This window comes from Buteo buteo, chromosome Z, assembly GCF_964188355.1.
Source record: "Buteo buteo chromosome Z, bButBut1.hap1.1, whole genome shotgun sequence".
Taxonomy (NCBI): domain Eukaryota; kingdom Metazoa; phylum Chordata; class Aves; order Accipitriformes; family Accipitridae; genus Buteo; species Buteo buteo.
This window is the reverse complement of record NC_134204.1, coordinates 80,184,696-80,309,643: the sequence shown is the minus strand read 5'-3', so window position 1 is coordinate 80,309,643 and position 124,948 is coordinate 80,184,696. Positions and strand designations below refer to the sequence as shown.

Here is a 124,948-nt window from a genome sequence, read left to right as displayed (position 1 = left end):
GTGCGAGGCGGTGGTGGAGGGGCTGCGTGGGGCGAGGTGGGCGCGAAGCGGTGTGGGGACGGCTGTGAGGGGGCTGAGGGGGGCGTGACGGGGGGTGGCGGTTGGCGAGGGGGCGGGCGTGAGGGGGTGTGAGGGGGAGCGGGTGTGGCGGCCGCCCGCCTCACCTCGCCTGGCCTCCGCGCCGCGGCCCCCCTCCGCCCCGCCGGCCGCTGTCGCCGGGGGGCGCTGCCCGCTCGGTCCCCGCGGGCCGGCCGGAGCCCGGGCCGGGCCGCCTGCGCTCAGCCCCGGCGGGAGGTCCCGTCCCGTCCCGTCCCGTCCCGCCCCGCCCCGCAGGTGAGCCAGGGGCGGCGGCCGCCCCGCGCCTCCCCTCAGCGCCGCCGGGGCGGGCGGGAGGCAGGCGGGGAGCCCGCTCCTCCCCGCCGTCTCCCTCAGGGTTGCGCGCTCCCGCGGCCGCGCCGGCGGCCGCTGGGCGGATCGTCCGGGGGCGTTGCCCGAGGCAGCTCAGTGGACGGCGCCGGCTGAAGTTGCACGCCCCGGCGGCGGGGGTGTTCCTCGGCTCGGCGCGGGAACGCCGGGCGGGCTGTCAGAGCGCTCCCCTCGCCCAGAGGTGCCCGGGGAGCTGCAGGCGCGTCCCTTCCCGCCCGGCGGGCCGCGATGCGGGAGGAGGCGACGCTGCCGACGGCGACAGGTAAAAACTCTTCCCCTCGCCCTCCTCCTGACACCTCCGCCCGGCGCGGCGTCGCCTGGCCTTCGCCGTTCCCCACACGAAGGGGCTGGCGCCTTTGGGGTTTTTTTTTGTTTGTTTGTTTGGTTTTGGTTTGTTTTAACGTTTTAGAGCGCGTGAGGTAAGGTGGCCAGAACGCTGAGGAAGGGTTCGGGTCGGTGACTGGAGGTTCGTACGTGGGGCGTTTGTCTTGCAAAGCAACTCTGTCAGGCTCTTCTCAGTCCAAAAAGTGGTCCCTTCCCTCTCGGTGGATTTTTAAGGGAAAAGCCTTTAACATGCTTACTCTTCTAGCCTGCGTTTGTATTTTTCAGGTGTGTTCTCTGTAGAGAAGTTGCCTGTCCATGTTTTATCCAGATCTCCCTCAGGAAAAACTTTAGAGCCGTTAGGTTACGGGTCAGGATGCTGTGAAACAGCAGTGAGCAACAACACTGACCTTAATGTAGAGCCCCAGTGAAAACTTGCCTCTCCTAGTGCTCTCCACCATGCTCCAACCACTCTCTGGCAGTAATTAGTGCCATAGGAAACACCTCCAAATGAGAAAGAGTACCCAGAAAGATGATAAATACTGTGACAGGAAAAAGGTACTTAATGAGCTGGCTGAACCTCTCCCAACTTTCTTCAGAAGTACAAAGACAGGAGATCCCAAGTGAGAAGATGGGTGAGAAACCTGCAGATCCTGACCATCCTGCAGTTAACCTTGGAAAACAGCAAGGCTGAAGAGACAGATGCTTCGCTATGGAAAGTTGCACTTTACAGGCTAGGTTTCCAAACCGGACTTAATTCTGGCAAATTTGGGGGGGGGGGGGGGGGAGGGAGGAGGGGGTAGTTTTGGCTGTGTTAGAGTGGTAATTTTTTTCATCAAAAGTTACTCTCATGGTAAATTTCAATGTGTTTACGACAGTGTAGGAAATCAGAGTTCTTGTTACACTGACTGAGAGAATTTACAGGGTTAATGTGGATATGAAAAATCACCAAAATATTTAAAGGCTTATGCTTTTTAAGCATGTACACACATCTTTTTTCAGAGATGAGAATCGATGACTTAATTTTACTGGATTGATTCTAGACTCTCTAAATACTACTGTGAAAGCTTGTTTGTGTAACTCCAATAGGGGTGAGGCACAGAGGGCATAAAATTTGGCTTTCACATCGAAAAAGTGAGGAACACCTTGCAAGAACATTGATTCATAGCACTCCTTTATTCAGTGAAAATGTTGGTCATGTTTGTATTTGTTTACACATTATAAGGTCAATGAGCTCCCCCCCCTCCCCCAAATTTTGTGATTATTTACACTGTTAGATGTAACAAAACACTGTGAGAGGTTTTTTTTAGTAATTCAGTGCTATTTAAAAATCAAGAAGCAAGGGTTGGAGGAGGAAGTGCTAAAACTTTGAAGTTTTAGTGGCTTTTCCCACTACAATGGCAGCAGGACCCGTATCAGAATAGGACTCTGGGTTATATCACTCTTATATTTGCCAGCCTGACCTCAGAACAGGACCCAGCACAAATCCACAACAGTGGCTATCTACTTCTTGGAAACAAGTCATCATCGGCTTCAGAAATTGATTTTCATACTATGCAGTTCTTTGTGCTACTTGATCTCAGAGCACTTTCCAGGACAATATTGCTTTTTGAAAATAAAGTGACAGAAAGAGTGTTCCAGGAATATTAGTTGTACAAGAATACCAGAAATTTGTGGATGAGCTGAAAGACCTGTTCATGATTCACTGTCATGCACTAGGTTGCATAGTTCCTCGTTCATTAAACTACTATCTTGGCACAAGTTTACGTCCACAGCTGAAAAGCAGCTGTGTCAGTCCTGACATCCCAGTAACACATGTAGTGGTTCTGACATTGCAGTTAATTAGATTTAGGAATGTTTTATAATCCTGATCTGTTCAGCATCAATCTGTGATGAATTATCAAATAAATTACTCTTTTAGGGTATCTGCTTGAACTGTGATCTTTCACTTCAAAACAGCTAGCTGTGGGTTTTTTTGGAGCAGGTTGTACCCAGTCCAGGTGTGGCATGTGTATTTCCACTGAGCCAGTGTCACTGTGGGTCTTAAGTAAGTCAAGCTGCACTTTGTTCCCACAGTGGCAATTTTAGGGTGATGCAGCCCCCAGCGCATTCTCCTGTAATTAACAGATTCTCCAGATGAAATCATGGTTATCTTCATCCAGCATTCAGGAACGTATTCTGCATTATATTGTTCCAGTTGCAAATCTGTAACGCTTCCTTTTAATCATATAGTATCTAATTCTAAAGTATTTGTGGATTTTTATTCCCCATTTATATTTCTTTCTCCACTTTCCTGTTCCCCCATGCAGCCTCCTTTTCCTTTGCAGTGCAAAGTGTAGATCAACATATAAATAATGTGGCTGGATCTTTGTACCACTGATGCCTGTGGTCCTTCTTTCAGGGATTAGCCAGTCTGCTTTGCAGACCTGACAGTCCCAGGCTGCATATATAATGATTAGTTGGGTTTCTGAAATGAAATTTATTAGTACCTACAAGCCCTGGTGAGATCTCAGGCACGCTGGAGCTGCTGACCTGCCTGCACAAAAACATCTTGGGCTTTCTCCAAGCCAGGTTCATTCAATATCCTGGCAACACAGTCTACTCCAAATTTTCAAACTTTAGCTATTGGCTTAGGCTAGTCTTCCTCCTCCCTCACTGACAATGACAGTCCTGGTAAAGTCAATGGAGACAGTGAATTTAAGCAATTGGAGGCATTAGATCAGATGTCAGAAAGACAGTCTCATTTTTAGCATTGATCTGCTGCATGACTTCAAGTAGCATTCTTCTCTTTCCATGCCTGTTGAATGTTCTTTTGGCCATGAAAGGTATTTATGCAGGTGAAAAGACTTGTCTAAGAAGTGGTATATGCCATCACTTAAGTAAAGCAAGCAGATAAGTATCAGAAGAGCTTTAGATAAGTATGAAAGAAATGTAAAATCACCGACGACTTCCAGGTAGGTCAAAACCAAGGGAGAACACAGAATTCCAGCAGGTGTGGTATCTAAAAGGTTTTTCTCTTTAGTTTGTTTCTGGAAACCCAAAGCACAAATTAATTGGATACTTTTTTTATAAAAGACTTGATAGTAATCTTGAATATATTACTTGTCAGAAATATGCATTTCATAATAATGATTTGCACATCAATGAAAGCTGAGATAGACACTACTGAATCATGTACTTGCAGTATAATTGAATGCATCCTTAAAGTAATTTCAATGCAATTACTTTTTAAAAAAAGTTTTATCAAGACAGAGGGGAAAAAAACCAACCACCGGTCAAAAGAAGATGATAGTACCACAGTGGTACCCCCATTTCCAGCAGTGATCAGAAGTGGGACGTTTGCTCCCATGAGGGTGGACAGAGAAGGTCTGGCCCTCTTTCATCCTCCCCGGTTGTTCAGAACAGGACTGCAGTCACACATACACAATGAACAGTCTTTGTGAGGGCTGTAGGCCCAGAAATAAGTGCTACCAAAGGTGAACCGGTTCATCTCATGCATTTGTCACTTGTGTCTTTTCCTGACATCCCAAATATTGTGAGGTATCTTCCCCAAACACACGCTATGTGTGACCATTGTTACACCCTGTCACCAAACAACAGCTATATTTACTAGTTAAATACTTAACACATTGCAGGCATGAAGACGCATAGCTAACTGTTCTTATGGTGACTGACAAGCCACTGAATGTCACTGCTCAGCAAAAGCACCTGTATCTGCAGAGCATGATGCTATGGAGTGAAATAAACGGGGGAAGGGAGGGGGGAGGGGAGGAAATCTGTGATAAAAATGTCAAGTGTATTTCAACTTACTTTTTTTTGTTCGTTGGACTTTTGGAATGAACTACATTGATACCATCCTTTGATTTTGGAAATCAAAGTAAAACTCCATTATCAAAGAAAAACAGAACAAAATTACTGCTCTTCAGTTATTCACCAGAATGTGACTAGTGCTTTCAATGGTAAATAAATATGAGTCTCTGTTAATTTCCTTTGCAGTTAAACTAATTAAACATTTTTATTTCTCTGCAAATATACTGTAAATAAACAAATGTAATTTTCATATCCATGTCTAATCTTGTCTTGGAATTATATTGCTCTGTCAACTGTTAAATATTGATTTTTTATTTTTTTTTTTGTCTAAAGATTTTCCCTACATATGGGTAAGCAAGTACATAAAAGACATAAATAAAAAAAAATTAATTGTACTAGTTGCATGTATATAGGTATACATTCATACAAAACCTTTCATTATTTATACCACATTAAGCTCTTAGGTTTTTTGTGTGAAACTTCCAGCTTTTCTTTGATGCTGTCAAATGTTTCTTTTATTTTAGAGCTGATACTGTCTGCCCAGGTACAGGACTCGTCTCAGCCCACTGATACCCACAATGAGTGGGACAGGCTGTGCATCACTTCGTTTATGCTGTTTCACTCAGACTAGTATGTTTTCAAAGGAGCATAAGGAAGGTAGTGTACTTCCACAGATGTAATTACTTCTATAAAATACAATAATATTTATTTTCTAGCCATTTAACAGTTGCTTCTTAGGTAAAAAAAAATATTTTACCATGCTTGCTTTCTCATTAAGACCCATGAACTTTCTTTTTCTCATTAAGTCTTCCCAGGGGCCAGGACGAATTTCCCAGCTGAGTCCCAGTTGGACTTGATGATCCTTATGGGTCCCTTCGAACTTGAGATATTCTATGATTCTATGGTTCTGTGATTCTAATTTCTAGATGTTTAGCATTGTCATTTTGTGAGATAGTGTCACATTCACTTATTCTATCTCACATAAGTGGAAAAAAATGCTGCAGGATTCATTCAGTTCTTGCTTCTTGCACTGATAAAAATCAGGAGTGGTACAACTGTAGCACAGCCACTTGGGTGTAGTCAGTATAAAGCCATTAGAGTGTGGAGAATTAAACTTTTTTGCAGCCTATTTGGCAGAGTATGACAAAAGGGAGGGGAAAAAAAAAAGGTGACAGCCATGCTTTAAGCATCTATAAAGTTTGTAATTACATCAGAAAATTACTATTGTAAATTTTTAATGCATTTCTTGAAGTCTAGGAGGTGGGAATAGCCCCCCACCCCCTTCATACTCTTTTCACAAAGTATGGGGGTGTTTACAGGAGCAATTTGTACAGTTAAATCTCCTTTCTTCTATTTTCTTTTTTTCTGGGGGGCCTCTTTGCTTTCTCTGGAAACCAGGTGTTCTTTCCAGCCACTAGGAAGGTGTGTGACAAGTGTGATGACCGAAATGGCGGACTTGCCAGCGGAGGGAAACTCCCTGATAAGAGCTGTCTATCAAAGCCGCCTTCGCCTCACCAGGCTGTTACTAGAGCATGGTGCCTACATCAACGAGAGCAATGACAGAGGAGAAACTCCGTTAATGATTGCTTGTAAGACAAACCACGTGGACTCCCAGAGTGCCAGCAAGGCAAAGATGGTTAAATACCTACTGGAAAACAAGGCTGATCCGAACATACAGGACAAATCTGGAAAGACAGCCTTGATGCATGCTTGTTTGGAAAAAGCAGGCTCTGAAGTGGTCTCTCTGCTACTGAAAAGTGGAGCTGACCTAAGCCTGCAAGATCACTCCAACTGCTCTGCACTTGTGTATGCAATAAACTCTGAAGACAAAGAGACCTTGAAAATTCTTCTCAATGCCTGCAGGGCACAAGGAAAAGAAGTCATCATCATCACAACAGACAAGTCCCCATCAGGAAGGCAAAAAACGAAGCAGTACCTGAACATGCCTCCTGCAGACCTCGAGGAATGCCATTCCCCAACTGGTTGCATTTCCCCATCAGAAATAGAACTGAAAACCTCTCCATTCCCATTTTCAAGTTCAAATGAAACTCAAAAAGCACTATTGAGCTTTAAAGAGGTGGATCATCCACGAAGCGTGGACAATTCATCTCAAACAGTTTCACCGAAAAGAAAATCCAGCTCAACGAAAGTAGGCTCCAGGTTGGCACAAGTGCAGCGGCTGCAGTCTGAGCATTGGGTAAAGGGCTCTCCGTCACTGTTTCACCAGAATAAAATTGCCTCTTTAAAAAAGGAACTTAAGGATATTACTCCAAAAGAACTCTCTTTTAAAATCAATGGCCTTGCCTTGTCAAAGAGATTCATCACCAGACACCAAAGTATTGACATAAAAGACACTGCTCATTTATTGAAAACCTTTGATCAAACTGGATCAAGGAAATTATCATATGAAGAGATGAACTCTCAGACTCCTTGTGTTGAAGAGAATCATAACCCCAGTGGGATTCCTGTGGGTAAGGATGCCAGTTCACGACAAATCAGCTTTGTTTCAAACCTCAGCAGTATTATCCAGAGAAGGAATGTAGGAACAAATCACTACAGCTCTGATTCTCAGTTTACTATTCTACGTCCTGCTGCTGCAGAAGACAGTAAGTCAGTGATAGCAAAGAAAAAGATTCTTTCTCCATCTCACTCTTTGTTACCAAGTTCTAGAGAAGTACTGGAGAACACACCTCCTGTTACTCTGAGCAGGAGCAATAAAGCTTGTCTAGAAAGACATGGTTCAGGAACCTTATTGTTGGATCATTATGCTCACACAAGACCAGGTTTTCTTCCACCACTGAAGGTGAATCCTCACCCCCCAATTCCAGATATTACTTTCATAAACAAGGTTCCTGGGATGATTCCCTGTGGACAAAAACCCTTAATACCAGCAGCACCTGCTTTGCCTAGGGAGACCAAAAATACACAAGTGCTACGGAGGCAGTCATTACAGACTGACCAGATTAAGCAATTATTGAATTTTTAACAGGGGATTAAAGAGTTACAAAATCTTTACGATATGTACATATTCACTGCACTACCTGATGGTAACGATACATATCACAAAAGATAGCAGGTCTGTGGTGTAAACCTCTCTGCCTTGGAATGAGTTAAATAGCTCAGACACTACATGAAAAGATACACTTAACTAATGATGCTGCTTTCTGCAAACTGAGGACTATTTATTATACAGTTTCCATAATGTTTTCAACTTCAGCACTGAAACTTTACCCGTGACAGGCTGAACCCACAACAGGTCTTAGGCACTGCAGTTCTCATTTTAGGTTGGAAATACTATCCCTCCTAGGTTTCCCCAAACGGGTACCCTTTCTGCACCCAGAATGGTGCTACACGTGGAATTTGGGAACTTGAAACATCTGACTGTGATGCTGGACACCAGACTGACTCTGTCCAAGTTGTGCAATATCCCGAAATCCCAGACACAACCAGTGTGCACAACAGGTGGCCAGTGGCAAGTGCACATAGGCAGTGTCTTCTGGCTTCAGGGGCTTTACTGCATGTAAAGAGACAATACACAGTCAATAAAATTCCTGTTGCAGAGCAGTGTTGCATGCATAGCTATGCCCAGGGGATTCCAGCTAAAGACTGGGAGCCTGCTTCAGACACCTTGCTGCCCAGTGGAAGTCAGTGTGATCTGCAGAGCACTGGAGAGCTCAAGTTCAGCACACAATGCCTGGGAGCTGAGTCAAGAAGCCAGCATAGCGAGCAAGAAGTCCTGAATAATCTCATGTAAAATGACCAGATCCTGCTCACACTGTCAATAAGGCACGTCAATCAACTTGGGCTTCTCAAGCTATTGGATTGCTGGAATCTGCTCGCTTAAAAAGAGGAAGGGTGGGAGGAGGCACAGGTTGTATCTAAACTAGTGTCCATTACTTTCTGTAGTTCCAGACTCCTCAAAAACCAGAGATCTCCACATCATGCAGGAGCTACTTCTCCCCAGTCACAGGCCTGGGTTTCTTTTCAAGAAAAGATAGAGGGGGTGGGACACATCCAGATGCTGTCTTGATCAGCGAGGACACTTGACACATGCTTGGGAGCAAGGGAGGGCTCTGTCCTCCTGCTCAGACACACCTAAAAAAAAAATCCAACAGCTACAACACTCACCTGGGAGATGGAAGTCCTCATTTTGCCTAATTTGAAGCAGAGGACTGAATTTCTTACAGCTGAGAAATACTCCTTTGCCTCCAAGCTTTTGCATATTTTTAAGTATCTCTATCTAAAATCTGTTTTCCTTCCCATTTAGTGTGCTGCGATTCCAAACATCTACCCTGTTTTTGTGCATATTCCATAGATGCTTGATTTCTGGTATTGCATTTAGGATTATATAACTCATCTTCTGGAGACTGAGAAATACTGAATGTGTTCTGTTTTGTCATAGTTTATAGAAATTGTTTTGAAATTGTGTCTGTATAATGTGAATTTCTGTATACTGAAACGAGATACCGCTTTTCTGGAAATACACAGTGGGTACTATCTGCCTTCTTGCAGGTTCAGTCAAAATTCATCCAGCCTGACATTGCCTAACAAATAACTATGATGTTATTTAGCTTTGTCCTCAGTGTAAGATGATTTCAAGTGGATGATAAACGTACAGTGTCTGTAAATACCTTTTTATGTAAAAATACAAAAATGTCCAAAAGTTCCTAAGATGCACATTTTGAAGAAGGGCACATCTGACATCTAGAAAGTAAAGGAGTATGGTTTACATCTCTACACGAGAGTAGTTGTATATCAAGTGCTGATCTGAAACTACAAATTTAAATCTTGAAAACAATTTTGCGACAACATCTCTCCAATCTCTAGTGATGAGTGCTAGAAGGCAGATGATCTTACCGTTGATCCTCTGGCCAAGATCTCAAAGGTAGCCAGAATAAGCAAAGAGGCAAATCTGTATTGCAACTGTCAAAGTTAATTCTTCCCCACAAAATACAGGTCTTGAAAGCTGTGGTGTCCTTTGTGCTCCTCCCATCACAGCTCTGCTAACCTGGGACGTGTAGCATCCTGGTGACAGCTAGGAAGGCCCACAGCGAGCTGCACTACGCTATTGCATTTGACTTACTCGGATACGATCGTCACACTTGTTTTGTTTCTCACCCCTCAAGAGCAATCACTACCAGTCACAAAAACGTTGGGTTTTTTTAATTGGAGATGGACTATTCATCCACTGAAAGACTCTTGGTCATTTATGGATTGGCTGGCAAACTCTAGCCTCTGTACATACACAAACAAGAATGTTATGTTAAACAAAAAAACACCAGAGTTTGCACATTAAGCATCCAAAAATGAGAAAGTTTCAAAAGTGAAGTTACGTACATCTTAAGAGCTATTAAATACCCATGGAAACGTAGTGAAGATGATGGAGTATTTGATTCAGGTTCTATCTCTTACTTCAGGAGACGTTGCTGGATCAGCTTCTGCATATACCAGGTAGAAACAAAGATTACATGGAAATCTTTTTATGGCAGATAAATTATGTGGAACAACATATACCAATATTAAATTATTAACTGGGTACAAATTGGTCCCTACAAACACCACATACAAACACAATATACTTTTCGAATGTTTTTATGATAGTATAAATGGAATTGGCAATTTGTAGTCTGTTCATCTCATAATGAAGTTAAATATTTGAAGCTAAAAACATATCTTTAAAAAGATACAAATTCTTTTTTTAGAAAAAATCACGAGATCAGATGTTCTAACTGGTATCTTTGCTGAAGGTATAAAGTCTGATTTCTGCTGTATTGGTTTTAAAATTAATTACATGTATGGGATTACTGCTCCCTCAACTGGAACAGTATTTTTTTTACAAAATGCTTAGAAAACAGAGAAAAATGGCAAATGTCTTGAGAAGTGAAGTTCTTCTGTAGTGTTGCCAGTATTTTGTGCTTAATTTTGATGCAGAAGTAAAGTGAAAGGTTAACATTAATGTTTATTGTTGCATCAATGTTACAAGTGACCTTCAAAGGAAAACCGATTCAGTTTTGTTCTCTTGATGTTGCTACAATGCATAAATAAAAGTTATTTTTTCCCCCATTCAGGAAATATGGACATAGACACATCCTTTTACTCACCACTTAGGAGACGCTGAGTCACTACCAAAGGTACTCACTCTTAAGTGTTTCTCAGGCTGTCTCTATAGAGGAAAATTGGAACAGTTAATTAGATTTAATCCAACATAGCTAAATTTGTACGAAGTATTGTGTGAGAGAAGCTTTTTCTGTCTGTCGGTAGCTTACTGTGGTCCCACTTCAGTGGAGATACACTTCTGCCATCTTTGAAGTCTTAATCCTTGTCATTTTCCAGTCATCCATAATGTCTTTTAAGCAAAGAATGAGAAGCAAGACCTGAATTCCTAATGGCAATCCCCCATCTGAAACATTGAACTTCACAAACAACAAAATACCTTTCAGGTGTTCTTGATGCATCTTGATAAAGAAATCACCACAAGCTGAAACTTCTTCCTTGCTAGTTTTCTTCTAAGAGCTGTGGCTTCCCATCCAGAGAGAACAATCTGGACTTGCACCTTACAGTGAAAAATTAGCAAAGCTCATCCACTCTAACTTGTAGAAAGATTAATGGCATAAAATGCTTAAACATTTAAACTATATAAAATGGAAGTGCCACTTCTGTGAGCAAGCATGCCTTCCATGTAAGTTACAGCTTTCAGTAAAACACATTACCTATGGGATTATTGATTTTTAATCTATGTGGTATGTTTAGAAAGGTGAAAAACATTTTTTTTACTTTTGGTTTCCATTTTCTCTGCAAAATGCTGTGAAACCATACAACAAAAGTAACTTCTAGACAAATTGTGGTGGCCTCACAAAAAACAGTGCTCATCTAAAAAACCCAAAGTTTCAGTTTAAGAAATTTAAGAAGCAAGTCACTACACAATGCTGTAGAAAAGCAGTTTTCAAGGCTGTGTTTAAGCTGTGGTGTTCAAAGTACAGTTTTCAAAATATCCTTCCCCATGCTTTCTGTTTGTTTTTGCTTTAAGGAGAAAGGCATTTGGAGTTGCTTTGTTTTGATTTTTGTCTTTTACAATTATGCAGCACTTCCAAAAAAGTACTGCCATAATTTGATGCAGCTACACGAGAACAATATTAAACTAAAGCAGTCATTAAATTCCTCTTTTTTTCCTCATCAGTCCTTAATAAGGCCTTAGTCTTTCTGCATCTGTTATGCAGTACAACTAATTAATTTTCCGACTAAAATCAGGCATTTATAAAAGTAAACCATTATTCCATTTAGTTGGCTATTTTGTTCATGTAACAAGAGCATGGCTTCTAATAGAAAGGCTAACATTAGTCACAAATAGCCATCCTACTAAAAACATTCACACTGTATTCATAAAAGGGACAAGCTTTTTTTTTTTAATTAATGTTGAAATCCAGAACTAGAGGGAGGAATACCTCTTGTAAAATATTTCCCAGTGTTTCCTGCTCCCACGTTTTCACCTTGAATTATTACTGGCACTGCAGCACCTTCAAGGAGATCAGCTTTGATAAGGATACATCTTAAGAAAACTCAGGCTGGTTTTTTTTCAGAGTGAAAGGGATAAAATTCCAATTTTTGTGACTAATTGTTCTGATAAAATACCCAGCTATTAATCCTTTTTAAAAGACAAGAGGTCTTATGCTCCTTTACACGAGTTAACCTTATTTTAAAATAGATATATATGCAAAATTCCTCTTCTTCAAAGAGGGACACCTGTTATCTGAGACAGGCATCTCCTTGGCTGATGGTGTGTGTAGCTGGTTGAAAGAAAGCACTGACCTTGTAGACCTTGTCCTTGGCTTTGGCATTTCACACAATTAAAACATAAGCTTCTTTATTTCTGCCGGTACAGAATGGGCAACTGAACCCGAGGATTTCAATCAGGGGCCAAGTCACTCTGGTGACAGGAGCAGTTCAGTAACTTTGTACAAATTCTTTACTTAAATTCCTTGCAAGTATATGTTAAAGCTCAACAAAGATGAAAGTAAGTTTGTAATAACTGAACTATAGGAATTACAGAAGATTTACTTAAAACCCCTCCTGCATCCATATTAATCCTGTATGGTAGTATGTACTATGTAGCAGGTGAAATGTGTCAATAAATCATAAAAAAGGTCTAGGCTGAAAGGAACCTCTGGAGGCCTCGTCCAACCTCCAGCTCAAACGAGGGATTACCTCAGCCATGCTGCTCATCTGAACCGGGATTCAGGAAGCCAAGGTGTCAACAGTTCAACATGTAAGGAAGCACCAGAAGACTCGAGAGTTATCAACGTGAAGTCAAAACCACTATTTTAAATTTAACCAGGAAGATGGCATCTCCTGTGGTAGCACTGCACTGTAGATCTAATGTTAATTCAGAGATTTTGTCCCAAGCAGAAAGAAAAATTAATTTATGTTCAGCCATTTAAAAAACACATGAAGATCTTAAATTGAACAGTGAAGGGGTTCTTTTAGAATTGTATACAGTCCAGTTTATTCCCAAATTTCTGAAATCCAGATGCAGATGTGTGCTGATGAACTGTAATTAATTCCTGTATTTTCTCCCTGAAGGCATCAGCTAGCAATTTTGAACACTTTCACGACCTGCCACAGATGGCACAGGTTACACAGCCTTCTCTCTCAAAAGCTAGTCCATTTTAAAATACAAACTTGACCTGTACATACATTTAAAAAACACAATAATGACAACACCTTTTTAAAACACATTTTAATTCTGCTTGGACAGATCCCCATTGAGATTATGAATTTGCATATGCAATTTTTTTTTTTTCTTCTGCTGCAGCAATGAGAGGAATCACAATTAGGCAGTGAAAGCAACAGCTATAATGACAGAAGGATCACTGAAAAATTCAACGGAATCAAGCCAAAGTACAGAGATATTAAAAAACAACAGGTTTTTGTTGCTCCAAAAATTCAGATGTTCAAAATTCAGAAGATGATAGAGTACAATACTTCGAATTTTACTGGAAACACAATAAAAATTAATGCTTCTTTATTACAGGTTTTGATGAATAAGCTCTACTGTGGCAGTCTATGTTAACCCCTGCTGCTTATTGCACCAATCTGTCAGAAGTTACTGCTCCTGTGTAAGGGAACACAGACCTTAATGCCCCAGTGCAATTTGGAGTAACTGCAATATAGAGTGAGTATTTCCTTCAACCATGCTACTAAAAGGTTAATGATACAATAATTACAGTAATTTGCAGTAAAGACATGTCAGAAGTAATTGTAGCTAGAAGAAGGTAGTAACAGATTACTTCACTGCAAAGACATATGCCAAAACTCATCCAGCAATGCCCCAGAAGTGAGGCAAAGAACTGAAGACTAATACACTCCCCTGGCTTGGATGTTATCCAGCAGCCCCACTTCTACATATAAGTTAGTACAAGATTTATAGATAAAACTCTTGGTAAAACTGACAGTAAACATAACAAGCTGATACATAGAAGATAAGCCTAGGTATCAGGGAGTCACACTGCACAGGCAAACAGGTATTCCTTTAACAAAAAAATAAACAAATAAAAGAAGAAATGTCTGTGAGCACCAAAACACAACAATAAAAATTCAGGTTTCAATTAAAATTTCAAGGAATTAAGTAGTTTTGTGATAGAAAAAGGTTTCTAATTAACATAAAGCTTATAGAAAAAATGTTTCTTCAAAAAATTGTCCAAACACTTCCTAATATCTTTTCTTCTGTTAGTAGTTTTACCCTTATTAAAAGAAATACTCTCTGAAAATTGAAAAATTTTAAATCAAGTGAAAGAAATTTTAGAACAACATAGAAATCTATGGAAAAGCTCCCCTGACTCTTGGATATAATGTAGGATGCAATTCATAATACTCTAATAGGCTCTCCCTAACCTTTAAAAAACAAACAAAACCCAAACAAGCCCAAACATTTTTAATTCCCCAACACTGTAAATTCTGTATTTTTTCTTAGAGAAAAGGAAGGACAGGGCCATTTTATCACCAAGTTATTAAATGAGTTATAAAGTCTCTCTGCGCAATTCCCTAGCTCTGTCTTCTTCATCACCAATAATGTAAATTCCTGATGGTGGGCTGCAGAAGTGGATGTTTATGTTAACCCAGTACTGCACAAGGGGACTTGGGAGGTTAAAATACAGCTTCCTGGGGCTGTTGCACAAAAGATAGCACGTGCCAGGTGCTGGAATCAAACAAAGCACAATAAAAATCACAAGTGAAAGCTTTACAGTGCTCAGACTTAAACATTAATGGACAGTGCAGAAATAAGTCTGTGGTAACATTAGCAAATGGCCTGGATCACAGACAGCTGGCTGATAAATTAAACAAAAGGCTTTTATTTGAAGGTTTTAACTGAAGAAAAAGACTGGGGTTTTTTTTGCAGTCAGAGTAGGGCAAAACTGGGTAGTTCTTCAAATGAATGTTGAAGATGAAGATGGGGAGAACTGCTTTTGGTAAATGTGTCTTTGGGGGCATTTTCTTCGACTCCATAGAACATTTAAACAAAACAAACCTCAGAAAATTAGCTCTGTTTTGCTTTAATCAGTGTACTTACATGTTACTGCAGGATATTATTGAGTAGTTGTGCATGACCAATGATGCCAATTCTTTTCTGTAACGTTATTTTATTTATTAAGTTCCATCAAATTCACAGAAAACTACAAAGCATGAACTACACCTGCAGTAAGTTAGAAATGTTTTATAAATCAATTAACTCACCTGCACATGCCGAACAATACCTAATTCCAAGATCTTTCATGTAACAAGGACAATTAAGTCTGAAGACCTGGCTGAAAGAGATCAACAGACATGAGCCAATAGTGAGAGAGAAAATGATTCCATAAAGAGGTGGCAGAATTTATAGATCCTAAAAAAAGTTCTAAGTACAAGGAACAGATCCTTGACAGAAGGTTAAAAAAAAAAAAAAAAGAGACAGCAACAGCTAGATTAACATAGACCTGCTATAGATCCCCGTTTCTAACCAAGTAAATAACTGGCTTTCACCTCAGCTTTATTATCTTATTGCCAGCCTCACAGTTAACACAACTTATTTCAGAAGGAGAGCATTTGCATGAAGACTGGCATGAAAACAGAGAAACAAATTCAAATGAATTTATTTACATGAAAGTCAGCCCAGACTGACATGAACAACAGAAATGACTTCACAGGAAACTAACAGAGATCCATGGATAAAAAATACATACAAAAATACAGATATGTAGGATAATCCATACAGAATAATCAAATTCACCATACAGTCAAACCCTTCTGTCACTGCAAGAATGCTTCACAGAGTTAATTTCTAGCATTTTGTTTAATCTAGTTTTACATGTCTTGTTACCTTAATTAATTTTTCTGGTAATCCAGATCATGTCTTCTTTTAATTTTATCTGAATATCCCCATTTATTCACACCCACATATAGTACTCGGTGATATTTCTTCCATGAAGTCTGTACCCTTAAAAATACTTCTGGCAATCACTGATATTTTTTTTTACGTAATAGTTTAACCAGTTTTAACAAATCCTAATACTTCAGGTCAGAATTGGTAAGTGGGAAAGTTTTTAAGTAACAGAAAAGTTTGCCAGTGTGGACACAAAAAGGCCTAACCCACTGAAAGACGAAATCCCTTAGGACAGTAAATGTAACTGCCTGCAACAAGGAGCTGAAACAAGATCTAGGAGTCCCTTCCAGTCCTAAACATTTACATAAATTGTGGAGCAAAAGGACAACGAGTTACTTGTCTTTAAATCTATTGGAAATAAATGTATGGCTAGAAAGTATTGCTGCTTCTGAATGACCAGCAATATCTTGAAAAGAAATCTAGACTAAGCCTAGAACTAATAAAGTGTTCAGTAAGAATAATACAAAAAAATCAATGCTCTTTAATGACACCTTTCATTCAATAAATGAACATGGCTACAGCGATGTGTTCTCAAGCTGCTTCTTTTACATCCTTAAAAAGCAAGTTCTGTTATTCAGACACTGCCGGACTCATTTTGCCTAATGCAGCTACACTGCCTTTGATTCCAAACGCTGGCTGATGTCCCCGAAGTGCTTCTTGTTCAATGGTATAATCCAGAAAATAAAAACCTCTGAACTACACTATTTCCTACTAGTTTATTTTATGTACTATAGATTCAAAGCAATGTCTATAACTTTGGTTTAACTGGAGCTTTGGTCATTCATATATCCTGTTCTCCCTGAAGGGGAGTTCGGTGAAAGGGTCACCATCCAGAAAAGGATACCGTGTGATCAGATGTGCTGGCACACATGTTCACGCAATAGCGCCTGAACTCGTTTTAGTCAAAATGATCTGGGTTAGAAAAGGGTCTCTGAAGTGTTTAAAATGTTCTCCATAGTTGTGATCAGTTAGGAAGCAGTTAATCTCTCCTCCTCCCTTGGTAGAGCAAAGTGTGCATGCAAAGCTCAATGGAAGAGATGCTGTAATGAATTGAGAGGTTAAATCTGTTCAGATCAGATCACGTTGTCACAGTGAACTAAAAAATACATAATTTATCCCAATTCATTAAAAGGAATCACACTGCCAAACTTGACCTTTTGGTGGTTACTGCAATTCACACTGACTGATTGTGTAAATTAAATTAAGTACTCTGTTTAACTATTCCAACTAGATAATTATTTTCCTTACTTGGAAAAATATTTCCTAATTTTATCCAAGTATATTGTATCTTAGTAGGTAACAAAAATGATGAAAGTCTTACCCCTCAAGAATGTAAAACAATTATTAGATAAACTTGGCGAAGGAATGTAGGTAACAAGCAGGAATCTTGATTTTTAATGACTGCATGAAATCACCACATTTCAAGATTTGGGATTAATAAATACAACTAACTTTTCTATCACAGTTGTACTAATGCTATGTAAGAACCAAAAATTGCTGTATTTAACTCTTTAGTACTAACAGCCTGTCCAGCGTTGTGTAAAACATCAAAGTTAACACAATTCCTGCAGGAAGCATGTGAGAAGAATGGGAAAAGAACAAGTCTCTTCCTAGAATCAGCTTTCATTTAGAAATCAGAATCTCCTCTGTCACTGTGAAAAAAAGCCTTTGTACTGTTTGGCAGAAGGCAAGAACACACAGCTTGTGTCTCAATCTGCACAGATGTCAGTATCTGTATTAATTTTAAGGGATGCAGAAGCAGAAGAAGCACAAAATGCTTCAAATGAAACAGGTCAGACTCTTCCTGCAGGGTGATAAGCAGGGTTGCAATGATTTTAGTTTTTCTCAAAGGGAAGTTCAACTTTTGAAAATTTGTGAAATTGTATTCTGAGAATTAAAAAGGTGCACAAACTACAAGAACGTAGAAAATAACTGCTAACAAGGAAATGTACAATTTTTGCTGTAAGCACTAATCACTGCACAGCTATTTCATTCTTAGAGCCTCTAGCTTTCAGAAAGACTGCAGCTGAATGTTTTACCTAACTCCTGTTATACTTAAAATTTAGTTTCAAACTCTTGAAAAAATCACCAGCACTTCTCTCTTATAGAACACTATAGCTCTTTTGATGCTGTCTGATGTATGCCTCACTGTAATCCATCTTTGTGCTCTAGGTACAGGACAGGATTATTCTTCATTTTGGGGGCTCTGTTTGCCCCAGCACCTCCTGCAGTGCAGCTACAGCTGCAACTCAGCCTTCTCACAATCCAAGGACTATGCTGCTGATGGCTCAGAAAGCACAGAGGCAAGCCATGGTGTGGAACGTACAATCGTCACGTTACAGGGAACCTGATCGGTTATAATTCAGCAAAAATAACCATTCTTTCTCCCTGGAATGTGCAGCATTACAGATCCCACTCTCCACATTCAGCAAACAGAATCTTCTGTTGACCAGGAGTGAGAACATAATCAATTGCAGTGGCATTAAAAATGGAGTGTATCAAGATGAGCTACAAAATAACCCCTTTCGGAACTGCATAGCTCTGTATTTAATACAGTCTTGACTCTTGCCCTCCCCTATAAAAAGCGAAAACAGGCTTTGGTAGAGACTGAGTGCCCTGTAGATTTTGTCTTACCCAAAAGCAGATAGTAGCAAACTACCTTGGTCCACAACTATCACCTGGGGCCATTCTCCCCTTTATATGCTTGCAGGGAAGAAGTACCAGTGTATTTAGGTAACGTGAGTAGCCTTTACTACACACCACTGGGTGAATGAGAGGGAACATGCCTATTACAAGTAAGTAACAATTCTGACCTATTAAAGAAGCCATTAAATTTCTATTTGAGAAGCCATTCAATAAAGTGTTATACAAAAACACCTCCAGTGACCATGGCTGCATTTTATACAATTCTTTCGGGAAGGAAAATACAGTTCCCTGAACAAGAAATCTTCATGTTTAACGAGGCTAAGTATTATAAGGTCAGAGTTTGCCTGCTTTGTATTTACTATTCTACTCCTATGGCTTTTTTGAATTCAGAATTTTGTGGCTCTAAGATGTCATAATAAACCCTACTTTTATCAAAGTTTTCTCGGATGTAAAGCAAATCTTCTACAGAATACAGATCTTCCTTTCCTGTCCAAACAGTGAGGCTGTATCTATATCAAAAAAAAAGGAAATAAAAAAGAAAAAAAAAGAGAGAAAGAGAAAAAAAGAATATGTTATTATCTTAAGATAAAGCATGTAAGACAGAAAGATGTTGCACTAATAAGCTCCTAAAAATATTTAGGACTAGGTATCTTAATTTTAGCAATGTAATTAAATACCAAAAACTTAATCTCCTTCACATTTCAAAGTTAAGCAACCACTATTTATGAACTATCGGAATTAACAGTTTTATATGTCCCTGCCCTCCCCACCCCTCTACATCCAGGTAAGTCATTACCCTCTACCCTGCATTTGTGCTAAAACCGACAGCATGGAGAGTCTCTCCTATCTTCTTACCACAGTGACTTCAAGTTCCTGGGAAAAACAATTGCTAGATCAAAACGCTACCCACAGAAACAGGCATGATCAAACACATCCTAGTTTGCACACAGGGCACACAGAATGCTTGGTACAGACAGACTAGCTGAAGAATACTACTGATAGTCTTTAAATAAATCACTACTTGACACATGCAAACTAAAATTTGCAGAGGTCTATTCCTCTGACACATTTTTTAGTTCTTCATTACAGAGGTAAGTCACACAATTTGGCTCCAGTCAAACTTCACATTCTTGCTCCTAGAGCTAAACTTGCTGGAACTTCCCAAGGAGGACTGCAAAATTTTTAAGGTGGACAATCCTAAAACCACCCAGAACAATTTATCTGTAGCCTGGTCCTTGTGTGAACTGTTCTGCCAAACCTAGCACGGAACAAAATAAAAAAATCTTAGGCAGATATCCAGCAAAGAAATTTACCAGGCTGAACATTTGAAGTTTGACAAAGTAATAAATAGTTACAAGCAGAGCACTGTAACAGAAAATATGAGGCAATCTCAGTCGCACATGATTTTCATTCTCTGTGTTTTGTCACCTATGTGATGTGTAGTAATGCCACCTGATTAACTGAATGTATCTTCTGTACTTTATCACATACACTTTTCTCATTGATTGCATAGACTTTATAGAACTCTTAAAAAAAACTGAAGAACTTCAAAGTATCATTTAAAGTTAAAAGCACTGCCCTCCACAATCTCCACATGACAAATACTTCATTTTTCCCCTTTGTTTATCAAAACTGTATTAATCTAAAATACAGAAAATCAGAATTTAGTTATATGTCAGCAAAACTGGCTCAGGAATTTCTGTCTTCTAATCATGATACTAAGAAAAATCAGGATTTTTATGCTGAGGTAAAAGAGAAAATCCTAGTATTTCACTGGGAATAATGCTTGTATCCAATGAGGACATATTTGAGAATGGCACAATTCATAAGACATACTCTTAACATAATATTTTGGAATTAATTTCCCAGTTTCAAATGTTTAATTCTAATTTCTTGATTCACCACTATAAATGAGAAAAAAAGCACTTTATTTTTTCCACCCTGTTGTCTCTAATTACTTAGACATTTTCCATACAAGTCACTGTCTTAATTTTTCTGTCTTGGGCTTTGACCTTGGTTGGTGTTTAAGGAACAACTTTATTAAATTGTAGCTAGACAGAGTAGGTGAAAAAGATTAGCAAAACACAGTACGTACAAAGCAGGTTTTATTCTCATTCTATTATATGTAACTAAGTTTTTTCATATGAAATTGTTATGGGTTTGTAAGAACTATATTTAGAAGGAAATATTAAGTCAGTGTTTGGAAACCACTGAATGTACTTCAAGTACCTAAGCAAAATCAGCTTCATAACACACTCATTAACTTCCAACCTAAGAATCACCTTTAATGTTTTTACGCCACTTTATTTCAGAAAATATAAATACTGAATCCAGTAAAAAGTATCTATAAAATGTAAGTATTTCAATTCAATTAATTCCAAATTGCAACATCCAACTACTTGGTCTATTAAACTACATTAGTCTTATGAAATGCTCATAGTGCAACTGGATTACAAACTTACACAAGATTCTCTACCTATATTAAGCAATTTTAGAACAGGCTTTTGGAATTTTATTAAAGAAATGAATAGCGACTGCTTCTGTATGACAACACAATGTAAGAACTGAAGGAATTAAAAAACTGAAGGGATAATTCAGAAGAAAAAGTATTTCCAACGTAATTGGGATAAGTATGTACACATAACTGTGCTACACTTAATATAAACAATTATGTGCCTTTGTAATAAAGACAGATAAAAATAAAGGCCCTCAAACTTACCTATCCGACTGTTGCATTAACCAACGCAGCTGAGATATTGACTGTCGTACTAATGCTGCTCTTACAGGGAAAGTTACAGGCTGGGAAAGTGTATTGCATATCTGAGCCATTTCTTTCACCATCATCCAATCATAGCCTACAATAAAGACCATTTGATTAAAAAGATTTCTTCACAAATACAACCTCTATAAAGACACAATAAATTCTAGAATGGTTAGGCTGTAAGATAATACAAAAGTAAACATGGGTTTTGTGAAAATGACATAACTCTAAAATTAAATCACTAAATCATTATAAATACAAAATGTCACTGTCCCAGAGGGGAAAAGCAATACTGATATCAAAACTTATTCTGAAAATCTTTATTTCTAGTAATTGCAGTGTTATTTTACATACAGTTATAGAATGTGACATTTTCTAATGTCCAGGAAATTGTATCTTTGCTCTCTCTCTAAAAAACAGTGTTGCCACTGACTTCAACATGGACTAATTTTAACTTGATAGCGACCCGTAAAAAACAGAAACATTTTGAAAAATATAGAAAAAAATGGAATTAATGCAATAGAAGACTTGAAATTATAGAGAAATGAAGCATATAAAAAATTTTTTACTTAAAAAATGCTAAAATCGAGCAATCTAAAATGCTTGAAGTGCTTGCTGTTGAGATTTTTACAAGCACTGGAGCTAGTTAAAATGGTATTTAATATTCTCTTACTTCTACAGGCTACGAAAATCTTAACTTCAGTAACAACTGTTAGTAATTTTTTCTCAAGTACTCATATGCAATGTTGTGACTGAAAAGACTTAAAGCAGCAAATCTTAAAAAAACAGGTTTTGTTGGACAAACAGCAACTTGTAGTTGAAATCAGTCAAATAAGCTGTTTTTCTTGTGTCTTACAGCATATCCTTAATTAGCATCACCATAAACTGAAATTTAGAATGGAGATAAAGTTACATTTATTAAAAAAGATGACTCAGTACAATATTTCCAGTACATATTTCCAGGAACTTTTTACTACACTGAAAATACTTTGGACAAAGTACTATACAGTTTAATAAAATTATGTTATAACAGACAACAAAACCCTCGTAACACTGTATTAAAACTTGCTGATAAACAATTAGCAATTTGGAAAGGTGTACAATTTTGCCGTTGTAGTCAGAGACAATATTGGCAGGGACTACGCCACTGCACACAAATGCATGTGCACTGGAGTGAAACACCCTAAGAAAGCAGCTATGAAAATTATGAGAGGAATCCTGTGGAAAGGACCCTAAGATAATGGTTACACGTTCAGAATCTAAATTCAAGTCAGGGACTAACAATAAGAAACCTCAATTAGATTCTCAAAACTGAGATTTTAGAAAGTTACTAACATCAACAAATTGGAAAACTTATTGCAAAAATTCAATTATTCAACAGAAATGAAATGTTAAAAACAATGTTGACCTATAATTTGATTTCAGTTATCTACTGCAAAAGCACACTGATAGGGTTTTACATTTCCACCTAATATATTTTTCTTCAGGAAATGTGCCACAATTCTGATTACTGAACCAATCCTCCTAGGATTCAGGGAGCAGACTACCTGAAACAAGGCGTGAGCAATTTGTCCCCCAAAATTCCTCAATATGTGTGAATGAGTTCAAGAATAAAATCCTGTTTAACAAAAAAATATCATTTTTTTATGCAGTTCTACTGCAACTGATACATTGAAGTAATTGCTATAAAACACTATCAAATATACACCAACAAAGAAAATAATTCTTATCACACTCACTATTATTTTCAAACTGACCAGGTGGCATATAACTTATTTTCAATCAATTATGAAATACATTTGAAGAAAATAAACTATGCAGTGTAAGCATTACATTTTCTATCTTTACCTTTATTGTGTTTGTCAGGGTGCCAGCCAGTTGTCCATCCCAGCGATAAGGTTACAGTTGGGAAAAATGAAGTGACAGCGTCAAGGAACCCTTTTGCATCCACTACAGCATTACTTCCATTAGGTCCCGGTAGGATGTCCGCATTGATCCAAACGGGTCGCCTCAAATGCTGCTTCACATGTTCAAGAAGCTCCAAGGAAGGCCGTATGGCTTCTAGACTGTACCAATAACACATGGGCGAGATGAAACACCTCACTCTGAGGATGCGAAATGTACAGTACATATATAGATGGGTACGTTAATGAAACTGTCCCTGTAAGCAAGACAGAAAATGCTGAGGACCCCTTTTACCATCAGGTGACTACTACTGCTGGTGTACAGCAGCGTAAGCCTCTTGCCTCCCTGCTGCCCAATATGAACTGCTTCGTGGCTCTTACCTCACGGCTCTTCTAACTCCCGCCCTGTTAAGACTTGGAGGTTACTGAACTATTAGGAAGGATTTTAATTAAGGGAGCCACTGCAGGCTCCAACACTTTTGTAGTGGTTGTTCCCACAGCTCAAAAGTGTGGCATGGTAGTGGTAGCATGAAGTGGTCTGCCCATCAGATGTTCATCCTACAGCTAATTATTAAGTATGAGATGCAGTCACTTGAGCAACCAATGTAGCACCACTTGTAAGCATTTAACAGAATACCTTAAGTCACATATTCTCACTGTTTTCTCAAATCAAAAGAAAAAGCATAACTAGAAGGCAACCAATAACCTTCCTCTATCCTACCAAAACTGTCAAAACAGCAGTACTGTGGAAGGAAAGGAAATGTGGAATAATGGGGAAAAGGAAGGAATGCCAAGGAGAGACATTTTTTTTTTCTCTCATAGCAAATTAATTAACACTCTATGTAACATTCAGGAATTCAAAATCATTATAGTCACAGTTGTGATATCCTTACTAATAGCAAGGACCTGTGTTTTCTCCTGCGAATTGTGAAAAGCTCTGAATAAGCCATCTTCTAGTGGCTTTTCCTTGAAATCTTTCAGAAACCCAATACAGAGCTGAGCCAACAGAAAATTCTTCATGTTGTTCTGCATGGTAAGTTTCCCTGTTCAACATCCTGAAGTGGTCCCTCTGGGTGTCACAGCAGCACCAGGAAAAGGAAGGGGAAGAGCAAGGAGAGGATCACCACTGTTCTGGCTTACACAGATATAAACCACAGGCTACATGCTCCACGGGTGCCTGGCTGAACAACACAGATGATGGTTAACCGCTACCCTATCTTCCCGATTCCCAAGGCCAAGGCCATTGTATCTTCCCAATTCCTCGCTGTGTATTTCCAGCCTCTCGCACCAGTGCTGATGCTTGCCTTGGCAGCAGTGGCAGCGTTCAGGGACATAAAGTGGTAAACTTTGGTTTTGTAGGGATGGTAACAACTTATTCCCTAACCTGGCTCAGGATGACGTCAGATGAATCGTGTCAGGATTTGTGGCCAAAAATGGGAATGGCAGCCAGCTGCTACATTAGGTTAGCTCGAAAGCCAAAAACTGTCCCCTGAGCTGCCTGTGTTGTTTCCTGTGAAAAGTCAGTTTGTACATTTTAACTTTTATATTGTTGAGAAAGCTGCATAGTGGCAGGAGTTCCACCCAACACTTTCAGTATTAGCTCAAGTCTTCTTAGAAAAAACCTAGTGATGGCTCGAGTTGACGTTACTGGCATAAGTATTTCTCATGTTGTCTGAGGCCAGAACAGTTCACATTTTCCCATATACAAGGGATTGTTGAAGCCAGTGGAACGCATTCCTTTTTATGACAAAGTACAAGATAATGTAAAGAGAAAAAAGCCCAAAGCAGCATCTCTTGAAATAAACAAACAAAAAAAACAAAGCCAGACAGCACTGCTTCTATCGCACAGCATTTGGAAAATTCAAACGTATTGCTGACTCCATGTTGAATGACCCTGGCATTTTTGAAGTGGGACTCTGAAGTCCTTTTGCAGAATACATTCATTTCTGTAGATAAAGCCAGCACGAAATTGATTATGCGGTCAGTCAAACTGACATAGAGTAGAAATATACAAAACACTTATTTTTAAGTGCTGTTGAAATAACCTTCAAAAATTCAGCAATGGTATCCAAAGAAATATTACCTCAAAGAACATAAAATTCTGTTATCACTCTTTTAACTATATGTGCACTGTGTGCTTTTATGTTTTAAATAGTAAAATAAATTGCTTTTGTACAATTAGACTTCCATAATGCAACATAATTTTAAAAGCTTTTTAATCACTGCACTTGGCTGGAAATTCTTTGTGGAAAAACAAGAGGTAGATGTTTTAAAATTAATTTAAAAAATAATTAAAATGAAAAAAGAAAACAAAAAAACAACCAACAAATAAACACAAACAAACACCTACTTCTCTTGTCCTTTCCCTTCTCCATCCAGGCAGACATTTACAGATCCTGTAACAATAAAAGGATTTAGCCTGCCCTCATCTTTTGTACTTTCATGAACTTCCACATGAAAACTGTGATTGCATTACACAGAACAACAGGTATAAATCATGTTTCACAACTACCTAGCTTTTTTTTTTTTTTTTTTTTGCACTTCTATACCATACTTAGGCATTGATGAAGCTCTCTTTAATGTGCAGGTGGATTCACCATCTGCTGCAAAAATAAGACCTTGTATTTGCAAATTCAGACAAAGCTAAAGTTAGGAGTTGCAGAAGTGTATGTCTGAAAATCACAGCTCACTCTGAACCCCATTTCAAACTCTACAAGGCAATCTCATGGGGTTTTCAGGTGTATTTTCCATTAAAGAAAATGAAACAGCTAATGGTTAAAATTCTAAATGAATCTCTGAAACTGTAATTAATGTTAGACCAAAGAAACTGAATTTACTTCAATATACATGCATCTCACCACACAAAAAGCAAGATGACTTTTTTGTATTACAAACCATGCTGAAGGAATCTAACACCACATCATGTGGTATGTGTGAGAGACTGAAAGAGTTAATGTCTCAAACATTGTGGTGGGGCAAGTTCTGCTTAAAGACAAACCCTGCACAGCAAGGAACCAAGGTGAAAAGCCCATCAGCTCAGACATCAGCAACAGAAGGAGGAAGGCGTGCTGGAGGGTGCACAGCTCCCTGTTCTGATAAGCTCTTCTGATACAAAGATCAAACAATGGCCAGGTCTGCAGGGAAGGAGAAATTACTCCCCAAAGGACCCCCAAGCCCAAAGGCTCACAAACTGCTCATTAACCCGACAAGTTTGGGTGCCTGCCTGAAGGAGGGGCAAGGATGATAAAAGGACACCAACTGAAGCCCCAGCTGCGCGAGCCCACTGGGACTGGACCCCTCGGCTGACTGGACCAGTGCTGGACCCAGGACCAGTGAAATTTTTCTCTCTTCCTTTTTCTCCCTCTTTCTTCTTCTCTCTCTCCTTTTCCTTTTCCACAATCCCTACACCTCATCCGTTTCAAGATATAAACCATTGACCAAGTCTGAGACTAAGAGTAGATCCAGCCACCCCTGGGCCCTTCTCTGAGGAGGAGTCTGGAAATCAAGGGGGTCTGCTCTGAACCTCCTGACTCAAGGGGAGGGATCTCCTTCTTCCCTGAATCGATGTATATGGTTACAGTTTACGGAAGTGGTCCTATGCCAATTCCTGTTGTGAGAAACCCTGCCACCTACTACCACGTCTCCCCAGTTCAGTTTGCTTCTGTCATGAATAAAATCTTTAACTGATCATTTGGTGTCGTTTGGTGCCACGACTCCCTGGTCTGTCCAGTCTGGGTCTTGACAGTATGAGATCAGATATTCAAAGGAGTACACCTAATTCTTGAATTGAGACAACCCCAGTAGATTAGTTAGCATTGGAGCTGACCAGGAAACAGAATTCCTCTCCTTTGGGGTGGGGTGGGGAAGGTCTGGGAAAATAAAGATATTCATGCTGGTATAGGATGATGTTTCTAAATTATTATGAACTTCAGCAGACCTGGAACAGGAGTTGGCTTTTCAGAAGCTCCTTGAAAAACCTTGACACTTTCATTTGCCTTCCATGGTATAGAATGACACCAGAAAGCTAGATGACAGCACAACAGACCTGTGCGCTGGCAGGCAGTGAGACCCAGGGGGCTCAGCCCCATTTGCAGCCTGGGAGCCACTGTCTGAATTCCCAGTCAGAAGGTTGTCTTTCCCATCTTCTTTGGGAAAGCCAAAAACTGACAGGAGCTTTCCAGACAGGCACTATCATTTCAGTTTTCCCAATGGGAAAACTTTGCTCAATAGCAACTCAGTAACTAACTCACTGAATATGAAATCATTACTTGTAGTTCAAAAGACTTTTAAAGCTTTTATTCTTGCAATGCATTTAGTAATACTGATTATGGTTCCTCATCTTCTGTTCAGGAAGGAATGCATTACACTAAATCGCACAGCAAAAAAAAGTTCGGTCTACCATCACCAAAGGATAGTTAACACTACCTATAAAATTGTTAATCAGTAAGAATGCAAACAATATAAAAATCTTTTTGTCTTGAGATACCTCTTAAAATCCAGCTTGATGCCTTTATCTGTGTTGACAATCTCTTTTAGCCATTCCTGCAATGTGTTGTCACTGTCTGTTTCAGGTGGGTGAGCCATGATAGGGTCTCCATTACCTCCCTTGCCACCACGAAGAAGGACATCTGCTTCTATCATGTGAACATCACCTGCTGATTCAAAAAATGAATGCTCTAACAGAAGCAAATCCAATAGTTCCAGTGTCTGCTTCAGAGTAACAATTATAGCACAAGTCTTTCTACACTGGACTGTGCACACTTATACTACCCAGTACAAGTTGCTGTCTGTGAAGCAACAGAGATGCATTTGTTTGGGTACTTTAGCCACTAAACTCTTCAGAAATCTACAAGCACATGAAAATTGGTTTTTGTAGATACATTTGGCCAAGTAATCACATTTTGTTCAGAGGAACAGCAAAATGAATATCCAAAATGTAAATCCACTCATGCTAATTTTCAAATCTTTTCCTCTTAAAACAGGCTTCCAGACAGAGCCTTTTAGAGAAAAGGTGACCACAAGATTTTAGCAGGGGCAGAGACTGAGTACTCCCCTTGTCTCATCCTCAAAACTGACCAACACACCTCAGCCAAAACTTTAAAAAAAAGTCAGCCAGCCAGCAACATCTGCCATGAAAATGGTAGCTCAAACACGAGACAAGTGAGTGGAAATCTTAGGAGCGCTGCAAACTCTTGAAAACAGCTTGCTATGATGAGAAGCATCTGAGAGCCTGGGCAGTGCTACCAGCTTTGCAGAGAATTCAATATATACAGTTACTTAGACTGAAATAACAATAAAAAAAGAAAATCATAATTATACAGTCAATAGAAAGCAAATTAGATCTAAAATTACATAAATAAATTACTTATTTCCCTGATATTCACATAAATTAAAATTCACTGAAAGAAACTGCTCACAAATAACCTGAAATACTTTAACCACCTCGAACAAAACAGGGGGGAAAAGCAGTATTAAAACTGTCCGGTAGATTCCAAGAAATATTACCCAGTGTGTTACAACATTACACAATCTCGAATCATCCTAAAGAGACTCAGAAGAAGATCCATCCACATAGGATCAAAACTACTCAGGAATCCCTAACTGTTTCAGGAAGAGGGGACAAGTTTTGCAGTATAGCCCTGACAAAGACATCACAAGCACCTAATCCTCACGGCACTGCAGCTGCTCCTCAACCGGCAGGCACCTGGGGCAAAGCCAGCTTGAGAGTTACAGTAATTTTCCAAAAGGTTTTGTTCCTCTGCCTGCTGTCCTTCTAAAGAGCCCTTAAACCGAACCCCGTCAGACGGAGGGAGAGAGGGATGGAAGGAAGGGAGGAAGGATCAAAGGACTTTCAGTCAGGTCATTTCCATTTTCTGTTTTCCAGAGCAGATCCGCAAATAGAAGCGTCAGCACCATGGAATGGGCGGCCTCCCACGAGAACAAACAGGAAAGAACAGGGACAACTTGACCGCTGCTGCCCAGGCTGGTGTATTGGAGCTGCGGTGTCACCTCGGTGCAACTCCATCAGAGAAACCACTTTCACCTGCAGCAGCAGCAGCTTTTGTGTCCTGCCATGCAAACACATAAACCGAACAACGCTCCAGATACGCTCAGCTCGAGTGCATGAAACCAGAAGGCTCCTTAACTGTGGCTCTGGTCTGCTGGCAGGGGATGAAGAGCCTTAGCTAATCTGAAGGTCTGCCCCGAGAGAGAGGGGCTGCATTCCTGGAAGCCGGCTGCCTTTTTGCAACCAAGAGAGTTTTGCCCGACGAAAAGGCACCTCCTCCCCCCCAACCTCCTCCTGCCGGCCTTCGCGATGCCGGCCGGCCGGCTGGCAGGGGCAGGCGGCCGTCCCGCCACGGGCCTCGCCTGGAAGACGAAGCGCCTCACGGCGCGCACAGGCCCCCTCCCTCCGTCCCCCCTCAAGGTTAACGCCGAGGCGGCCACCCCGAGGCCGGGCCGGCCGCCAGCGGCTCGCACTTACTTCTGGCGGCCTCCCCGGCTCGGGCCTTGCCGTTGGCGGCGTGGAACCACCTGATGGCCGCCGCGTCCTTCGCTCCGATGCGCCGGCACCTCAGGAAGTGATCCACCGCCTCCTCGCTCCAGCAGCCTGCCGCAGCGCCAAGGGAGACCTCCCCTCAGCACCGGCGGCCACAGGTGCACCCCCCACCGCGGGACCGCGGGGAGAGGCGGCGGCAGGGGAGGAGGAGGAGGAGGCGGCGGCCGGCTGCCCGCCGCCCAGCTCTTACCCTGCGCCTCGTCCGCCATCGCCTCGCCGGGGCCCAGCCCGCCGCTGCGGCGGGGGTGGGGGGTGCGCTCCTCCGCCCGCCGAGGGGAGGGGAGGGAGCGCCGCCGGCTGCCGGGCCGGGCCGGGCCGGGCCCCGCAGGGCTGCCGCCGCTCTGCGGCCCGGGGCAGGGCGGCGAGGGCCCTCGGTCCCGGCCGCTGGCGGCGAGGGCTGCGGGGAGGGTTTCCGCAGGAAGCGGAACGGGCGGCCCGCCGGGGCACGGCGCCCCCCCCGGCGATTAGCACAAACGGGAGAGGGACTGCGAGGAGAGAGCCCGGAACGCCGCAAAGGCGAGACCCATCCACGCAGAAGGTGTCCTTTTATTTTTTTTTTTCATAACAGAGGTAAGAGATCAGGCAGCTTAGTTAACTTTATTGATCGTTACTTAGAAGGAGATAGTACAGGGTAAGTGGCAAGAGGCAGCTGTTCCTCTGGTTACCCCTACGAACAGAGATGGTTTACCCATGGGGTGCCAGGGCAACAGCCATCTCCCACGCAGTCAGAGTCCTCAGTTGCTGTTCAGTCTGCCACGGGTGGTTTCTCGACTGTCTGGTTGCAGCTTCTTCGCAAGCAAGGCGGCATTTTGTTCATACTGCACGTGGTGTGCTCTTCATCTCTTCCCCATAACTGCAGTTTCTCTGAAGAAGTTATATTAATTAGCACAAACGCAGCTTCAGTTTCCTCCAGGGCAAGATGTTGAAGCCTAAACCCTTCTACAACCAGTATTCTGAAGCACAGGTAACAACAGAGCAGCGTAGGTTAAGTTACAAATTGTTTTTGATACAAAAACATAGAATATCCCCTATTAGCATCAAGAAGGCATCAAAGTTTCAATAGTCTCATTATAAAGTTGCACCAGCATTTTTACTGAAAACAATATAGATCTCGTGTATCTTTAGTTTTGGGTCTGTTCTTGACAAACACTTGCGTGACAGTTACTAAACCCCAGTGATGGTTTGCTGAACCTCAGTACAAATCACATGCATCACAAATACATAAATAGATCTTAATGACCCAATATCAAAAATATGTACTATACAAGAAGCTCAGGTACACCAAAAATCAATCTGTTCATGAAAATTCACACTTAATACATCAATTCTCCCTGACAGTACAACGTGGCTACTAAGAGGTGGCAAAAGCAGTAGACAGGAGCAGAACAGATTCTGCAGAATTCTTGTCTGACTTATTGCTATGTGTAGATTACATCAAGGGTAATCTGTTCTTTTTTAACCCTTGAAAGGTCAAATTGTATCAGGAGTGCTGAGCACAGAGTAAAGAAAAAACCAACAGTATTTATAAAAATAGCATCCATTTAGTTAGATAAATCCTTATAAATACAAGGAAATCAGTTACTTTGTAAAAAAATTAATTCAGAGCATGTTTTCCTGAAGCACCAGCATAACATCATAATGTTAAGGATTTCAACTACAGAGTCTTCATAAACATACCTGCAAAATTCTTCCTTGTGCTGACCATAAACAAGTGTCAGAAGGTGTGCACTTGTATTTTGTACTGACGCCAGAAGTTTGCAGACAGCTATAGAAGAGCTCATATTTGAATCTCAAACAGCAAGGAAAGTTTTGTGCCAGCTTCTACTTCAGTGTTTAGCTCATTTATAGATGGAAAGCACACACTGCAGAGATGAGATCTAACCACAGCGACTTTTAGTAACACTTGTCTGAGGTTAAGAGGCAAGATAGTATGGCTTAAAGTTACACTACATATAGTAAAATGCTACAACAGTGTAAAGAGGTAACAAAACCTGCCCTCTTCTGCACCTGTATTAAGTGTAAACTTTCAGAACTTTAGGAAACATTACAAACTACAGTTCTTTTGTGGCAAAGTAACCAGAGAGGATTTGAGGGTTTTAGAAAAGTTTGAAAATCTATTAAAACATAACAGGTTTAGAAACTTCAACATTTTTAGTGTTTGTAGCATTATAACTTTGGTGTTCAGATCTAGCAAATCAGTGTACTGCCTGTAATCAGCCTCATCAAAACAGATGTTCTCTGATGAAAAATATTAATTCAATTTTCACTGGTAGACTCATAGGATCTAACATCCCACCATGAATCACAGGAATCAGAGCACTGTCCAATTCATTCAGATACATCTGTGGAAGAAGGTATCCTCCAGATCCGGCCAAGTACTCAACCTAGAAGGAAAACACATTAATGTTGATATTACTTTTCATATTAACAAGACAACGCAGAAGTGTAGTATCGTGGTAAAAGAATATTTCAGCTAGCATGAAGTGACAAAATAACAAATACTGGCAACTGGATGGGTTTTGAGGTCAATCACAGAGAATTAGGCTTGTCATTGAGAAGCATGCAATATTCCCCTGGGTTTACAGGGCCACACATCCTCTTCCTCTGTGTCCCAGACTGCTTCAGTCTGATGTTGAAGAGCGATCCAATTATATCCTATTATCACAGTTATTATTAATTTCAAAATATACTACGGAAAACTAGATTTTCAGGACTGTATTTCCAGCTTCTCTCAAAAAAGATAAGAACATGTTCAGAGGCAAGGAACAAAACTGTTCTGCTGTTTTGTAATCTTTTGAGGGGCATCACATGCTGGATAGCCTTGCCTTCCCCCCTCTTCCATACTCAGCTGGGCAGACCTGTCCTTTTTTGCTGTAAAGATTTTGGCGTAATTATCACTTACTGCACTACATTAGGGAGCAAAACCAGCAGAAAACTACATACTTTGAGAAAAGCATCAGAAAATTGGTTCTATGATGCTCTACATTGACTTACCTTAGATGCAGATGAGTGCCAGAGAGTTAGAACTAGGGAAGGACAGGTAGCTTACTGCAAGCAGCTATTAGGGAGTTTGGGCCAGAATAAGGAAACAGGACTATTACTTTGAAGAAAAACTACTCATTAAGACAGCTTCTTCATGAAATTTCATTCTCAGTCTGGATCTGGGGTAGGGCAAAAAACTAAAAACATACAGAAAGAGATCCAACATCTTTCCAAGAAAGAGATTTCAGTTGAAATGGAATGTCTGCAATAAGAGTTGAAAGATTACCGTATCTGAGTCAATAGAAACTCTTAGGCCTATCTTATTCATCCCATTATTTTTCAAGGTTTTAAGGTGTGGGCAAAGAGCAGTACTGCAGGCAACAGCAATCTCTTTAGCAAACTGGTGAGGAACAGGACTGGTTAGTTCATGGTCCTTCAGAAAATAGTACACCTGAAATTACAGAAAGGATAAGGACAGTCAGCAGCCTGGTTATATTAGAAAGTAAGGAAAAGAGTAATTCAGTATACATATAATGCAGAAAGCAGCAAGCTATAATGCTTGTTTGCTGGCAAAGTATTTTAGTATTTCATCTATTCAATCAAAATACTTAAGTGACCATGGGAATATCTGGATTATATATTTATAGAGTTATCAATACTAACAGACTTAGTCTTTTTCAGAGGAGAAAAATGAAAAGTATGTAAACTTATCAAAGAGCTATGGAGAACATTCTGCCTATCATAATGGCTATACACCACCTAACTTAGTTTCTTTAGTATTATCACTTAGTATAATCACTTTACCACTTAACTATTCTAAAAAGTATCAGAAAGGCTCAAGAACAATGTAATTTACTAACTTCGGTACACTTCATAACTTTTCCCTCTCTTTCAAAGTCTCTGCCTTGTGGTACTTTTTCATGCTGAGTTCCTTCCAATGATTTTCCATCGACTGGGCTTAAAATGCTATGGAAGATAATAGTATGGTTAATAATTAAAACAACATTTTATGATTTAGATTGAATAACTTGTATAAAACAACGTTTAGCCATCCTTAAAGGCTATTTAAACAGCTTTACAACAAAATGTAATACAGGACTTGCATCATGAAAATACAGATGCTACAGAAAGAAATATCCTAAATAGGGAACAAACAGTACTTAATAAAAACCTAATCTTACAGGTTTAAGAAGCTATAAACCATCTTAGGTAAAGCCACTGTTTGTTCTAATTGGTCAGAGAATCCACAGACAAAGGCATACCAAGTCAAACCCATGGCCTGAGAAACTACTTAAGGTGAGACAAGTTTTGACTTAGTGATGTATAATTACAAGTTTGAAGCTACATAAATAAGCATTTGAATCACATCCAATAAATATGTCTTGCATCTCATTTTGCTTTGTTGAATGCTGGCACGCCAAGTGGTGAATGGCCAAGGGCAGTACAATGCACTTCCAAGCCCTGCCCCCCACCCCCCAAGGAAGCTTAAAGGGATTAATTGCATGTCCACACAAACCGATTACTGATTTGATAGCGGACTTTCAAAGGAAACTGAGGGTTCACACACTTTTCCTGACACCTTCCTGAACACAGAAAACTATGTTGATTTTGGTGAACTACAAGCAAAATTGTTCTGTTAGCGACATCTAGAGGACTGCAAGCAGTTTACCGTTCTATCCCCTTTCAGGTTTTAGTATCAAGTACTTTCTTTCAATAAAAATACCTTAGATTAATTTCAAGAAGTTAAAGGTGGATATTTGAAAATTGGGAACAAGAATTCTCTAAGATATTTTGCTTTGGTAATACATTTACCCTTTGTTTGTTTTTTCTTCATTTTCTACCCAGCAAATATCTACATATTCATTTATGTCTCCTGTATCCGTTTTTCCACAAGTTATTTTAAAGTCCTTCTTGTCTCTTAACGCCTGACGTAGGCTTTCCATCATTTCTGGTGTTATTTGTACCATTAGTCCATCTAGAAAAAAACCAGTTAAAATTCCAACTTATCTACAGAAAGAGTAGCATAGCTTTTTAGTAGAATGTTAGCTTAAATTCTGGTGGGACAACCCTCTCCTACAGCTCGTTAATAAATGCACATCAAGTGGACTCCATCCCCCAACTACAGCATTAAATGTTATATGAAAGAGGAAGTAATGAAAATCTTTGTGAACAGAACTAAGACTAAAAGATCAATCTTAGACTAATCTTAGAAGTATTTTGCATTTATATGTCTATGTATGTATCTCATCAACACAACAGTGAAAATAGTTCCAGATGTAGGCAGCCATAAAGGAAAGACTTGCATTGACTAAAGCAAAAAGAGTTAAAACTTGGTATGTTTTCAAACAAGTAGGTGAACTAGCATGTATTTTTTATATAGCATTTATTTGAAACAGGTATTCTACAAAGTTAAAAATCCTGAAAGGAGAAAAAAACAAAGATCTTGCACAAGACTGCTGCTATTTTTTTTAAGTTCTCTTAAGAAAAAGCCACATAGGACAAAATTCTTACCTTCAACTATACTGGATTTAGCTAAAAATCCCGAAGATGTTTTTAAAGCTCCATTAAACACCACAAAACTTGCACCTGTAACTAGAAAAAGTAGGAACAAAAAGTGAGTACGACTTCATGTCACTTAAGTTTGTCACTACTAACATTTAACTTCATTCCTTTTTAAAAACACAGGCAAAAAAGGTACTACTATACTGAAAGCGCTAATAGAAATACCTTACTGACAGGATGATATGAAACATAATTGGCTAAAGAAAGAAGAATTTTTTCTAATTGGACCTTGGCAAAAAAGATCAGCTTTGTTAACTTATTTTGTGAGTGCATACAGCATCTTTTTAAGATATTGGTGGCAAGCCAACCCAGCCAGGCAAGCCAAAAAAACCCCTTTGTATACGAAGAGGAGACACAATTGAAGAAACAGTGGTGTGGGTTTTTTTTTTTTTTTTTGGTCCTTTAAAACAGACATGCTGTTCAACTTCTAAATTTAATTTATTTACAGAATATATTATTGAAGTTTAGATCATTTTCAGTGGTATTAAAAGCAACTGAAAGAAAAGATGACATAAGCAACTTTCTATGCTACAAATGCTTGCATAAATCTGTTGCACACAGTGCTTCAAACAAGAACATGCTAAGTAGCTATGCTTAATGAAGCCCAGAACAACATTTCAGGTTGACACTGGTGATTGCAAGATTACAGCCCTACAGATCTGGAATTCCCCCCCCCCAGCAACGGGCCAATGGACCTTGTTGAAAAGCATGACTTACGAGTCCAGACGAACGAGTGCCATGCTGCACAACTGTATTACTTTCAGAACCTAAAAGGTACCTCTGCACTATTCTCTGGCCAGGTGGTTTTACTAGTTTGCTAGGTGTTGTATGGAGTTATTCACTGTTACCGTATTTCCATACACTCAGTTACTAAGACTATTTGTTTACATATGTAAATATATCGCCCAATTCACACCAATATTAAATTTAGATTTTGAAAGATGTAAAGAATCTGATTATGTTTGAAAATGTAAGCTGTATTAATAACATCCTAGAAACAGAGAGGAAAAAGTATCAGTGTCCATTTAACAACATTTGTAAAAGGTAGCTAGGTGTTGATATAAACCAGCAATATTTTATTTTGCATTTAAATTCCTTTGCTGCTTGAATGCCGAACTTTTTGTCTCAACAACTTACTGAGAATATATATTTTCCTTGCAGCCTAGCAGTGAACTTATATTTCTGCTCTACAAACGTGATTTTTCTCCACAAGCCAAACTAGACAGCTTACCTCGCCTAGGATGTCCAGTAGCACTGATTGCTTGTGTGTGATAAAGGCCATGCTTATTCTGCACACACACTAAGTGAGAATCTGCTTCAGTATTAAAACTTGCTCCTATACTAATTACATGTTCATTAGAAGAGTTTATCACCTTCATTACCTGTCAATACAAAATTTGTCATTAAACTGACAAATCTCACTTTGCAGTACTCATTTTAAATACAAGACATTAGAAAAATCCAGCTCTAAAAACAAATCCCAAGAATTATTCACTTCGTTAATCCCAGAGAGTTTGAACAACACAGTTTGCCATGACTAGCTGCAGGAACACTAAACATGATCAAAAATACTACTTCAGTTGAGAGAGATAAGTCTGAGTACTGCTGGACAATGCAGCATCAGTTGTAGGGATTTTGTTGGTCTTAAGGCTAAAATATGCATTAAGCCTCATGCAGTTTACTGTCCAGGGTTTTTTTTTTGTTAAAGCTGAAGTAAACAAACTGTAATGAAAACTACACTGGCAGAAAAGATTTTTTTTTTTTTTTACATTTTAAGCAAAACACCATCATTGGGAAATGTGTAAGAGAGAATCCTTGAAAATACATGCTACGTGATTTTGAAGAAACTGCTGATTTTTCTTCATTTAAGTTATCCTAAAGCTCAACTTTTCACTCATCATTATCCACCTTCCAACATATCCAGGAAGAAAGAAATGTGCATTCAGAAAATTTCACACCCTCCCCCTTCCCCCATCACATGCTTACATCAGTTTAAAAAGCCTACTGCACAGCAAATAACAAAATAATCTAGACAGCTGCTATCAAGTGGAGATTCACTTGCAGAGCTGCCTGGAAACTGATTACAGAATAAAAACATTACAGCCTCTAAGAACCACCCCTTTTTTTCTTTTTCTTTTTTTTTTTTTTTTTTTAAAGAGCTCATGCTAAGATGTGACTGGTATTATATGAAAAATAGTCTAAAGCAGTTTTGATTAGAAAGCTAATCAAGATGGTTTTACTCACCTCATTATACTTCCTTAGGGGTATTTTAATACAGCTTCTACCCACTTCCACATGAACAAACAGATTCTCTATGGTATGCACAGTATACTGATAATTTCTAAGGTCCTATAACAGACAAAGTTTTTACATTAGCAGACAATTAAGTATAATTTTCTTACCTTTTGTAACAAATATCACCTAGATAAAAGTACCTTACATACACCTCTGAGTCTTCTACAGAGTAATGACATTAAGGGTGGCTGAAGACTTAGTCACCACCTTCTTCCTAGTGTGATGTATGTGAAAGGTACCTTAGTGAATATATTACAAATTTATAGCACTGACAAGGCAAGTCTATCTACCAGTGGGCTATCTAGACTATGGCTACTTCATGCACATTAGGATCTTACAGTGTTTTAGATGACAAAATACTTCAACACCCTTCCTCTCCAACAGAACAGCAAAGCATGGAAGCCACCATCTAGATTAGTTTGTAGATTCACACCCTGTCCCCTAGAGCTCTAACTTGTTGAGTTATAGCCTGAATACCACACTGTTTCTTATACCTTGCTCTGACAGAAGTTATCATCCATCATCTCAGACACTTCTGCAAAATTTCTCTAGTCTGTTTTATTCCAGAAGAACAACTTTAGGTATAAAATGGTCTTATTTGCCTTTAATAGCTCAGCTGAAAAAAGGTTAGAAAAGGCTCCTGTCACCAGCTAAGCCAGGTAATCAGTACCTTCCTCAATCATCACGGCTGTAGCAAGAAGGGTATTTATGAACACACCTCACTGCATTACAAGTTTGAATTGAACTGGCATTGTTTTAACAATATTAAGGATATACATCACAGATGTCCTTCGCCTCCATCATTTACCACTACCTCAGTCACTTGTGTGGTACAAGATTTTATATGATCTTTAAATGAGGATTTGCACCACAGGGAGTTAAAAATGTAACATCAAGAGAACATTCTGCAGTCATCTTAAAAAGATTAAAACTCCTGCTGCATCAAAAGACGTAGTCCTGCCAAGGAGCACATATTCCCACTGCCTGCTTCAAGCTGACACTACAAACACAGCTATGAAGGAGAATCAGAGTAACTCAAATTCAGCTGAAAATAAACTCCATAGAAGCTCGCTTTATCAGCAGCACAACATTAAGATTCCTCGAAGTCTGAAGATGCAATTCCGCACTGGTACTGGCACTTCACCAATCAGACAGGGAGCTGGCTCATGGAATTAAAATGTAAGATTCCTCCATCAAGAAAAAAACATGCTATTTTTCAGATGGTGCAACTCCTCTGATTGATTCCTTATGTAGTGATATGGACATCAACAGTGGGAGAAAAGAAAGAGGGGCCAAAGAGTGTAGTTTCATCTCAGCTGTAATGGTCTCTAGACTCTTCGGAGAGAATTTTGCAATCATCTAAATAATACATGCAATTCTTTCCATAGCCTTACAGCACTTTTCATCATGGCATTAAGGATACGTTCTATATAAGTATTAGATGAAGAACGCTACTGGTCAGGAATACAGGCTTACTGGAAGTTTAAATCAAATTATTTGGGTGACAAGAGGAAAAACCTCCTCAGGCAATGGCATAAATTCCAGACTTCACTTACTCTGATGATTTTGCCAAAAACTTCTTCACATAAGACAGTCAGACTGTGTAGCTCTGGGAAGGTTGTGTGACGAACTAATTACTATTACAGTTAGACCACAGCATCTGTCTGTCAAGTCTTCCTTCACATTTAAAAAATGGTCAGACTTAAGACTAGAATTCCCACACCACACCAATGCTTGGAAGAGAAAAATGCAACTGAACAATGACTACTATAAGCTTCTATGTAAATGTCAACAGTTTTCTCATTCATTTAAAGCCATTTCTTACTACCAGAACTAATATGTAACAAATAACAAGAAAGATACAGCTTTCCTAACTCACTTGCACTCATTTGTAAGAAAGTTTCAAGTCAGGTATGAAGAACAAAAATATTAGCTCTTTATCTTTGCCAAAAATAACTCTGCTTTCAAGAATCAGAGTTTTGAGGATATTTTACATAATCTAAATTACAACAGGAAGGGAAAAGAATAAAACATTTACTCACAACAAGTAGATTCATAATTGTTTGTCCAATCTCTCCAAAGAGTGGCTTCCGGTCCCTGAAACTTACTACAGAAGTTGGATATGCTAGAGTCAGGGAAGAAAAAAAGAAAAGGTCACATTTACCTGTGAACAACTGTAAAACTTGCTAATCCAAGTACTTATTTTTATTTTCAGCTATAGCCTACGTTTCTTAATCTCAGTATCAGACCAGCCAAAGGAACTAGAGCCCCTGTCTAATTCTGTCATGGACTGTCCTTTGGCCCACTGCATGGCTTCCCCAGCCATGGTTAAATCCTACTGCAATGTCATTGCATGGAGTTACTCTCCTAGTGGCAGTAATTTTGTGGCAGAGATTTTTTGCTGCTTTCATATGCTCTGCCAGCTATGTTTCTTGCAATAGGTGATCTGGATGGAAACATCCTGGGTTCAGTCTTTGGATCACCAGCTGCAGTAGGGGTTGCAAGGCTTCGTAGATGCTTGAATAAGAATACCATACAGGTTAACATCTGCTTCTATGTTAATGCTATAACACAAAGTAAAGTATCACTTAGTATTGATAAGCAAGAATAGAGTGAGGGAGGATATTCATACAATGTAACGTGCTTTAAGAGGCCCCTGGCTGCAATGGGAAATACATGCAGATGGAAATTAGCGAAGGCATTAACATGCAGGAGACCACAGACCACAGTATGAAGCCATATGAAAACAGAACAGGTAGCATAGCAAAGTCAGGGTTGTGAGGTCAAGGATGCAAAGTTGGTTTAAAAAAAAAAAAAAAAAGTAGCTTGGTAAGCGAAGTAAGAATGACAAAGAAGCTACCACCCTGGACAGCACACAGACAGAAGCCTGGCCAGTAGAAATCTGCTATTGACTCAAGAAATCCATAAACAAGCAAGTGATACATATTTATGGACTTGCAGCTTCTAGAATGGTAGGCTTATTTATCAAAAATGCATTCAGGTCAGGAAAGTTGTGTATGACATGTTTTTGAAATCCATTCCACTTAAGCAACTGCTGTGCGCAGCACCTTATCTGAACTCCTGCTCTAAATCCTAAGTAAGCAGCAGTGCAACAGGAAGCAAAACAGCACCTATATCACTAAATTAAATGTCTGCACTATTCAAGCAAGTACACAAGAACTCTAGAAAGCATTAAGAGCAGTATCTACTTTCAGGTCTTGCTCAAGCTAGCTTTATCTGTTCTTCAAGGCAATGGGACTCTGCATAAACACTTTCGTTTGGTGGGACTGGAGCAGCGTCAATGTAAATCTCATTGGGAGAGCAGAAAATGCTCCCATCAGCCTGCAACAGACTGTGGAAGGTAATTCCCACATGGAGGTTGTGTCACTGCACAACCTCTGGTGGTGCACAATTACATGCTCTTCATCTATCTTACTTTGAAAGAATGCCTCCTGCATTTTTACAGCCCTAGAGATTTCAAATGTATTAATTTGTAAGTTATTGTTGTAAGCAATGAATACCTTTATTCATTTAATGAAGCAGTAATATTTTGCCAATATACTCTATTTCAGTAATTTAATTCAAAATCCCAATTTGTCAGAGTTGTAAATTGGGTTTGTGAAATTCCCTTCAAACCTTTCTCCCATGACAACAAAAGTTAGGTATTTTGATACTTTATTACTGTCAGTTTTGGTTTCTTAGCTTTCTTATCAGCTAAGAAGAGGAAAAAAAAATTAAGGGAGTCTAGCAGGACAATGTAAATTCCCAAGTGCCTCAATAGGTTGGTTCCTGTGTATGAAACAAACATCAGTCTTACACAAGTGTAATAAAAAATACTGCAAATATGATTTTAAATATTTTGCTTGTCTAAAAATCTCGTAAAATTCCCTTTGGAAAATACATTTATGCAGCTATTTAAAGTGTTAAAACTTACCCCCATATTCTGCTCCCATTCTCAACATTAAACGGATTGGAAAAACTTTTGCCCAGGGTATTTCCAGCTTATGGATGAGAATGCCAAAAAGAAAAGGGTTTTCTGGTAGAATTTGATCTTCAAGTTTCTGAAAACTTGGTGAAACAAACAGGAATCCTCCATGCTCTTTGTTACTGAGAAAGTTTTCAGTAAAAGTGATGTTTTCCATGTTTCTTATTAATTTTCCTGTAGAAAGAGGGACAGAGAGTCTTTGCACACCTGGAGACGTAATACATTAGTGTCAAGAAAACTACTCCAACCAGTGGTCTCCTACAGACTTGTCAGCCATGTGGTGTATTTCACATCTTCCTGAAAGTCTGACAGACATCTAAACCCATAGACTAAGTGCTCTATATTTATTAACTAAGTGAACTTGAATATGAAATGAAGTTTTTCCAAACAAATACCAAAAACCCTAGAGTGTACAATGTTTTGGCACACACCAATTGATGAACTTTGATTAACAGACCTCAAATATTTATATACATAAGAGTATTGTACTTCTACAAATAAAGTTCCAGATGTCCTAAACTCAAGGACTTACACCCAGAATCTCCAACACAGTATAAATGAAGAACAACAAAAAAACCCCTGCAAACAGGATGTTTACAGAAGTACATGAAACAAAGAAACTTAGATTTTTTTGTCTTCCTGTTATTTAGAACCCAAGGCTAACACTGCAGGGTTTTTAAACAGAATCATTAGATACCTACAAAAACCACAAGAAAAACTATGTATCAACTTCCAGCTTTAAAGATCAGCAAGAAGATATTACAATGTAAGAAGTTAGACATTAAAATTACATACCTTTCATTGCATCCTTATAGATGTCAATAAATAATCTGAATACTTCACTAGGAAAAATCTCTTCATCTGGCAAACACTGCAACAGAATGATAATTTCTGCCTGACCCAAACCATGTAGTCCATTTGTTGAGAAGTACCAGCACTTTTCTGAAGAATCTTTAATTAAAAAGATAGATACCATAGCAATGCTGCTTTACAGTCTGAAAAAGGAAGCTGGATTTAATGGAAAAGAAAATGTGCACTACTTACAAGTTATTAGCTTGACATTTACAAGCAAGTTTGCATTTAGGATAAAAGTTAATGGATTAGGACTTCCTTCCACAAGAAGCAAGGTGACCTGTTGGTGAGATGGATGTTCTTCCACTAGACGATCTACAGAAATTAACACCTCATTCAGTTCAACATGTCAGCCAACTATCTAAAACAAGAATTACAGATCACAGTATCTGGAAGGCTGTCCCATCCTCCTCTCTTAAGAGGGTGGTAATTATTCTCAAGCTTAGAATAGCTAACTATCAACCAATGAACAGCTTACCCTAAGATTCAAGGAACATATAAAAATAACGCAGTAACTTTTAACAAAGGTGCAAACTAGGGCTACCATTCATTTGGTAATTACTGACTAATTGCATATGCTGTCTCCTCATCCATATACTGGTACTGTTAGTTACCATCAATAAGCACAGTCACTACTAAAATGCATTTAAGTGATGAAGTACTCTCTTCATAACATATTGATCTTGGATAATTAAAAATGCATTATTAACAACAATCCAATGTGCAGCAATTAATGAGAGATCAGAATTGTATTAAAATACAAATTATATACACACAAGTTCATATTTAGAAATCTTGCATCAGGTGATTAAATTTTAACAATTTTCTCAAATTTTACCTTTTCCTTTTTCACCCACTGCAAGCAAAAGTGGTGGCAGTTTATCATCATCAGGAACAAGGCTGATCTCTTTACGAACACAGTTTTCAACACCACACAGTGCTCTGCAACTTGAAGGGCTAACGGGGACACCACTTGTAGTCTGATCAACTGAACTGGAACTAGTCTTCTCAGCTTCTGCAGTAGGAGAGCATTCTTTAGTTTCCAGAGCTACAGATTTATACCTATGTACCACCTCACTCTGGCCTGGAACAGACTGCTGTGCATCATCTGAAGACACAGAAGGACATGGTTTCTCCACTCTTGTAACAGTACCAATTTCTTCCTTCAGTTTTGGATCTACATCAGTTAGTATGTCATCTTCCACTGTGATGGCAGCCTATGAAGAAGAAAAAAAAAAAATCTACACTCTTGTCTCACAACAAGCTGAAATTTCATTACTAGCATTCTAGAAGCAAAAAGAGAAAGAAATCTATCACAAATACTAAGAATGCATTTCCTCTAACCAAGAAGAAAACCACCAAATCTCTCCTGGATCTTTTTTTTTTTTTTTTTCCCCCTTCCATTTGTAGGAGTTACATTAGGTGAAGATGCATCATTAATTTGTTTGTTCGGTAACATGAAATTCATATCAGAGCACTGCAGATTGGTCATTTTAGCATACAACAGTCAGATGTAACACAATCAACAATAAACCAAGTACTCCTCCAACAATCTGGTTAGTATTACTGTTTCCACACTCACCAGCTACTGAACCTTGTTATCATTGTAATTTGCCGTCATTGGGATCAGCAGTTCAGTACTGAAAGTGTATTTATTTCTATTTTGACGCTATGTAATAATAGCAGAGTCTAGTTTTTTTACCATCTGATTCATTTCTAGTTTGGAGTCAAACCTATGCTGCTGCCCCAGTGAAATGGATATGACAAGCTACGAGTATAGGCACATTAGGATATGAGCTGCCATAAAAAAAAACCCCAAAACAAATCAAGAGGTGCACTATCACCTTTCAAGTGTGTTAGACTTGCATCCTGTCTCAATAGGGAAGACATTTCATTGCAACAAGAAAAAAAGCTAACAACTCTATGCTTGCCCTGTAATAGTTCTCCTGGTATGCCATCAGCTTCCAGCAAATTCTCTGTTTAGAGGATACATGTATCAGAAAAACAAAAAGACACCAGTACCCAAAATATCATCCCACAAACACAGAAAAAACATGACTAAACCGGCCTCTAACAGATTTTCTCCCCACAAATTTGCTTGCCGGTGTTTCATATCACTTTACATTTTTAACCTTCATAGTATCCTGTGTCAGCATGTTCAGGATTATGTGTTACCTAGTAAAGTACATCCTTTGCTTTAGAGCTGCAGTATGGTGGTTTTGTTTGAGCTTCTGAAGCTGCATACAAGAACCACCAACTAATTGCTTCCCACTCACTTTGTCCATGCTGCTTTTAATTTTAGACATTGCTTATGTTTTGCACGTGAAAACATCCTACTCTTTCCCAAAACCATAAGACAGGCTATACCTTTTGATTACTGCAACTTACTGGAGTCCTTCCTTCTTCAAAGAAGTCCCATTTACTACTATCCCTTCTTCATGAATTAAGGCTGATTTACATGCTGTACACCTGGTAACTGTTCAGATCCTCCATATACAAATAATAATGACCTGGTCTGGTCGTTAGCTTTACTGATTTGTTTTAAAAAAACCCTCTTGAACACTGTTAGAATCATCGAATTTGTTACTGCTTGAGACAGCACTTCAGAGCTATGTTTTGTTTTAAAAAGACTACATCTGAGGAATCTCTCCAAATCTTTCGACAGCAAACTTGACAACAAAAGTCCAAAGAAGTGGTGCAAGTGCAACTAGTTCAACATCATGAATATGATCTATTATTAAAAAAAACAATCCCCCTCTCAGTTCAATATTAGTTCACATTGGAAGTAACACAGAGATTTTGCTGCACCCTGTAGTGTCGTATTCTAGGGCATTATGCAACTTCTACTTAGTCTAATCCAACAGGCAAACTATAGCAAGCCACTGGAAAAAAAACACACAAACTTCTACTATAAGCATGTTGTTAATGACAGGTTTCAGAACTATGGCTGAAGTTACCTTCATAAAAGTAGTTAATCAAAGGCTGTGTAGAAAAAAACTTCTTTTGGAAAAATTTCTGCCATACCATTTTTAAAGTTCACATACACCCCAAACCAAACATGGTTTCTTTTGAAGTATGGTCTACAGAATATTTCAGTCCAAGGACTTCACAGCCACCCACACAAAAATAAATAAAATATTGGCTCAAATTCCAAACACTGTGAAGCAAAAGTCTTACTATGGTATGTAAGGGCCCCATCAATAGCAAGCAAAGGTATTTCAAGAGGCAATTCATGCACCTATACACACTTCTTAATTCATACCATATGCATCTCTGGCAAGTCAGGGTTTACTGGACTGAAGTCCTGTGACAACCTCTTTGCTCCAGAAGAAAGTTTTATTGTATCTGCCACTTCACCATTTGGCAAAATACCATCTGCAAACCAAACTCTCCTCTGTTCTTTGGGGCACAGCCCTAGGACAGATTAAGAAAACAACACTGGCTTCATATTGTTGTACTGTTCTAACAGCTGAAAGGGATAAAAATTAAGCCCCTTCTCCCCCCAAATATATAGAGAATCTGTTTACTGGAACGAAGCACAGGTAGACAGTTTGACATCAGCCAGTCTCCAGTGAGGCAAATACATGCAAAAAAAATTGCATACTTAGAGGGAGCTGCCGTGCTATAGTTATATTTATCAGTTCCTATATGAGGAAGGCTACTTCCTCAATCATCCCTCTGTAGTAAGAGAGACATGCGTATCACAACTAAAAGATGAAATACAGTCTAAAAAAGTTAGCTTATTGCTTTGTTTAAAAATATATTTTCATTGAAGGAGGTCAGGTTTAATAACAGTGGAACAAAGACACTACTTAGCCACTAATCATTCGTATTTACACAGAGAATGAACCCCTATTGCTCTCTCTAGCAACTTTTTCCTCAACAACAAGTTTTTGTTTTTACTGTAAGACTGGCAGTTGCAACACAAGCCAGAGATCTCCTAAGCTATATAAAAATGATGAAAGTAATATTTACATACACAAAAAATTACAATACAACAGGGGGGACAATGAAAAAACTAACATCCACATTTCATAAATGGAGACTTAAGACAGACTTGGTCAAGCTCATACATGGCATCAAAATTGGGAACTAAAAGTAACTTTCCAGTGTCCCAGTTCACAGAGTTTCCATTTCCCACAAAAATATCACTATGCCAAGTAAGTATCCATGGTGCGATAAACAACTCTCTCCAAAGATACTCTGAAAGTATTAGATATATTATACTATATTTAGCATACCTTCAACACGAGGTTGTTTAAGTACTGAGATAGGTAACAATGCAGAAGGTGAAGGAGAGCGAGCACTACCAGACATCTGGGCTTCCTCCAAAGGTGGAACAACAGAAGAACACTCAGAGGAGATACTGGACTTGGGGACAGTACCAGTTGGACTCATCATCCTTTCAAATGCCTGTGCTAAAAAAACATAAGTAGTGTTTAAGATCTCACAATTGATTAAATTTCATTTGCAGTGCAGTATTATGGGTGGTTTGTTGTTTGGTTTTTGTTTGGTTGGTTTTTTTTCAAGAGCAGTGCACAGTTTGTGAGCTAGTTATGAAAAATGAACACCCAAGCTACTGTACAGAAGAAAATGTAGATGCCTTGATGTTCTACCTCCACATCTGCCTAATTTGTTCCTAAGAGAAACAGACCTCCTTGTACCTCTTGCTACTGTTGCAGTGACTACATTGAACCATATGATCCCTGTACCTTGGTGCAAATACATATATCACATTTATCAAGTCAAATTCCATGCAGGCTGCCGTGGTTTAACCCCAGCCAGCACCTAAGCACCACGCAGTCGCTCACTCACTCCCCCCCATCCAGTGGGATGGGGGAGAAAATCGGGAAAAAGAAGTAAAACTCGTGGGTTGAGATAAGAACGGTTTAATAGAACAGAAAAGAAGAAACTAATAATGATAACGATAACACTAATAAAATGACAACAGTAGTAATAAAAGGATTGGAATGTACAAATGATGTGCAGGGCAATTGCTCACCATCCATTGACCAACACCCAGCCAGTCCTCCAGCAGCGATTCCCTGCCCCCACTTCCCAGTTCCTATACTAGATGGGATGTCCCATGGTATGGAATACACTGTTGGCCAGTTTGGGTCAGGTGCCCTGGCTGTGTCCTGTGCCAGCTTCTTGTGCCCCTCCAGCTTTCTCGCTGGCTGGGCATGAGAAGCTGAAAAATCTTGGACTTAGTCTAAACACTACTTAGCAACAACTGAAAACATCAGTGTTATCAACATTCTTTGCATACTAAACTCAAAATATAGCACTGGACCAGCTACCAGGAAGACAGTTAACTCTATCCCAGCTGAAACCAGGACACAGGTGGTGTATTAAAAGTCTGGTATGTTTTCAACTTGTTATTTAAATATTAATAATCAGGACCTCAATTTTTTCTCCTGATGTTTCCAGAAGCATCCATGCTTAGCTTTCAGTTAAGAAAAGTTTATCTTATGATTCAATTACTGTATCACTGTTAGGTGAGTTATAAAAATATCAGGACGGAAAGCTACATAAAATGGGCAAATAACTTGTGAGAATGAGCAGGGGTATGGCCTTTAAACATGTAGAAGGCTACTGTGGAGGGACGATCACTTTTTCCAGACTCTTGCTACAGATAACCCAACAGCATAACTTTACATTTAGTCCTACGGAATTCAAACTTTTTTTTTTTTTAATAAAAAATAACCAGCTTGCTACTCAAAGTTTAAAATAAGGACTGAAATCCAACTAAGAGGTAAAATTATTCTCTTCTTCCCTCCACATCAGAAATAGGAAAACATACACCAATTAAAGTAGTGAAGCTTCCCCAAAAGAACAAAGGTTAACAGAGATGTTAGCTGTACCTATTCTTCCTTTAATGATTACTGCAATTACCAAAAAAACCCTTTTTACCTTTATTAATATGATCATAACAGCCAGTACAGACTCTTGCTTCCTTCTCCATGTACTGTAGTTTGCACTTGCGTTTGCAACAGCCACCACAAAAAACCTGAACCAGAAAAATATAGAATTAAATATTACAGTCAAAAATCCCAGCATTTCCTGAATTAATTTCCTATTATTATTTACCTCTTTTACTAAAACAGACTGCATTACATAAAGCATGCATACACATTTTTGGAAGTAGGGAAGGAGAAAAGGAGCTTTGGCATATGTATCTTACAATACATTTCTGTTTGGGGAAAAGGGGAAGTACTAGACTAAAAAAGGCTTTTCTCAAAAAGGCTTTTACTGCATCCAGCTCTGGGGTCCCCAACACAAGACAGACAGGCACCTGTTGGAGCAGGTCCAGAGGAGGGCCACAAAAATGGTCAGAGGGATGGAATAGCTCTCCTATGAGGAAAGGCTGAGAGTTGGGGTTGCTCACTGTCGTGGTTTAACCCCAGCCAGCAACTACGCACCACGCAGCCGCTCACTCACTCCCCCCCCACCCAGTGGGATGGGTGAGCAAATCGGGAAAAGAAGTAGAACTCGTGGGTTGAGACAAGAATGGTTTAATTGAATAGAAAAAGAAGAAACTAATAATGATAATGATAACACTAATAAAATGACAACAGTAATAACAAAAGGACTGGAATAGACAAATGATGCACAGTGCGATTGCTCACCACCTGCTGATCAACACCCAGTTCGTCCCTGAGAGGTGATCTCCCTGCCCCCACTCCCCCCAGTTTATATACTGGGCATGACATCACATGGTATGGAATACACCGCTGGCCAGTTTGGGTCAGGTGCCCTGGCTGTGTCCTGTGCCAACTTCTTGTGCCCCTCCAGCTTTCTCGCTGGCTGGGCATGAGAAGCTGAAAAATCTTGGACTTAGTCTAAACACTACTTAGCAACAACTGAAAACATAAGTGTTATCAACATTCTTTGCATACTGAACTCAAAACATAGCACTGGACCAGCTACTAGGAAGACAATTAACTCTATTCCAGCTGAAACCAGGACACTCACCGTGAAGAACAGGAGGATCCTGGGAGAACTTATTGTGGCTTTTACATATATAAAGGGGGCTTATAAGACAGGTGGAGAGAGCCTTTCTACCAGGGCCTGTAGTTACAGGACAAAGGCAACAGTTTTAAACTCAAAGAGGGTAGATTTCCATTGGATAAAAGGAACAATTTTTTTACAATGAGGGTGGTGAGACAGAGGAACAGGCTGCACAGAGAAGTTGTGGATGCCCCATCCCTGGAAGTGTTCAAGGTCAGATTGGACAGGGCTCTGAGCAACCTGACCTAGTTGAGAGATGTACTTGCCTACAGAAGGAATGTTGGACTTGATTTTTAAAGGTGCCTTCCAACCCAAAGTACTCTACGATGCTATGATTAAGAACCTCAAAAGCTCCATAATTTGGGCCAAACTTGTGGTGGGTTGGCCCTGGCTGGATGCCAGGTGCCCATCAAAGGTGCTCTATCACTCCCCCCTCCTCAGCTGGACAGGGGAGAGAAAATATTAACAAAAGGCTTGTGGGCCAAGATAAGGACAAGGAGAGATCATCCCCATGACTGTCATGGGCAAAACAGACTCGACTTGGGGAAAATTAACTTAATCTATTACCAATCAAACCACAGCAGCGTAACAAGAAATTAAACCAAATCTTAAAACACCCTCCCCTCCGCCCCTTCACTTCTTCTTGGGCACAGCTTCACTCCCAATTTTCTCTACCTCCTTCCCCCCAGCAGCACTGGGGGATGGGGAATGGGGGCTGTGGTCAGTTCATCACACATTGTCTCTGCTGCTCCTTCCTCCTCAAGGGCAGGACTCCTCACACTCTTGTCCTGCTCCAGCGTGGGGTCCCTCCCACAGGAGACAGTCGTTCATGAACTTCTCCAATGTGGGTCCTTCCCATGGGCTGCAGTTCTTCACAAACTGCTCCAGCGTGGGTCCCCTGTGGGGTCACAAGTCCTGCCAGCAAACCTGCTCCAGCGTAGGCTCCTCTCTCCAAAGGGCCACAGGTCCTGCCAGGACCCTGCTCCAGTGGGGGCTTCCCACAGGGTCACAGCCTCCTTCGGGCATCCCCCTGCTCTGGCAGGGGGTCCTCCACAGGCTGCAGGGAGACAGCCTGCCTCACCATGGTCTTCTCTATGGGCTGCAGGGGAATCTCTGCTCCAGCACCTGGAGCACCTCCTCCCCTTCTTCTGCACTGACCTTAGGGTCTGCAGGGTTGTTGCTCTCACATATTCTCAATCCTCTCTCCAGAAGCAGTTTCTGTTCCACAGCAACTTTTTTCCCCTTCTTAGATCTGTTATCCCAGAGGCACTACCATCGCCACTGATGAGCTCAGCCTTTGCCAGCAGCAGGTCTGTCTTGGAGCTGGCTGGCATTGGCTCTGTCGGACATAAGGGAAGCTTCTAGCAGCTTCTCACAGAAGCCACCGCTGTAGCACCCTTGCTACCAAAATGTTGCCACAGAAACCCAATACAAAACTACAAAGTCTGCTTTCGATGAGGGGTTCTTCCTATCCTGTTCCCCAGGACTGTACCACAACCTATCCATAGTGTAAGCTTTTGAGATTTGTCGGATATTTCTGTTGGACCAAAGCAATCCTTAGGTATCTACAAACCAACCTTCCACACATGACCAGGAACACCCACATCACACAGTCAAGCACTCAGCTCTTCCCAATACTGTCTCAGATTCAGCTATGAAACAGAACCTAAAATTTCTTGCTGTGAGCAGATCTAATCACGTAAGGCCAGGTGCCCAAAAAATAGGCAAAATGGGATTTTTAAAAATTGTTGTTTAAGATCATAGCTGGAAGCAGCTGGTATACAATTGCACAGTGATTAGAAAACTCTTCCAAGAAATACACTTGATTCTAAACTCTCTGCAGCCTAATATTCAAGCCTGTATCTTAATCTCTTGTGAAGAAACCTTCAGAAAAAATCCCCAAACCCACAATACGTACACAACAAAGAGCAGCACCAAGAAGGACACAAGTGTTACATTAAAAATCTTATATGGAGTGATGAAAAGAATTTCAGGTTGCACAGCCTGTTCCCAAATTCACTCCTACTTCTGTTAATCCTGTAACTATTTTACATTAAACAACAGTGATAAGAACAAGGACTGAACCCAGAATTGGGTCAGATTTGCTTTACTGCTTTGGTATTGTCTCTGAAGATAACTGTTGCAATTTACCATTATGATTCAGGTAATGGTTAAAACGATCTAGTCTCATACCAGCAAAGAGCCATTCCTTATCCACTGACCTTGCAGCACTGTGAGCTGCACCAAGTCTCTCCCTAACAAGCATTACCAGTTTGTCATGAAATTCCAATTTGCCTCCACTGTCTAAGCCAGAGTGTCATGAAATGGAGTGGTTTGGACCACTTAAAGAATCATTTCCAATGGTACTGGCAAAAGAAAAATTATTTAGTAGGAATTTATATAAAAGTGTGGCTTCACAGAATTTGATGGCAAGGTTCACTCTATTACTTAATAAACGGATGAAATGCACACAGGAAAATTAAGTTAGAATCAGACTAAAATCAGGTATACAGAGACTGAAAATGCAGTAAGTTAAAAAACCCCAGATATATACAAAGAAAAATCAAGTTAGAATTGATTTCTCATGATTTGTACAAAGATCAGGAATGTAAAAAGGGTAAGGGAGACCCTCCCATTGAATCATGAGGTTCAGAGAAGACCCCCTTGTTTTCTAAACTCCTGTTGGAGTCTAGGTACGGCTAGATCGACTCCTAGTCCCAGACTTGGTTAACAGTTTATATCTAAAGGAATTATGAGTCTAATAACAGCCTGAGATTCATTCACAGTTGAATAAAGTTTAAGCAATTTAAGTATAGATTTAAAAAGCAGTAGCTTGTAATATACTTGCTGTAGAATATTAAGGTTAGTACACACACATGCATAAAGGCACTAAGAGATATACATAAAAGCAAGCAAAAGAGATATACCTGTTAAAAAATCCCCTCAAGTTCAGTGAAAACATTCATGTCGAATGCTTTGGCTTCCTTCTCAAGGGGGGAAGGGTCGAGCCTCAAGGAACAGAGAGTATCAGCCCAGTCTTGTCAGCTTTCAGCGACAGACCTCTGATCTTCACAAACAGAAAAGTCTGCAAGCTCCAAGAGGCTCAGAGGGAGATGCCGGTCACAGCCCACTGCGGTCTAGGAGAGCTCAAAGGGTCTCAGTACCGCTGCTTATAGGTTCGTGAGATGATTGGCTTTAGTCATCAGCAAATTACTGGGATTCCATCTGCGCTGGTATCATTTCATGTGAGTTACAATTCAGATAAGGAAGACTCCAGGACTGTCAGAGAAGGACTTAAAATTCAGATACAGGATGCTCCAAGGTTGTCAGGGGAGGACTGGGATGTCTCAAGGTTGCTAAGAGAGAACTAGTTATCTCTACTTTCGGGGTTTTTTTGTTGTTTTTGTCAGACAGCAGGAGTCCTTGAGACAGCCTGCATGACTCCCTGTCTTCACTGTGTGAGAGTCCCTGGTACGGTCAAGGGAGTCTTAACCGCCCGACTCATTACACTTATGCTAAGGCCTAGCAAGACTTCCTGAGTTCGTAAATCAGCCCATAAAGGGAGAAAGAAATGCACCACCACACAGAGGCCACTGCTTCCCAAGCTATCTACCAATGCTGGCTCAGGAGCTATGTTGGCTAAATAGGTTCCCCAACTCTGTCAGGAATAGTAAGCATATTTGCCTTCAGGTTACTAGCTCCCTTCACCAAAATATTTTAAAAGCTTGCTGAAGACTGCTTTGAAAGAACAGAATATGCTCTTATACTCCAACAGGATATATATCCTGCCTATTTTTAAGCAGATATGGGGGAAAAAAATGCATCCCTAGCCTGGACTACACCTGCACAATCCCACTGTTGTGGTTTAACCCTGGCCAGCAACTAAGCACCATGCAGCCGTTCGCGCACTTACCCCCCACCCAGTGGGATGGGGGAGAGAATCGGGGGCGGGGGGGAAGTAATACTCATGGGTTGAGATAAGAAGAGTTTAACAGAACAGAAAGGAATAATAACAATAAAATGACAATAATAATAGTAAAATAATTGGGATATACAATTGATTCTGGTTGAGCTAGGAAGAAGGGTACCACAACAAGAGACAAACACCTAAATAAAGAAACTGTGAAGTTGCTTGGCCTCACAAGTGCTGCAGATGGGAGAGAAAGCAGGAGCCACTAACCTCACACCTCCCTCCAGTACAGAAGCCAGAATTCACAAGTGTTGCCATTTTCACTGATAAAAAAGCTGTAGGACCACATGAAAACTAGACAATCACCTTCCAGATTAGTCCACAGAGGACAACTGTGAATTCCTACCAGTTTCTCCTCCTGGCTAGGTGGTTGAAAACACAACAATACACAACATGCCCACAAGGAATGTTTTTGGGTTTTTTTCTTTTTAAAGACAAGAAGTACTAATAAAAAGACAAAAAGTCTTACGAGGCAGAAAGTTAAGCTGTTGCGCCCTCAGAAAAGCTATGACATTGTTATGGGTTTGTGTGGAGCGGGGTTTTTTTTGGTAGCAGGGTAGGGGGCCGCAGGGCCAGCTCCTGAGAGAAGCTGCCAGAAGCCTCCCCGGCTCCGAGTCGGGTCCGCCGCTGGCCAAGGCCGAGCCCGTCAGCGATGGCGGGAGCCCTCTGGGAGAACAGGTTGAAGAAGGGGAACCTGCAGCGGGGGAGGAGAGCGGGATGTGAGAGAAAGCCCTGTGCAGGCAGCACGGTCAGCGAGGAAGGAGGGGAGGGGAGGAGGTGCGCCGGAGGAGGTGGATGCCCCCGCAGCCCGTGGTGAGGCGGCAGGCTGTCCCCCCCCAGCCCACGGAGGGGAGCGGGGCAGCAGATGCCCGCCCGCAGCCCGGGGAGAGAGGGACGGATGCCCCCAAGATGGCGGCGGCTCCAGAGGAAAGCCGGCGCAGGGGGACGGATGCCCCCAAGATGGCGGCGGCTCCAGAGGGAAGCCTGGGACTGAAGATGGGTCGGCGGCAAGGACCCCCGCCAGGGAAGTTTGTGAGGAACTGCGGCCCGCGGAAAGGACTCTTCTGTGCCGCAGAAGCTGAGGGAGAACTGTGTCCTGTGGGAAGAACCCCACGCTGGAGCAGGGGAAGAGCAGAGCGAGGAGGAGGAGGAAGGAGCGGCAGAGACAACGGCTGGCGAGCCGCCTGTCAGCCTGTCAACCGCCGTTGCCCTGCGCCGCCGGCGGGAGGAGGTAGAGAGAAGCGGGAGTGGGGTTGAGGCGGGAAGGAGGGAGGGGTGGGGGGAAGGTGTCCCCAGGTTTGGTTTTACTTCTCAGGAGCCTTCTTTTGATCTGACTGGTAGTAAGGCGAGCGGATCGTGTTTCTCCCCCAGGTTGAGCCTGTCTTCTGCCCGTGACCCTCAGCGGGGAGTGGTCCCTGCCTGCCCTCGTCTCGAGCCAGGAGCGTTTCTTTGTGTTTTCTCCTCATCCCTGAGGCGAGATGGGGGGGGGGAGGGAGGAGCGAGCGAGCGGCTTCGTGGAGCTTTGGTACCGGCTGGGCTGAAACCATGACACAAAGCTACAACTGCACAGCAGTCTAGTATCCATGAAGGTTAGGTAATCTATACTGCCTTCACTCATTCTCCCAATGAACACACATTATGATGCTCCCTCTAATTACACTGTTCTGCCAAAACCTCCTCTGGTAACATACAAGATTAGGAACACTAACAGCTGATGGCTGTAAACAGGACTGTGTAGTGAAGGGTGCTTTTATCCCCATCTCTAGACAAGGTGCAAGAAATTTCATAGCGAATGTAAACAGGAACTTGAAGTCAGTCTTATGACTAAAATGAAACCCACTCTGAAGAACTGTCTTTTAAACTGTTACAAAACTTCAACAAGATACCCTGCGAAGTGATTAAGTTCAATGACTTTTAGGTTGTCACAATGAGTTCTTAATTTTCTTGGCAGCCAAATTCAGATCTACATTTTAGTTCACACTTAGTGCAGTTGAAGTAACCTGGTACTATGCTTTGAATACACAGTGCTAGAAGAGGCATCCTGGGAAAAAGTTACCAAACCTCTCTAGTTGCCTCTCAACACTGGGGATACAAAAGTTAGTATATCCTGACATTAGTCTTTGCTGTATCTTCTCATCCATAAAGCTTTCAGAGGAACACTGAAAAGTAAGTTCATTAGTGTTATTTCCATTTATGCACTAGGACAAGTGTAAGCCACAGTAGCTTACAAGGGAATTCTGGATTGAGAATAAGCTTTGACATTATTTACTCACTGCAGAAGACCACAGGCTGAAAAAAAATTCTACAGCTTACTTGCTCAGTTGGCAAGTACCCCACAAAAGTAGCATACTTTTCCGCTGAGATGACTCCCCTGGAAAATTATATATTTAAACACACAGGAGGAGAGATTTAGGCTATAAATCCTTTGCATTGGTACTGCTATTACAGCTCCTAAAAGAATTCAATCCTTCCAGATTCACAGTGTTTTACAGCTAGTATAACCACTTAACTGAATTCCAATCATCACCATCAATTTTTTTAAGCTTAAATACTTAAGCTTAAGTTAAAACTGAGTAAAAAGCTGATTCACTGTGACTAGTATGAAGTAGTCAACTGTCATCTTCCTTGTTCTATGCAAAACACAGTCTAGCAAGTAACAGAAGATAAAAATAAGAACATCTTCTGTACTTCCCTTTAATTATTTTCACAAAAAAGGTCATATGTTTCTTAATTAATATCTGTCTTTTCCAACAGTCTTTAAGTTTCTATGAAGGCAAAAAGTTTTTTTTTTAAACACAATCCTTTGAGCCAAGAAAAATTCTGTCAATACTCTTTCCCTTCTCCATTTCAGTTATCCCTAAATCAGAACTCATTTGCTTTCTGTAACGTAGGTCCCCTATCCAATAACTTACCTTTCCGCACGCACGACAGTGGTGTCGTCTTTTTGTAAATGTGAACTTGACTTGGCAGTTCATGCAGTTGGGTGCCTCTGAATCGGGAACCCACAATGGCTGTTTCCATGAGAGAGCTGCAGGTAATTTAAGTGATTCTACATTTTCAGATGTTTGATTTCCTCCAGCTTCAGAGCTGCTTTCGCTAGAGTGCACAGGGTCAGAAATTTTACCAACATTTACACCGGTGCCTGAAAGGGGAGCTTCTTGTGCAACAGAACTGTCTTCCTGGTTTCCTCTCTCAAGTACATCTGTTCTATTCAGTTGTCTCTGACCAACAGCTCCTTGGGAAAGGCCAAGCAACTGCTTTGGTCTCGCACCTCCAGTACAAATGTTAGAAACTAGTGCTTCACTACCACTCTCAGTCACGTCCTGGATACAAGACATACCCTCTTCTACTGCAGATTCCGATTCATTGGCCATAAGAGATACTTTAAGATTACTATTAATGCTCGATATCTCCTCCAGTTTTGTTTGCCTATGTTCTTCAGTGACCTCTGTGAAATCCAGGTTGTTCACTTTTGTTAAATTCCCTTCATCTGCATCAACTTCCATTAAGTTAGTATCATTGTCTGAAGACTTCAACACATTGGCCTGAAGACTTTGTCCATACAAGAAATCATCAAGTTCAGCATCGCTTATTAGACTATCACTTTTAATAACATTCTCGTCAACAGTAAAGTCAGTCATAGCTACGCTCATACTTTCATTGTTGTAACAGTCTACACCAACACCATACAGCTCAGCTTTGTATTCTAGAAAAGCAGAAGCAAAAGCTTTGATTTGCTGAGAATCACTGTCATCAATTACATTCTCAGTGTCATACTTCTCTCCATCTGCACTTTCTTCCACAATACTTTCTTTGATTTTAGCTATATATTCTTCCTGTTCATGCAAGTCAGTGTTTTCACAGGATTCCCTACTGGAGAGATCAGTTCTAGACTTTCCAGTATGAACAGTCAAAATATCACTAACAACCTCCGCCATTTCGTTTTGATGTAGAGGATTAACTTTTTCTTCCGTTACAACTAATGAACCACATATAGATACAGGAAGTGGAAGACATGACAGCGAGGCCTGGACATCCTCAACTGAAATACACGAAGTTGAAACACTGTTTAGTATTTCATTGCTATTAAGTTCTTCACTACCTACATTCTCCTCTGTGATTTTCTTTTCCAACTCTACTTTAGCTCCTGCTTGACATGGCAAAACACAATTTCCAGGTAATGTTGCGTGGTTTTTGTGCAACAGAGGCCTCTTTGACAGATCTGAAGGCATGGATTCAACATTACTCTCATCTTTTGAGTCTACCTTTTCTATGGCATTTCTTTCACGTGTCTCTTTGCTTACTGCAGAATATGCACTTTCATCTCGTGGTTCACAAGGCAATTTTTCATATGCTTTCTCATCTTTGGGACTGTATGCATTCAAATTCTGTGGTGTTACAGGGACACATACAGTATTAAGGCGAGCAGTTTGTTCAAGCTGATCAAATACTTCACTGCACTTCACAGATTCTGTCCTGTGTTCATCATCACATGGATCCGAGATCTTTGCTGTAGCATAACTGTGTGATTTTAAAGCTAAATGATTAATCTCCTCTGTTTTAAGACATCCTGAATCTTGTAGCACTGAGACCCCATCACTCTGCTCTTTACCTGAAACACCACTGGAACCAGCTGATGACACGCAAGCAGGAACAGGTATGCAAGATGTGCCAAAGCCAATCAAACCTTCACTGTACTGGAAGTCATCTGGCTGCAACTTTTTAGTATCTTCATGAGCAGCCACTGAATGGATTGAGTTACCTGTGTCATTAACAAGATCACACACAGGTATACTACACCTTCCCAGGTTTGAAGCCTGAACTTCATTTAAGGAACCACTGTCCACAGTGGACAAAAGATCAGGCCCAGCAACACTCTTCTCATTTTGAGGTGAATAACTCAGAAGCACTTCACTTGTTCCAATGTGGCTAGCTAGAGAGATTTCTTCTGATGAAGTACAATTGTTAGCATCCTCTTCCAGTTTTGGTGTTGGGTATACATGTAAGCAGTCCAGAACTGAAGAAAGTGAATGGTGTTTTGAGTCATACGGATTTTGAGATGTTCTGTAGCAGTCATATTCATCTATTATAAGCAAAAAGAGATCAAAAGCAAAGTTTATAAAAAACGTCTCTTTCCACAGTGCAATCCCTCTAAATCCCATCTATTCATCAATACAAGCTTTTATTTAGCATATGTTACTTTCAAATTCCACAGTAACAGTCATTTGACCAATATTACTATGAGGGGGAACAAGGCAGCACAGGAACCAACCTGTATTCTGTTCAAATTCATCAAGTAGTTTGTCCAAGTCACAGACTGCAGCTTTAAAGTAACTGTCCATTCTAGTTAAAGTTCTAGTGAAGCTTTAGCCTTCTTAAACCTAAAAAGAAAAATACCGCATTTCATTCATGGCATTTTGCTCTTTACAAAGGCTAACTGTTATTATTAGAAGACAACATCTATGAAGTATTTTTTTCTTTTTAATAACACTTTCTTCTCTCTCCACGTAAACAAAATGTAGGTACAAACAGGGCTGCAGACTGTCAGCCTCTATGTACTCTGAATATGCTCTACAGTATACTCAGTACACTATGCACAATATGCAGAAAAATTCACCTTAAATCAGGAAATGAGGCTGTCTTATTAAAACCAAATGCATCTGAAAGCACGTACTATGGCATTATAACATCAGGAAGTTTAGAAACAGAAGGGATACTAGGATCTTCTAGTTTGACCCCCTTTACTTTTTACACCATGCCATTCATAGGCAAAAACCCAAAATGGGCCATTACCCTTGCAAGACAAATGAACTGTTTAAATACATGATGCCTACATAATCCCAGATATTTCATGCTTTAAACTGCAGTAGGAAGCACGAAAAGTATCCTTCTGTTGGCAGAAATGCTCCTTTAGGAGTTCATACCTGATAAGCAGTTCAACACTGAGCATATGAACGTGACACTTACGAGACATATTCTCTTTGGTCCCAAGCTATCCCACCAAACAACCTCAATTTACTTTCAGCTAGGACCAAATGTTCCCCAGAAGACTAAAACCTACAATGTATCAGGACTGCAAGGCAGATAACCAGCTGAAGCACTGAAGTATAACAGGGTCATCTTAACACAGAGCTGCAATGCATTTAAGCAGGTTGAGGTCAGTACTCCACCCCCACAATGACCAATGAACTGCCTTTAAATCCACCTTTTAAACCTTCCTGCAAGGCCAGGAAAAAAAAATGCAGCACGGTAATTCAGTGCATCATCTCTATTCTACTCAAAACACAAAACCCGTTAACTCATTAACTTTCTCTGAGACGCAAACAAAATAATTTTCTTAAAAAAATCTCTTTTTAGAGACTTACCAACTCATCAGAAAGCTATTTATTAATCACATTCCCTATTGCAAAACATCCCATTTCATTTGTTTAATGAAGATTTCCAGCCACTCAATGTTATGTCTTTTTGGCCATTCTGAAGTGCTTCCTAATGCCCCATCTTTTTCATGTCTGAACACCCATACTGTGCAATTACCTATAACATATAATTAAGATGTTACTTACACTTCCCTTAAGTAAACTGAAAGGACTCAGAACCCTTTAGACTAATGTCTGGAAACTAGACCTGTGGAGGTCTGTCTAGTTTTCTTTCTACTCTAATCAGTGCATTAGTCTCTGCGTTGGCTGACTTCACACCCTACCCCATTCAGTGTACTCTGACCATCTAGTACTGTCTTTTCTCAAAGCTTAGAGCTCAAAGAATACTTAAATCCTCTCATATCACTTACGCCACACTGCAGCTACAGATCTAGATTCTATGCCTTACCTACTCCACTGAGGTGTAAGGTTTCCTCTCACTGAATGGTTCGGATCAGGTGCGTTCACTTGCTACCACGTTAACATGCATGTGACAAGAATACTTTTTTAAGCTAATATATAGTTCAAATAGAGACTTGCAAAGCACAAGAAAGGTGAAAAAAATAGTATGCATCTTAATGCAGTATATTGTGCCCATATACAAGCAAAAAAATCAACAATCCAAATATACCCCTACATTGACATCCATGGCCATGAATTAGTTACTCCAACCATCCTCAGCATGTTGCAGCATAAGTCAAGTCTCACACAGCTATCTAATGAGCATCAAATAGCAACAAGTACATACCTAATGCCATTTCTCTTACACTCATGTGAATACAGTTCTTGCCTGTAACAATAAACTCATTTCACAACCTCCTGGCAAGTGGGAGATTACAACTTGAAATGGAAGTTACTTCAGTTAAGAGCCTTACAAGGTTAACAGCTTCTGGTGATTCATTAAGAGACATTAAAGTACAGATCCAATCCTTAAAGCATGTATTTACGGACAGCAACAAAACAGACAGTCAAAAATTAGTCCAACAGATCATATAAACTAGAAATATTGAAGGATTATGAGGAAACTGGGGATCAAGAAATACATAATACTGATTTTTATTCTCTGTAGGAATATTTTATACAGTCTTATCACTCAGGTACAACTGAAGTTACAACAAATGTGCAGACTAACAGCTCTGATCAAAAGGGGTGGTGATCACAGGCCCCTCACCACTCTCCAGCCACACATTTCCCACGTCTTCATTTGTACTGGCACCCACTCTTACCTCATCCCACAAGGAGCCAGGTCAAAGAGCTAAAAAGATAAAGTCATGTACTTTAGAGGGAGAACAAAGTTAGGTTTTGTTTGTTTCTCCACCAAAACAGGTCTCTAAAGTGAAATAAACACTAACCTAGCACAAGGTCCTGGCAAGGGCCTGTAAATCTGGCTGCTTCACTCTTAATTATCTACATGAAAGACTGTTCGCAGAGTTACGCCCTGCAAGCTAAGCTACCAATTTAATGCAATGAGAATTTTTAGTATTTTTTATATCACCAATAAATGTTTTTTAAAAAACCCTGATTGTTAGTGAAGGAAATAAACACCTATCGCCAATAAATTAAAGATGTCCTCTGAAATTAATTTTGTTCAGGTACCTCAATGACATCAGAAACTGTTACAAAAAAAATATCCTTCATATTTAGTTTTAGAGATTTACTTTGACAGATCACTGTGCTGAATTGAGCTAAGTCTGTTATTTCCTTAATACATCTGACCCTCTACTGTATGAGTAAACTACAAGGCCTGACATCAAGAGAAGTCCTGGGGTGCTAATCTACTACTCCTTCAGCCAGACATACACTGAAGATGACATATTAACAGATGGACACAGGCCATTCTGACCATTTTACAGTTACAGGTCACTAATTCTCATCACATCATTTGTCCTTATGTACATCTCGCTTCCTTAAGCAGCAGCTAATCTCACTTGAAGCACAGAACAGACTGATCACAAGGGTTTCCCAGTACGTGGGTTGGCAAAAATCCATTTTTCTTCCCAGTTAACAGTCAACTCTTCATTTTATTCATCTTCTTCAGCTTCAAGACAAAAATAATACTTTTTGATGATGTATTACAAAAAAAGCACACTAAGAATACTTGCCACTTCTCTAGGTAAACATTTGGTATGTTTCTAAACAAGCTCACCATAAGTCTCTTATCTTTCAAAGCTTTTACTTGTGCCCTGATTTCAAGACCAGCATTCTTTGTTATCTTGCCCAAGTTTATTTAGTGGAAAACTAACAACACTCAACTGCTATGCCAGGCAGCAGTCACCATGGTGAAGCCAGTACCTAGAACAGCCGATGTGAACAGTACTGGAGTGAGCTATTCTGCAGCAATCTCAGGAAGGATTCTGAACAGTTAATATTTAGGTCACATCGACACCTTCTTCACCTTCTGAGGCCTCCAAAAGACAACCTTAAACAGAACAAAAGAGAATAGCAAAGGTTTGCTTACATTATCTGCCCGGTCAGACAAGGCTGGGTCTCTGGCAAACTCCTAATACTGCACTTTAAATTGCATAAAGACAGTATCTTAAGAAACACAGGCAATAATTCTACTACATTAAAACTTGTTACCTAAAGGAAGCAAATACTGTGATCTGGATGACTGTGAAAGTGGAATTGTGTCAGTGCATTTAAAACCACTCCACTAATAGGCACATATTGCAGAGTTCAAAACCAACATGCCACCAGGGACTTCTTAACACAGTCTTATTTAAGGAAGAAGTTGACACAAATCTGCTAGGATAGAAAACAGCCAAGTTACAGGATGGATTGTCAAATTTATTTATTTATTTATCAAATACAGTCTCTCTAAATGGAGGTAGGTAGTACTCTCAGTGGTGGTAACTTGTAAAATAAAATGAGTTAATTATTACCAGCTAACCAGTTTAACGTCTGATGACAAGCTGCCTTTTGATGTTTAAGAATCCCTGAAAAATACTCTCTGTAGCATTAATGTATATAGGCACTACCAGATCTCCAGCTATTCCCAGCTAATTATCACCGCAGAATCCAGGCCTGCTTTTATATGGAGCATGCTAAAATAACACAAGATCAGGTTTAGAGATAATGAAACACAGGCACACAGGTCTTCACTCCAGAAAGCTGACCACAGTAGCCATCTTAATGGCTTATCAGGAAAGTTTTTTTTCTCACTGCAAAGTTATATTATTTCAACTCCATCACTGTGTTTAATCACTACATTTAGTCTGAGCAGAAATCTGTATTAAAGCTTTTATTCTCAGAACAGGATTTAAGTAGTTTCTTCCAGCTTACCACCCAGCAAATACCATAATGACAGCAAAGCCTCTGACAGAAACACAACCATTAAGGACTATGTGAGTTCACAGTGCTACAGAAGTGAAGTGCTGCATCAAGCACAGTATGCCTCTCCTCCCACGTTAAGGGTATTTAATTATTTAATTACCAGCTTTCTCCTCCTTGCCCCCCTCCAATATCCCTATGCCATACACCCACCCATAGGCTTGAGGCCACACAGACAAAAAAAAATGTAAGGGTACAACTGCCCATGGAGTTTATCAGCGTTCAACTTAACAGGAAAGTTCATTACAACTGAGCAAAACTTATTATTACAACTGAGTGAAAAACTTAAACGTTGTCAAATAAAAACTAAAATGATTCTTGCTGAGCAAGGCAATATATTACCCAACCCCAAAACTGCAGCAGCTGCTGCCACTGCAAATTTACTAGCTGAATCAGGGGTTGAAGATAAAAGTTATGGAAGTTTTCAGACACGTAAGGAAAAGCTTACGTGGCACACTGCAAAAAACTAAACTGCCTTGCCTAAAGAGCAATATTCTATTAGTTCAACACAATTTCTTCAGAAGAACAAAACTCTATTACCAGCATTATATTATCACCAACACGCATCAGACAACTCTATCCCGACATCATCTTCAGCTCCTGAAGATTTTCTTTTGTTCATCCACAGCTCTTCTTAACAGAAAGTGGTATCATTCACACCACACAGAAAAAACTGTCCATCAACAATTACTGATTTTCAGCAGTGCTCCAACACATCAGCGGTACCAGCAGCAGCCAGGCCTACAGCTGAAGAATCCACTCACTCAACTGAACAAATGTATCTCTCACATACTGCCCACAGTGCCTTCATCATTAGTTGTATCAGCATTTATTACTCAGCATTAGGAAATGAGTCATGAGAATATGATTATTACATTAGGACTGAAAGATCATTCCTCAGTGGAAACCAGTGTTCCCTCAATATTCTCACCTTCTCTGATTTGCATTATTAATAAACAGATACTCACATTAGACAACCTCAGCAATACAGCACTAGACACCAGCAGCATCTAGTGCTGGCAGTCAACCGGATCCTTTTCTGCACTCCACTCATTTCTTCAGAATGTACAAATAACCAGTTCTCTGCCATTATAGTTTGTACTGAAACACACACTGTGAATGTTTCTCAGTCTATCCAGAAGCATGTCTTAAAAACATCTAACGCCTGTAAGCGTATGGTGTAAGCATGTCCACTATACTCTGTGCCCTGTATCAAAATAAATAGAACAGAAGTAAGCAAAACATCACTAGTATCTCTAAACTTCTAGGGGCAACTCATCCACCTAAGCAATCTAGTATGAAACAGCATGAGCTACCGCAAGAGTACTACGCAGTTAGCTGCTACAGTGTGCCAGTAGCAAACCATATGCTAAAAACCCACACGGGTTTGGTTTTGCTTCATTACCACCTTCCATTTCCAAAGTGCGCACTCGCTGATGCTACTGAGACTGCAAAACCCTTACTGCACAAAGTTTCTCTGACTAACGACAGTCTTAACAGTTCTGAAGCACGCAAGCCCTTCTTCAGGCCTGGAAGAAACTTCAGCGCTCAACGCCAGCTGAGGACGCTTTCCTCCACCGAGACACCCATCCGTGCCGGACCAGGTAAGACGAAGGCAGTCAGCCCCCACACCACGGAGCTGACGGGCGCCGAGGGGAGCGCTGACCGCCGGCCCTTAGCCCGGGGGGCAGGAGACACACAGGCAGGTCAGAGCCGCACCAAGCGCCTCCGAACGCATCCCGCCCCTCGGGCACTCCGCTTCCCCCCGGGCCCACAGCGGCTCCCACCGACGCCCCACCAACCCTGCCCGGGAGCCCCGGGAGCCGGCTGCCCCGCCACGGGGGACGACCCAAGAGGCCGTGGCCGCCGTCCGTGACCAGCACACCTGTGACCGCCTGTATTGGGCCTGGCTGAGACGGAGTTAGTTCTCCCCACAGCAGCCCTTGCAGCGCTGCGCTCTGCATCGGTAGCTAGAAAGGTGTTGGTAACACACCAGTGTTTGGGCTCCCACAGAATCAAGGCTGTCTCTCCAACATTTTTGCCCCCCTCAACGGCAGGCTGGGGCTGGGCAAGATCTTGGGAGGAGACATAGCCAGGAGACCTGGCCTGAACTAACCAAACAGATATTCCACACCATATGACGTCAGCTCAGATACAAAGGTTAAGTAAAGGCAGACGGAAGGGGGGCATTTTGGTCTTCCGGAGCAACCGCGACGCGTACCGAAGCCCCGCTTCCCAGGAAGTGGCCGGACGTCGCCTGCCGATGGGAAGTAGAGAGTAACATCATTGCTTTTTTCTTTGCTTTCGCGCGCGACCTTCGCTTTCACTTTATTAAACTGCCCTTACCTCGACCCACGAGCCCTTTGTTGTATTTTCTCCCCCCCGTCCAGCTGAGGAGGAGGACTGACGGAGCGGCTCTGGTGGGCACCTGGCGCCCAGCCAGGGTCGACCCGCCACACCGCCGCCGGGCCCCGCGTCCCCACTCCGCGCCCCGGCCCCACCGCGGCCGCCCGCCGGCCCCCTACGCACGGACGGACTCACCCCCCGGCGGCGGAGCAGGGCTGCTCTCCCGGGCCGCCGGGCGAGGGGGACGGGCAGGACCCGGGGGGAGAACGCGGCGCTCCTGCTGCGGGGCGGGCACCGACGCCGCCGGCCGCTCACTTCACGGGCCGCCCCCTCCCCCCCACCCCGCCAGCGGCTGCCGGACGGCGACGGCTACGCCCCTTGTTTGCGCGCCCAGCCGCACCCTCGGCGCATGCGCGCCCGCGCCCCGCCCCGGCGGGAGAGGGGGCGGAGTCGGCGTTCTGACTGACGCGTCCCTCCACGCGGGGCCCCCGCGCCCCGCCGGCAGAGGGCGCCGCCACGCGGGGCTGCCGGCGCGCCGCGGCTCGCGCCCCGGCCCCCGGCCGCGCCCGTTCTCTTGACGTCACCCTCCGCAGTGACGCGACGCTCACCCCGGCAGTCTCGTCACCAGATGAGGCGGGGCCAGGGGGAGGGGTAGGCGGAGGCGAGGGGGGAGGCGACCGGTGCCTGCTTCATCTCGTGGGGAAACCGCTGTTAAATTAACTAAAGCTGGATGTGTCGCCAAAGCAGCGGTTGCCGCGCTATTACTGTGTCATTAAAGGAGGCATCACTAACGCACTGCCCTAGTTTGGCCCCCAGTGATGTCGTCACAGGACGCTTCTAGGCACTTCCACAAGATCCCCCTTTTGACAATAAATTTATTCCAGCGGGTGGCTATGCAGAGATCACTGCGGTTCCGTGGGCTTTTCCACGTGGATTATTTTCTCAGACGGCCAGGAGTGTGACTTTTGAAGTGTTTTTACCGGATTTTCACGTGTTTCCGCACCAGGAACTGAAGAAATACTGTTTTGAGAAGGGAGTTTTTGGCAGCAGGTGCGTACGGGGCCCGATGACCCCCGGGCTTCGAGCTGACTCCCCAGCGCACCACCTCCTCTATCCTGTTCCAAAACATCCTCTTTCATCTCCATGGCACGAGCGAGCATGTAACTAACCTTCCTCTGATGAGCCAGAGCCTCCTCTTTGTCATTTACCTGTGCATTTATTAAAAGAGAAAGAAAATACACTAGTTTATGAGCTAGGAACAAGGCAGTCCACGTAAATCAACAGTTTTATGCGCTCCCCTAAGAACTCACGATGAATAGTTCAACAAAATACTAACCAAATCTATTAAGATCTTCAGGATTTCATGAGGATTGTCTAGATCTTCAACCTTCCTACAGTCCACATCTGATGAGAGCAGGCCCGAGAGTTTTTGCCCCAGACTGTTCTTGTTCCCTTGTAACTTCACACATCCTAAGGAAAAGTACAAGAACTGTGGAATTGCCTGGGAGGAGAAAAACTACTTTGGAGTAAAACTGGCATAAAACTGGATTCTGAACCATCTCCTCCAAAAGGGCAACGTGAGCTACAGCTTCTCCCATTGTACATAGAGTGGCAGATTACTTGCATGTGCAGCACCACCCTTACCGTCACTTAAAGGCTAAACAGACCTTTCATCAGACCTATGGGCAAATTGAAAATAGAATTCTTTTTGCTGTATGGGAAATACACTTTGATGCTCTAGTTAAACAACAATTCTTGGTAATTTGGTTTTAAACAGTCAGCCTGAAAAAAAAAGATTCTTTGACATAAGCTGTTTAAAAGTTTCTAAGATTTCTAAACTGATTAGAATACTTTAAAATTATGAAATGTATGTATCAGGATGTAGAGCTCGGAAACAATTATGTCAGTCCAGGGGAAACAGATATTCAAGTTGTATGCTGCTTTAGTGTTACATCCCGAGGGTGCTGAAGGAATCTAGAAGACCCACCAAACTTCTAAGCCTGGCACCTCCAGGTAAATGCTAACACGAATGTACCTTGAAGTGCCACTCCTAAATTCTGCTATGGTTTTGATCATGACATAAGCACTTAAACACTCCTCTTTATCCTTTCTTAAAGAAGAAAAGGATAATAAGAATTGTTTCGCTTTTATAGAGTGCTTTGCAACTCACAGATGACCATGTGAAGTATAAGAGTAGTAAATACTGATGTAGATACATAGACATAATGAAAAATGGCATTGTATTTAGTATTTCAGTGAAAGCTCAGTATATATTTTTTGCATTTCTCCTCCTTCCCTAACTCTTACATAGAGATCATTTTAAAAAAATCCAGCACATTAAACTGCTGATAGCATCTACAATGGCCAGGCTAAACTTGCCAGATGTTAGCTTTTTGGTGCTGTTTTCATAACAAACAACCTTAATATCCAGCATATTATTGTCATCCTGGGTAACAGCTTATTTATTCAAGCATGTTTTTACTCAGATAATACAGTTCATGAATGTGTAATAAAAAAGAGCTATATTAAAAGCCTAGACTGGTAGCTCCAATTTCCTACAGTAGTATTTATATATTCCACTTAGACACCCTTCCCTACATATGTGAAGCTTCTGGTAGAAATTCTTCAGCTACATGACACACTATTTAACGTATTTACGGTTTTGACATAACTTTGTTCCTTTTTTCTTGGCTCTTCAGAAGCCTCAGTCAGCAATTAAACCACAACCATACATTTAATACAGCAAGAAAGTCTGCCTGTGCCATTTGTCAGCCAACTTCTTTTCCAGTCAACCATTACAGACGTACAGCATGCACAGTTACCATCGTCTTTCAGACGTCTCCAGTTCATAAATTTCGTTTCCTTCTTAATCTTTATCACTTCTGCAAGCCTCAGGGCTTGGTCCTTCCTCTGCATTAGCTGCTGCTCAAATGCAATTCTGAAGGCATCTGCCATTACATAAGCTTCATCTTTACTCTTCTTCAGATTTTCAATCTGGTTTTAATTTAGAGAAAATTAAGGTATATTAAGCAATTTGGAAGCAATAGCTGATTTAAAATGTATATTAAAAGACAGACGGAATTCATTAACACAGTCAACCTGTAAATAAATATAACCAGAGAAGTAGTACAAACCAAATGAAGTGCTTTCTTGCCATGTTAAGAAACACATTTTGAAATGTGTATTGAAGTCCTTACCCTTCCTCCTCTACGCACGCACACACTACCACCCATCCACACAGACAAGCTTCCAGCACTGCCCATTTATCTCTGTGCATGCAGAAGAGCTCAAGGACGGCATATGCCAGTTGGGCCAGGAGCAAAAGGAGCAAAAGAATGGTATCTCTGTCAGGGTTAATAACTTTGGTACAAAAGGGACATGACAGTACTTGTTTTCAAAACCAGTAAGTCAACTGGGACTTCTGCAGTAGGACCACGAGGATGGTTACCATGTTTGCAGACTCAAATACAAATCAGAATAAAAATTCTAAAACTATAGAATTTCACTAAATTAAAAAACTTAAGAGCTTGGAAATCATGTTACTGATTTAAGTGTGATGTAAATGTGTAGTTTTCAGCAAGATCAGCTTCCTGACCTAGCTGGGAGAGCAGGCTTGTGAGTGCTGATGTCAATGCAAGGGAGGGGTGGAATGCACTGCCAGGCAGGCAGGAAGGAAAATGGTCGGTGGTAGTCCACACTGACACTGTCTATATATTTATGGAGTGCACATGCTTAGAGTGTTTTTCCTTTTTTTAGATTAAAAAATATGGGTGGAAGGAAAAAGAATGAGAAAAAGAATTCTCTTTTTACTAGTAAAGCTGGTTGATATCATAGTTACAGTTTTATATCAGCAAAAGTTAGGGCATTACAAGCATTACAAACATTATTTCTGAGAAGCATTCTTGTTTTAAGACACATTAGTTTGTGTAAGCTGCAGTAGCGTGTTTCTGGCTTTATTTGGTTTTCAGCACAAGCACCCTTCTGCTTGTTCAGATCTAAGCCAAGCAGCGTTACCTCTTGCTTGAGATGAAGAAGTTGCTTTCGAGTTACAGCTGCCATTTTAGCACAGGGGCAAGGCTGCCCTCCAGATGTATTGCAGGTGCAGGCTCCAAGAACTGCCAGCTTAAAATCCAAAACAAACCACCAGTTAAGTATCTATCTGAATACGCCACGACTAGCAAAAAAACATCCCGAAACTCCAAAGGGAGTGTAAAGGGTCAGGGGAAGCAAGCTACAAGAGATTTAGGCACAATTTCTTTTGACTCACAACCACACACATTAAATGTTTTTTTCTGCAAGATAACCTAAAGGCAAAAATTTTTGGCCTGTGTATGCCTGTGTATCCCTGCAGACCTCATTAGAATTTTTTTTTTTCACTCAATAAAGTAAAGCAGTAGGCCTAGGAGTTAAGAATTAAGATACAGAGAAGAAAAAAGTAAGCATGCTGGCTTGTGAAAGATAGCCTGATACTCATTCTGTTTACTCTTTCTTTGCAAGATAGGAATCATGACGCACCACAAATTAGAAAACTGATTAACAGGCATACAAGGGCATATTGTCATGAGCTAAAATTTGGTTCAAAGAAACAGTTAAATAATCAGTAAGCAAAATTTATCTATATTTTGCATATAAACATAGCTTTGAGCCAGCCATTTTGAAAATCATGCAAGTCCTACTTACTTCAAGACCTGTAAAATCTGTAATGCCACTTTTATTCAAGGACATGTTTTCCTGAACAACCTTCTGTTGTTTCACATCTAGCATTGCAAGAAATTCCAAACACTGCTGATTCAGGACTATGAAATAAAACAAGGAAAGTGATTACAAAGTCTGCTGCTCTGATTTCTTAATTTCTGAGTTTAACTACACCCAAATGAAGCAGTCCTATAGTTCAAGCAGCAGCTTGGGAATACAATGAGACTATGTGGATCCAGAAACTCAGATCCCAGTTGTCTTTCCTTCTGTGTTTTCCCAGAGGTAATGACCGACTTACAGAGATACCGTTTCATGTATTACTCTGCCTCAGTACTAAGTGCTTATCTCTTTGTACACTTACAACTAAGACAGCTGCTTTTTTAGAATAGCACAGTATTGGGAAAATAATATCAGCTGTTTTAAAGCTTTTTGGAAACCAAAAATACAGGAAAGGGGCTTGAGCCATCTGATCCAGCCACACGCCTGCACAATCTGCAGTTTGAAAAGCTCCGCTATAAAGCTATCAAGGTGAATACTTCAAAGTTTGTACTAAGGGAACCTATGTCGATATGTTAAAATAGAATGTCTTCAGTGCAGATTGTCATTGTAGCAGGAGCACTTGGTGGTTCCCCTGGCTGCTGTTGCCTCCTTCCAGGACACGACCAGGAGCATGGTCCGGTTGTGTCCCTCCACACCCACAGTGTCACCACACCAGGGAGATAAGGTAGGTATACTTCTTTCACACCTGATCTACTCTTTGAGCTATGCATACCTGACTATTCCTGTCATTTAATGTTTTTTCTTTTTTGTTCAAGTGACAATGTGAGAAAACAACAAACACAACTTGTCTGTTTAAAGAGGGCTTCTGCATATCCGCTAATATCAGCTGCCAGTAACAAGAGACTTATCCCAACAGAAAACTTCCTTCATTGCTAAATCCTGAATTATTCCTCAGAAACAGTATATTAAGAGGAATAGCTGTTGGTGGCTTACTTGTGTTTTCAGCTTTAAGAGTTTTTACTTCTTCTGTTCTCAGTTTCAAAGCTTCCTTAAGAGCTGCATTTTCACAATATATCCTACAGAAGTTAGAAAAAAGCTGTATTAGCTTCCAATAAAATACTTTAAAATGGCTACTCAAATGAAAAAAAAAATTAGCCTGTTAAAACATTGTATCTAATACTTCTGCAAATTAAAATTAGGATTACTGGAAAGATTGAAGAAAAAAATCAAAACTGAAAAGAGTTGTGTATTTGGTTTGACAAGACATCATCCATGCAGCATTACACAAGCAGTTTCCTCACTTGTACATTCGTTTATGGAAAAAATTGTAAAATTTTTCCATAACAATATCTGTACCAATAATATGCAGTACGTTGTTAGATCCAAATCTGCTAGCCAGGGGCTAATAAGCAACCTAAAACTACTCCCACCTAACCCTCTGAAGGAAGTTCTGTGTGTAGGCTTGGTCTGACTGGCACTGAACCAAGGCTAAGAAAGCAGGCGACGCCAGGCTGCCTTCTGTGGAGTCACTCCTCGTTACCCAGGCTGCAGGTGGCTGGGCAGGCAGCAAAACCAGGAATCGCTGCACTCATGCAGAGGTTTCTCTGCAACCCAGATAGTGTGCACTGTTCAAACAGGCTCCCCTTGTTCATGAAACCACACCCTCACACAACCAATTTAAACGCGCCCAAGTATGGCCAAGTGAATGTTAAAAAAAAGAAATAAAAAGTATTCATTCATATGTAAGTAGACGGTGCCAACAACTTCAGGGTTTAACAAGAGGTGAGTTTTAAGTACCACGTAACCATTAGAAACACAAAGAAATTTGTAATTATGGACCTCTGAAACACCTGCTAGAAATCTCTTCCTTGAAAGAACAAAATTGCTATTGGACGTGTGACAACATGGCTCTGGTCTGAATTTTAGAAAGTAAACTTCCTGTAGTCTTAATGCTGTTCTCAACAGCAGTACTTTTGAGCGTTGCAACTGAGTACATACAATATGCATTTATAATGCATTTTTCCTTGAAGTATTTAAGTATTTCCTTCTTGAAAAGTGGCAATCTGAAGTCCTAAATGTTAAAGGAATACAATTTATTTGATGCATCTCTTCAGCTGTCAGTAAATGCAGCACACTGTAAATTCCTGGTTGTTTAAATAGTAGCCTGGATTATTTCACTTGAATAAACAATGGGAAATGCACATTCTTCTCATCCTTGTCTCAGGCATCAGAAAACTTTTTGCAAAGTGGACTGAGCTCCTGGCTTGCAGTCTTCTAAAGCCACGTCTCTAGCTTTCAACCATTAACACCAGTTTTGTTGCTCCAAACTACCCTGCTAAGTCAGCAAAGCCGAAGGGTTTTTCAAGAGGTATCCCTTGACAAGTGTAACTAAGTTAACAGGTGAACAAGACACAGTAACATAACAAAACTCTTACAAATGAACTGTTTGTAAACTTTTGGCTTATTCTTTGATTCAAAGTTTGAAAATTTTAAATAAAATTCTCCACTTAAATAATAATAATTCTGATGGGTAGCCTTCAGAGATATCTTTTCTACATTTAAGTAAGTGAGCCTGCTGGTCACATTTTTCAAGGCCTGATATTGTGTTATTAGTTTAGTGCCTCTGGCATCTTCTGCTTGCCTAACCACACCTGCTGTCCGTCCAGAGTAACTCTTATTTAAACAAAGAACCAGTTGATCAGCCTCCCTCAAGAGCATTCCATTTTACCTGTACGTATGCTCATACCTACAATGCAAGAAAATAAAGCAATGATTAACCAGCAAATGATATTTCCACACGCATGCACATACCATTATTTTCTATGCCTCATTTACATTTAAAGTAAATAAGGACAGTCTGGCTCCAGCTGGCTAACATAATAACGTAATAGGATGAAAATAAAAAATCAGCCTAACAAAGCTAGCTTATATACACACTAAAGAATTGAGAATTAGTAATTCTAGTAGTTTTAATTGAAAAATACAAATGTGACTAGCATGAAAATTAAATAAATATTCCCAAGTCTGGAAGGAAATTAGGAAAACACAAAAACTCCAGAAAACCTGATGAAGCAAACTTGGAACACAAGGAAGATGACATAATAGCATTTAATGCAATTAAAAAAACCCCCAAAGATACACAATGTAAGTCAAATACCTGTCATATTTTTCTGTCCATGTGTCTTCTATGTTTTTAAATCTATCCTGATCAAATTCAATTTCCCATTGCAAAATATTTATTTCCTGTGGAAACAAAACAAATCCGCAGCAGTTCATTACAAGCCTCCCATTGAAAGGAAGAAGAGGAACTGCTGGTGCTGAGTTTGGCACTGACAGAGATCTGTGTGACCAACAATGATGACAACTGATGACACCGTTAAAAATACATTCGGTGCCAGACACCAAAACCTTTCTGCATCACTGATCTATGGATTCCAGACTCTGCTGCATTAACTAATGCTTGTAGCGGCTTATGACAAAAACAAACCCACGCTGCCACATTTCCTTGTCCCCTTACTGTTCAGTGGAAAGGCCACACAGGAAGAGAAAAAAAGCATAAAACTCAGTTTAACAAGGTAGCTCAATGTCACCTTCCTCCTCCCCATCTTCCCTATGAAAATTGGGCACCCGTTCTTAGACTCGTTGGGAAGTTCTAGCTTAATAACTAAGAAATAGTGCAACTCACTATGAATGACTGTGAAACTCACAACAAAGACGAACTGAAAGTACAGAAAGAACTCTAGTAACCTTCAGGTGTTATTTGTACACACTATAGCATAAAAACATCTATATGAAAAGCATGATACATTAACATTTTCCCTTTCTATGAAAAAGGAATAAGAATACTTTCACGAAAACCTTGAGCTAATGGCAGATTTGTACCAATTTAAATAAACAGTCTGATAACCTCATACTAATAGCAGTGAACTCTGTTTTTGCACAGGTGTGAAGGAAACATGCACCCGTACCTTTTCTAAAGTTCTCTTTTCTTCCTCAGTTTTCTTAAGCATTGCTTTTGTATGACTAGTGGCTTTATTAAACACTGCCTGCAAAAAAAAGCACAACTGTCAAATGCTGTAAGTAAGTTTACCTAATTTGGCTTTAGCCAAATTTTCAGTTTGACATCAAGAGAAGTTCACATTCTTAGTTAAACAGGACCGTGCAGAATTACAAACGTTAGCAACTTGCTTGTAAGTCCCAGTGAGTTCGAATTTCAAGTCACAAATAGCTATGTTGCATAGCAAACTTGTGTTTCAATCCCATAATCTTTTCTATTGAAAAATGTAACATCATTTAAAATGAGATCATGTCTTCTTTAGGGCTTGTCCACAAAACCAGCTCTTAGAAGACTTGGTTACAACATACTTACACTTTGATCCAGGTGTAACTTACTACGAATGTCTGAGGGTAGAAACTGCAGAACTGTAAATGGGTTATGCAAGTAGGCTAAAAAACAGGAATTGATTTCTACATTATTCATTGTGATAGTGAATAAAAATACTACAAACTGTGAACAAAAGACTGACCTAACATTTACTGCATACTGTCCTCTAAGACAACAGATGGAGAAATCATCTGCAAATATCTGTGCTTTGCAGCAGAATTTCAAGCATTGGCAAAATCTATAATTTAAGGGGCTGGAAAGAAGGCCTTGTTCTTTAAGTTAAATAGATAAATACTCAAGGATCCTCAAAGATAAAATTATGAGAATTTGCTACAACAGTAAAGTCTTCTTAAATAGCCACAATAGTTCCACGCAGAAAAAGTAGTAAATCATAGAAGCCAAGTCTGTAGACACTTGCAGACTCAAGGCTTTAAACTGTAGCCCTGGGAAGAACTTAGGTTTGGGGGGTTTTGATGAGGAGTGGCAGGAAGATTCATTCTGTTTTCCCTCCTTTACCACTAAGTACCTAAATGATTTCTGAACAACTCCTACCATGCTCTGCAGAATTCTTAGGGCTTCATCTTTTCCTTCAAGCTGTCTTTGAGATGCTTCAAGCTCAACTTTCAAAATTTCAACTTCCTGAAGCAAAATAAAATAGGTACACTGAGTAAAAGCCAAGGTAATCCTGTTAAAATTTGACTGTAACAGCAAGCTAAATTTGCCCTCTTCAAAAAACAATCTTCTCATCTTTCTAGTCTCTATGACTCTTCTGACTCATAGCTTGCTTGCAATGAAGAAACATTAATAGTGCACGCTAGCACAAAATCCTTAAAGAAGAATACTTGTAATTATTATTCTGTCTGTTCTCTTCCAGTGTATGTGGAAAATAAACCACTGCAGTTCTGCCTTGCTAAAGAAGTTTTATATATAAACATAGGTATGGAGTTTTAAAATAAGCAAGCAGAACAGAATACAGTTTTCTTACAATATGCAGTGGCAAATATTACAAATATATACTAAAATATAAATGCTATATTAATATGACATACTATATTATACAAAATATCCATACTCTATAGTGTGAGTATCATGTTAGGACTGTTAGATCAAAACCACTAGTTGTCTAGAACAAAACAACAACAAAACAGATTCCTGCTCCAGGTACATGCCAATCACGTCTTTGTGCAACATTCCCCCCCTTCAGAAGAAAGCAGTTTTTCAATTTTCAAGAGTTAAAAGAAAATTTACTGCTTTGTATACTTATCTTTCCTTAACCCCTTTGTAGGTCACTCAGTTTGTTCACTTGTGGTCATACCAACCTTTTTTTCATAGTTCTTCCAGCTCTATTACTTCAACAATTGACACTGAAATTGTACCTGGGAGCAGTGGCAATTCATCAGTTTTGTCTAACTGGAAATGAGTAAGATTCCTTGACATTTTAACTTGCTGTGCACTGAAGGTTCTTCATGCTAATATAACTTGAAAATGACCTACCATGTGCTATCCTGAGGTTAAAGAACACAATGCAGATGAAGTGTGTATTTTTACAGCTGAGGTCACCCTGCTCTTTCTCCCTGGACTGATGCCAACACATCAACACATTTAACCACAGGAAAATGAAAATGTAGGCATTAACTACCTTTGAACAAAAATGCAGATTAAAAACCCACTGCAGATTTTCAGGCCCCAAAGCTTAATACAAAAAGAACACCTGCTAGAAAAGGAGTACAATCCTTAAAAAAGGAGTATATTCCTTTTAATATTCTCTACGTCTTTAAAAATACTCCCCCCCCCCCAAAAAAAAAAAAAAATCCAGAGTATAACTGCAGCTCACACTCTGGTTTCCTGGCATAAAATTTAATGAGCCTTCCAACTACCACTCTAATTCCAAGTACCTGAATCCACCCAAGATTCTGGACATGCCAAGATCTTCAGCTAACCTAACACTGTGCTTTACTTTGCTATGTTAAAAGGAAATGCAAATTTCAAGAGCAGCATACTTGGCACAGTTACTAACCTCTAAAGCTTCCCGAAGTTGTTGCTTTAGTTCTTCATTTGACACTTCACTATTACATGCTGTAGGATTGATAAGAGATATGAAATGATGAGATACTATAATATTTACAAAAGAAAACATGAGAATTTGCTTTACCCAGAAAACAGGTAACATGCAGAGGTCAATTTTCATCTTTGTATTTTTTTTCTTCTGGAGTTAATATAAACAGATTCAAGCAATATATAAATACTAAGCTCAAACACATTGTTTCACAGTTAAAGTGAAATGGGAAAAAAGGTCAGTTGTAAGGAGACCTAAAATAAGGACAATTATTTTAGAGTTTTCTTTAAAAATAACCCCACAACAAAATCGCCATCTTGATTAAAAACATAATTTCATTTTTTATTCTTTTCACCTTGTAACTTTCCAACAACCAAAGTCAACACAAGAGTAGCTAGCACTGTTTAGAACTAGAGGCAATTTTCAACAGGTGAAGATAAGTACGGTGGTGGAGTATCCCACAAGATCCTATATTCCCCTAAACAAGCAGTTACTACTGGTATGTATCGTTGTTCTTAAACTGAGTATTGCAGAGATGTGTTAAGATGCAGCCTCCTACTAAATCAAAGTCAGGTTCATGTGGACTTTAGTCATGCTTACATGGATATTGCTGTGTGAAAGACCTAGATCTGAAACAGGCATCACACAGAGACCAGGAGAAGGACAGTGAAACAATAGGAATTACGCTGGTCTTGTGACATCTTCACACTGAAGATGCTGAAACCAATAAAGAATAATTACTGCGGTGTGTGGGGAGAATAGTGGGGACTTGTTCTAAAGGAGAGAAATAAGCAAGCTATATGGAAATACTTCAGTCAAAATACTAAAAATGGCTAAAAATACAAGGGAAGGGAGCTAAATTGTAATGAATAGCACTGCCTAGATTTGATTTTATTTACAGCAGTGTTGCCTTCACAAAAAAATAAATGCCAGCACAGGGAGAACAGAGATGGGCAGGTTCTTAAAACAACAGCTTAACCTCAAAAGTATGCCAATTCACAAACTTCAACTAAATAGCAAGCAGCGTTTTGAATATTTAGCCACAACCTTTAGATACACTCTCTAGGAAGACACACTTAAACCAGGAATCCAAGCAATTCCATTCAATTTCATATATGTATTTAGAGGAAAACAATGCTGTCCCCCACCACAGGATGCTCTTCGCTCAATGTCACTTCCAAACGCAAGACTAAGCACTTTAAAAATGGTCATTTTACACTAAGAAGGGCCACAGCCTCATTCACTTGAAAACCAATTCTGCTATTGATGTTTTGGGAGGAAGATGTAAGAACAGAGATACTCCTCTGCTGCCTCAATGGCATCGAGCATCTCCTTTTGCGACTCCCAACAGCAGCAGACTTAGTTACAGGCTGCACCAACTAACCTGTGAGGCTGCACTGCATCCCTCTTCTCGGAATCCTTCCGAGATCTCCAAAGTGTTTTGGCAAACGGTTTGAATTAAAGTTGATGATACCTTGTGAAGCAGCTGAACTGCTCAGTTCTGCTAACAGAGCTTTTTCTTATGGTGAATAATCAACTTCTAAATTACTCTTACCACAGCCATTTTGTTGCGTGGAACTGGTACCAGGCTTTTTGGATGATCCGTCGAAAGAACTGTTTCGTTTTGAACCGGGAGGAGCTGCAGCATCATTTTCTTCCACTCTCTTTGCTAACAAGAGAGAATTGCAAACCTTTCCAGATCCCTTCCTAGATCTAAATGAATAGGAGTTTTGTAAATTCTCCCCTTCATAAATGCCTCCAGGTCTTCTCCCGAGTCCGTTCCCCAGGTCTCCGCATGTCATGTCATCCTCTTCTGCTTCCTCCATCTTCTTCTCCTCCTGGATTTTTTTTTTTTGTTGGTAATTTTTGTTTGGTGTTTGTTTGTTTGTTTTTTTAACTCCTGACGGAGGGCACTTCACTTACCGGCAACGTGAGCAGTGCCTCCCGCAAAACAACGAGTTATTTTACCTAGAAAAAACCAGAAAAACTCCATCGCTAAAGCAGCAAAACATTAAAGTGAAAAAACCCGAAGCCCTCGGTGCCCGGCCGCTTCCCGTACCGGGTTCGGGCTGCCCGAGACCGCTCCCGCCCCACGGTAACACACCACAGCGCGGAAACCGGCGGCGAGGGACGGAGGGACGGAGGGACGGACGACGACACGGCGGCGGCAGCGCCTGGGGGATACCCCGGCCCCGGCCCCGGTGCCGGTCCCGCAGAGCCCCGTCCCACCTGCCCGCCCGGCCCGGGCGCTGCCGGTCCCGCCTCCGGGGCGGGCGGGAGCGGGGCGGCAGCTCCGCGGGGACGGAGCGACAAGCGGGCTTAGCTCTCCGTTTGCCTTCGTTAATAAGCTCTACAGCCTGCGTACGGCTCCCCCCGCACACCCCCACCCCAGCAGCGGTTAGGGAAACCCCAAGCAGCTTTTGGAAACGTGATTTTTACGGTGGAAGAGGCGGCCATTCGAAGCACGCTCAAGAGCTGGCAGCGGTGCAGGCGCTTCCACGCCAGAAATCACCCGCCGCCTGGTTTCCCCTTCACGCAATAACCCCGACAGCCGCGGTTCGACAGGAACACACGTACGCGTGCCTTTCCACTGCGCTTGGTCCCGATTCTGCAAGGAAACCCCTGATTTTTCACCGTTTGGGTTTATAGAAGGGTGAAACTGCTGATGAGGTACCATTCCTCTGTTAAGTCTCACCAAAAAAATCTAGACCCAACTTGGAATAAAAGAACCTTTAACTACCTAATCGTAATACCCTTCACAACAGGAATTTTCAAGCAAATAGAGTTTTACTATTCAAACTCGTGTATATAAAAAGTTCATTGGCAAGCACTTTCTACAGAATCTTTCACAAGGCTTTACAAACCACCTTTTCGGTGAAGAAAAGTTATTTCTATTTTGCACAGCCATGCTCTCCTAGGACCCAGGCTTTACAAGCAATTACAACAGATGCCTGCCAGTATTTGAAATGTAACCATGGTTTGGATCACCGCAGGTTCGTTATCTTGCCAAATGATGTACTTCCTTGATAAACCTACAGTGTTAAGTGCATTCCATGATTGGGGTGGGTGACGGAGAATACAGAGAGAAAAAGGAGAAAGAAAATTTCTGCTTAATATTCCACACCAGTGCCAATATAGCCAATGTTTCCTTATGCCATAAGTAATTCTCAAAGTTCTGTGTAATTATTTTAAAATACCTCTTACCAAGTCACTTCTCTTCCTCCAAAATAAAGCACCCTCTTCAAAATATATCATACAAGCCCTGATGCTACATTACCCTCCACACATTCAAGAATACAGCGCAGTATAGCAGGTTTTAGTCTAACAGTTCAGAAACAAACTCACTCATTTGCAGGACACTGTTTTACCCTTTAGAATTCAAAAGCTCCTCAACTGCCATCACTTATCAGGATTTCACAGTTTTCTTGTGGGGGGAAGGTTTGATTTTAATTGTAAGCTCCAGAAGATTTCTGTCTTTTGTCTGTTCTGCAGGAACCTAGTTCCTGCTACTAAGGGCAACTGTGTATTTTTCATCCTTTCATTCACAGCTGGATTTTCACTTGGGTCAGTTCTCCTGTGTGGCTCCCCCAGAGTGCTCCAGAGGCTGTTCCAAAGGCCCACAACCTGGCTATTCTGAACCTTCTTCTGGTCCCCAACCATATCAAGTTACAACAAAATTAATTTTCATTTATTGTACAAGAATTATGAATGTCATTTATTAATCCCTCCCAGGAGGAGATCCAGCAGAGTTACTTTTTCACCAAATGTCAATTGTTGTCCTTCATCCATTGCTCAATCCATTGCATAATCTGATCCAAATTTCTCTCTAGGTCTTCTGGAGTGTTGCTGGGTAACTGGTGTACAATTTCCTCTCTATATGACAACATAGCTTCCTCATACAGTGTCTGAAAAATTTCACACTGAAGGTTGTCTTGCAGCTTTTTCCCTTTGTAGCCCCTAGAAAACAAGAAGAACACTGAGAGATGGTCTTAGGTAACGCAGAGCACTATGAAGTATTCTACAGAGAATCAGTAATTTATACCCTAGCAAGATCTCCAGTGAAGTCACACAACAGTACTTTACTCCTTATTTACTCCACTGACATACCTGCTTTCAAGTCTGTCATACAGAAATGAATTTTCCGTACGAAGTACAAATACTATATGAAACCACCGTTCAGGGAAAAAATCACAGCCGTGATAATCGACAATAACTCCACCCTCACTCATTTTATCTTCCAGTTCATCAATTACCTGCAAAAAAACCCAAAGATAGGCATGTTTATCTGGAATTACAGAAAGTCAGAATACAAAAATGGTAGGTTTTGTAGTTGGACTTACCCTGTCTTCATCCAAAATTGGACAATCGTATTCCTCATCAAAACCTTCATACAGTTCTCCTGCAGCAAAAATAATTCGTGGAAGTCTGTGAAGTCACAGCAGTTATTAAAATTACTTATATAGTTGTGTTTATTTCAGGAGGATGGAAACAAAAGGTAGTGTTTAGAGCAAGGAACGCTTTGCTTACAAATCCGTGTAAGGATAGGTTTGTTATTTATTACTTAATGCAAAGTCTGCCACTGTTACTTAAATGCTTTTCTTAGCTCATGCCCCCAAAAACATTTCTGTTAACGCAAATTCATTGCTTTTTCATTTAATATATAACACATGCGCTACAAGCCCATGGTTACACAGAGCAAAAAATATCTGAACTACTTTGACGGACTGCTTTGTAAATACGGCCTACCTTCTTTTGCCATGTCACCCACATTAATATAGTTCATTCCTGTTCTTGACGCAAGTTCTTTCCCGAGCGTGGTTTTCCCAACGCCCGGAGTACCTAGAGACAAAACGCCATATAAAATGGTAAGAGAAGAGCCTGCAAGTCCCCTTCAAATCACCTGCTAAGGAGTCAAAAAGGCAGCTTTTGTCAGTCAGTGTTGGCAAGTTCATGTAAGAGAAAGGAGGCAAAAAGCTGCACGAGAAGGAAAACCACGTAAGAGCAACGTCTAGAGATTACAAATAAAACTCTTCACTTTGTGCAGAAACGTTACTCCAACCGGGATGACGCAAAAGTAAACCCTGCTTCGTTTAAAAGCCCCAATGAATACGGAAAAGCCCCGAGCTTTCACGCACGGCAGCCCGGCACCGCCTGCGCCGGGCCCTCACACCCCGAATCACCCCGGGCTGTGAACGGGGCTGGGGCTGGCCCTGCGGGGGGGGAGGCCCCAGCCCCGCCAGGCTCCCCCGCCCGCACCCCCGGCGGCCCCGCCGCGGCCATAAGCCGCCCGGACACCACCGGCGTCCTCCCTCTTCGGCCCTGGGCCCGGCCCGCCGCTCCCACCGTCCCGTACCGGTCAGCAGAAGGTTGGGCCGCTTCATGCCGCCGCTCCGCGCCGCCGCCAGCGGCGGCCGCCGGTCGCCTAGAAAAGACGTCGGCGGGGGCCTCCGCCGCCGCCGCCTCACGCTGATGGCGTCACCCACCCTGCCCGCGGGAGCGCCGCGGACAGCTAAAAGCCGCCGGAAGAGAAGGACCCCTCCGCAGCTCGGCGGTACGGTGTGAGGGGGCTCGGCCCGGCACAGCCCGACCCGGCCCGGCCGGTCTCCTCTGGGCTCGGCTCAGGCTCGGCTCGGCTCACGGCGTCCCGCTGCCGCCTCGGCCCGCCCGGGTGCCTCCCCGGGAGCGCGGCTCTCCTCCCCTCAGGCCTGGCGGTGGCAGCGGGGCCGCGCGGCGGATGGGCCCCGCCCGGGCTGAGGATGTCTGGAAGCTCCTCGGGAAGGCCGGCGGAGGTAGGGTCGCAACGGGGGGGCACGGACGGACGGAGGGACGCGGTAGGGGCGGGGGGGTCCCGGGCGCCGCTCCGCCAGCGGGGCGGGCTGCGGCCGAAAGTCTGTCCTGGGGAGGGTTTCTGCAGCGTCTGGCGGCTCCGGCTGGCAGCCGCTTTAGGCCCGATAATTACTTATTAGTCTCTGTGTTGGCAGTTCCTCTTCGGTTGCGCCCCCGCCCCGTGTAGGACGTTTATCTTCTTACTTAACTGCGGCAGCGTGTAAAAAAAGAAACCCCCTCACACGGTGGGATCTGGCCCGCTGGTGAATATGCAAATTCCACTAAAAATAGCTTTTGTCAGAACAACGTTGAAGGCAAACCGTGCAGAGGCAAATCCTTTTTCCCAGTTGCTAAGCCCTCTTGCTCTCAGATAATCTCTTGTCCGGTAATGGCCTGTTGCATTAATTTATAAGATGTGTCAGCTGTAGAGTATTCACGGGCCTTTTTGGCAATGACATGTCTATTCTAGTACTCCCATTTTCATAGAATGGTTCCTATGCCAAAAGGTTATCGTGAAGTTGTTAGCAACAGAGAGCATGTGGCTACTGTGGTGCTGTTTTGGGACCATAGGTAGGCTGAAAAGCGACTCTGAGGTGTAAATTTGTATAACTGTCCTAGCAGGGTATTTCTCAAATCCAAAGCTAAATATTGACACTATTAGCGGTTTCGTTCCTTGCCCCTTTCAGACAGACTTCAGATACGTGTGATGGCATGATTCGAGATCAGTCCAAGCTTCCTCACACAGGAAACAAATAATAATATTTGATTTTAATGTCTTGCCTAAGTATTTCTTTGTTGCCTATTTCTAACTTTTAAACAAAAATGGCTGCATTATAAATGTTAGGGAAAAAAAAAAGCCACATACTGAAAACTATACAGAGGCAACGTGAACAGGACCTTAATGTAAAAATGGCATAAATAAGTTATGCTATTTTTTCATTTGTATCTCTGTTTTAATTTTACTTCTCTAGTTTCAATGTGTGTTTGTAGAATTTTCAACTTGTGATTTGTCAGTTTGCGGCAAAATATCACAGTGTGTAAGGTGAAGCTTCTTTTTAATACTGAAGAAGCATGTAACTGACACATTCAAAAAGCATAAATGCCTATTGTTGCTAACTAGTAGTATGCCTTTCAATGCTAATGAAGTTCTTTACACCTACAAGGTATTCTTATATACGCTTGGTAAAAATCTCCAGTTTTCTGGAGATGGCTGTACCAAATTAAGGAGAGGAGAGTGCTACACTAATAGCAAAATGTTTGTATTTTACTAGGTAACAGATTGGTTGTCGCATTCATTTGATGACTTCTTTGGAAACACAAATACTTCTTCTAGTGCCATTCCTGTGAAGACACTAGAAGGCAATTCTGGAAGAAACCAGCAGGAGAAGAAAGACCTGTCTTCTGTGCCAGAAAGTAGCAAACCCAAAGTTCAGCCCAGAAAAAGAGCAACGGTGTTTTCAGTAGACCTGCCTTGTAACAAGTACAGACTGAATTGGAGCCAGTCTCAAGATGAGCCATGGGTAGATAGATACAAACCTGAATCTCAGGTGTGAGAGTTATTCTAAGTGCTAATGTAATAGTAACATTATAGTGTAACATGTTGTGCTTCTGTTCATAATCCGTATTAGTCAGGTTCTAAGAATATCCTGTTTTATTAGGGCAGTGAAATACTGGTTTGATTTATTTACTCTTTCTAGTTAAGATTTTAATGAGCTGTTTGTCTGTAGGAGATGCATTTTTCCCCAGGCTTCCTGAGGAGATAAAGCTACTGTTGAGCTGTTGTTTCCTGTCCATCCACTCCTAAACTTTTGAACCTGTTACTGAATTTCAGCCAGATCTGACAGCTCCAAGTAGTAGGAAAATCCACAGCTAAAGAAAGGAAGAGAGAACTGAGTTAGTACACTCATTATGGGAAAGATAACAGAAATTATCTCTCATGTTACTGGATAGCAGTTAGCTGGTCTGTTAGCATGTTCAGAGTACTTGACTAATTGCAGTTTGCGCTATCTCTTGCTTGATGCATCTTAGGCATGACTTTGTGGGTGTGGGGTACTGTGGTACCTTAGGGCTTCAAGGAGAAAGGACTCAGATCTGTAGTAAACCTGTCTTCACTGGTTCTGCTCATGGAACAGCTTTTTCACAGTGTGTTTCAAAGGTATCAGTATGTGTGTTAAGTGTTTCTTAGATTTGAGTGCTGGTTGATGTAACAAAGTTAGTGTAGTATTTGTATTTTATATTTAAACATTTAGTAGCTCATCTGTGGAGACGAATTGAGTTGCAAGGCTAGAAGACGAGTAAGCTCCATGAGACTTGCAGAGGTTCCAAAATCCTGTGTAGTAGTAGAGTCAGTAGAGCCTAAAAAGTACGAGCTCCAGCAGTAGCTATAAAACATACTGACATGAACAGGCAAGATTGTAATGCTGTTACTTTAGGAATAATAAGTAATTAATTATCTCCCAATTGTAAGCAATGGAAAATCGGTTGTTTGAGGAAACAGGCTGAAATTATTAACTTTAACTGTTGCACTTATTTCTACGTAACATAAACATATGTAACTGGAATATACATGTCTGTTAACATTTTAGTCAGCATATATTCTGTTATTGAATCTCATCATACAATGTTAAGAAACCGAGAGGTGTGTATGAGCATTTCATATATTTTAATCTTGTTTTAGAATGACCTTGCTGTGCAAAAGAAGAAAATTGAAGAAGTTGAAACCTGGTTGAAAATGCACATATTTCAGAGGCAGCCAAAGCAGGTAATCTTGCTAAAATTAGCAGCTAGAGGTTTAAAACCATACAAATGAGCTGGATTCAGTTTTACTGTAATTTCAAAGAAAAGCTTTAACTTATAGGTAGAGATTATGTATCTGTTGCATTATAAGAAATCTCTTAAGAACGTAGATTAGAGCTTGTACATTTGCTTAGGGCTTATGCTGCTAAGAGGTGCTTTCTGATTTTGCTCAGAAATACTATTTTCTAGCATCCAGTCAGTTCATACCTCTTCAGTGTGTGCTTGTAACTGCATTTTTATCTCCCACAAATTGATTTTCAGTATCTTGGCAAATTTTCAGTTGCACTGACTTGATGTAATAGGATGTTTTTAACCTTTTGATTGATAAGAGGTGTTCTTATACACATGCATCATTTACCAGTCTTGTCTGGTGTTTTTCAGACCTAGTTCTCCAGTTCAGTATGTATTATGTTGGTAGTCTATGTGGTGTGCAGTTAACTAAACAAATACATAAAAAACTGAGAGCAAGGCTTTCAGAGTTCTGCTCTAGTTCTTTCTGTCTGAATACTCAACAGGTAAATTAATAACACAAAATATTTAACTCAGTTTTTATTGGGAAAAGAGAATCATTACCAGAGAAACTATAGAAGGAATTCAACCAATATTCATCTTCAGTCAACTTTCAGTCTTTGTTTGTCATGGTAGGGATTTATTTATTTTATTTATTTATTTTTACTGTGACAGGGTGGCTCTGTTTTACTGCTAACTGGTCCTTCTGGTTGTGGAAAGACTGCAACTATACAAATATTAGCAAAAGATCTTGGCATTCAGGTGCAAGAATGGATCAATCCAATATCTTTAGACTTTACAAAAGAAGACTTGAGAAATATGTTTGGCCATGGTAAGTATTTTGATTTTTTTTTTTCCCCAATTACTTTTGTAATTTTTGTATTCTGTATTTTTTTATTCTTTTGTGTCTCTGTCACATAGGAAGTCACATCCACGTCCATGTAAGCCAGATCCTTAGTGTTTAATAAGAATCTTTCTTTTGCTTTTATCTGAAAAGGGATTTAGGTGGGTTTTTTAAAAGTGTTTACTCCAAAATAATTTGCAATTCAAATTGGTATAAAGAACTATGTAATAACCTGGATATCATTTGAGCCAATTAAATAAAAGTAGGTAAATCTGTCTTTGTCTGGGTCCTCAACTGAATTCTACAGTTTAAGAATTCTTATATTTGTAATGTGTTTGCCAAAGGGCTTGGCTGCTGGTGTTCAATGGCTACTGTCAGAAAATAGCATGGGTGGGTATTAGTTCTTGTGGGTATTTATATTCTACTTGGTATAATATAGAATATGTATTTTAATTGGTTTTCCTTTTCAGACTCAAATTTTCATACATTTCCGAGTCAGGCTCAAGCAGCTCTCTTTCAAGATTTTCTATTAAGAGCCAATAAATATAACAAACTTCAGATGCTTGGGGACTCCTCAGAAAATGATAAAAAGCTTATTCTTATTGAAGTAAGTGAAAACTCCTGAAATCTTGTTTTGAAAACAATACCTTTTATTATAATATTGACATGCTAACTAGCTTAAGCTGGTGGATTGGCGTTGCCAAAAGTTAGTCTGCTTTACTGCAGATGAATTCTTTATTACTTTTCAAGTGTCTACAGCACTCTAGAACCAAGTTCCACCTATAGTTAAACAGAAGTTAATAGTCAAGCAGAAATTGGAGACTAGTTTGTGTACAGAAATAAGTAATGGAGTATCAAAAAGTAGCTCAAAACATTGGAAAGTCATACCCATGTTTCTGTATGATTAGCTTTCTAGAAATATTTATGTGTGTAAACAGGAAGAGGGGGACACCTCCCCTCTCTCCCCCCCAACTATTCTTGTTACTTAGGGATGCAGGAGAGTGTAGAAGATACGTGAGAATTAATACAGTCAGAAAGCATTTGAAATCTAGCATTCCCTGGTCTTGTGCAGGGGAGGAGGGTTATCACAGGCAGACATGTGAACTCTGAGGGTTTGTAAGCCATGACGGGAGGTACAGGAGAATACTTTATTTTTACTTATTCAGGAGTGTGTTTCCATAGCATTTTCTTTCTGAGCTTTTTGTGTTTTTTCTGACAGAGGAATTTGATAAGTTATGATAGTCAAGTTGCCTGTAAACTTTCAAGAAAGGGAATAGATGATACAAAAATTCTAGCTGAGTGATGTAGAATACTGTAGAATTTAGGAAACATAGTTTTCTGTGACTTCTCTTCATAAAGTCACTTTCCTGTGTAGGTCCTCTCATATCTCAGATAGTATATCCTGCCCTCTTCCTTAGTGGAGCTGCTGCCTTGAGTGTTTATCTTCTGAGTAAAACTCTGTCTAGCAGGCAATGTAATCACCCAATGCTGCTTCTTAGGAAACAAAGACAGAAAGAAAATGTTTCATTTTAGGTAATTGTTTTCCATAATGAAAGAAAGAAATAGGCTTTGGGTTTTTTTCTTTTTTTTTTTCCCTCTGGTTATCTTCAGTGTTAGCTACATTCAAATTTAGTTGAAAGCAAGCTGACTAGGAAGAAAAAAATGTGTAGCACAGTAGTGTCCCATAATAATCAGTCTGTGGGAGAGAATATTTACATCTGAATGTACTGACAGCAGTTCATTTGTTTTGAATAGGACATACCAAACCAATTCTATCGAGACCCTAGCAGTCTACATGAAATTCTCAGGTCAGTTGCAAGTAAGTTTTTAATGAATAGCTTTAGCCACTTGCAGTAAACTGGAGTTTGATTTTTCTTATACTTGCTTGTTTTTCAATTTAGGAGATTTGTTCGTACAAGCAGATGTCCCCTTATATTTATAATCTCAGATAACTTCAGTGGAGACAGCAACCAGAGGTTACTATTCCCAATGGAAATTCTAGAGGAGTTCTGTATATCCAGTATTAGGTAAGGTCTTTTATCTCATTAAAACTTGATTGAAACAAATGAGAAGTAATAAACTAATAAATTTTTTTAAATGAAATTCAACAGTTTCAAGCCTGTTGCACCAACAAATATGATGAAAGTTCTTAATCGAATAGCTGCAACAGAAGCTAGTATGGTAAGTTGTCAAAACTGATTACTTCTGTGCAGTTCTAGGACCAAAAGATTTCAGACTTTTGTATCTGAAGTATGTTATTTATATTTGTTACTGTATTTGTTTGATCTTTGATAGCAGAGCCCCACACCTCCGCAAAACCACCACTAATCGCCCCCAAGAGAAAACAAGGAACAAACTGGAAAGAAGTCTTGTTTTTAAGATTAGATCCAGTTGATCCTTGGTCTAAGTCTTCAAAGTTACTGCTGTAAATTCTTCTGCCTATTACAGGAACTATATATATGAAACAAATAATAGGAATAGAAGTAATTTTCATTGTGTCCAGCAATGCCAGAAAAGGTCACGAACCTAAATCCTGTATTATTCCTGAATTGTTTTGATTACAACCAAGTCTAATATTGAGTGACGCCTTGCAAAGAATTATGTGCATTATTCTCTTTAATATTGCTGTATAAAATGCGGCAATGTGCTTAAATGAATTAAATGTTTTCAAGGTAGTAGTATTACATGGTTTGAGCACATGGTGGATGCTCGTGTAGTCTGTTTATGGCGTGTGTCAGAGGTGGGTCCCCACAGCCAGAATAAACTCCTTTTCTTGCTTTTTCTTTCTACTTTGAATGTTGCTTTTCATTTTAGAACAGAGAAAAGAATTATGCTCTTGACAGAACTTCTCTGGAGTTGCTTTGCAGAGGTTGTTCAGGTGATATAAGAAGTGCAATAAACAGTCTTCAATTTTCTTCTATGAAAGGTAAATACCTATGATTTTGTTAAGTCAATAACATTTTCACCATTTCTGCTGTACAGCTATTCAGTTCACTGTTGCAGCGCAGCTAGGTGAGCTGTGCAAAACGTTTTTGACATGCTGCTCTGGAGGAGGAATAAAAGGCACAAAGGGTTTTGTTTTTGTTTTTTTTAACTGAAAACTTTCCATTTCATGACTGTTATATGCAGTATTAAAATTGAGTAACATCTGCTATGTATGTGTTGATGTAATTTAATGAAATGCCCTCTTCTTGATACCTTTGCTATTGGTGTGTGTTTACTGTTCAAGGCTTTTGTGATGCAACCTTAATTTGAAAGGTGTGTTTTCATTGCTTGGTTCTTATACTTCTCCATGTCCTTATCTCTACCCTTAAAGTATTTCTGAAATAGCCCATTGCCTTTGTGTACAGCATTTCTGTAATGATTGATTTTGCCTTGGAGTTCCTACAGCTGTTGGTAAATTGAAAAGCTGTGAGATGGCATGACCTGCTATGAAGTTACTGAGTGTATTACAGAGTAACTTTGAAGTTCAGCGTTTTAGTAGTCTTCAAAATACTTGGTTGGGCAATACTCATAGTTTGGGATTGTTTAAAGTGTTCCAGCATTGAAAGAAACAGGAGACTTATTGTCATGTCTTTTATAAGCATTGGAAGTCAATTATTAAGAAGACACTGTATGCGAGTTACATCATCTACGATTTTTAAAAGCAGTACTCTGGCATATATAGTTCATCCTAAGAACCGCTAGATGGTGCCAGAATTCATATTCAACCTAGAAATAAGGACGTGAGTTCGATAGTTGTCTTCTGCTGTGTCGTAAAGGTGGCAATGATCTTGTTGCTTTTGCTCATTTTCTTTGCCGTCCACCTTGCAAATAGAAACTGTGCTGATGGAGTACAGGATTAAATGTATTTTCAAAACCTTGTCATAGGAGTGAGTGTTGTAGTTTGAATTTTGGAGTATATTGAAGTTAAATTAGCTGTGTTTGCTAAATTACATGAGGGAGTAAAGTTTCTGGGTTTAATTTGAAAATGTGGAAACTAAATTCTTCTGATGTTCTCTTCTAGTATACTAAGTTTGTATTGTTCTATGTTAATCAGAAAAATACAAAATTCCTCTCAGTAAAACCATTTTGATGATAATGCCATTAAGTTAATAAATAGTAGGTTGGTGATACCTGAGAAAAGTTTGCAGTAGCTTGCTGCTGGATGCTAAGTAGCTTTTACATACTCTAGAAAATCTAAATAGTCTTAAAATGACCAGTTTGTGTAATTTTTAATAAATTACTTTGGAATGTAAAAACATGAGAGTTATAAAGAGAACTTTGGAGAAAACAAAGCCATATGGCTTGACAGCTTCTGTACATGACACCTCAGAATCATGTATTTAAGTCCTATGACCCTGGACATTCTCTTCTTGAATTTTCTCTAACAGATTGAGAAGAGCTGCTTTCATGTTGGATAGGAATTTTTTCGTTGTTGAGGTGTTTCAGTTACGTAAATGATTGGCAGCCAGTGATACTTTGTAAATTTTGGAGACACCTCACCACCTTGTTGATCTCCTGAGAATGCAGTATTAGTTTTTACATATATATGATTTCTTTCTTCACTTGCGTATATGTGTAAACACAAGTGATCCATTCACTTTGTAGTAGTATTAACGGGTAAAATGGATCCATGGTAATTGTGAGAGAAAAGAAAGATAAAAACTTAAAGTATAACTTCTCTTAGCTCAGTAAGGAACATTCATCTGCCACTAAATCAAACTGAGTGAAAATTTTTGAGATTTAAATTAGATTAGAAGAAGGGTTTTATTCCTTGGAGCTCAAAATATTGTGGAAATTAGTAGGCTATTGGAAGAATCACCTAAATGAAAGGTTTACCTTGGTGCCTTATGTGTCAGGGTATTACACAGATAATGCAAATAGAAGATAAATTGATAAGTGAACAGAATGTAACTGAAATATAATTTACATATATTTGCACTTGTGCTTTATAAAGAAGAAATTTTTAAGAAAGGCATCTTGAGGATGCTTCAGAACAAAAAAGTACTTGGCACCTTAGCTGTGGCTTAAGGGACAGAAGTGGAATGAAGCATACTAGTTCAGGTGACTGTCTTGTCTTCCTAATAAATTAGTTTTCTCCTAGTGCCACTATTTATATAACCTTTTCTGTTATTTTTTTTGTTGTGTTTGTTTGTTTAGAACATTTAGCAGTAGCAATATACAGTAGCACTATAATAGAAAACTTTTTTTGATTCATCTACTTTATCCTGATTGTGTTTTTGTTTTTATTAATAGACTGCTCGTTGGAGAAAGAGTTTTGGTCAAGGAGGAAAAGGAGCTCTGCACTAAAATGTGAAGTAGCAGCAGTATCTAAAGTAAGAAAGAAAAGTAAATCCGATACTTCAGAAGACCAGGAGATACAAGCTATTGGTGGCAAAGATGCTTCCATATTTCTTTTCCATGCTCTGGGGAAAATAATTTACTGCAAAAGTAAGAAACCTTTGACTTACTCTTCCCTTCAATGGGGAAAGCACGTCAGCTGCTAATAGCTAGTTTTGCTAAAGTAAGGCTTAGGGTGACCCTAATTTGCATGTTTGGTCATGAATAACAGTATAAAAACAGGGAAAAAGTTTGTGGTAACTGAGATTGCAGCTGTCTGTATCTATTAGGTAAATAAACATTTCACTGAGATGTGCCACATGTATGTAATAAAATTACATAACTCTAGTTGCATTAGGTCCACGTGCTGTCATGCATACAAAGCTAGCTAGATAGCCAGCACATTTGTTGCTTTGTACAAAAGCAAGTTTTGCTTTTGTGCAGAATTATGCATTGTTATTCTGTACAGTTATGTTCTGTACTTGTCTGTATTTCTAAAAGTTACAGAACAGCCCTGCAGGCTCGTAGCTACTGCCTCTCTTATTTGTGTATCTGCTGCCTTTTCCTCCCTACTTTTTATCTCAACTCTTTGTTTCCTTTTAACAGACATGTGTGCTCTCTCCTTTCTGGACTGAAAACCTCTTCCACTTCTCTGTCATACCCTGTTTCCCTTCCCACCTCTCCAAAATACTCTCCACCGTTACTACTACTGAAAGTTCTACTTTTTATACACAAGTTCTGTGAATTTACAGAACATATCTCCTCCCTGTGTGTGGTTACAGTACTGTTTTTTTAACACTTAAAGACTATAATTCATAAACGTTTGGTACTTAATAAACTAGTACTATCTGCACTCAGCTAAATCAGGATCCACAGTGCCATTGGCTGTCCACATTTTAGTACTAATGCACAATATCAGTTCCAAAGTCAACTGAGGAGAAGTAGTGAGATGAGGGAATATGAAAATGACTAGATGAAATTTTTTACATGAAGTGTAATGTAACTAATTACATTGTTGATGATGAAATATTGACTATATAAATAAATACTTATGCCTGCATCAAGAGCTTTCTGGGAACAGAAAATGGTGTAATCTAATTGCTGGTAGAGTTGACAGTTGCTAAAAATGATTCTCAATGTATGCAAAAACTACTATTCATGCAGTTACACATCTCTTCTTGCTCCTATCTAATTTTTATTCTAATTTTGAATATTTAATCTGAAATGTGTCTTTTTCTTCTGGCTTTTCTGATTTATGTGCAGAAATGTAACAACATTTCTGATGTTAAAAGACTAAACATTGTAAAATCATTTGTAGGAGAACCAGTGTCAGAATCAGAATTTCCTCAGCTGCCTGCTCACTTATCAGAACACCATCGAGACACCTTGCTTATTCAGCCTGAGGTACCTTTGCAACAACTACTTGATTCCAGTTTGGTTTGAAAAAAACAAAACAAACTCTAAATGATTGATGCAAATTCTCAAGTACAGTGGTTTTGTCACTGATCTTAATATATGTGTATTCAGTCTGTCTTAATTTAAGGAATAATTAATCTGGAAGGGACCTCTGGAGGCTAGCTGCAAAGGTAGATTAGGTTCCCAGGCTCTTGATCTGTCAAGTTTTGAGTATCTCCAAGGACAGAGATTCTCTCACCTCACTGACGGACTTGTGGTGGAAGGTGGACTTTGCCTCGCTGCAGCCTGTAATAAGTTACCTCTCATCCTTTCGCTGTGCATTGCCAAGAGGAGTCAGAGTTCACCTTTCTGTTACTACCCATTGAGAGAGTTGAAGACAGCAATGGCTTCTGCCCCTCCATCCCCAGTTAGCCTTCTCCGGGAGCATACCAACCTCCCTTTTGTATATAAGCATCACTTCGCGTGCCAGCTCCATCTAAACGTATCATTTATAGGATGCTTTTCTTTATACACTGTGTAAAACTTGAACTTTCTTTTTCCTAATAGGATGTTGTGGAAAAATCGCATATGTCTGGAAGCATGTTTAATTTATACCTTCACCAGAACTATGTAGACTTTTTTTCTGGTATAGATGAAGTAGTGAGAGCCAGTGAATATTTCAGCACTGCTGATGTCCTTTGTAGTAATTGGAGTGTAAGTGTCATCTTTTTATACACACATACTTTTTTTCTGATACTTTGACATAGAACTTCTAGACTTTAAGTGTTTGTGAATGTTTACTTCAGACTTACAGTGTAGGTGACTGAATTATTAATGCTAAAGTACATCAACTATAGAAGAGATGCAGGTCCAACTTTTTGTCTGACTTCTGTCAGTATTTTATTATAGTGTTTGTGAAATACTCTACAAAATATTTTTAGGTAGAACATATTTATGCTAAAAATGTTTTGGAATCTGTATGCCTCTTCCCTGAAGTAATTGGGCTAGCTTTTTCATTCAGCTGCTTTGAGTAAAAGTTTCACAGTAATCTAAACATATTCTGAGCATGTCGTGTCTCTGCAATTATAGAGTGTGTTTTGGCTCAAATAAAACACACTGTACAGAGACTTTGAGTTCACATAATGCCTGATTTCTTTCTTAGTCACGGCTTGTGATGGAAGAATACAGTGCATCTGTGGCTACCCGAGGGGTGATACATTCAAATACATCCAGAGCCTTTGCCCACCACCAAGGAGGGATGGGGTTCCGGCCTTTACATAAACCCCAGTGGTTCTTTATCAATAAAAAGGTAAATGCTTGGTGGTTTTGTTTTTTTTGTTTTGTTTTTTTTTTTGTAAAGTGTGACAATTGAGTAGTATAGATGAGATTTGCTCACAGTGCTAAATTTGTCAAATATCCTATTTTGATACAAGCTACTTCTAAAAAGTAGTTGCTTGAAGAGTACATTCGTATTATTCTTTAATGGAAAAATAAATTGGAGGCCTCTGACAAAGTCTGATTCCTGTGTCCAAGTTGGCATGCTGCTGGGAGAGTCTTAATCCTAAGTTAATGGAGACACAAGTAGTGTTGAAATACTATAAAGTATTCCTGAAAGTAAGTTTTAAGTTTTTTGTGCAGCTTAAATCACGTTAAACTGTTGTGTAAGTTTAACAAATCACTACTGTTACATGTGTTTATCAGAAATAGCTTGTATGTGAGATACCAAAGCTCTTGACAATTTTTTACGTTTGAGCTAATACTTCTGTTGCTGTATCTGGCAAAAAATATTGGCCTGGATGGGTGGGGAATTCTATAATCAAGTGTTAAATATTTTCTGGAAAATACAATGTCCAGCAAAAGGCAAAAATGAAGGAATTTACCATTTTTATGATCTGTATACATTGACTCTAACTGCTTATCTTTTTTTCTGGCCTCATTTTTCAGTAGCTTGTTTGTAGTTGTCCAGCAGGCAAGAAGAAAGTGTCTTTTACTGTACAGAATATCTACATTAATAATGACTTACTAGGTTTTTTTGCTTGTGTTTCTTTTTCCCACATCTCTTACAGTATCAAGAAAATTGCCTTGCTGCAAAATCTCTCTTTTCAAGCTTCTGTTTACCACCTGAGTGTCTTCAGACAGAGCTATTGCCTTATCTTGCTATGTTAGCAAACCCCATGAGAAATCAAGGTAAGATGGGTGTAAGTTTTGATCTTGGACTCCTTTTTGTAATTAAAGCATACTGAAAAATTTTGTAATCCAGAATGTCAATACTAACTGTGCTTTTGCTTCAGTAAAAAAAATACTTATGGTAGGTGCATATAGCTGATATCCAAAAATGTTTCTAGTAACATAGCCAAAATTAAAGATGACCTGTTAGTTTCAAACATCAAGAACATTTTTAAAACTTCCGTAACTGAAAGAATCAAAATAAGTTAGATGTATAATAAGTTAAATATTAAAAATATTTCCAGTAAGGTTGGAACTAGATGATCTTTAAGGTCCCTTCCAACCCAAACCATTCTATGATGCTGTGAAGTATCTCTCTTGTCAGAAGTGAGGTGTATATGATGCTTTATAAATGTGTAAGATGGGCTCCTTGTGTTGGAGTATTTGAAATAATTTTTTTTTTTTTAAATTATGGCATGGATTTCTGGTATCTGTGTACTTTTGAACTTCATCATGTTGCCCTCTCAATCAGTCTCTTAAGATCCTTGCACAGTTTTCCTGTATGCCCACATCCTTACTAGCTTGTCTAACTGGGTGGTAGTGGCAAACTTGCTCATCTTGCTCTTCATCCCCTTTTTTTCCACAGGGTTACATTTAAGAATGTACTGGATAGCCCGGGTCTTAGCACAGGTCGCTGCAGAACTGCATTGACAACTTTTTTCCATTGCGAGAGTTAACTATTACCTCATACCCCTTTCCCCACTTCCTATTCATTAATTATTTATCAGGCTTTACTAATTTGTTCTCTTAGGCTTAGGGCTTCTTTTAATTCTACTAGAGGATTTGGTGAGAAGACTTTTGTAAACCTAGTAGGCAATATTAACTAAATCTTTCTTCATTGCTTACTGATCCCTTTCCAGTAACATCAACAGACTTAAAAGGCTTTAAAAAGCCTTTCCCAGATGAAGTAAACAAAATCCAAGTTTGCAGTCCATTAAAAAAATGTGTAACCTGAGGTAATCCAATAGTAGATGATTCATGTGGAAAAATTTACTTTGTATGGTACATAATCCAAAAATTACTGTCTAGACAGCTGGGTCACTTATGCTATGTTAATTACTTCTATGTCTTCACTAAGGCCTTAACATCAGGATGAATTCATTTTGTAGGCTATGGAATAATAACTCTGCATCATAATACACAGTTGAATGTCAGGGATTTTCTTATACGAGTAGGTAATCTGTAAATATGTTACGGTAATGTGGTAAAGGGTTTGGGAAAAAAATAAATACTTACACACGTGTGCAGTGTTTTGGTATCCAAAATATTGCAAATATCTACAGGAATGCTTGACTAAGCCCATGAATTATTTATTTTTTCAGTACGTTTAATTGTGTGTGTGTTATCATCTAACCAATGTGATACTGGTGATTCTTTGTTCTCAGCTCAGATTGCTTTTATCCAAGACGTTGGGAGGCTACCGCTGAAAAGACATTTTGAGAGGTAAACTTGACTTCTGTCTTTTCTTAAAGAAAGTAAGACTTTCTTTCCTAATATAATGAGGAAAAGGACCCTTTCATAGAGAAACTTCTTCAATGTACATCTGTGATGTGACATTTTCCCTCACTTGCAGCATGATAATTTAATATTTTACCTGTTAAAACTTTTTCAGTTCAAAACTATTTATCATTACAATGTGAGTAGCAACTTTTTTATTACAGTCTTGCTTTCAATCCTTGTTTAGCTTTCTTTTCCAGTGTATCAAATATTAGCTCTATTCTAGACGTACCTATGTTTCTTCATTGCGTGATCTGAATAAAATATTTTTTTTACAATCAAAAACATGTATGTGAGAATGAAACTGAACTGATGCAAAAAGTATAGTGCACTTTGCCTATGTTTATCATGGCATAAATCATTAATCTGGAAGTTTGATAGAACATTCTGTGTTCTGTGCTTGTTAGAGGTGTAAGAAAGAAAGAATAATGGGGAATTAGTTCCTTTTGAAGCAGTTCTATATCTATGGAACTACAAAATATTTTAATAAGTACTTCCTCTGAAATTAGATAGCAGCACTGGTTTTTATTTTGTGGAATTTTTACCTATTGGACTACTTAAAGTAAACTTTGGTTTTATTTAAAAAATGCTTTCTAAACATAGCTACTGAAGTTCCTCTGCCTTGGATGTTAAATACTGAAAAAATACTTTTTATTTCAACTGAAAGACTGCAGTGCTCTACTTATGGATTGTGTAGCACTCATGGGGTGACATGTCATGACATGTTATATTGTGACTAGTGAGCCCTCTGAATCATAGGCATCACTTATACTAGTAGAGCCTCAGTTACATTTCTATAACTTTGATATCTCTGAAAATTAAAAAGTTTTAATTGTGATGGTCTGTTTCTAATAAAGGATTGAGATTACAGTTAGCTGCAATGAGACTAACTTTCATCTCTTAACCAAGAGAGTGAGTTTCTTAGGACATCTGACAAAGCATCTCATATTTATCACTGTGGTATTGCTGTCTGATTTTAACTATGAAATACTGGCCTGTAAGGTAAGGGCTGTATTACCCAAGAACCACCCCGTTCCCCAACAGTTGTATTAAAAGCCATTTTGGGTGCTAGTCAGGAAGAAAGTAAAGTGTCCCTAACGAGTGTATTTCTTTGCAATCTACCTCATCTAAGCCAAAGTGTTTGTAACTTTACAAATTAATTGCAGACTTCCTTATGCCATTCATTTTTTCTGCAGCATACCTTTAAATATTGATAAATGTTTTTTTTTATCTGTGTTAATAAGTTGGATGTGTGTCACTGAGTTTTATCTGAGGGGTAACTTTCTTCTGAAAACACAGTAATCTTTTTTCATTTGTTCACTATTTTGGAAAGCAGGTATAGAGAAATGCAGGTATTTTAGTAAGTATTTGCTTCCTTCAGGAATCCTAATTGAAAATAATTTATTTTGTGTTATTAATCAGTCTGTAAAATAACTTATGTGTGGCTATTTCGATGGAAATACTCTTATTTTGTTTATTTTCCATTATATTTATTAATGGAATGGGAATGGTACTGTAGTAAGAAAACTGGCATTGAGGAGAGTGTGTGGTATTTGATCCGCTGGAAGTGGTGTCAGGATGAGTTTTTTGTCAATAACTGTAAGTTTATATTATTCCCATGCAAGGTGAGAAAAATAATAAAGCAACATTGGTAACATACTGATACAGAGATGCTAGAAAGATTGAGAAATCTAAATAGTAAAAGATATTATAAAACATAAAAGGATTTCCATTCCACTCCTTTTTTTTTTTTTTTCAATTCACCTGTTTCAAATCAAATTGCCTCCCATCCTAAAGGATTTTGGTTTTGTTTGGAGAGGGTCTAATGTATCATGGGCTGTTGTCAGTGACTTAATTGTTAGCAGTTCATGTACATGAGGAAAGCTCAGCAAAACCACTATCACCGTAAGGAAGAAGCTTCAGGCAACAGTGGGTACTGGGGAGTGACGGAGCCCAAACATGGTATGGTATTTTGCTGTTGCTGTGTTTTGAGGCTATGTAGGGCAGTCCTTTCCCCAAAAGGATCTCCTCTGTCTTCTGTAGGCTGTCATGTAAGCTATATGGTGTTGAGTTCTGGTCACAAGTATCTATCTACACCTGGAAGATGTGTGCAGAGCGTTGTGTAAAAACACAGTACTTAAGGTAATGATGTAAGCACAGAATGTGTACAGCTTGAATTAACCGTGATTGATGGAGGGTATTACTGCCAGAAAATGTGAAAGCTGTTAAGTGCCAGTGAAGAAGGGTGACCTGTGTGCTACACGGGCAGTCTTTTCTATTGCAGCTTCTGAGTGAGAGAGCAGACGTTTTTTCATGGTAACTTACTGTTGCAATGATAACTTTACAGGTTAAAGCTTGAAACACTTACTGATAAAGATCCTGGGATGCCAGACTTACTTGTTGGCTCTGAGGGGGACTGTGCTGATGTGCATGGTATGGAGACAGCTGCAGAGATGGAGAAAAACAGAATGAATGAGGATGAATTGGATGGATTCCCTCTCTCTTCTAGCCAGTGCAGTGGAAGTGAACTGCCCTGCAGTCAGCCTCAGCCTGTTACAGGTCAAGCAATCATGGAGGAAGAAGAATTAAAAATAGAGGAATATGATAGTGACTGAGTACAACAAAGTATTAACCACTGACTTGCCTGAATAGATTAATGTGCCACAAAGGCCTTTGCTAAAGAGAGTATGGTCTGCACAAAAGTACTGCTCTAGCTACTTAGTCTAATCATGCTGAGTCAGCACCGAGACAACTGTCCTCGGCTTCCTCTTAACTTTGCAGGATCAGACCTGAGCTGAATACTAAATTACAAGCTATTGCTTGCCTCTCCTGAGCCATGAAATAGTCTATATTCATAAAAAGAGAATAATAAATGACAATTAGTTTGAAAGATACTGTAGATAAGCAGTGTCACTCTTAAGTTATTACTGTTTTTTACACTTTCAGTTTACTTTGCAGTTGTACAGTGTGTTTCTTGAGTACATCGTTGATAGTTTATCAGCATTTGAAGGTTTTATTAAAATTCGTATCTTCAAAAAAATTGCTGTTTGGAAGCTTGGCCCTTCTGAAAGGAGACTGAAGTGCACATGTGAAAAGTTTGATATCCTATACTGATGGTGTAAATAAAACTCCTCCTGTATTAATACTGTTTGGTACTTTGCCACAGATTTATGTCAAGTTGAACCTATGTTGTACAACAGATTATTTTGGATTCCTATTTGAAAGATATTTACATAACTTATGGAGGAGAAAATATAACGAGCGTAAGTCCTTCTTGTTCTTTGTATTCTGTGGGAAGTTAATGGTGTAGTGTGCAGTTTTTTCTCCTTAAATTGCAGTTGAGCTGGCGGAAAGAATAATCCTGTGTTTGGTAACTGACATGTGAGAAGTGTGTTCTGGTTGTCTGAATAGACTGTTTAATATGTTAGTGTTTCTCTGTAACTAGGACTGGTCCATGCAAATCAATCTAAGATGGTGCTGTTGTTAGTGATACAACAGGAATAAGAAAAAAAATCAAAAAAACTGTGACTGTAAAATGCATGTTTGCATTTCTGTATTGCTTACGTACAAAGTCTAGTAGAAGAAAAGACAAGTTTGTCCACCATAGCCTTGGAATTAATGCTGCTATTGTCCATATTTCTCTGCTCTCAAGGGACAGGTGTAGTCTTTCCATCTATAGCTATTGTTTAATGTTGAAGAGGGAAATTTCTCCCTGAATTCTTAAATTCTGTTACAGCTCATTACAGCAAAGTGAAGATGTTTTTGGCTGTTGATGGCCCTTAACACCTTTTCCCTTCTCCAGGGTGCTTTGGATGGGGTGCCCCCTGCTCAGCTTAGGTGATAGCTCACTCCTCTTGGGCCTCCTGCAGTTGTCTGTCACTGAAATGCCATCTGACCCCTCCTGTGGTCCCAGAGGCGGGTGGGGGGGTGGGGGGTGGTGTCTCCTGCAAATGACAATATGGCATGAAATACTGATTTGTACTTTGCAAGCAAAACTCCAAGCTGCTGCTTTGTATCTTTTCAGCTTTCCTCACAGCAGCATCTGCTAATAATAGTAATAACAGTTACTTTGACATCAACTACTTTGTATTACTGTTGGCCTTGCCCTTGCTAGGACACTATTTGGTACTTACCTGGTTAATTATAAATTGTAATAGTAGAGACTTAACCACTATCAGCTACAGCATTCATAATAATTTGTGTAAAACCTCGTTCACATGAAAACACCACCAAAACCAAAATGTGTCATTCTCTTTAATAATCTCCTGTGCTCAAATCTCTGTGCTCTTGCCTCTGACTTGGAGTTGTGCAAAGCGCATGAACAGGATGAAAGTCCCAAATTATTGTAGTGAGCTAGTGAGCACCCTATTAAAGCCAATTGCAATTTAACATTAAATCAATCCCCAGGTAAGCCAAAGGGAAGCACTGACAGCTGCGGAGCTTGTGTAGCTGCAAGCAGGCACAAGAATGAGTGTCAGTGGTACAGCCCACCCTCCTACCTGTCTCTAGGGAGAGGTGGAGTCTTGTGTTGGCTCTCTCGGCAATGTTATCCCAATTACAAGGCAGGGGAAAGGAGAACCGCTCTTCAAATAAGAGTGATGTAGGATCATCCCAAGAAGGAAAGATACCTGTATTTTTCTGGTGTGGTCGAAGAATTTCAACAGCTATGCCAGCCTTTGGGAAAGCCACATGGCGCATGCTTGAAACCGTCCAACACACCCTCTCTTAAGTGCAGTTGTAATTCTGAGTGTGTTCAGTGCAGACGATATGTCACTAAGGTGTGAGGCGGACAAAGTAAGCGCAGTGCTTGATGCACCTGCCTACTGCCTATGCCAAAATTGGCCCTTGCGCAGCTGGTGTCGTGGTTTAACCCAAGCCAGCAACTAAGCACCATGCAGCTGCTCACTCACTGCCCCCCTGCCCCCGGTGGGATGGGGAGGTCTCCTGATCCAACATCAGGGAAGGTTCCGATATGATCCCCAGAGTGAGATTAAGACACAAAGGGGGTCAAATGCTGTATACCCAAAACAGCTTTTATTATCAAAAGTATCTGTCATGGGACCTTCGTGTGATCAACAAACCAGTATGTTATCTCAGGACTACAACTTCCGTGACAACGGTAGTCTCCTATTCCTGCATGCTTCACTGGATGCCTCAATGGCCTGGTAATCGCCCTTACTGGCCAGAGGAGTGTTCTGCTTAAACAAGCCATCCCAGAGACAAATAGCTCTAGATAAATAGTTCACAGTTCAGTCTCTCACAGCAAACAATCTTTGAGACAAATGGCTCGAGATGAAATCAGTCTCTCACAGGAGGAGAATTGCAAAAAAAAAAAAGGAAAACTTGTGGGTTGAGACAAGAACAGGTTAATAATTGAAATAAAATATGATGATGATGATAATACTAATGATGGAGATAACAAAAAGAGAGAAATAAAACCCAAGACAAATGATGCACAATGCAATTGCCCACCACCCGCTGACCGATGCCCGAGCAGCGATCTGCCCCTCCCAGCCAACTCCCCCCCAGTTTATGTACTGAGGATGACGTTTCATGGTATGGAATATCCCTTTGGGTAGTTTGGGTCAGCCGTCCTGGCTGTGTTCCCTCCCAGCTCCTTGTGCTCCTGCGTGCTGACAGAGCACGGGAAACTGAAAAATCCTTAACTTAGGGTAAGAACTACTTAGCAACAACTAAAACATGAGTGTGTTATCAACATTATTCTCACACTAAATCCAAACCACACTGTACCAGCTACTAAGAAGAAAATTAACTATCCCAGCTGAAACCAGGACAGCTGGGAAGACACACCTTTGGTTGTCATGGCCTTCTCAGGCTTCCCCCTCCTCTGAGGAACAGTTATTTAGAAGAACATTTTCCACCTTGTCTAACAGCAAAGTTCTCCAGAGAGGAGCTGAAGAATTCTGCAAACTGTGGGCCTGAACAGGAAAGCCCTTTCTGGTCAGCAGATGCCACTGTTTCCTGTCAGAGGTGCATGGGGCATTCAAGAGGAATGACTTTTTGATCTTGATCCAGTTTACCATCAGTAGTTCTCTTCTCCCCACCAGCCCCCTGCCAACAAAACCTGTCACTAACACCAGTTGCCTGGCATCTTCACCTTTCTACAGTCCCAGTTTCAAATGGATGCCAGAGGTGAGCCAGCCTGGTGAGACGCACACCTTTGGCTGCAGAAGTACTGTATAGTATGGTACAGGTTGCATGATCACATCTCACAGGGCAGTAGTTCTCTTACTGGAATGCAATGGAGTTGGATCCAACACGTTTTTACACTGAAGAGGTCTTAGATACAAACATGCATGAACATTTCTCCCTTCATAGGCAAATGTACAGGGAACTCCTTGCCAATGTGTTAGAAAAAGAGCTTGTGAAACCACTGGCAGTATCAGGATACTAGAAAAATGTCTAAAAACAAACACAGAATTTCTTAGTATTTTGGCAAAGTTTTCAGGCATTGTGGTGAGAAGTTACCGGATAGGGAGAATTGATTCTGTTCTGTTTTCTACTATCTCCTTTGGGGATATTGATATTAAAATCACTCCAGTTAGGCAAATCACTCCGCTTGGGTTTTTTGTTGATGTTTTAGCCTCTTTCCCTCTTTTGCATATGGAGCAAGCACTAACTGTGAATATAGGTGAGTAGAGCATCTGACAGGATGAGATCTAGGACGCAGCTTTGACCTCTGTGTCCTGGCAGCAGCTACCCCAGCACCTACCTGGGAGCATGCACCAAACTTGGCGCAGAGTTACAGGCCACTAGCCGTCAACCTTTTGCTATGGACTTTGTGTTATTGTATGTATGTTGGCTGCATCCAAATGCCAGTGGCAAGATCAGGTACTTTCTGTCCCCTCTTACAATCAGTGAGAGACAGTCACTGAGCTTGAAAACACAATTAGATACAGTCCACTACTATAGTCAGAGCAACTGGCACAAGCACACATACAACTCAGGAAAAATCCTCATCCGCTATTAGAGGACAATTTCCATGCCAGCTGTACATAATATTATGTACAGTGGTTGCTGTGGAGGACCTTAGGTAAGCAAATATACCAGAGGTAATGAACTGGCATTTTATGTGATTACATACGTTTATTTCTTTGTGTATATTTTTATGTATGCTTATTTATTTATCTACATTCCCATCAGCTTTTCTCTGCCTATCAGTGCAGCACCTTTCAGAACATTTGGAATCGTGGCAAGCTCTCAGTGCAGCTCTATTTTGCTTTCATTCATCCCCTGGGCATAGATTTCTTTAGACTGAACCCATTCCCATTGTCCCTGAAATGAACAACTCTTCCACTACAGCAAATATGAGCAGAACTGGGTTTGTTATAAATGGCTGAGGTTTCTTTGGAGTCAAGAGTTGATAAACGTGGCAGCACTATGCTAAGAATGAAGAGTGTCAGATTCATTAAAAAGCTGCTTCAACAGTTTTGCATATTTTACACAGCAGGATTAGGGCTAACTTTGTTCTCTTCATGACTCATTAATCTCTGTTCACAAAGCATGAGTAAATATTTTTCACATATACACTCCTAAGGAGATGCAGCTCCAGGTAGATCTTACAGGAAAGGTCAGGTATTTCTTCTACTCCTGATATGACTTGCTTTCCTGAAGGAAAGTAGCAACAACACAGTGGTAAATGTGCATAAACTAATGTGCATAAACATTTGCAGCTAAATGCTGAGCTGTGATGTTTTAGGAGGAAAGTTCCAACTTTCACTGTGGGTCTATTTCTACTCATTCTTGACATCGAGAACAAACCAACAAAAATGGGACTGATGACAAGTGCTTCTAAAAAAATCGACAAGCCCCTTTAATGTTATGATTTCACTCTCTGATATGAATTCCACACCGGAACGACCAAGTGATCTCAAACATAAAAATCGCATAGTCTTATGACTTGAATGAAATCAATCATATATTTAAAGGCAGCAGAAGACCACCGTCCCCTTTTCACCAACAATAAAAGGATTTCCTTCAGCAAACAGGGAAAGCAGCAAAGTATATGCTTTCCCATTTCTAGGTAGAAAATTGTTTCTTCCCACAACCATCTATTTGTTAATGCATTGGAAAGAAAATACAGCGTTCTTTTCTTTTCATGGAATATAAATGGGCACACTTGTATTCCAGCAGAGAAGTCTAAACTGTGATTAATTCAACAGGGTATACTAAACAAATCACTGTCTGTGCAAGAAGGAAGTAAATAAAACAAATAGCGGTTTCCAAGTAAATGCACATGTACAAAGGCTGCGGATGCCAGGCTGATACATGGGACTTTACACGCCAGCATGGCAACAAATTCAATATACGTACATTGCTGCGGCGTGCCCCACAGCTGGCGGTGTCCTGGACGTGATGGGCAGTCCAGCGTTTCTGGACATGTGTCTCCATTCCCCGAGGTCTGCTCCATCCCCTGGAGCTGTGGAGCACGTGGCCGCCCCGGGGAGCCGGGGACACGGCTGGGTCCCAGGAGCACAGCCTGCGCTTGTCCTCTGGCTGGGGACACGGTTCCCGCAGCAGTTTGGGGCACTTTCAAATGGCCTGGGGTTTTGAGACGGCTGTTTGCCTACATTTCAGGTTAATCTTCAGAGAGTGGTTTCTGCCAGCGCGGGCGCTGGGCTGGGAGTCGGGCTTCCAGCTGCGTAGCCCAGCTCCTGCTCGGACAGCTGGCTCCTCCTGGGGCAGGGAAGGGTTAGTGCTCTTCACAAAATTACATACCTGTGAAAACTGAGAGCTAAAAGAGAAACGGTAGTCAAATGCAATAATATCACCTAAACCAGATCAGGATTTGCGGAAGGACTAAACTCCTGGGGTTTTCTAATGTGTTATGTCTTCTTTTGATTCAACAAAGGAAAAAATCTGCGACAGCAGGATGGCATTTATTAATTGTGCATAAAAGGTGACATTTTACACCCCTACAGATCTGAAATTAAAACTTGTCTCACAGGTCAGTAAGTGCAAATATCTGTGGCAGATTCATTTCTCCTGCCTTTTCCTTTCCTCTCTGCTACTGATACACTTTTATATCCAGTCGTATTTGCTATTACAATCAGCTTTACGTTGACCAAGGAGTAACTGGCTGCGGCGGTATTATGGGCAAAGCTGGAGTTTGCCTTTAAACCCACAGAAAGATCTCACACGTCAAAGAAAACGCATGAGATAGGATCACTTATTTTTTATTATTAATTGTTTATCAATAATACTAACAATTAGATGGAAGGCTTAGTTCAGATGCCAGTGTGGTATTGTGCAAGAAACCTTACTGACCAGGGAAAGAGAAAACCCTAATAAGCTCATCCTCAAATGCAGGCAAGCTGGGGGAGAAATGCTCCTGAATACAGATATAGTCTGGGCACATTTCATATCCAATATGTGCTTACTTTGATCACAGCATAAATGACGTGAATAATAAAAGGGGTAAAGGGAAACAATCCTTGGAACAGCCACATACTTGCTTAACTGGAATCACCATTAGGAATCAGAAGTCGGTTAGCTCATTTTTCCTGAGTTTCAATGCTCAGAGGGTACTTCCATGAAGGACTGTAGGCAAAGATACTCCTAGAGTGATGACCATAGCAGTAGCCTCCAAACATTTTTGATCATACAACCCATCAGTAAGAAATTTCTGAGCACTGCCCCCAATATATGTATATTTATTTACTTATAAATGATATCCATGAACTACTGAAGTTCTAATATCTTCTTCCTGCACCCCACTTTGGACACCACTGGACTACAGGTACGCAAACACACCCGGAGGAGAGGCAGCTGTACTGAGACATCAGGGCGATGTCACATACTGTGCAGTTAATCCACCCCTGTGAGTCTGTGCAAGAGCAAGATCCTGTCAAGGTAAACCAAGTTCTCAGTCAGGATCAATCTTTTTCATACTTCTCACTCTAATGTCTGGTGACTTACAGTTCTGAAACTCGCAACTCCTATGAGACAATCCCAACATTTGTAAAATGTTCCAAATTTTCATAAGACATCTGAAAAGTGCTAGTGATACCAGAAGCACTGTTGCCTTAAACGACCAAATGAGGCTAAAACCTGAGTGAGCATCCCCCAAGTCCCAGCTGGCCCTTCACTAGGGAGGAAGGAAAATAGCTGATGCCTTGTGGGCCTTTGCAAGCCCTGCCAGCTAGAAAACACCTGCAGCATGACCAAATGGCCTCGCCGAGCCAGCATCATCCTGTCATCGAGGGGGTGAGTTATTTGTAAAAGGACAACCTGCCCAGAGCCTCCTCACCCAGCTGTCCGGAGCTCCCTCCTCTGAACCGACCCATGTGAAACGCCTCTGATGTAATTTACTGCGTCCTGCTCATCTTGGCATGTACTGCAGCCCCGTGAAAAATGTGTGTGATCACCCCGGAGATACGAAAGCCCTGTCACGGCCTGCCTTGGGCAGAGTCTGTCCGGCTGCTGCCCTCCGACCCCTCCGGCAGCGGAGGGCAGGCTCTGCCCCGTCCCCTGCCCCTGCCCCTGCCCCTGCCCCTCTCCCTGTCCCTCTCCCTGTCCCTCTCCCTGTCCCTCTCCCTGTCCCTGTCCCCTGCCCCTGCCGCGGCCAGGATGGTTGACAGGCTCCCACGGCACTGGGGGCTGCCGGGTTCTGGCTTGGACAGGCAGGTCAGTCCAGAACTTTCCTCTTCAAAGAAGTTTTTTGGGGTTTTTGTTTGTTTGTTTGTTTGGTTTTTTGGGGGGTTGTGTTTTTGGTTTTTTTGGTTTTTTTTTTTTTTTTTTTTTCCTAACAAGAGAGTCTCTTGGCACAGAGGATGCTGCTGGAAAGGCTCCAGGGGCTGTGGCAGCTGCCCGTTTTTTTTGTTCAGGGCTTGCGAACAAACATTCAAGCGCAATTGCGGTCTGTTACCATCGGGTGACAGACTAAGCCTCCTGCTGAATTAGTCACCATTGCTCACCAGGGCAGGGCAGACCCTGCCAAGGTAACCCAAGATCTCAGTGGGGATCCGTTTTTTGGTTTTGTTTTTGTGGGGTTTTTTCCATACTTCTCACTCTGACTTCTGCTGACAGGATTTCATAGTGCCAGAGATGGAAATGGTGCTTCTATGGAAAGCTGCACAGACCTGAAGCTTTGAAACACGGCACTCCTGTAAGCCATAGCCAAGATTTGTAAAATGTTCTAAACATTTGTAAAACATTTGGAAAGTGCTACTAATATCAAAAGGCCTTTTGCCTTAAATGACTGCATCAGGTTAAAAACTGCATGAGGATCCCACAAGTCCTAGCTGGCTCTTTATTTTGTAAATGCATAGCTTAAAATTAAGCATGTTGTCAGATGTCTGCCTGAACCATGGTCCTGCTGCTCAGCCATATCAAATATTCACAAAATCTCAACATAAGGCAAAAAAGAGAAAGGTTTGAAAAATGTCATCCTTCTTTCAGGTGTTCATGAAACTAAACTGTTCAGGTGCTTCATGAAACTAAAAATGCCTTCATTTAACTTACTTTGCTTTTATGGAACACAAGGTGCTCTGGAAAGCATTTTCCATACAAGGTACACAAGAGAAAGCGGGAGCATAGCCCCATTCAAACAGCTGGAAGCTTTTATTAGGAAGTGAGTTAATTGTCACAATTTGGCTTGAGAAACATACCAATCAAAAATTCCTCTCTCCCTATAGTACCAATTAAAAATCAAAATAACTAGGTCTTACTATGATCATAATTATTATTGTCATGATTGCCATTATCATTATTGCTGTTTACCTCTCCTCTTTCTCTGTCATCACCACAGAAAGCCACTCCTGTGCCTTAGTACTTAGTTTCTGCTATTTCCAAATATATCTGAACCTTTATTCCAAAATTGCTTAAAACAGAATTGGCAGAGACCTGAAGTGTTCATTTCTGTTTTCCCTTCCATCTCTGAGACAAATTCAGCTATACTTAACAACTCCCAGTGGAAATGTGTATAACCTCTTCAAATTAGGTATATAATTAACATCAAACCCAGCTTTTAAAAATTAACAGGGAAAAGGAGAGTGACACACAATAGGACTATTGTGTTGGGTTTTAATCCTTATTGGGTATGTCTAGATTAAGTATCGGTTTTGAGTAACAAATATGAAGTAAAAAATGAAGATGCAAACGTTTCTAATGTGGGTGCCTTACACTTTGGTTTTTAGTGGGTTACCTGACCTTAAAAGCTGATGTCCAGCTAAACTGAGTTAAAATCTATAAGAAGTCCAACTGCGGGCTATAAGAACTTTTAGAAGCTAAGTGGCTTTGAAAATCAAGGCAGAATCCTGATGATAAAACCAGATATTTTGGTGCTAAATTCCATATTTCTACTTTAAAAAAAACCCTTCTGCCTTAATTCAAAGAGCAAAAATCAGGCTCTCAGACTACACAGTACCACGTCACTGGGAGGCTCAGGAACGTGTTGGCTTTGCCAAAACCTGCTGCTCAAACAGCCTGCATCACTGCTCTCAGCCAGCCCTCCCATGACACAGGCACCACTTGGAAAACCTCCACATGAAGGGCAAAATTCAGGTGCATGTTGCTATGAGAATCAGGTTACCTGTAGATACCTTCTGGTACTAGGGCTGGTATTATTCAGGTACTAGTGTTTCAGTTTTCATGTCTTCAAGACACTGTAATATTACAGTGTTGTCTTATGTATGAGTAACATATGTGCTATATATTAATCATATATGGACTATATTGTACTATTATAATAGTATCTCATGATTAGTCAGACTTCACACCAAGGCTTTCACTCAAAACGTTATTGTGTATTACTGACCTGCTCTGGGGCACATTCATGACAGACACATCTATTTGCAGCTCATGAATGAGTTAACGAAGAATGAAATCTTAAGGCAATTAAGTATTGATCATTTCAATGACATGAAAGGGAAAGAACGAGAACCAAATGCAATGTCCCCAGAAAATAATTTCATGGGTTTAAAAAACCCTTCAGGAAGGCTAGGTCCTCAGTGAGCAATTATTGTAGTCACAGACTGTGACCTTGGTTTATCCTCTCGGATAGAAAATGTGTCTATACATTCTCAGATGAGTTAGGAATGTTACACAGAAGCTGCAACACAAGAAGATTTTAAGGAATTGCTCTGATATGGTTGCATCTAGAAACAGGCAGAACACATTGTGACGGTCTGACAAATTATAGTCAATGTCTCAAACATTCGTTAAAGAACTTTGGCCTGCTTCCCTGGAAATTACCCCTTTCGAATTACAATATAATGTAAGATGGGATTCAGTTTGGTGTGTTCACATACCTGACAGAAAGGGACAATATTTTTTAATGAATAACGTCCACACTGCTTGGGGATGGTCAGTGAAACACATGTTAAAAAAACAATCTCTTCACTTATTAAAGAATTTGTGGGCACGCCCAACCCCAATGATGCCCATTTGTTAAACTGTACCCACATTATAGATTGTACCATAGGTGCTGGCAATCCCATCGAAATGTGGATCAGTTTGGAAGTTAGAACCTTAATTTGAGATATGTGCACCTGTTTGGGATATCCTAATTTTGGATACCGAAACCGAGATAGCCAATATGATCAGATCACCAATAATGTTAACATCTGGCTAAAATGTGGAATTCCCATTAACCATTTTGCAAGACATAAGGTGGAGGAGGATAATAAAATATCCTGGGGAGATGCAGCTACTTGTCAAAACGCTTTGTATGCGGCCCCTGAGGGGACCGTCTGGGGGTGCTCAGGTGGGAAAATGTACTCGCACTTGAATGATATCAAACAGGCTCGATTGTGGTGTAGTTCGGGAATTCCTACTATGTGTCCCAGGCGAATCTTTGAATATAACACACCACCTATTCAAAGGAAAAAATGAGAACTTGATGACCCAAGTAGCACCCAGAAGTGGATTCAAAACATTCTAAAACCCTGTTATTATACCTGGGGACAGAAGGTATTGTTAGAGCTAGAAGCATTCTTTACACCATCTGGGTATATTGTTCGGCACCAATGGGTGCTAGAAAACCTAACTTGGCAAATACATGTATTAAGTAATTGGACTCGATATGCCTTTGGGGAACTAAATCTGCAAGTGCAACAAGTATCAAAAATGGCATTACAGAATCGTTTAGCCTTAGATATGTTATTGTTAAAAGAACAAGGTGTGTGTGGTATGTTAAACTTGGCTGAATCTGAATGTTGTATTACCGTTCGTCACGCCACGACCTCAGCTGAAGAAGCCCGGGCAAAGATGAAGGAGATTGCCAACCAGACGGGGGGAGTCTTCCACACAATGCAACCAGCTGACTGGTTTGATGGCTGGAGTCCCAACTCATGGCTATATTCCATTTTGGGATCCTTGGGACTGACAGGAGGAGGAAAATGGCTTGTAAATATTGGACTTACGATATTAATTGGATTTTTATGTTTAATAGCAGGCCTTGCCATAGTAAGAGGTATGATTAGCTGCTTACTATCCTCAACTGTCTCTCTTCTCCTACTGTCCGCTATATTAAAATCACCACAGACAGAGATGATATGAACGAGAATCAAAGTCCAGCGACCGTTTGAGCCATGGGGTGGTGTGACTGTCTGGCAAATTATAGTCAATGCCTCAAACATTTGTTAAAGAACTTTGGTGGAGAAAATGGCCTCTGTAAAAATGCTGGAGTTTTGTGAACAGGACAATGTGGCCGGAGGAGAGGGCTCCACGGAGGGTGGGACCGCACTTCTCCAAAGCCACAATTCCTTATCTTAAGTGACCAGGAGAAGGAGCACAGTGTATGCACCTGGAGGAGGAGGCCCCACAGAAGATGGGACTGTGCTTCTACCTTAAGCAGTCATGCCAGCAGAAAAAGAGAGGCAACTCCGCAATGACCCCCCCACGCAAAGCTCACTGGCCGATTCCAGAGAACCCCAGGAACGTGAACTGCGCATGTCGAGACCACCGACTAACACACTATAAAAGAAGGGAGAACAAGTTCCCAGCGCGCACCCTCCAGAGCTGAATCTCTACGCTGGTTGGACCAACGCTGGACCCAGGACTGGTGAAACCCTTCTCTTCTGTCTTTCTTTCTTTCTCTCTTTCTCTCTCTCCCTCTTTTCCTTCTCTTTCCCACAGTCCCTACACCTCATCCTTTTAAACATAAATCGTTGACCAAATTTGAGACTAGAAGTGGATCCAGCCACCCCTGGGCTCCTCTTTGAGAAGGAGTCCAGAAAGCAAGAGGGTCTGCTCTGAACCTCGTGACTCAACGGGAGGGCTCTCCTTCTGACACATTTCATGTTCCTTTTTCCATTTCTTTTTCTACACCTCCCTTGTCTTTTCAAACAGCGGCTTAATGACATGTTGCAAGGTTCATATTGATAAGTTCACTTGTACTTGGGCAAGGTTAGCCAGGCTGAATAAATGTTGATTGTTGTTTGAACTCCCCTGGTGTCGTTTCACCTTAATTCTGACAAAGGAAATCCGTGAACCTGAGTCGCTCCAAATTTGGGATGCGACACACGTGGATTCCCAACTATAGTGAGGGATTATGTTTTGGTGGAAAAAACTTCCCTCCATTTTGAATAAAGTGTTAGGGAAGGAAGGTCTGAGCCCTTTGTGAGGCTTGGCATTTCCATGCTAAGTTTGAGTGAAGTCTTACCTCCTGATCTGCCACGTCCCTTTTGTCCTTTCCTAAGAGATGAATGAAAGAAGTGTCTTGACATAACAAAACATGTTTGTTTTTCATTTTCTTCTATTCCCACCACTGTGATCAAAGTCATCAGTAATTCATATCCAATGGAGTTTTCATCACATCTTTAACAAAACTGAACTGGCTGTAAAAAATGCAGACCTTAAGTACTCTAGAAAGCCCTTTTCAAATCATATCACTTCTCAAAAATGAGAATTTGATCTTATTACATCCACTGCCAGCAAAGGGCAAATATGGTAAAACAAAATAATCAAGTATTTAATCCTTGTCTGAGGCCGGTGTTCCCATCTTGATGCTATGTCTCCTTCAGTCAAAACTGAGGTCACTGTCCCACCTGCCAGCCCATGTAGGTGCTGTGTGACACAGATTTGTCTTCTGATACCTGCAATTTCTCAGGATTCAGCTTTATCACAGACAGCAGCAGTGTTTACGCACAAAAGTGATTTTAGGAAAACTTATTGGTATGATTAATGTTTGAGTGAGCACCTATACAGCTAAGTAAAAAGGTTTTATATCCGAAATCTGTGCCCTGAATTAGTTCATGCCAGTTGTTAATATTATTCTCATTACACTGATTTAGACATGAATTAGTGCAGCCCCCAGACTGCCTTGCTGACTTGCAATGAATAATGTGGTGAATGCTCTCATGTCCTGCAGAAGGGTCAAGCCACAGAAATCTATCATTTTGACCATGACCATGAACTGGTCTGTAGTGCCTGTATGCCCAGAGGACTTCTTCCCACTTCTCCATAAAAACAAATAGTAAAACATAGTCCTGGCCAAAAGAGTTCATTGTTCAAAAGATAAAGAGGGAAGGAGAGGCTTGTGAAGGTAAAGTTGTTTTACAAGGTTCATGATCAATAAGTGGGAAGCTCACTCTGGTATCCAAAAGCATAGGTAAGAATTTCTAAAAGCAGAGTGTCATGGATTATTGCTGAGTTAAATGAGTCCTCCAAACCAAGTGTGAACTTCTGAGGGAAAACTCTGTCTATTACTGCCACCTTTGAACATCAGAAAAGAGGTTTATGAAAGATACAGCAAAAGAAGGAATTATTTACCCCTAAGTCCAATGGCTTTTCACTAAGAAATAAATTGGAACATAATTTTTTTTTCTCCCCCCCCCCCCCCCCCCGCCCCCAGTGTTTTCAGCACGTGGAAATGCAGTTTTTAGCACAACACATCAAAGTTCCTCATCATTTCGACAAGATCTCAACCTATAAGAAACACCCAGGATCTTATGGGGGCTGTAGGATTCAAAGCACAAACAGCGACTTCCTTTTTTTGTCTCCTTATGAATAAATGTGATAATATGCTATTAGTTTGAAAGAAGCTACATATTTCACAACTGACTTCAAAACTGCAGCACTAGAACAAATGCAGATCTCTCCTGCTACTGAAATACATAAACAATGTCTACCTTATTTCTCAGTCTATATAGTTAATATCCCTTCTGAGTTTGTTCTTCTTCATCTAATACAAGGTAGCTAATGAGAACATACAAAGTTACACTGCAAAATCTGGAACAGTTTAGAAGGGATGCAAACTTTCTCCTTGCAGGCATAGAACAACTTGCAGCTGATACAGTATTAGGATAAATTCCCATATAATGGACATCCTACGCCTGCTGATGAATAGAGGCTGCTGTTTAAGACAAGATACTGAATTAGGCAACTGGACTGAATTCCTGGCTCATGGCACAGTCCAAGATTTATGTTAAGTTTTTGGAACAGTTCCAACTGCATTATTTTTTGATCAGTCAAGACATTAGGATTTATGTCATTCCTACTTTTATCAGTATTTAATAAATTTGACCATGTTTATTATGTTTGTTGGTACTTTCTGGATGCAAGTGAGACAAGGGCTCTATTGCAATTTAAATCAGTCTCACTTTCATTGACTATATATGGCATCCGTTTCTGATTCTGCCTTAGGATGTAGTGGTCGCACGCTGAGCCCACCCACATTTCCCCTGTCCATGCCAATAGAAATAGGTCTATAGGGCAGTATGCAACACAGTTACCTGTAGAGAAATTTTAGCATACAGAGTGCTCAGCAAAAAGCCCCAATGATTTCACAGAAAAATGGATAGTTCAGCTTATGTTATTCATACAATCAAATCTAAGATAAAAATGAGATGGACATAAATTTCTTCATCCCATTAAAATTTTCAACAATTCACATTTCCTTCTCTCTACACAGGAATAGTAATAATAATAATAATAAAAAAACACCACCCCAAATTTTTAAAGAAGCAGAAAATCTTTGTACATTCTGTCAAAAGAGAGTGACATTAGGGCTGCAGAATAGGTGCTTATTAGAATCTCACCATTTCAGTCATTTGACCTTTCTTACTCTTTAAAATCCTGTTTCTATGTTGGAAATCTTTCTATGCAGCTAATTTTGTACATTCCTCTCAATCAGCTGAATTCAGTATCTCAATCTTTTTACCAAGATTAAGTTGAAAAGCCAGACCACCGCATTCGAACTGCAGCCATGCATTTGATTTATACAGTATAAGCATTATAGTATTTTTGTCTTCCTAGGAGCATAATAAAATGTAGTTTTACACTGAAAATTGTCTTTGAACAAAATGGCCTGCTCTGACTCAAGCAATCCTTCCTGAATACATGCAGTTTCGTATCTGCCGTCCTTGCTGACTGAGATAAATTATAAGTAAAGCAGCAGTGTCAGCTCACCTACAGCAATATGAGCTGGATTTTGTCCTTGCTCACGCATCACTTATGGATTCAGCAGCAAAGTGCCAATTACAGATTCTTTATTACTGTCTTTGCAAGAGGCAAAATGAACCTGGCCTGACTTTCACATGGAAAACTGAGTTTGTGGTTTCACAGTTTTAGGAGCAAAAATAAATTTTAAAAAGTAAGCAAAGTCATCTTTTTCACCTGCTACTGAGAAGACCTATTTAGAAGTTGAAAAGAATATGATAAACCAGGACACAGTAATATCTGGTTTATAATATGCTTTAGAACTGGACTGGATCAATGCTGAGGTGACAGACAAAAGTGTGAAGGCAATAGCCATGCACATGGTTTTCACTTTAACTGGGATACAGATGCTATATCACATCCATAGATATAGGTAGATTATCTTGAATGACAATTTTAAATACTTGAGATACTCCCATTTAACTTCAAGTGATGTACTGGTTTAAGTTCATTGCTGGTTTGGGGCATATTTATTTATTTTGTCCCATTTTTACATTTATATTCCTTCTACAAAATCCAAATCCTGCATAAGAATGCTCAAAGCAGTTCTGTGTTTATAAACTGGATCCACATTTTCAGAGTCAACTAATATTACATTTGCATAACTCCTTTTTCTTGCTCCATTAGATAGCCAGTGAAATGAATTGTATGTTTGTTCAACTGAAGTTTTTATGTTACTTAGGGTTCCCTAGAGTATTCAGATTCCTCTGCTACCAGAAGTGAAATGTCTTGCCTCCTGTCTAGTGACACAAAGCTTACTCATTTACTCTGATTTCACTGAAATATACCTACGTAAAGTGGAGGGCTTTTTAACAGTTCTGGGCAGTTCACAATTGCTTTATTTTTTTTAAAAAAAAAGCTGTATTTGAAACAAATTCCTGGAACACTTTCTTCCCCTAATTATACTAGAGATTCTCAGCACCTCTTCACACCTTCTCTTACTAGAAACCTTTGTCGGAAAATCTGAGCCTTGAATGGCAGCTAACCCTATCATTAGCAGAACATCTCCAGAATAAATTTCATTTTTGACTCTACTTCTCTGAAACAAGCTATTCAGATTTGCTTATGAAACAATGTTTTCTTGATCTCAGTGTTGTCTGAGAAGGGGGAAAGTACTACAACTTTATTGCTAACTTACTCTCTGTTTCCAGCACATTTCAAACCCATGCATTTAACGTATTTTTGCTAGCTACGGTGCAACTCAGAGTCGCAGGCAGTAACAAAGTCAATGAATAATTGTCTATGTGACAAAACGTCTGGCATGCAAGTAGTTTAATGATTCAAAAAGACCACATGGCTACCTGGTGTGACTGCTTAGTCTCCCTGCGCTGCCCTCAGGCTGGTGAGTCCTAGAAAGGTCTTAGAGTTCTATCTTTTCGGTTCCTGTTGTCAGTGACAAGTGTCCCTACCACTGTCCTGAAGAAGTACAGAGGAAGACAGCTGCACAGCCGGACAGCTGTTGTTTTGCTTTGCAAAGCCTGAATTTCACTTCCCATTTGTCAATGTTGTTTAGGAACTTGACACCTTAATTGGGCACTGAGGCACCACAACATCGTTTCTTTCTTCCTCCTTCCCAAACCTTCTTCACAATGCATTGTGCTCCTTCACTTGTGCACTCCATTCAGCTTCCATTACTCTGTTTTAATTTTCTGAGCGTCCTGTGGCAAAAGTTTAATTAACCATCTATACAGAGAAATAAAGGTATTGTAACACACTATTAAAATTATTGCTTGAGGTTTCCTGTGAGATTTGCTTATAGATGCAGGGTGATACAGTTGAAACAGGAGGTTCTGTCTGTAGAAATATACACTTTTTGCTCTATTTAAATAGCCAGTATAGGATGAATACTCAAAAAAGCATAGACAGTAAATTCCACAGAGGGAGCATGTGCAAAAACTATTTGTTTTTACGTGGTGGTCCAGCAAAATGTATGTTGTATCACGTTACAGTTGATAATTGTCTTCGCAACAGATATTCCAGCCTTGCTGCTTCCAAACAGCTGTGACAGTTGTAGATGCTGCAGTTATAATCAAATCCATGTTAGATATGACATTTATGGAGAAGGTACATAGTAATTCTGGAGCCAGCCTATCAGCTGAAAAGGAGGAGGCTCTTCTCCCTCTCCCCTCCTCCTCCTGCCACATGCATGCCTTGCACTGGTTTTGGTACCCTTCAGCTCCTTTGCTGATCTGAGTAAACTCATAAAACTCCCTCTAAATTAACCTAAGGAAAGCAAAAATTAGGAGACAAGCAGCTGATTCACCTCAGTAAAAAATGAAATGAGAAGCAAGAAGAAGGGATAGAAAGAGAAGGACCCATGAGACTGGAGCAGGGATGGGGAGATGGAAAGAGGAATGGACCTTTCAGAAGTTGTAACCTGGCAGATGTGCTCAGGCATAACATGTATCTTCAACCTAAGTTAGCTCTTTAAATTGCTGCTAGAGGTGACTAGCTCATTTTACAGTGAAGCAGCACACGTTCATTCAGTTATGCCTCCTTCAGTGAAGAAGCCTGTGAGGCTCCTTTAAGGACCATCTCTGCTGTAGAAAGAAGAGATTAACATATATATTTATCAGTACAGTACCATGTTTCTAGCTGCCAGCTGGCTGCAGCAAGGAGCATAGAGGTCAGGTGTTCAAATCCAGGGCGGATTGGCCCTGGCTGAAAATTGTTGATGCCTCTTGATTGATAGCTGTGGTAATAAAATGTGAAGCTCATGCTCAAGGACAAAGTTCAAATCCAGAGGAGACAAATGAGCTCAACACACACTGTCAGTGTCACCCTTACCGAAGAATGCGTATGGGGCAGATGGGTAGAGTTGTCTTCTCAGCACGCTGCAGGAAAGAAGTGGGCAAGTCTTGTACATTGTTCACTGCTCTGAGCAGAGAACTCCAGAGAACTGTGTTTGTTCCTCAGTATTTGCAAAAAAAGTGCACTTTCTTTGAGGTGTACAGGTGCGGGCTGATCTGCTTCAGTTATTAGACCCAGTTCCGAGGACTGAACATTTGCAGGCAGTTTTAACAATTAAATCTAGATGCTTCAGCACGTATACTGTATATACATATAGATAAGTATACCTATATATTCTTGGCTGATTTCAGCTAGAAAGAAATCTGGAAAACAGGAAAATAAGGTTAAAAAGCTTTCAAAAACCTTACTTCTGGTGCAGGAGAGTATAATTTAAAGTGATCCTTAGTTCCTGTCAGCTTCCAGTAAATCCTGAAGGGATATGAAAGAAGGGTATGTGGGCAGAACATCAAATGTGAAAAACATGAATGGCGTTCAGTTACCCAGTGATTCTTTGTGTAAGAATGTAGCCACTTCAAATTAAGCCATGGAGTTAAAAACAAATGAAATTATTTATCTCCACTCAGCAGATTATTCAGCTATGAGATTCTTTGCCAGGGGATGCTTTGGTGCAGATGTTAAAGTTATTCAAAAGATAACCAGAAAAATACATGGAAAAAATTGCCTCAGGCATTATTGGACACAGCATACTCACTCAGGATACACAACATACCCACTCATTTCTCACTCAGGATGACCATGAGACTGAAACTCCTGGCAGATGGGAGAATGCTGGGGGAAAGGCAGGGGGGAGTATATTACTACATGTTCTCGTTATTAATTTCTTCCCTAGGCATCTCCAACTGACCATGTCAGAGATACTGGAGTAGACTGCATGGTGCTCTGAGCTGGCATAAGACAGACAGTCTTATACCTTAGGAGACCAATCAGTGGGGCGGTTAATGTAATATATGTAAGGAAATGCCATTTCTATCCGAATATACTGAGATCAGGGGAAGAAAGACTGACTCCATGAAACAGAAGGAAAAAGTGTTTCATCTGAGGAATGGTTAGGCCATTTTGCTATAGTCAGTGATAACAAGGTAAGTGGGGTTTAATTTAATTTTTAGGTTAGAATAAAGTGGAGACATCCACTTTTATTTTGCACTCTTAAATGCTATGGTTCTCATGGTAATACTTGGAGATGAGAAATTTGATTAAGCATTTTCAGTAAGGGCTTTCTGTCTAGGTTTCTATGAAGTATTATCATATGGAGACATGCAGTTCCTTTGAACTGTAAGAAATGAGTTTATCATTAGGAATCAGGTAATTGGTGTCTAGAATGCAGCAGCTTTTTAACTGTATGTGACTACTTGATTTTCAGGATCTGAGTGGCCTGAAATACCATTTCTACACTATTTATCAAGTAAATATATCTTTTCAGTACATGAAGCTTTCTGGTGGCAATACAGCCCTGCTGATAAGAATGGTTACTTACTTCATTGTAAGCAGCAGAAGCTACTATGGATAAGCATTCATCATCTATGGTAATAAAAACAGACATAGGAAATATTGTCTTAAACAGCCAATAATGAACGTATCAGTATTTTCAGTTCTTTCTGCACTACTACTGAAGTCTTATGCAAGTTAAGGAGAATTTTTCTCTCTAGTTGGATTTTACTATTTTTAGGTCTTCAGACACATTCAATTCATTCAAAACATACTTGAGCCCTTCTTCTTGCTGAAGAAAATCTTGTATAATGGCTTTTCTAATGCACAGTCAGAATTTTAAAATCTCATAATTTCTTTTGTCTTCCTTGTTTTCATTCCACAATCTTTGAATCTGTGTAAATGGTCTGCTTTCTCTTAGGAACTGTGCCTTTCAGTTTAAGTTGCATGATACTATCAGCAAAACCATGGTCCTGAAAATCTTAGTCTCCCAAGGCACTGTTTTTCTTTATCTTACCTACCTACGGCTTCTCTACCCAACTTGAGCTACTACTGGAAGCCACAAAGTGAACATACATTTCATCCAATTTACTTTGCATTTTTAAATGGAAAGGGTCACCTAGGAGGAATATAGAGATCCTGTCTGAGCATGCAGGGTTGAGTTTAGGAAAGCTAAAGCTCAAATGGACTTGAATCTGGCCAGGGATGTCAAAGACAACAAGAAGGGCCTCTAAGTACATGGGTGAAAAAAGGAAGACTAGGGAAAATGTGGGCCCACAGCTGAACAAGGTGAGGGACCTGGTTACACAGGACATGAAAAAGGCTGAGGTGCTGAATACTTTCTTTGATAGTGGACATGAATGACACACTCGCTGGATGAACAAATTCTCCAAAGAAGAAAACAGTCTGAGACATTCACAAGGTCTCTGTGTTTTTTTCTTTTCATTTCATAAGGCAGATGGAGTCTTATTTTACTCTACAGTGCTAGCAGGTAGGAAATATCTTTGTAGACAATATTGTGATTTTGTAGGAAGTCTGTATTTTCTAGCTATTAATGCACCTTGCAAAGATATCTCAAAGTTTCACTTGTTTAATCCATCTGACTTGAATTAGACATACCCTATTCAAATGGACAGGAATTGCTAAAGAAGACAGAAATTAAGAACTAAACACATGGACTCCCAAAGAAAAGACAAGTAGGTTGAATTGCTCTGGTTTCCTTCTTGCTTTTCTCCATTTTCTTCCATCTGTTTATCTGCAACATTCAAAACTTACCCAAAGAATTCTTGCCTTGAGCAAGAGAACATGAAGCTACTCACTAACAAATGCTGAGGGATTTCATAACTAAGCCGATTTTTATTAAATTCTTCAGAAAAAGTGTCCGTTCCAACACTTTTCTGAGGAAATACGGACAGAAACTCATTTGATGCCAACCTGTCTTTCTAACTGCTTTTCTGACAGCCTGTGTGGGAGTTTTACCTGTTCCTGACTTCAGAACAATATGGACAATCACTATGGGACCATTCTTCTATTGCAGTGATGGGTTTTAATATTTTTTTGGTTTTTTGCCATTGCAGGAAACATTCAAACTGACTGCAGAAAGATGCTTTAAATCCAATGCAGATATAGACCTTCCTGCTGCTCAGAGTAACCTCATGCCCATTCAGAAAGAGGAAAGTCCAGGCTCAAATCTCCACTGTACTTGGTTCAAAGCAGGGACTTCATGTGACTTTTTTGTCAGTCCTTCAGAGTATGGAAGACTCTGGTGTATTGGCTGGTTTGCACAGCTGCAAGAGACCCAAATAATGTCATACTGGACACATTATGAAATCTCACATTCCTGTGCCTTAAGAAAATAATTTTTCCCTGTGTCAATGCTGTAAACACTCTGAGGCTGGAAGATACTTTAGACCATGTTTTGTATGTTTCATGTAGCCAAGGTGGACTTCTAGATGTATAAACACAGTCATCACCACAGATATGACAATAATTTTTTTTAGAGTTACAATAGCAATTCACAGATACTACTACATTAGCCGGCGTATATACACAGGGCCTAACAGAATGCCCTTCCCCAAGAAGTTTCTGTTAGAAGCATAAGACATAGGACAACAGACTGCTAGAGGCAAAATCCTATATCCTATACTCAATTCCATCTTTCAGTCTGGTAACACAAGCCTTATAAACCAGAGAAAGAGGTAGAAAAGTTTCTTGAAAGAGGACAGATACCAGTTCTGTCACCTGTAATGCTAACACACCATGTGTTCAAGAAGTGCAGGTATCAGTCCAGCCACCTGCAATGCTAATACATCATATGTACTCTCCGTCCTCTAAACACTTCCAGCTACATCCTCGCCAGAAGTGCAAAATGGGCCCTAGAAAAACAGTTTGTTGGCATTTGTGTGTTTTGTTTTCACCTGCTGCAACTGTATTCACGTTTGGACTCGAGAGCTGAAACTTAAATTTCTGGAAAAAACAAGTAGTTTTCCTTTGTAAGCTTGTTTATCAAACTTGGATGTTCCTTTTTTCCATCTCGGTTAACACAGTGACTTAGCGTACAGCAGGCAGACTGTCTCTAAGGATGATTATTGACGTCTCACATTTCTAGGCTTTCAGAGACATTCAGCTCATGGTATCTCCCAACTACAGGCAGTCACACACCATTCCTACTCTCACTGTGATCAGCAGGACTGGTGCAACCTTAAATACACTTCCTGTCTCTCAAGCCACAGCAGAAAGCTAGTTACCCTGAACTGTCCTGGGATGGCAAAGTTACACAGTCATAGTGTTGAGCACTTCCCCTCAATGGATATTAAACCATAGCATCATATTTTATCTACTATCAGACTTTATTCAAGGATTTTCTGCCAGTGGGGTGCTGAGAAAAGCTACCTCTCCTGGTCTCGTCTCACAAGTACCTTAACCTTTGTGTTTTGTTGTTTAGCTTGGTTGTTTTTGCTTCTTTCTCTTGAAATAAAATGCCTTTATATGGTGTTCTCCCACAGGGTGCTCAATTGATCATAAAACTTTGATTAGATCGTTTTTAAAAAGAACAGTGTGATGTCAAGTTTGTTATAGCAGTTTCCTCCGGGGAACACAAAATACATTTGCATTGCACTTTCAGAGCTTAGTTGGCAATTGCTTGAAAAATTCCCCATAAAGTTTTGTTGCATGTCACTGAATTCTACTAATACTGTGCAAAGATTTTGGAAAAAAAGGAAAGAACACCTTTTTATTTTAAATGTAATAAATTGTACCCCATTTGATATGTACATCCCTCCCCTTTAGATGTGTAGCTACTTGTAAGCATAGACCCTACTGCTGTCAGGATCACCTGTCAGCAGGAAAATGTCATAACTAAAGTATCACATTCCCATCTGAAGGGAATGGCATACATTTTAAGGGTTGATTTGTTTGTTTGTTTTTAAGCTTGCTCATTAAATGATGAGCAGGCACTAAACAGGACAACAAGCTAGTCTTCCCATCAGAGCAATTTGCTTCAGCAGTGCTTAGCTTTGCTTTCCTTTTCAGCTTCCAAAGTACAGTTGGATTATTTTTCCCCACAAAGAAAGCTGCTAGAGCTAGTATAAATACCTTCTAGCTGGTTGTGTTGGGTCTGGCTAGGATGGGGTTAACTCTTGCCATAGAAGTCCATACAGTGCTGTGCTTTTTATTTGTAGTAGAATGGTGTTGATAACACACAAGTGTTTGGGCTATTGCTGAGTGGTGCTCACACAACGTCAAGGCTGCCTTTCCAATGACTCCTTCTCAAAGGCCAGTAGACTGGAGGTGGACAAGAGTTTGGGAGGGAATAAAGCGAGACCAAAGCTGACCAAAGGGATATGCCATACCATATGAAATCATGTTCAGCAATGAAAGCTAACAGGAAGGAGGAGAACTGGGGGGGACATTTATTATTAAGTTATTTGTCTTCTGAAGCAAATACTACATGTATTGAGGCCCTGCTTTCCAGGAATTGACTGAACATCACCTGCTGATGGGAAGTAGGGAATAAAGTTTTGGGGTTTGGTTTGGTTTTTTATTTTTTATTTTTTTTCCTTTGCTTCTGTGCACAGCCTTTACTCTTTTTTCATTAAACTGCGTTTATCTTGACCTACAAGTTTTCAAGTTTTTAATCTTATTTTCCTCCCCATCAGAGCAGCTTGATGGGCCCCTGCCAGCCAGCCAAGGTCAACCACTACATTATTGCAAAAAAATTAACTTTTATTTATGTCCATATTTTTGATAGAGCAACCCAAACAGACAGTATTATCATTATAGAGGTACATGTGCAAATATGCTATGCATCGGCCATCTTCATCCCATACCTGTTAGTTTAGACTTTGGCAGCTACTCACTTAGGGGTCAGACTTCATGGCGCTAGTTATGAATTGACAAGATTCAGAGTTGATTCATGCTGACCTTGATTCAAGCTTGCTGGTGCTTTAGGACCAGACTTGGAGCTTCCCTCCGCAGGCTGCAGAGGCTGAGCCTTTGCGGCATTGTGCTTCAGTGTGTGCTTGAGCCTCAGCCTGGATTGTCAGTGAGGCAATCTCGGGCTTCCACCCACCCCTGGTCAACCAACCTCTTTCAACAATCAGAGGTAGCTGAAAGCAGAGAGAAACATTTCATTCCCTTCCATGGCCTTGTCTTCAGCAAGTACCCCGCCTTAACCATTCCTAACAAGCTAAACTGGCTGGTTTAGCTAGGTTGAGGGTGACCTTTGGTCTTCCCCAAAGGCCAGCAACTAGGCTTAGTCATAAGCCACCTTACATTCCCCCCAAATCAGGGTCTTCTACATTCATACACTGCAAGTTAACCCCTAGCTTCACACCACTTCCCTGCAAATAGACTAATCCTAGGATTCACCTGTTCTTGCATTATGTGATAGAGTGAGGCTTTTTGTTGGTTTTGTTGTTGTTTTTTACAAAACTGTCTGCTTCATGAATTAAGTGGTAACATAATTCTGCTGGCAAAATTCATCAGGAGCATTAAATAAAGTTGTCAACTCTTACAAAAGTATCAAACACATACATTCAGACAAACACCACTCCACTTGAAACCTATTTGTTGTGTCCAAACTATAGCTTAGGTTGTTGACATTTTCCACTAGTTTGTTTCTCTACAATTTTTGCACTTTACATGAGCCAAGGAAACACATCTAATATGCAAAGTCAATAATTAGTTGTTCGACTAATTAAAGACTGCAAAGTCTAATCAATGAATGTTAGCCCAGCTGCAATGCTATTAATACATAGCTAGAATAATCCAGTTATTAAAGTTCATTCATCATAACGATAAAATTAAAATTGATACACACAAACCTTCCAGTACCTACCCCGTTCTGTGGTATCATGCTCACCCTTCTGCTCCTAAGATCCGACATCAGTTTGGGGATGTCTCATCAGCTTAAGATGACTTTTCAGCATGATGACTTAGCAGTATCAAGGAGGAAGGGGTCTTCCTTCTTGCTCCTGCGTCCATGTGGAGTCACCTTTGCATGGCTGCTAACACAGTTCTCTTACCTGATTTTCAGTGATTCACAGTTCCAACTAATATCCAAATTTACTGAATATCATTTGCCAGATAGGAATTTTTTGTTTTCTGTGTTATCTCTAGTTCCCAAGACGATATTATTTCAATGACAGGTAGTTGATCATTGATGAACTGT

General features: G+C 40.3%; 6 protein-coding genes across 28 annotated transcripts; 2 read left to right on the top strand and 4 right to left on the bottom strand.

The window, feature by feature from the left end:
- The first annotated feature begins 5,860 nt into the window (after window positions 1-5,860).
- ANKRD34B (ankyrin repeat domain 34B) lies at window positions 5,861-7,544 on the top strand. Its single transcript, XM_075019481.1, has one exon. It carries the CDS (start codon window positions 5,861-5,863, stop codon window positions 7,541-7,543), a length of 1,683 nt encoding a protein of 560 aa, XP_074875582.1. The 3' UTR covers window position 7,544.
- On the bottom strand, window positions 6,277-30,251 carry FAM151B (family with sequence similarity 151 member B). Of its 16 annotated transcripts, XR_012648820.1 has the most exons (10): window positions 30,031-30,251; window positions 29,766-29,891; window positions 27,768-27,936; window positions 23,226-23,443; window positions 21,336-21,471; window positions 19,043-19,125; window positions 15,286-15,356; window positions 10,991-11,110; window positions 10,659-10,720; window positions 7,846-9,995 (listed from the first exon to the last, which is right to left on the bottom strand). XR_012648820.1 is itself a non-coding variant. In XM_075019486.1 (8 exons), the coding sequence occupies exons 1-7, from the start codon at window positions 30,047-30,049 to the stop codon at window positions 15,322-15,324; spliced, it is 786 nt and encodes a 261-aa protein (XP_074875587.1). In that variant the 5' UTR covers window positions 30,050-30,251; the 3' UTR covers window positions 7,846-11,110; window positions 15,286-15,321. The 16 variants fall into 16 exon arrangements, 10 of the variants coding, with proteins under 10 accessions (XP_074875587.1, XP_074875589.1, XP_074875586.1 ...); XR_012648817.1 differs by adding an exon at window positions 6,277-6,414 and having other exon boundaries at window positions 9,895-11,110; XR_012648822.1 differs by having other exon boundaries at window positions 7,846-8,652; window positions 9,895-11,110.
- A 133-nt stretch (window positions 30,252-30,384) lies between these two features.
- Window positions 30,385-65,938, bottom strand: ZFYVE16 (zinc finger FYVE-type containing 16). Of its 5 annotated transcripts, XM_075019477.1 has the most exons (18): window positions 65,785-65,937; window positions 58,770-58,878; window positions 56,410-58,580; window positions 48,430-48,526; window positions 46,758-46,934; window positions 45,779-45,930; window positions 43,355-43,733; window positions 42,709-42,831; window positions 42,460-42,615; window positions 41,614-41,838; window positions 39,722-39,804; window positions 37,629-37,733; window positions 36,616-36,766; window positions 35,334-35,414; window positions 34,635-34,797; window positions 33,683-33,788; window positions 33,109-33,273; window positions 30,385-32,224 (listed from the first exon to the last, which is right to left on the bottom strand). In XM_075019477.1, exons 2-18 carry the CDS (start codon window positions 58,837-58,839, stop codon window positions 32,063-32,065), a joined length of 4,566 nt encoding a protein of 1,521 aa, XP_074875578.1. In that variant the 5' UTR covers window positions 58,840-58,878; window positions 65,785-65,937; the 3' UTR covers window positions 30,385-32,062. The 5 variants fall into 5 exon arrangements, 4 of the variants coding, with proteins under 4 accessions (XP_074875578.1, XP_074875579.1, XP_074875580.1 ...); XM_075019478.1 differs by lacking the exon at window positions 42,709-42,831 and having other exon boundaries at window positions 65,785-65,938; XM_075019479.1 differs by lacking the exons at window positions 30,385-32,224; window positions 33,109-33,273; window positions 34,635-34,797 and having other exon boundaries at window positions 65,785-65,938.
- A 513-nt stretch (window positions 65,939-66,451) lies between these two features.
- Window positions 66,452-78,964, bottom strand: CCDC125 (coiled-coil domain containing 125). 2 transcript variants are annotated; one of them, XM_075020590.1, is made up of 13 exons: window positions 78,829-78,964; window positions 78,280-78,692; window positions 76,686-76,744; window positions 75,221-75,307; window positions 74,253-74,330; window positions 73,442-73,527; window positions 73,013-73,030; window positions 71,278-71,360; window positions 70,270-70,385; window positions 69,604-69,711; window positions 68,412-68,583; window positions 66,926-67,059; window positions 66,452-66,797 (listed from the first exon to the last, which is right to left on the bottom strand). In XM_075020590.1, the coding sequence occupies exons 2-13, from the start codon at window positions 78,548-78,550 to the stop codon at window positions 66,492-66,494; spliced, it is 1,518 nt and encodes a 505-aa protein (XP_074876691.1). In that variant the 5' UTR covers window positions 78,551-78,692; window positions 78,829-78,964; the 3' UTR covers window positions 66,452-66,491. The 2 variants fall into 2 exon arrangements, with proteins under 2 accessions (XP_074876691.1, XP_074876692.1); XM_075020591.1 differs by having other exon boundaries at window positions 78,784-78,940.
- Window positions 78,965-80,385: 1,421 nt separating this feature from the next.
- AK6 (adenylate kinase 6) lies at window positions 80,386-82,168 on the bottom strand. Its single transcript, XM_075021833.1, has 5 exons — window positions 82,078-82,168; window positions 81,471-81,563; window positions 81,065-81,123; window positions 80,832-80,977; window positions 80,386-80,681 (listed from the first exon to the last, which is right to left on the bottom strand). The coding sequence occupies exons 1-5, from the start codon at window positions 82,103-82,105 to the stop codon at window positions 80,492-80,494; spliced, it is 516 nt and encodes a 171-aa protein (XP_074877934.1). The 5' UTR covers window positions 82,106-82,168; the 3' UTR covers window positions 80,386-80,491.
- Window positions 82,169-82,261: 93 nt separating this feature from the next.
- RAD17 (RAD17 checkpoint clamp loader component) lies at window positions 82,262-100,887 on the top strand. Of its 3 annotated transcripts, XM_075021832.1 has the most exons (17): window positions 82,262-82,513; window positions 83,822-84,099; window positions 84,579-84,705; window positions 85,228-85,311; window positions 86,031-86,187; window positions 86,670-86,806; window positions 87,955-88,007; window positions 88,101-88,226; window positions 88,311-88,380; window positions 89,014-89,125; window positions 91,438-91,632; window positions 92,840-92,925; window positions 93,484-93,630; window positions 94,079-94,225; window positions 94,983-95,103; window positions 96,528-96,585; window positions 98,987-100,887. In XM_075021832.1, the coding sequence occupies exons 1-17, from the start codon at window positions 82,481-82,483 to the stop codon at window positions 99,252-99,254; spliced, it is 2,199 nt and encodes a 732-aa protein (XP_074877933.1). In that variant the 5' UTR covers window positions 82,262-82,480; the 3' UTR covers window positions 99,255-100,887. The 3 variants fall into 3 exon arrangements, with proteins under 3 accessions (XP_074877933.1, XP_074877931.1, XP_074877932.1); XM_075021830.1 differs by lacking the exon at window positions 84,579-84,705 and having other exon boundaries at window positions 83,822-84,097; XM_075021831.1 differs by lacking the exons at window positions 82,262-82,513; window positions 84,579-84,705 and having other exon boundaries at window positions 84,002-84,099.
- Window positions 100,888-124,948: the final 24,061 nt, after the last annotated feature.

Coding starts and splice junctions, on each gene's coding strand:
- ZFYVE16 (XM_075019477.1), bottom strand. CDS start 58,839: ATGGACAGTTACTTTAAAGCTGCAGTCTGTGACTTGGACAAACTACTT. Junction 58,581..58,769: donor TGAATTTGAACAGAATACAG/GTTGGTTCCTGT, acceptor TGCTTATAATAG/ATGAATATGACTGCTACAGA. Junction 33,789..34,634: donor GAAGAAAAAACAAACAAAGG/GTAAATGTATTA, acceptor TATCTTCCATAG/CATTTTAAGCCCAGTCGATG.
- FAM151B (XM_075019482.1), bottom strand. Junction 27,937..29,765: donor AGCCGGGGAGGCCGCCAGAA/GTAAGTGCGAGC, acceptor TTTTTGAATCAG/CAGGTGATGTTCACATGATA. Junction 21,472..23,225: donor CCCTGACAAACACAATAAAG/GTAAAGATAGAA, acceptor TCTTTATTGTAG/GCTATGATTGGATGATGGTG.
- CCDC125 (XM_075020590.1), bottom strand. CDS start 78,550: ATGGAGGAAGCAGAAGAGGATGACATGACATGCGGAGACCTGGGGAAC. Junction 76,745..78,279: donor CACGCAACAAAATGGCTGTG/GTAAGAGTAATT, acceptor TCAATCCTACAG/CATGTAATAGTGAAGTGTCA. Junction 70,386..71,277: donor TCTTAAAGCTGAAAACACAA/GTAAGCCACCAA, acceptor TTTATTTCATAG/TCCTGAATCAGCAGTGTTTG.
- AK6 (XM_075021833.1), bottom strand. CDS start 82,105: ATGAAGCGGCCCAACCTTCTGCTGACCG. Junction 81,564..82,077: donor GCCCAACCTTCTGCTGACCG/GTACGGGACGGT, acceptor TTTTGTCTCTAG/GTACTCCGGGCGTTGGGAAA. Junction 81,124..81,470: donor GGGTGACATGGCAAAAGAAG/GTAGGCCGTATT, acceptor TTTTTGCTGCAG/GAGAACTGTATGAAGGTTTT.
- ANKRD34B (XM_075019481.1), top strand. CDS start 5,861: ATGGGGGTGTTTACAGGAGCAATTTGTACAGTTAAATCTCCTTTCTTC.
- RAD17 (XM_075021832.1), top strand. CDS start 82,481: ATGTCTGGAAGCTCCTCGGGAAGGCCGGCGGAG. Junction 82,514..83,821: donor CCTCGGGAAGGCCGGCGGAG/GTAGGGTCGCAA, acceptor GTATTTTACTAG/GTAACAGATTGGTTGTCGCA. Junction 92,926..93,483: donor CCTTGCTTATTCAGCCTGAG/GTACCTTTGCAA, acceptor TTTTCCTAATAG/GATGTTGTGGAAAAATCGCA.